Source organism: Chlorocebus sabaeus, chromosome 2 (assembly GCF_047675955.1).
Source record: "Chlorocebus sabaeus isolate Y175 chromosome 2, mChlSab1.0.hap1, whole genome shotgun sequence".
In the NCBI taxonomy this organism is placed as follows: domain Eukaryota; kingdom Metazoa; phylum Chordata; class Mammalia; order Primates; family Cercopithecidae; genus Chlorocebus; species Chlorocebus sabaeus.
Window position 1 is genome coordinate 39,917,990 of NC_132905.1, and position 104,368 is coordinate 40,022,357.

At 45.7% G+C, this 104,368-nt stretch overlaps 1 protein-coding gene and 1 long non-coding RNA gene across 13 annotated transcripts; one reads left to right on the forward strand and one right to left on the reverse strand.

The window, feature by feature from the left end:
• Positions 1-8,727: 8,727 nt before the first annotated feature.
• LOC119618587 (uncharacterized) lies at positions 8,728-9,702 on the reverse strand. The gene is made up of 2 exons (XR_005234973.2): positions 9,196-9,702; positions 8,728-9,093 (listed from the first exon to the last, which is right to left on the reverse strand). It is a non-coding gene; the product is annotated as an uncharacterized lncRNA (long non-coding RNA).
• An 80-nt stretch (positions 9,703-9,782) lies between these two features.
• Positions 9,783-96,694, forward strand: RALY (RALY heterogeneous nuclear ribonucleoprotein). Of its 12 annotated transcripts, XM_073008039.1 has the most exons (12): positions 9,783-10,288; positions 33,585-33,676; positions 48,066-48,148; positions 49,707-49,782; positions 88,537-88,801; positions 90,007-90,079; positions 90,260-90,307; positions 92,301-92,467; positions 93,102-93,215; positions 93,428-93,672; positions 94,937-94,985; positions 96,338-96,694. In XM_073008039.1, exons 4-11 carry the CDS (start codon positions 49,753-49,755, stop codon positions 94,979-94,981), a joined length of 987 nt encoding a protein of 328 aa, XP_072864140.1. In that variant the 5' UTR covers positions 9,783-10,288; positions 33,585-33,676; positions 48,066-48,148; positions 49,707-49,752; the 3' UTR covers positions 94,982-94,985; positions 96,338-96,694. The 12 variants fall into 12 exon arrangements, with proteins under 12 accessions (XP_072864140.1, XP_037838792.1, XP_072864159.1 ...); XM_037982864.2 differs by lacking the exon at positions 33,585-33,676; XM_073008058.1 differs by lacking the exon at positions 49,707-49,782 and having other exon boundaries at positions 9,784-10,288.
• The last annotated feature ends 7,674 nt before the right edge of the window (positions 96,695-104,368 follow it).

Genomic DNA, 104,368 nt, shown 5'->3' on the forward strand with positions numbered 1-104,368 from the left:
GTTCAGGGCTCCCAAGAATGAGCATTCCAAGAGGACAAACCCCAGTGTGCAGGCATTTCCTAAGTCTCTGTTTGCATCACAGCTGCTGATATCCCATTGGCCTAAATTTGTCACATTGAGGTAGAAGGCAGGACTCAACTCCAGAGGTGGGGCTCAAACTCTGGACCAGATTGAAGACTAGCTGAACAGGGAAGCAGTGAAAGCACCTCTCCATAAGACATACCCAGCAATGCCATGTCAGTTTACCACTGTGATGGCAACACCTGAAAGTTACCACCCCTTTCCATGGCAATGGCCTGGAAGTACCATCCTTTGTCCAGAAAATTCTGAATAACTGGCACCTTAATTTGCAGATAATTAAAAGTGGGTATAAATATGACGACAGAACTACCCCTGAGCTGCTACTCTGGGCATGCTGCCTGTGGGGTAGTCCTGTTCCGCAAGGAGCAGTACCTCTGCTGCTGTTGTACACTGCCACTCCAATAAAAGTTGCCATCTAGGCCTGGTGCGGTGGCTCACGCCTGTAATCCCAGCACTTTGGGAGTCCGAGGCAGGTGAATCATGAGGTCAGGAGATAGAGACCATCCTGACCAACATGGTGAAACCCCATCTCTACTAAAATTCAAAAATTAGCTGGGTGTGGTGGTGCTTGCCTCTAATCCCAGTTATTCGGGAGGCTGAGGCAGGAGAATCACTTGAACCAGGGAGTTAGAGATTGCAGTGAGCAGAGATTGTGCCACTGCACTCCAGCCTGGTGACAGAGTAAGATTCCGTCTCAAAAAAAAAAAAAAAAAAAAAAAAAAAATTGCCATCTAACACCACCTGTTTGCCCTTGAATTCTTTCCTGGATGAACCTTCCCGGGTTAAGCCCCAATTTTGGGGCTTCCCTGCCCTGCATCAACATGGCAAAGTCCATAGTCAATGTGGGAGGGGACTACATAAGAGTACAAATGCCAGAAGCATGGTTCACTGGAAGCCACCAAATTAACAGTCTACTGCAATCATTTCATTGGGGTTTAACTAATGGCTAGAGTAGGCAGAGTAGGCCTTCACCTGCAAGGTGAAACTTGATAGTCCCCAAATCTTCCTGCTCAGAATGTTCTCTCCTGATGAACCAGCCCAGATTTGATGTTTACCTTTACTTTGCAGCTTTGGCCCAGCATGACCAGGCTTTCAGAGTTCACATTAGGTCACAGCCCTCAGTGCCAATCCAAATGATTAGTATGACTGTCCACGTGTGGAGAAGGATTCCATGGTGGGCAGGGGGACAGAATGTCCTGACTGGCCAGGCCTAGGTCAGGTGCCATCACCAGGGCCGCAGGGAATGAAGTCAGCCCCTTCTGAATTAATAGTAATAATATGAATACTAGATGACATTTGGGGGTGTTTACTATGTGCCAGTCACTCTTTTAAACATTTTATCTGAATTAACTCATATAATCCAATAACTCCATGAGGTAGATACTATTCTCCACATTTCTTATATGAGGCACAGAGAGGTTAAGGAATTTTTCCAGGTTCACACAGCTGGTCAATGGCAGAGCCAGGATCCAAATCTAGGCAGTCAGACTTTAGTTTCCATACTCTTTATGGCCTGGACCAAGAATAGGAGTAGAGGCTCACAGAAAAATCAGATGCTGGCCAGGCACAGTGGCTCATGCCTATAATCTAAGCACTTACAGGGAGTCTGGGATGGACAGATTGCTTAAGCTTACAAGTTAGGGACCAGCCTGGGGAACATGGTGAAACCCTGTCTGTACGCAAAAATACAAAAATTAGCTGGGCATGGTGGCGCAACCTGTGGTCTCAGCTACTCTGGAGGCTGAGGTGGGAGGATCACCTGAGTCCGGGAAGTTGAGGCTGCAGTGAACCATGATTACAGCACTGCACTCCATCCTGGGTGACAAAGGAAGACCCTGTCTCAAAAAAAATTTTTTTTAAAAGTCAGATGCTATTAAGAATATTGGGAAATGATACAGCATAGACAAAAATAGTATCTATAACTTGCAACTACCCACTAATAACCATAAAGACATGATGTGCCATTTAAAGCATGATCTAAGGAAAACCTTCATGTTCTTTACGCAGAAACTTGGGCTAGATGTGGTGGCTCGTGCCTGTAATCCCAGCACTTTGGGAGGCTGAGGTGGGAAGATCTCTTGAGCCCAGGAATTCAAGACCAGCCTTTGCAACATAGTGAAACCCTATCTTTACAAAAACATTTTTAAAAAAAATTAGCTGGGCATGGTGGTACATGCCTATAGTCCCAGCTACTCAGGAGGCTGAGGCAGGAGGACTGCTTAGCCCAGGGGTTCAATGCTGCAGTGAGCTATGATCGCGCCACAGCACTCCAGCCTGGGAAACAGAGAGAGACTCTGTCTCAGAAAACAAACAACAACAAAAAACTGGGTAATTGGGTATCTTCCTCTCTACTCCAGATGGGATTCTTTTAGTCTTAGGTTCCCCTTATTGGATCCAAAGCTGAGAAGTCCTTGGGCCACCTAGTCAAGAATTCCTGAAGTATAGCAAATAAGAACATCTGGGACCACATGTTACAAACATCTGGCCACAAACTCTTAAAATAATATGGAGAAGTAGATTTGGAGAAACAGATGAAGAACATGAAGGGGAAGGTGCTGGGTGAAATGTACCTGGAGAATCATGATTGAAGCAAGGATGATTGAAAAGTCTCTTCAAGGGCCGGGCGCGGTGGCTCAAGCCTGTAATCCTAGCACTTTGGGAGGCCGAGACGGGCGGATCACGAGGTCAGGAGATCGAGACCATCCTGGCTAACATGGTGAAACCCCATCTCTACTAAAAAATACAAAAAACTAGCCGGGCGCGGTGGCGGGCGCCTGTAGTCCCAGCTACTCGGGAGGCTGAGGCAGGAGAATGGCGTGAACCCGGGAGGCGGAGCTTGCAGTGAGCTGAGATCGGCCACTGCACTCCAGCCTGGGCGACAGAGTGAGACTCCGTCTCAAAAAAAAAAAAAAAAAAAAAAAAGAAAAGTCTCTTCAAGTATGTGTGACACTTCTAAGTATTGGGGGGTGGGGTGGGGGTGGAAGGCCTCATGTATCTGTTGTTTCCTGGGCACTCAATCCTCTTTGAACAAGATGCTCTAGATGGTTTTTCTCATTAGAACAAATGTCACAGACCCAATGTCTTCCTCGTTTATATTTCTTCTAATGTGCTTCTGCTTGAGCAAGTGAGCCCTTAATGTCAATTTCAATTAACATCATTGCATCTGATCTCAGTGGTGTCACTCATGGATGCAATGAGGGATGGAGGAAGGTCACTGGGAAGTGGGGAGATGTGTCCCCTCTTGTTCGAAGGCTTGAAGGCACCAGTGAGGGAGGTATTGGGAGGGAAGGTGCAGAATGATTTGCTCCCTACTTTATAAAGACCATACTTTAAAGATGTCAGCCTGTCTTTTGTTTGATAAAACACTAATGTGAAGACCTAGTGGCAAGGCAGAGAGCAGGGACAAGGGCTCTGAGGGCTGAACCAGGGAGAAATGAGAGACACACAATCTTGTATTGACTTATGAGAGCTTCCTCCATAACCTTGAGCTCCCTAGTGATCAATCGCAGCGGGTGGGAACTGTACGCTCCAAGTCTGCTATCCGGTGTCCTGGGGATTCCCAGGGATGGTTCAAAGTGGTGGTCCGGCCCCACCACTTCTGTGTGTGGCCTGATCTCAGCATGGAAATGGGATGGACCAGAGTTTGGGGTGGGTGTAACAGAGCAAGCCTCAGGGAGAGGGAGAGATAGTCATAACCTGCCAACTCTTCCTCCCTCTTGTTTTCCATCCTTCCTTCCCTTCCTCCCTTCCTTCCTAAGAAGGGAAGTTGTTCCCTTTGTGCCCTCCCAAAGGGAATTTGTTCAGGAAAGAGAAAATATGGATTTATGTTCTCCAAGACACAATCCTCAGGGATGATTCTCCCTCCTTTGAGAAGTCAGAGCATTTGTTCTTTCATCCTCTTTGTCACCAATAACAATTATTAGAAGAGCTTACTATTTCTTGAGCACCTACTGTGTGTCAGGGGACAATACATATATTATTTCTAGCTTTCACAGCAACCCTCAAGGTAAATGTAATTTATGCCCACTTTACAGAGGAGGAAATTGGGGCTTAGAGTGCTTGAGGAGTTTGTCCAGTAAGTTGACTGAACTGGGCCTGGTTCATTCGATTTCTGGCTCCAATGTCATCAATTACTTGCAATATATACTTGCAATGGACTGGCTCCTGGCTAAGACCTGCTAGTGGATGCATCTGAAACGAGAAATGTCTTCTATTCAAGTCCCAGACATCCATATCAACAAGGATTAAACACAGAGTTTAACCTGCATCAACTGGCAGTCAAGATGCAAGGGCCGTAATCCTGGTTCTGCAACTCTTTTGATGGGCAGCTTTCAGTGTATATGATGTGTGAACTCCCCTCTCCAGACTTCATTTCTCCATATGCACAATGGGCAAGTTGGACTAAATATGTCCAAGAGTCAGTTCAGTTCAATCCAATCTGACAGCACTCATGGGGCTTTCCTGTGTGACTGTGCCAGGAGGATATAAAGATGGACAAGGTAGACTTCCGTTCTCTAGGTGAGCTAGATGCATGCTCTAATACTTATACATAAAGAGCAAGAAAGCTTGGCGAGCACGGTATCTCATTTAGACTCGGCCAGTGGCAATGTGTGTGGCACAGGAGATGAGGCAGGCTTCAGGGTGGAGGCACCATTGGCACTTGGGCTTGAAAAGGAAATAGAACATGTGGAGGTGGAGACAGGAGGAAGCTTTTCCCAGCCAACACCACATGGAGCAGAAGAACCACCTGGTCATTCCATAAAATTGTGAGAAGTAACAAATCATTGTTGTTTTAAGTCACTACAGTTTTGGGGTGATTTCTTATGTAGTAATAGATAATAGACCCCAAAGGTGGGTGTGTGATTATAGGCTTTATCCTATAAAGGTCAGAGATTGCCCATTTTTAGACCACAGCCTACAGTAATTGGCCTGCAGACATAATTCATTTGGCTTGCACAAGGTTTTTAAAAATAGTTGAGCCAACATTTAGAAATTGGGAGATTTTATATGAAAATCCAGATTTGGGGGCTCTCTTGAAGAATCCTACATCTCAGCACCTGCATTCTAGGAACAGTATGCAACACACATCCTCCAGTTCATGACAGTGCTCTCCACTCCCTGTTGTCTCATGCCTAATCTTTCTAGTCCCTGTAGACACTTGAGGGTTTGCTATTGTTGTTGTTTATTTGTTTTGAGAAGGGTCTCACTCTGTTGCCTAGGCTGGAGTGCAGTGGTGTGAGCATGTCTCACTGTAGCCTTGGCCTCCTGGGCTCAAGTGATCCTCTGGCCTCAGCCTCCCAAGTAGCTGGAAGTACAGGCACATGCTACCATGCTGGCTAGTTTTTTTTTTTTTTGTAGAGACACGGTCTCACTACGTTGCCCAAGCTGGTCTCAAACTCCAGGGTTCAAGTAATCCTCCTGCCTCAGCCTCCCAGAATTCTGGGATTTCAGGCATGAGCCACTGTGCCCGGCATGACATTTGAGTTTTTGATCCATGCCGATGACATGGCAGTGGGAGGCCATTGAAGGTTATTTTGTTTTGTTTTTCTGTTTTTGAGACAGAGTCTCTGTCTCTCAGGCTGGAATGCAGTGGCATGATCTCGGCTCACTGCAACCTCCACCTCCCAGGTTCAAGTGATTATTCCACCTCAGCCTCCTGAGTAGCTGGGATTACAGGTGCCCTTCACCACGCCTGGTTAATTTTTATATTTTTAGTAGAGATGGGGTTTCACCATGTTGCTCAGGCTAGTCTTGAACTCCTGATCTCAAGTAATCCCCCCACCTCGGCCTCCCAAAGTGCTGGGATTACAGGCATGAGCCACTGTGCCCAGCCCATTGAAGGGTTTTGAGCAGAGAAGGAATGATGAGAGTTGGGCAGTAAGTAATGTATTGGTTGGGGGTGACTCTGGGGCGGGTGTAGTAAAAATCTATTATTCAATCTGCCCGAGACCATGAACTCCATCTTTTGGGAAATGCATCTTTCTCTGACCATACGGTTCCGATGGGGCTGCCATCTCCCTGTACATCCCACTTCCCTATTCACAGTGATTGGTTAGAGAGTGGCACCTAGCTTAAGTTGGGCCAGTCACAGCACCTGGTTTTCCAGCCATAGATGATTGGTACAGGGACGGGGTCTTACCCATGTTGGACCAACCAAAGTTTTTCCCTAAAATTTTGTCCTTCATACCAGAAGCAGAAACCCTCAGTCTCTCTCCGGTGGAGCAGGTGAGAGTTGTGAGTGGTGAGTGCTGCTGCAGCCAGGTGCCTAGCCTTGAGGAGAAAAACTCACATACAGAGGTGAGAAGAGATAAAGGACTGGGAGGAGAGTCAGAGTCCTGGCAACATTGAAGCCTCTGCGCTCACCACTTCTGTGCATTTTCTGGGCCTGGTTCTCCAGCCCTCCCATCAGTTCTGGGAGCTCCCCATTCCTTCCTGATAAATTCATTTGCTGCATCTGTTAGCCTGAGTTTATTTATGTTTCGTAATTTGCAACCGAGAACACTGGTGATAACCAGAGGCTTTGAGGCAATTCCAGGAGGGCTACTTCTCACCCCAGTCAGGGAGGAGCCAAGACAGGGTTTATCCTCAAATGCAGAGCAGGAAGGAGATAGTGCTATTCCCACTGGAAAGTGAATTGTCCTGTGAGGCAGGTATCCCTTCCTGCCACTGACTTCCTCCAGAACCATTAAGTAAATATCTATGCCTTTCTGAGCCTCCATTTCCCTATCTATAAAACAGGACCTGGGAAAGAACAGTGATTCTTAAACTGTATTCTGTAACACCCTGGGATTTTGTGGAGGGATCACTGCTTAAGAAGGGTGGCCTGTGGCTGGGGTGGGGAGGTCTAGCAGGAAGGACTCTGGGTTCCTCTCCCCTACTTCAAGCAAAGCCACCTCCTCTCCCTCATCTGTTTCATGCCTTGCCTTTCTGTGAAAGGTCTTGCGTAAGAAAGGTGGACAGCTTGAGAAGTTTGAAAACCCCTAGATGAGGTGTCTTGGAGGAACTTTCCAATTATAAATAGTTCATGATTTTATGGATTCCAAGAGAAAGCAGGATAACTTTTGTTTTGTTTTGTTTTTGAGGCAGAGTCTCACTCTGTTACCGAGGCTGGAGTGAAGTGGTGTGATCTTGGCTCGCTGCAACCTCCGCCTCCCGGGTTCAAGCAATTCTCCTGCTTCAGCCTCCTGTGTAGCCCTACATTGGCCATATCACATTTCCTCATCTGTGAAATGGGGGAAAAAAACAGAACTAACCTTGTAGGATTACTAAGGGGATTAAAAATGCAGTCAAACCAAATTACATTATATTCTTCCAATCTTGACGCTTTATCATTTATTATCTCCACCTGTTGAACTGTACTCATCTGTTTTAGTTAGGAAATTATGGCTGCAGGTTATAAAAATCACAACTCAAATTACTATAAAAATATATTTGTTCATGTTAAGGTCCAGAGCTGGGTCAAGCTTCAGGAATGGCTGCACCAGTCTCTGGTTCATTTTTTTCTGTAATGTTTTCTGTCTTGCCCTCCTCCGTGTGATGGTTTTGTCTTCTGGCTGGCTTCCCTCATGATGGCTAAAAATAAAAAAAAAATCTGCTGCAACTCTAGGTAGGCGTCATATCCTATGCCACACTATTCAGAAAGCAAAAGAATGTGGCATCTTTATTCTTCACCTTTATTGGACTAACGACCCTAGGTCCTTAATAATTAGGGAGTAGGATAATATAGTAATTCAGCATGCAGGACCCAAAGTTGGACTCCATCATCAGCTGTGTGACCTTGGGAAAGTTAACCTCTTTGTGCCACAGTTTCCTCAGCTGTACAATGGGGTAAGAACAGTACCTACCACAGAGGGGTGTTGTGGGAATTAAATATGCTTGAAAAGCACTTAGCAGACTGCATGGCAATTAGTAAATTCTCACTAAGTGTTAGCTAGTGTTGCCAGCATATTTCCTTAGAAATGTCTCCCTTCTGCTGGATGTGGAGGCTCACGCCTGTAAGGCCAAGGCAGGAGGATCACTTCAGCTCAGAAGTTCAAGACCAGCTTGGACAATATAGTGAACAGCCCAGAGTGATAGCACATGCCTGTAGTTCCAGCTACTAGGGAGGCTGAGGTGGGAGGATTGAGTTTGGGAGGTCGAGGCCGCAGTGAGTCTTGATCATGCCACTGCACTCCAGCCTGGGCAACAGAATAAGACCGTGTCTCAAAAACTGTACAAACATGGCAGGGTGTGAGGTAGCTCACGCCTGTAATCTCAGCACTTTGGGAGGCCAAGGCGGATCCCCTGAGGTCAGGAGTTAGAGCCCAGCTTAGCCAATATGGTGAAAACCCGTATCCACTAAAAATACAAAAATTAGCCGGGCATGGTGGTACACGCCTGTATTCCAGCTACTTGGGAGGCTGAGGCACAAGAATCGCTTTGAACCCAGGAGGCAGAGGTTGCAGAGAGCCGAGATCGTGCCACTGCACTCCAGCCTAGGCAACAGAGCGAGACTCCATCTCAAAAAACACACAATGAATAGACAAATAAATGACACAACAAGAAGATAAACTAGAGAACATCTCGAGATAAGGTGTTCAGGGAAGATTTCTTTTGAGGAGGTGATATTAAAGCAGAGTTTAGGGAATAACGTCCGAGGCCTTGCGCTCAGGGTCGTCAACTCTTTAATTTGATTTCTCTTCCTTTTGAAGCAGGGCAGGGAGTCATCAAACAACAGAAGGGCAATTATAACTGCTGGTATGGCAAAGCCAGGACTGAATTCAAATTCTGCTCCATTCTCAGGAATCCTGTCTGTCAAGCAGGTTCTGGGGAAGCGACGTGAGTCGTGAAATCACAGGTCAGAGCAGGCATCGAGAATATGGTCAGTTCTCAACTTTCAGGGAAGTCCATAGCTGAAGAATGAAGGACAACGGGCCTCTTGTGCTCTCGTTAGGAAGACTGGTTCACTGGAGGCTGGAACACGATTCGTGAGAGATCCCGACAGGAGAAATGTGTAGGAGGGAGGACTAGCACCTGGATCAAGTTATAAAACATCTCCTGCATCTTTTTCGGACATCACCCTCAGCGCGGCCTCTTCGCCCAGTCCCAGATTAGGCAGCGAAGAGCGATCCTCACCCTAAGTGCCACGTCCCTTGAAAGCGAAAGGACCAGGAGTTTCTTCCTGCCTCGTCTCTTCCGGATCCCTCCTGCACCGCCCGCGGCCTGCAGGTTTCAGCGCCATCTCCAGGCCCCGCGCACCTCAAGCACCACCCCTCAGTCCTTCCTTGGGGCACGCCTCCTTCCGGCACCCGCCCAGAGTAGGCACCCCTGGGGCCCCTCCTCCCCTCCCTGCTTCCGGGCCCGTCTCCTTCAGGCCCGCTTCTATCTTCCTCCCACTCTAGGCTTCTCTTCAGCCCCGCCTCCCTCCGTCCGTGGCTCCGCTCTCTGGGCGGTTCTCCATTTAGCCCCGCCCACAGCATCTCCTTTCAAGCACTGTCCTGGCTCCCAGCTCTCCATCGCCTTCACGGCCTTCCCTGCCTGTCCGGCGACCCTCTTCCCAGGGCCTCATCACACTCTTAGCTCCGCCCCTACTTCGGCTCCAAACCTGTGCAAGCGACTCTCTCTTCCCGCCCCAGCCCCGCCTCCCCAAGCCGCGTCTCAGTCCCTCCTCCCTTTCAGGCCCCGCCCCGGCCCCGCCTTTCTCCTGTCCCCGCCGAAGCTCTGGACCTTTCCAAAGCCAGGCTGAGAGGGTGGGGAGAGCCCATGCGCTTGAGAAGCCGAGCTGTTTCTGGGCGGGGCTGCAGACTCCTAGTTCTTGTGTCACCGTGTCCTTCCGGGGAGACAGAGAGAAGGGGGAGAGCCCGGGACCAGGGCCGGAGCGGCGGGGGGGGCTGAGCAGCGGGGAGCCGCTCCGGGTGCCCCCACCCCCGCGCGCCTCAGTGGTGCCGGCCGAGGGCAGGGCTCGCGGCTGCGGGGCTCGCGCCGCTGTCAGTGCGGCGAGGCGCGCAAGCGGCGCGGGCGCGGGGCAGCGGAACCCGGAGAAGCTGAGGGGGCGGTAGCGGCGGCGGCGGCGGCGACGACGACGACGACGACGACGACGACGACTGCCCCGCGTGTGCCCAGCCTCCTCCCGCCGCAGCTGCCCTTTTCCTCCCTCCCTTACGTCCCCGAGTGCGACAGTACCGCCTCCTTCCCAGCCGCGCGGCTTCCTCCAGACCTCTCGGCGCGGGTGAGTGGGGGCTGCGGGCGTCTCCTTGGGGGTGCGGGGAGGGTGTGTGCTTTGTGCCTTTCCGTTCACTCACTTCTTCAGGCAGGCCGCTGCCTATATTTAGAAACTCTTATTTCTGCCCTTCGGGGAGTTCCCGGGAGCCCGAGTAACTCTAGGCCCCGTCCGCCGCTCCTTTCTCCCACTGGGACCCGCCGCCCCGGGTCGCCGGCCCCAGCCCTTAGCGCCCGGTCCCGCTCCCGGCCGCCCTGGCGTTCCCTGCCTGCTCCTTTCCCGCGGGCCAAGTCTGGGCCAGTAGTTGGCTGGGTGGGCCCGCGCCCGCTTGGAAGTTGGAGTCTTTTGTGCTCGTGCCCCGCCCCGCCCGACGAGGGGCGGAGGGAGGGGAACGGAGGCTGCTCCGGGGAGGCCTCGGGCGGGCCCGGCCGCGGCTGCTTCCGGCTCTTCTACCCAGGCTGGGTCTACGGGCTCCCGGAGGCGCGCAGAGCTGGTCCTGCCTCGGCTCCCGCCTCTTCTGGGCTGTTTGCACGCCTTGGGCTCGGAGAGAAACAACAACGGGCCCTCGAACTGGGGCCGTATCCGCGTTTTCCTCAGCCCCCTTGGCGGCCGAGCCTTAGTTTGCCTCTCGGTGACATGGGGGAAAGGGAAACCCGCCTCGCGGGGTGTTCATGGATTCAGGGAGGGAACTAATATGTGAAAGAAGTGGTTAACACCAACAGGGAGCATTTAATGAGACTTCACCCAGGAACTTCCCAAGCCTTATTTCGTTTAATGCTCACAACGGCCTTCTGGTTTATGCTCATTTACAGAAGCAGAAATCAAGGCGCAGAGGGGTCAAGTAATTTTCTCCGAGTCACAGTAGCCACAGAAGTGCAAAGGAGCGGTGCCAGTACCTGTTATTTATTAATATTTCCTGGTGTGAGCATATATCATCTCTTAGTGTAAAGGGCATTTTTACCTAGCCTTGGGTCACACCATTTAATTAGGGACATAACTCTGGGTTTTCCCTGACTTCTGGGCCGTTGTCCACTATACTATGGATGAAATTCCATTCTGGGGTTACCATAGCTCCAAAGGAAAAGGTTTGGATGAATTCCTTGCTGGTATTGCGACAATTAGAAGTTGATGGATGCAGACTCCAGGACTCAAACACAACTCAAATTCCCGGGGATTTTGGCTTAAGGAAGCTTTGAGACTGTAAACGGTGGGATCCACCCTTTAGTTTTTGTGTGGCGTGTTCCTCCTCTCAGACCTTGCAGGTTCTCTATGTTTAGATTTATCAATCCTAGTTTGATGGGGGTTAGGGGGAATCGCTCAAGTCATCTGCTTTCAAATAAATATTTCTCCTATTTTCAGATAAGGCCCAAAGTGGTTAAAGTGAACTAAAATTAACTTTGGCAAATGTTCCAGTTTTTCAATGTGATCCGGTTTGAGAGAGTGTCTAAAAATCAGGCAAGGGAGTTTCTGGGCCAGGTCTTGAGGAGTCTCTTGATGTTCACATTAGTTCTTTGGAGTCTGGTAGGTCTGTGGTGCCTGGCCAGGATTCTGGATTTAGGAGTCCTTTATAGGAGTTGAAAGGGGTCTTACCGACCATCTGGTCCACGTTTTTCCATACCTGCCTTTCCCTGCTTCCCTGCTAACTGAACCTTGGAAAGGGGAAGTAAGTTGTCTGAATTCAGACTGCCTTGTCAGAGTGAGAACTGAAATTCCCAGTCTTCTTCCTCCTAATCCAGTAATATTTTTATTTCTCCCATACCTTGCCACCTCTTGTATTTTTTTTTTTTTTTGTAGAGACGGGATTTCACCGTGTTAGCCAGGATGGTCTCGATCTCCTGACCTCGTGATCCGCTCGTCTCGGCCTCCCAAAGTGCTGGGATTACAGGCTTGAGCCAGCCACTTATTAAAAAGGGCACGAAACCACTTATTCAGGTCTTAAGGTCAGGAATCCTGAGTAATTGGAAACCCCAAGGAAGTTTTATAGTCCCCACCACTTTCTGTGCCTTATGGTTAATATTAAGAGGAGGCCAGGTTTAAGCACAGGTGTACTAGTTCTCACAAGTCACCACTTCGGTTTTATGTGTTTATGGCTTATATACTCTTCCATAGCCATTATGTGGTTTAATTTCTAATCCATTTCTGTGAGGGAGTTTGTAGAGCTTGGTTTATGTCTCTTTTACTGTGAGGGAATGGAGACATAGCATAGCACTTGCCTTAGATGACAGAATGAGTAAGTAGTGAGGACAAGACACCTCTCTGGAGCAGAGGATTTGATCTGGCATCATAAACTGAGCCACTCACTGTGGCTCTCTGAGCCTCAGTTTCCTTATATGTAAACTCTCATAGGATTGTTGTGGGGATTATTTAAAAAATGGCTTTGAAAGTGCTTTATAGTGGCAGTAGTAATAGCTAAACTTATTAAGTACTTAACGTGTGCCACCGGCCAATGGACTGAGGACTTTATGGACTATATTACTTAATTTTCAGAGCAACCTGTGAATTAAGTACTATTATTATCCCTGTTTTATAGAAGAAACAGGCTTAGAGAGGTTACATTACCTGCCTCAGGGTCATGTAACTGGTAAGTGGCCAAGGCAGTATTCAGACTGCAGACAGTATAACCTTAAAACTGGCATGCTTTTTTTAAAAAAAAATTGTGGTAAAATATATATAACATAAAATTAACCATTTAACCATTTCAAAGTATACGTTATGTGACATTAAGTACATTCACATGGTTATGCAACCATCATCACTGTCCATTATCTTCCCCAGCTGAAATTCTGTACCCATTAAATTAACTCCCCATTCCCTCCTCCCTCCAGCCTCCTGAAAACTATCATTCTACTTTCTATGAATTTGACTACTCTAGGAACCTCATGTAAGTGGAATCATGCAATATTTGTCCTTTTGTGACTGCAAAGCTGGCACACTTAATGTCTTCTTTAGTCTCAGCGTGCATTGTAAATGCAAAATATTAATCCTCGCCTGTAGCAGAGATGTGGCATGCAGCTCCAGAGCAGGAACCCAGGCCTGGTTGTATCTCTGAGTAAGACCTACTTCTCTCCCCCTTTGGTTGAGCTCGCTTATCACCGAAGCCTGTTTTGAATCTCTGCTGGCTCCCTCAGTATCTGCAGAAGAGACCTTATACCCTGTGTTTTTGGAGACGGAGTCTCACTTCGTCGCCCAGGCTGGATTGCGGTGGCACGATCTTGGCTCCCTGCAACCTCAACCTGCTGGGTTCAAGGGATTCTCTTGCCTCAGCTTCCCGAGTAGCTGGAACTACAGGCTTGCACCACCACGCCTGGGTAATTTTTGTATTTTTAATAGAGATGGGGTTTTACCATGTTAGCTAGGCTGGCTTCGAACTCCTGAACCTCAGGGGATCCCCCTGTCTTGGCCTTCCAAAGTGCTGGGATTACAGGCGTGAGCCACCACACCAAGCTATTACACCCTTAAAATAGAACCTCGATAACTTTCCACCCTCACCTCGTTTGCAGCTGCCTTTCTGACAGTCTAGGGTTTGGGGATATGGGGCTGCAGTTATCAGGAATAACAGTGCAGTGGCAGCACCTTGGATCAAAACTACTCAGGATGATTAAGTAGATCACCTTTATGAAATGTTCCCTCTTTCTCCCCCTCTTTCCATAAAGACACACAGGAGGGATTAGCTTTTGGGTTCTTAGAGGATGTTTATGGATCATCACTGCTTGCAGTTGGTTAAGATGAAGTTAGATGCTGCATATAGCGTGTCAAAATGTCCTTTTGACCGTCTTCTGTGTTGGTGTATTTAGGGGAGTGGGCTTTTTATGTTTATGAAGATGGTTGGAATTTTGTCCTGATAACAACTGGGGGTTGGGAGAGGTGGTGTCTCAGAGATGGGTAACAGGGTAACAAACACATGATCATGTGTCTGGTCATGTCACACTCTCCTTAAAAATCTGATGGCCCAAACATTGCCTACATATTAAAGTTAAAACAAATGTGACCCATGAGGTCAATGTGTTGAATTTATTGGATAGAATCTTGTAGTTGAGGGTCCTTATAGTCATTTAGACCAGCTGCCTGGCTGATATTTGAATTGGTTACTTGTTGAGACTGTCTTTCATTGGATACCTCATTTTTGGAAAGTTTTTCATTCGCTGAACAATTAGTAAGCATCTGTCAGACCTGGTACTACGCTTAGGGATTTGAGTTCATATAGCCTAGTGGGAAAGACAGGCAAGGAAACAGGCAGTGTGAAAAGTGTTGTGACAGGGACAGGTACCAGGAGAGCACAGAAAAATGATGCCTAACCCAGCACTGGAAGGTCAGGAAAGGCTTCTTTGGAGGAGAAGTTGGTTAAGCCTAGTCCTCAGGAGAAGAACAGACATAAGCCAGGAAAAGAAGAGATCTGGGGAGTCAGGGAGGAGGCAGAGATAAGACTGTTCTAGGTAGAAGGAACAGCAAGTTCAGAAATGGTGATAATAGGTTAAGACTTTTGGCCATTTACCATATCCATTATGTACTATTCTAAGAATTTAATTTGTATTAACTTATTTCTTCCCATAACCATCCTGAAAGTAAGTACTATTATTATTCCCATTGTGTAGTTGAAGAAACGGGCTAAGAAAGCTAAACAAATTTCTCAGGATTATTGGGTGGAGCATAATGCTTGAGGTGGGTGGATGTGGCCAGACAGGAGACTTTCAAGGTAGGCAGAGCAGAAGCCAAGTCAGGAAAGGGCCTTCTTGCCTGTGTTGAGGAGTTTGGACTTCATCCCGAGGTGAGGGGGCCATGATTCAATGTACATTGTGGAAGGATATCTCTTTCTGCCTGTTCAGGAGTGGACTGGAGAGCTAGAGCACTGTGGGCAGAGAGGCCAGTTAGGGGGTTGGCAAGAGGTGATGATGTTTCAAATGAAGGTGGTGGAAGAGCATGTGCAAGAGTGTGTGTAGAGAAAAGATGGAATTGCTGGGCCTGGTGGCTCACGTTTGTAGTCCCAGCACTTTGGGAGGCCAAAGTGGGTGGATCACCTGAGGTCAGGAGTTTGAGACTAGCCTGGCCAACATGGTGAAACCCCGTCTCTACTAAAAATACAGAAAAAAATTAGCTGGGTGTGGTGGTGGCACCTGTAATCCCACCTATGTGGGAAGCTGAGGCAGGAGAATCACTTGGGCCTGGGAACTGGAGGTTGCAATGAGCTGATATCGAACCACTGCAGTCCAGCCCTGGGTGTGAGACTCTGTCTCAAAAAAAAAAGAAAAAAGGTGGAATTGAGTCATGAGACACAGATTATTGGTGTGGAGGGTAAGGAAGGAATCAGGATGACATCTGGTTTCTACCTGGTGCAGTTTTGTAAATGGGTGCTGTTTATTGAGGTGGGGACACAGGAGAAGGAGGAGCACGTAAAGGAGAGGGTAGGGTTTCTTATGCAGGGTCTCCTTACATATGCTTTCGCTTACCTCTAGTTATGGATTCCAGTTCTTTGTGTCAGGTCTGAAAGGGAGAGAGTGAGAGTATGGCACAACTGGTCATGTTCCTGGCTAAACTGGATGATGCGAACATTAGTTTAGGAAGAGAGGAGATATTCAATCCTAGACATCCGGGCATGGCACAGCCTGGAAACTACTTACGTTAAGCCAAGAAAAGTTTACATTTTCTCCAGGCTACGTCCTTTGGAACTTTTCTTTTCATATATTAGTGTATTCCTCTCTAAGTCGAAGCCACTTCTCTGCTTACTCTCTGCTAGGCACTGGGAAAACAAAGATGAGTAAAACTTATCCTAAGGAGCTCATAATCCAGAAGGGCAGAAATCTCAGTAGCTTGGATGCAGCAGTGTCCTGGGGAGAGGGTGGATGGGGCAGGGCAGGGTAGGACAGGATGGAGAGGGACCCGGAAGGGTTTTTATTAGGGATAGGAGTCAGGAGACCCCACTGGGTGTGCACCAGTCTTTTTCTCAGGTGGCAAGTGTCTAGGTTTATTCATCCAAATAATGACTAGATGACCCACAAGGTCCCTTCTAGCAATTACATTTTAGGATTCTAGGTGGTGGTTTAGATAATATATCTCTAGGAGAGGTGTTTTCTTTCTTCCTCTTCCCCTTCTTAGTTTGGCATTGGTGAGGGGGGAATGGGGGTGGAGATAGCAAGGTTTTCACTTGAGTGTCTTGGTCTTAATTCAGTTTTGGCCTCATGCATAAAATGTATAGCTGGAAGGGAGAAAATGACAGCCGTTAACTTGCTTGTCCTGCAACTTCCCCCTGAATACTGTAAGGATAGTTTCAGACCTGTGCTCAGGATGCAGCTCACAGACGCTTAGGAATAGAGACAGCGTGCAGTGGAATAAATAGGAAATCTAGTCACTAGCCTGAATATCGTTTGGTCAGTGTGTGGGCTGGACTAAGGCCCTTTTTATAGCCTTGTTTCCTCATAAAATCATCTGGGGAGTCCCTGAAATTCTGTAAAGGTCCAAAGAGTGGGGGTGGGGAGGTAGGGACAGAAAAAGGGTTGGAGGTCCCTCTCTCTCTCACTTCTCCCCTCTCTTCGAATGAATAAGTAGAAGCAGGTATCGGGCCAAGTATTAATGTTTATCATCTTTTGTTTCCACAGCCTTGCCTTAATTTTCTCAGTGTTAATGTCTTCTGTCATTTCATAATGGCTTTCATGGTAATCAGTGTCCTGTACCTCCTGGGAGGAAGGAAGGGAAAGATGGGATATTGTCCCTGGGCTCTAGTCTCCAGCTCCAGAAGAACCATTTAAGACATCCACTGCCCCCTGTTGTTTATTCTGGGGTTGGGATAGGGGGTTGTGGCTGAATACTTGGGTTTCCTAGAGGGTACATACTTGAGTTTCCTAGGGAGTGCTCTACTAACTAAAGTGCAAATCTGGCTATCTTCCCAACACACCAGTGAGTTTGACTGGGGAAAACAGCCGTCAGTGGGCTTTTGATGCTTGCCAAACCCATGTTAATTGTAGGTATCTAATACTCTCTGGGATCTTTGTCTTCCTGTCTGTGAAACAAGGGAATTGGACTAGATAATCTTAAGTGATATTTCTACCTTTTTACCGTTTTGTGGAAGTGGCTTGAGAATTTATCTCTGGAAGGAGAAAGGACTTTGCTTAAGTATTGAGAGGATATCAGAGGGTTAAATTCTGGGTTCACAGATGATACCTTTCAGTATATAAACAGATGGATATTGCTTTTTAGAGTGGACAGCTTGCTGAAAAATTGCTTGTGAGATGAATTTGTCAAATTGTATGCTGAGTTCCATTATAAACTTGGAGCTGTAGCCTCATGGGACAAACTTGGAGTCTAAGACTATAAAAAAATTACATTTAAATATGTAGCAAACTTTAAAGTCACATAATAAAGGAAAAAAAAACACTTTAAGATTCTCACACAGTGGTAGTAATGGAAAAACACTAGACCAGAAACTTGCATTTCTTAAGAGCTTTAGCTTATGGAGTATATACCCCACTGAGGTTACCTGCCTCTTGAAGTGCCATCTGTAGAGACAGAATAGTTCTGTTTGTCAAGGTAAGACTCACTGCTTTATTTCAAGTAAATATTCTCTTTTAGAATGCCGGGTTTAGAAGCTTCATGTTATTGGCCAGATTTTCTTCATTCCAGAAACATTTATCTGGTATTTAGCTGTCTCCTGTTTATTTTATTAAGGATTTTAATAAGCTTAGTTAATGGTACTGTTTACATGGTGTCTGTTGATCTCTTTGTCTAGTTCCCTTTGAAATTTTTTGTGTTAGTGAAAGCAAGCCCAGCAGTAGATTTAAAAGGGTCATTTCCGTAACTTCATTTATCTAGATCTGGGTTTTCTTTGTGAATGTGACCACACTATACTGAGAAGTCAAATGTTTCCTTTTTTTTTTTTTTTTTTTTGAGACAGAGTCTTGCTCTGTTGCCCAGGCTGGAGTGCAGTGGCATGATCTCGGCTCACTGCAAGCTCCACCTCCCGGGTTCACGCCATTCTCCTGCCTTAGCCTCCCGAGTGGCTGGGACTGTAGGCGCCTGCCACCACGCCTGGCTAATTTTTTGTATTTTTAGTAGAGACGGGGTTTCACAGTGTTTGCCAGGATGGTCTGGATCTCCTGACCTCGTGATCCGCCCGCCTGTGCCTCCCAAGGTGTTGGGATTACAGGTGTGAGCCACCGCGCCCGGCCATGTTATTTCCTTCTTATCCAGAACATGAATTTAAGGCTTTGGAATTTTGTTCTTGCGGATACCTGTAAGGTGGTACTGAGGAATGGTGTTGCTGCCAATGTAATAATGAGGGCTGTGCGTGACTCAGTTGGACACAAGAATAACTTCTCTTCAGACTTTTAAAGATTCACCCTAAATTGATTCTTACACCAATTAAAATCAACCCTTCCTAAAATTAGGGTTCAGAGGAAGTTACTTAGTTGCTGTGGCATGATTATTTATGCTTGGGAGTCCAACAGCCTTCCATCCCTAATCTCAACCATTCGTTCCAGGAATTTGGAGTACCTCCTATGTGTTCTCCTTGTGGAGAACATAAAAACCAACAAGACATAATTCCTGTCCACAAATTACTTTGAGTCTTGAGAGGAAGACAGAGAAGTAATTCAAATCCAGCCTGCTGCCCTGGCTCATATATTTGGATTGAGAGTTCAAACGGAAAATAACATAATTGATGGCTACGTCAGTAGACAAGGAGACCAGTTTGATAATCTGACTTTCAGTGTGTAGACTTTTTTTTTTTTTTTTTTTTTTGGCATTCGCTTCTCTCCCTTCTGTTTTTTACAGATATTTATCCTCCGTTGCTAAGGTGTCCAACACCCAGTGTGTAAAGTCAGGAATGTTAGAGTAGGGGACAACATTGCCCTTCAGGTTTGGGTGGCCAGATACCTGCATCTGGACACCCAAACAGTTCTCTGGCTGGCTTCAGGAAGATTTGGTATTGTTTTGCTTCTTATGAAGAAATGAAGAAAATTAAGTTTCATACTGAATTATTTTAAGTTTTATTACGCTCTATTTTGAAATAAAATTGCTCTGTTTTGTATGCAAGTGGAATTATCTGAGGTGTGGTTTCTGGCATTCGATCAGTCTGTGATTTAATAATTGTGATTATATTGTAGTTTGTGAAGCCCATTGCCACTGCCTCTGCCAGCCGCCTTTGAACACTTTGCAGCAACGAGCCCTAGCAAATGGAAATGGTGGGCACATTGAGGCTCTCCTGGTTTTGAAGGGCTCTTCCCTCTTTCCTACCATTCAGAGAGAAATGTTACTTGGGATGCTGTGTTGTGCTCCCTATTTCTTCCAACAATTTAGCATTGCCTGTGGGGTCTGGAGTAATAAGGCTGTGTAAACTGGAGATGTCATCTCTCACTCTGAAGTTCCATTTTCTCATCTATGAAGTGGGGTTAATACTCCATATCTTGCCTTCCTCACAATATTATTGTGAGGAGCAAATTAGAAAGTTGTAAAATCACGAGACAATTTATATGTGAAGAATCCATTAGTCATTTGTCAGAGGTGAAAGGTAAGCGGCAGGATTTTCCATAGGAGGGGAGATCGATCTCTTTGTAGGGAGCAGGGAGAGTGATCTCAGCTGGTCTCTGGGATTGGGAAAAGGTGTGATGAAAGCATTTGGACAGGGGCAATGATGAAGCAAAAGACTAAAGGTGAACTGTGTAGTGGGAACAGTGAGTGAGTGTTCTCTAACCTCATACTCTAAGTCCTAGGTTAGGCATATGTTTAACCTTAGTAAATACGCCACAGTTTTAAAAGGCCTGCCAGATTACATGGTTAGCGATGAGAAAATTGCTGTTGTTCTGTGTCCTTGTAAACACTTGGGATTATCTGTCTTTTTCATTTGAAGCCATTCTGTTTAGTATAGATATGAATTTTAAGAACCATAATATGAATTCTCACATAGCAAGTACCATAAAGGGGTACAGTGATTGGGAGAAGGGGAAGAGATTGCTTCCTTTGTACATGGAGGAGGGGCAGACGGGGAGTTCCCAAGGAACATTTGTGGACCAGTGAGTATTTGTGCTGGACCTTGCAGGATAAGGATAATGACCATCTGTTGTCCAGGACCATTTTAATTTCTAATATTCTGTCTGGTTGTACTTATAGATTATGAAATACCAGTATTGCCATGTCTGTACCGTATCTCCCATACTATTTAGAAGCAACACCCAGGTATCTTTTCCTCAACTGATGTGCTTCCCTTCCCCCCTTTTCCAGAAAGAATGTTCACAGGTGATTAGGCTGCAGAGATAGAGAACATTCTGTGCAATGGGGACAACTTGAGTAGAGGCACAGATGAATGACTAGACTGAGTAGCATCCATATTTCTGCTAATGAGCAGGTGGTGGAAGTGTCCCACACTTTGGAGATGAGTGATACCTTCTCATAGCCTCTCAGAGCAGAGCAAGGTCATGTCGTTATGAAGCCAGTTTGTATTTAAACTGGATGAAAGGATGAGAATGATCTCTTTGCTTATAATTACATCATTTCAGGAAGGAAATTAATCCAGTAAACAGTCATACTTGAAGTATATCAGAAGAGAGTTTTTCTTCTTAAGATGGTTGGGGAGGGAAGGGAATACTGAAACCTACAGAACTTAGTCTCTCAGAGCTCATCTATTACTTGTATATTTGCTCAGGGAAAAAATTGCCATTTCTTTGTCAGCTTTTATCCTGCCATTGGACCCTAGCTGGGTGTTTTTTTTGTGTAGTTTTACCAAATCACTTTGAAGGTTGGCATGAACATTGATCATGTCTTAGAGCCTTTCTTCTTTGTTCTGTCAGCAAATATTAGAAAATGTACCTTAAATTACTTGGTTGGGGAAAATAAGGTGGCCCTGCCTGCTTCCAGAGAACAGCACTTTCATGTTAAACATTAGTCAGCTTCTGATCCTGTGTCAGGTCATGGGGTGTTTGTCAAGATAGACAGGGTGCTAGAGCTGCCACTAGGGACTTTCACTAGAGAATTTCTAGGCCCCCTGTCGAGGAGACTAGTTGAGTAGTTAGTTGATTTAAAAATCTGATGGGCCGGGCACAGTGGCTCACAGCCTGTAATCCCAACACTTTGGGAGGCCGAGGCAGGCAGATCATGAGGTAAGGAGATCGAGACCATCCTGGCCAACATGGTGAAACCCTGTCTCTACTAAAAATACCAAAATTAGCTGGGCGTGGTGGTGCCTGCCTGTAATCCCAGCTACTCAGGAGGCCGAGACAGGAGAATCACTTGAACCAGGGAGGTGGAGGTTGTAGTGAGCTGAGATCGTGCCACTGCACTGCAGCCCGGAGACAGAGTGAGAGACTGTGTCTCAAAAAAAAAAAAAAAAAAAAAATCTGACCTGGGTTTTAAATGTTAGCGCAGCCTTGCATATTAGTGATATTAATTGGGTGTCCACTATGTTGAGATACCGTACTTAGTACCTTGTGTTTATACTAATACAGCTAGTATTTACTGAAGGTTACTATGTGTGAAGCCTTTTATGTATATAAAATATTATTTAATTGTCACCTCAAACCTAAGAAGTAGGTTGTGTTGATCGTGATCATACAGATAGGGAATCGAGACACAGGGAGGTTAAGAGATATGCCGTGGTTGGCTGGGCGTGGTGGCTCACACCTGTAATCCCAGCACTTCGGGAGGCTGAGGCAGGTGGATCACGAGGTCAGGAGATCGAGACCATGGTGAAACCCCATTTCTACTAAAAATACAAAAAATTAGCTGGGCATGGTGGTGGGCGCCTGTAGTCCCAGCTACTTGGGAGGCTGAGGCAGGAGAATGGCGTGAACCCGGGAGGCGGAGCTTGCAGTGAGCCGAGATCACACCACTGCACTCCAGCCTGGGGCGACGGAGCGAGACTCTGTCTCAGAAAAAAAAAAAAAAAAAGATGCTGTAGTCACGCTGCTGATAGATGGAGTTGCTAGGATTGAAACCTAACTAATTCCTCTTTATTTTTAATATGGAAAATTTCAAATATATAGAAAGTTGAATAGGTTAATAAAATATGATTTATCCATCACGTGACTTCAACAGTTAGCAGTTCATGGTCAGTCTTGTTTCATTTATACCCCTACCTACTTTTTTCCATTCTGTGCTTTGAAGAAAATCTCAGCTATCATATTTTGTCCTTAAATATTTCACAGTGTGTCTCTAAAAGATGACTTCTAAAAACAATTGTAATGCCATTACCATCTTTATAAAGTTTACCAGTACCTTAATAAAATAAAAATCCACATGATTATGTTCAAATGTTCAATTGTTTTGTAAATGTCACAACCTTATTTTGATAGTTTGATTCAAGATTCATATAAAGTCCACACATAGTTCTTAAGTCTTTTAAGTCTCATTTAATTTATATGGTCCCTACTATAGTCACACTTTGCATAGAGATGTTTCAGTCAGTGATGGGCCGCAGATATGACAGTGGTCTAATATGATTGTAATATCTTTTTTTTTTTTTAACTGTACCCATTGTATGTTTTAGGTGCACAAATACTTACCATTGTGTTACAGTTGCCTACACAGTAATATGCTGTATAGGTTTGTAGCCTAGGAGCAACTCTATACAGCATATACTATGTAGTCGAGGTGTGCAGTAGGCTGTGCCACCCAGGACTGTGTAAGTGCACACTGGTGTTTGCACAAGGACGAAATCGCCTAATGATGCATTTCTCAGAATGTATCCCCGTTGCTAAGTGATGCATGACTGTAGTTATCCCCCGTTTATTTGTTGAAGAAGCTGGGTGTTTTTTTCTATAGATTTTTCCATGTTCTGGATTTTGCTCATTGCATTCCTATGGTGTGTTTTCTGTGTTTCTTTGTCCTCTGTATTTCCTGTCAATTGTTGGTTAAGGACAATATCTCTTTTTTTTTTTTTTTTTTTTTTGAGATGGGGTCTCACTCTGTCACCCAGGCTGGAGTGCAGTGGCGTGATCTCAGCTCACTGCAAGCTCCACCTCCCAGGTTCACGCCATTCTCCTGCCTCAGCCTCCTGAGTAGCTGGGACTACAGGCGCCTGCCACCACACCTGGCTAATTTTTTGTATTTTTACTAGAGACGGGGTTTCACTGTGTTAGCCAGGATGGTCTTGATCTCCTGACTTCATGATCCGTCGACCTCGGCCTCCCAAAGTGTTGGGATTACAGGCATGAGCCACCACGCCCGGCCAGAACAATATCTCTTAACCTTCATGACAACCCTACAAAAATAGGTATTGTTCTTATTTTGTAGGTCAGATAACAGACTGAGAGAGGTTGGGTGGCTTGTCCAAGGCCACACCTGGGTTTGAACACAGGCCTACCTGTCTGCAAAGCTTTTGTTCCTTCATCACTAAACCACTCTGTGACCTTAGGCAAATCATTTTAAGTTCTCTGGGTCAGCCAGTTACACCTGTAATCCCAGGACTTTGGGAGGCCAAGGCAGGCGGATCATGAGGTCAAGAGATCGAGACCATCCTGGCCAACATGGTGAAAGCCCGTCTCTACTAAAAATACAAAAAATTGGCTGGGCGTGGTGGCACGCGCCTGTAGTCCCAGCTACTCAGGAGGCTGAGGCAGGAGAATTGCTTAAACCCAGGAGGCGGAGGTTGCAGTGAGCGGAGATCACGCCACTTCACTCCAGCCTTGGTGACAGAGCGAGACTCCGTCACAAAAAACAAAACAAAAGCCAGGTGCAGTGGCTCACACCTGTAATCCCAGCAGTTTGGGAGGCAGTGGAGGGTGGATCACCTGAGGTCAGGAGTTTGAGACCAGCCCGACCAATATGGTGAAACCCCATCTCTATTAAAGTACAAAAAATTAGCTGGGCGTGGTGGTAGGCACCTGTAATCCCAGCTACTTGGGAGGCTGAGGCACGAGAATCGCTTGAACCCAGGAGGCAGATTGCAGTGAGCCAGGATTGCACCATTGCACTCCAGCTTGGGCAGTAAGAGCAAAACTCCATCTCAAAAAAAAAAAGAAGTTCTCTGGGCCTTCACTTCTTTGTTTGTGACCGTTTGAGTGCCTACCATGTTATAGTATGGTACTAGATGGTGTGAATAATACCCATATGAGTAAGACTGTCTTCAAGGAGCATGTAGTCAATCAGGGACTGCAAGACCATATGTTATTTCAGACAAGGTCATTGTGGGGCTATGGGATCCTTAATCTCCCTTAAGAGTGTCCTGCCTCCCTGCCATCCTGTCTTGCTGTTTTCTGTGCCATGCTCTCACTGCTGCCTGTTACCTTTTCCTACAAACCAGTTTTGTTGTATTCTCCCTGCTGTAAGTCTAGCATAGGAGTTTTGGTAAATAAACAAAAGTTTTTCCAGCAATAAACTTTTCTTTGGATTGAGTTACTGTTTCAAGGGCAGCTACTCTTTTTTTCTCTTGTGTTTGGCAAAGGTGTTATTGCTTTTATGGAGATGCTGAAGGAATCTAGGGAAGATAGAATAATGATGGAATGAAGCATGGGGAATGCCATCCTGCATCAGGGGAGAACATATATTTAGCATTGTACTGTTCACTCCCAAGGGCATCTGACTAATGGGGTAATTTTGCTCTTTTGCAAAGACAAGGAGCTTTTAGTTGTGATGTTCAGGGAGCAGAATTTTAAAGGTATTCTATTTAGGGGAACCAAGCTGCCGGCAGTGTTGTCGTTTTTTAAATTGAGACAGGGTCTTGCTCTGTTACCCAGGCTGAAGTGCAGTGGCACAATTGTAGCTTACTGCAGCCTCGAACTCTTAGGCTCAAGGTGTCCTCACGCCTCAATCTCCTGAGTAGCTGGAATGACAGAGACATGCCACTACACCCAAGTGTTTTTAAAAGTTTTTTGTAGAGATAAGGTCTTGCTTTGTTACCCAGGCTGGTCTCACACTCCTGGCTCAAGCAATTCTGCTATCTTGGCCTCTCAAAGTGCTGGGATTATGTGTGAGCCATTGCACCCAGCCTCTGTTATTATTTTGAGTGGAATAAAAGCCTGGGGAGATTGGAACTGCTTTTCAGTGAAGATTGTATGTATGTGTGAGATGAGAGGTCCTGTCATAGGGCTATGAAGGTGACTGATTTCTCATGAAAAAGGAGGATGATTTTTGAGAAAGTAGCAGAGACTAGAACCTGACGCTGACCATGAGCAATTTTTCCATTTATAAGAGTGGGAGTAGGCCTGTCTTCACTCTCTGAGTCCTCTACCTGGGATTTGTTTTGTTTTGGTGTTTTTTGTTTTTTTTTTTTTTTTGAGACGGAGTCTCGCTCTGTCACTCAGGCTGGAGTCAGTGGCTTGATCTCGGCTCACTGCAGCCTCTGCCTCCTGGGTTCAAGCAGTTCTCCTGTCTCAGCCTCCCAACTAGCTGGGACTATAGATGCGCGCCACCACGCCTGGCTAATTTTGTATTTTTAGTAGAGACAGGATTTCACCAATTTGGCTAGGCTGATCTCGAACTCCTGACCTTGTGATCTGCCCGCCTCAGCCTCCCAAAGTGCCGGGATTACAGACATGAGCTGCCACGCCCCGGCCTCTACCAGGGTTGTTACATTGTGACTCCTTGTACACTGGCTAGTCCATGCTTTAGAAGCTTGTAACCTGAAGCAAAGAGACATGGCTTGGATCTTTGGGCAACCCTTTGAAGCATCGGCCCAATTTGGCAGAAGCTTTGAGTTTACAACTTCATGTACTTCATGTTCTTCATTTCTCTACTTTTTTCTACTTTCTGCTTCCTTATCGACTGGCTTCTTTAGACAGCATATTTGTTCTCAAGTTTGTCAGAGTCACACCATTTCCTATTGTTTCTTTGATACTCAAGCCCAGTGTCAGTTGCCATTTATCACCAGAGTAGCCCTTTTTTTTTTTTTTTTTTTTTTTTTTTGAGACGGAGTCTTGCTCTGTCACCCAGGCTGGAGTGCAGTGGCCGGATCTCAGCTCACTGCAAGCTCCACCTCCCAGGTTTACGCCATTCTCCTGCCTCAGCCTCCCGAGTAGCTGGGACTACAGGCGCCCGCCATGTCGCCCGGCTAGTTTTTTGTATTTTTTAGTAGAGATGGGGTTTCACCGTGTTAGCCAGGATGGTCTCGATCTCCTGACCTCGTGATCCACCCGTCTCGGCCTCCCAAAGTGCTGGGATTACAGGCTTGAGCCACCGCGTCCGGCCCAGAGTAGCACTTTTTTTGGGAAACACTTGATCAGCTCATTTTTGCTAGCTGCTTGCCACCAAGGTCCAACCCAGCTCTAGAAGGAACGCTAATATTGAAGAGACTTTTACCCAGTTAAGGTGCTGGTGAATCCCCTGCGACTAAGTAAATTATCTTCATTTTACTGGGAACTTTTGGTGCCCTTATTGGCTGGTAAATCCGTCTCTTGGCCTATCTTAGGACTTCATATGGACAGCAAACTAGTCAAGGCTCAGTGCATCATGTCCTTGTCAAGTTGGCATTTTTTGCAATCCTTGTTATATATTTGTAAGGTAGAGTGGAAGTGAGTCTGATGCATCATGAAGGAAACCATGGACATTAATTCAAAATCAATACTGTTTTACTTATGAGTTGGTACCTGGTCTTTTTTTCTTCCAGTGGCACTCTGTTGCCCAAACTGGAATGCAGTGGCGCAATCTCAGCTCACTGTAGCCTCTACCTCCCTGTCTCAAGTGGTTCTCCCACCTTAGCCTCCTGAGTAGCTGGGACTACAGGCATGCACCACCACGTCCTGTTGTTTTTATGTTTTATTTTGTAGAGATAGGGTCTTGCTCTTTTACAAACCAGGCTGGTCTTGAACTCCTGGGCTCAAGCCATCCTCCTGCCTTGGCCTCCCAAAGTGCTGGGATTATAGGCCTGAGCCACTGCACCAGGCCTGAAAGTAGGCAAAAGAATCACCCAGAAAGTCACCTGCTGGTTCCCTTTGACTTCTTGTGATTACTGTAATATCATCCAGTATGTGGAGTACCGTGGTAATTTCCATGACAACTGATCCTGATTTCCAGATAAAGAGAGGGAGCTAATAAGTGTTAGGAACTCAAAAAGGGTAGTAGGCTAAGTTCTTGTGATGCTAAGTAGAATTTTTAGCTGAAAGGCCCTTTCAGCGGCAACTGCCTGATTAAACCTCTTGCTCTTGTAGGTCTGCAGAGGTTAAGCAACTTGCCTAAGGGATTGCTTTGTTTGTGGAATAAACTCTGGATCCTCAGCTTAGTATCTCTCTGTGCCTGCTATTCTGCATAACTTTTTTCATTATATCTCGGCTGAACTGCGAGCTGTATGAAGGCAGAAACCATGTCTGTCTTGTTGATGAGTGTTTTTCCAGAGCCTGGCATAGGATCTAAGTATTTTTTGAGTGAATGAATAAACTGGGGGTGTTTCTCAAACTGAAATACATGGCTGCATAGTAGATGATACATGAAATCACAGGGTAAAGCATACATCTTCCTGAAGTGTCAGTATACTTAGATTTTTTTGGAGTTGGATTAGTTTAAATATTATAACTGGTGATTTAAAGTTTGCTTTTAACTTTAAATATCTTTATGGAATGAATGATAAATTAGCATGAATTGTTTAGATGAAGTGAGAAAGCATCAAATAAGTTACAGGATTATAGCAGGCCCTTTGAATTCTACCCCAGGGTGAGTCTGGCATCATCAGATCTCTGATTTTTAAGAGCAGCTAGAAATCTAATTTTTTTAAAAGTGAGATCTGATTTTGAATGTTGGCAATTAACTCAGAGGTTTTTAAGTAAATTTGTACATATCAGACATATTCTTGGGCCTAAACATCTGCTTGTGACCTTTGAGATAAAATACGGGTCTGAGCAGGAACTAGACTTTGGACAGGGCCAAGATAGGTGGTGGTGTCAGGGATAGCTCCTATTCTGAGTCTGGCTCGTTCAGATTTCAAACTAACCATAAGCAGGGGTGGAAAGAGTAAAGCTAGAGACTTGATCAGAACAAATTCCGACAGTAAACATCCTCTATAGGAAACGACTTCTGTAACTCACAGGCTACCATATCCCTTCTCATTTACTCCCCTTGTTTTGCAGATGAAACTAAGGTCCAGAGAAGGAACCAGAGCTTTCTTCTAGGACCCTAAGAAGCAGCCATGGGACCAGATGCAGTGGTTCACGCCTATATTCCCAACATTTTGGGAGGCCGAGGCAGGCAGATCACTTGAGGTCAGGAAGTCGAGACTAGCCTGGCCAACGTGATGAAACCCCGTCTCTACCAAAAATACAAAAAGTAGCCGGGTGTGGTGGCACACGCCTGTAGTCCCAGCTACTCGGGAGGCTTAGGCATGAGAATCGCTTGAACCCAAGAGGCGGAGTTGCAGTGAGCTGAGATTGCGCCACTGCACTTTAGCCTGGGCGACAGAGCGAGACCCTGTCTCGAAAGAAAGAAAGAAAAGCAGCCATGGGTCCTGGGCAGGCTCCACTTCAAACTCCTGAGCTTTGTTTGGTTTTCCTGCCTCACACACTCTTGGGCCATGGGGCAGTGGCTTCTGGCATAGCCTGCGGTGGTTGGGAGAGCTGGGCTAAGGCTTCTTGGTGCAGCCCTATCATCATGAAGTGGCGGAAGGTTGAGGTGGCAGGTGGTAATGTGCTGAGCCTCTTCTTGGTGCAAAGGGTCTGTTTCTGTCACTAGCATCAGATTGACGTTTTTTTTTTTTTGGCCTAGAGAGATGTAGAAGACAGCTCAGCAGAAAGAAGCCTCAGGGCCCAGATAGAGCTATCCCTCCTTGTGCCTTTCTTGCCTCTTCTTTTCCTCTTCTTTTTCCTTCCTCCACCTTATTTCTTTTTGAGCCCTACTTACCCTCTCTTCTGCATCCTCCCCAACCCCCAATCCTTTGTTTTTTTCCTCACTGTTGCCCTTCTTGAGAAATTCTTGTATTGCTACTGTAGTGCGCAGAGCTTGGGATTGAACCTGTTTTCTGTGTTTTTAAAGGGAACTTGCAGTAAAAAGTAGGGCATCTAAAATAGGGAGACTAGACATCTTGAAACTGTCCCCTCTTCTCCATTCCCACCCCAAGTCATAAAGAATGAAATCTAAACTCTGGCCTTGGCCACAAGGCTCATGCAGTCTGGTGCCATATCACTTTGCTGCCGTTTGTCAGCAGCAAAGTGCTTAATACCTGCTGTTTCCCTGTGTTTCTGCCCAGTAGGAGGTTCCCTGGATGTGCCAGGCTGTATCATGACTTTGACTACAGACAGTCCCTGGTTTACAGTTTGACTTACTGATTTTTTGACTTTATGTTGGTATGAAAGTGATATGCATTCAGTGGAAACTGTACTTGGACTACTCATACAACTAGTCTGTTTTCATTTTCAGTACAGTATTCAATAAATTATATGAGCTATTCAACACTATATTATGAAATAGGCTTTGTGTTAGTTGATTTTGCTCACCTGAAGGCTAGTGTTAATGTTCTGAGCATATTCAAGGTAGGCTAAGCTAAGCTACGGTGTTTGGTAAGTGCATTTTCCCAGCCTGGGCAACATAGGCTTCATCTCTTAAAAAAGCAAAACAAAACAAAAAGCCTAGCTTGTGTAATGGGGCATTCCTGTAGTTTCAGCAGCTACTTGGAAGGCTGGGGTGGGAAGATCGCTGGAGCCTGGGAGGTTGAGGCTGTAGTAAGCCTTGATTGTGTCACTATACTCCAGCCTAGGCATCAGAACGAGACCTTGTCTCAAAAAAAAAAAAAGACTTTCAACACGATATTTTCAGCTTACAATGGGCTTATTGGGACGTAACCCTGTTGTAAATTGAGCAGCATCTGTATTTCCCCTAAGTAGAAATCCCCTTATCTTCTTATCTCCTTTACCTGACAGACTCCTATTTATCTTTCATATCAATTTCAATGCCACTTCTTCAGGAAAACCTTCCCTAATCACTACAGAAGCAGAATTAATTTTGATCAAATAAAATACAGGATTTATAGCAGACCCTTTGACTTCTAGGACTGCTGTAGTTGTACTCTAGTGCTGTATCACACCCAAATCCTCTCTCGTTCATTAGATCTAGACATTACAGACCAGGGGATAGTGTGCTACTTACCTGTATTTCCCTTGTGTCTCTGAAATAGGCTTGGCACAAATAGTACTTGCAAAATGAATGATGGAAATGTGTATGCATTGATACTCATAGTATAGTTTGGTGTTAAGTGCTACAGATGAAATATGACAAAGTGTGCTTTGAAAGAAGAGGCTAAATTTGGGGGTGACTAAAATCAAAAGAAATTATTGACTCGAAGGTCTCTGTTTTGTAAGAATACGTAATTAGCTTAAATAAGCAGCAAAAGGTTAGTTTTAATTATGTAGTTTCTGTTAATAAGTGTTTTTGTCTGTTTTACCTCAATTTGAACAGGTAAGTTTGCCTGCTTGCTGGACATGCCTCAGAACACATGAATAGCCCGTACTAGATCTTGGGAACGTGGATCTTAGCGTCACTTTGGAATACGTTTTTATATAAATACCCCCAGCCTTTTGAGAGCAGGGCTTATTAAAGGACGCATATGTAGGGCCAGTACCTACTGGCAGTTGGATTCAGAGAAATGGGATTGACGTTTTAAAAAGCAGTCGGATTCTTAGCTCTTGAAACTATTGTTAACTTAAATTTCCAGTAATTAAAAATTTTAAATTTTAAAATTAGAATTGCCAATACTTTGACCTTTTAGAAGGGTTTCTTAGAAATAAATTTAGTAATGTCCTCAAGACGTTAGTCTTACATTTAAACTTTTTTCTTTAAAACTTGGTATTGGTTGTTAACTTTTACACAGTTCTGAGTACTGTTAATATCTGGAAAGTATCTTGAGATATCAGTGGAAAGCTAAACAATCTAAATTTAACAGGAAATACTTCTTTATGATTCAGAAAATAAAATCAGATTTTTTCAAAGTCAAAGAAATATGACAAAGTGCTCTGGAAATTTACTGGAATTCTTGAGAGAGAACTAACTGGAAGAAATGTTGGAAGCTTCTAGAAGCTGGTAGCATTTGAGCTTGTCCTTAAAGATTCAGCAGTTCAGTTGGCAGAGATGGTGGGAAGAACCTTCTAGATGGAAGGAATGGTTGGAGTAAAAGTAATGAGGAAATACAGAAGTCAGGCCCTACCTGCTAATCTACCTGTCCCCCTTATTCAGAATTTCTGTCAAATGTGTGCTAAATCTCTGTGGGCCAGCCTAAAGGAAATTTACTTTTCTTCCTATTCTTTCCTTCCCTTCTTCCTACCTCTTTTGTCCTTTTTGCCTTTTATTTTTTGTTTCTTCTCAATGTTTCCCTTTTTTTTTTTTTTTAAAATCTCCCCATTTCTCTAGTCCTTTAAAAAAAACCAAAAAAACAAAAAACTTTATTTACCTTTCTGTACCTACTTCTTTTTTGCACTCTTCCTAGGTAACCCAAGAAATCCAAGCCTTTGGGTGGAGATGTGAATCAGCCATACAATATTTAACTCCAAATAACACCTCCCCTTGTGAAGCTGAGAAGTAATTGAGTCATAATTGCTTCTCATCTGTCTCTTGTGTTTTATTGGCATAGACTTTTTTTTTTTTTTTTTTTTTTTTTTTTACCTCCCACAATGCTGGGGGTGTCATTATCATTTTATTTTTCATAGTTGTCAAAATGTCAATTTTAATGAGAAATTTCTGCAGATAGGTCTGCCCTTGAGTGGTAGGAGCCTTCAGGCAAAGCCAGGGCTAGATGAATCAGAAATGTTCATGGATCTGTTTTCTCATGCATACAGGTGTATAGGCCACACAGAGACAGACATACACTTTTCCCCATCCCTGCAGGCTCAATGCTTTGCAACATGTGCACACACACACACACACACAATTGAGTCATGATGGTGCATATATGTTCTCTCTTCTATACATATTCAAAGTATCTCCCTTACACTTTCAAGCCATCTATTCCTTCTCCTCCCATATGTGCACATATTTACCCTCTTACACCCCTGTCCCACTGTCTTCTACCCAGATACCCAGAATTGTGTGTGCTACAAAAGTATCTGCAAGCCTAACGCAGACACCACACTGTTCACTCCCTTACATATACACACAAGTCCTCCCCTCCATACATGCCCACATATACTCAGACATCTCTACCCATGCCAGATGCCGCACACCGAGTACCACAGCATCCTCCACATTTCTTTATACCCAGGTGCTATCACCACCACCCCTTAGGGTGGTGTATCTTCATAACAGACATTTTAGTTTCAGACTAGTTTTGAAAGGAAATGTTCTTTGCTGACAGCCAAGCTAGCAGACTGTTAGGAAGTTGGAACCATTTATGACAGATCCTTTGGATTCAGGCCCCTAGTATAATGATGGGGGTAGGGGAGGACTGGATCAGACAACAGTGGGCTACCTCTGTTACTGTTTATGACCCAAGGTGAGTTTGAACCTGAGTTCACTACTATTGGAAGGCGATCCCATACTTAGCACAAGAGAGCCAAAGCCACTGCATGTGTTCCAAATCAGAATCTCTGGGGTCTGGCATAGAAACTGATGTTTTTAATGAATTCCCTGAGTCCTTCTGTTGTGTAGCCAGGTTGGGAAACACTTATCTAGAGAAAGAACTAGAAGTAAAAAGATATGCATTATCTTCTGATACCACCTTGGATAAGTTTCTTTTCTGGACCTCAGCTTTCTCCACTGAAATATAAAAAACCTTTACTCATAAAGGACCCTTTCAGTTCTAAAATTTCATGCTGCTTTATGATGAATTTAGTCTGGGATCTTTTTCTACCTCATGGTGTCCATTCTCTGTGTCTGCCTGGGGCAGGGCATTTGGCCAGAGACCAGCGAGGCAGCCCAGGCCCTGACCTTCTGCCAGAAGCACTGACACAGCTCCTAATTAGAAATGGATCAATATGGGCCTGCAGCCAGGCCTGGGGAGCCTGGGAGGAGGCTGGAGTCGTGCTCCTAGGTGAAGAGAATGATTACCATGAAATGGATCTGGTTGTACTTGTCAATACAACAGTTCTGCTGGTGTAGCCCACCTCCCCTGGGGACCAGCAGGCAGGGCTACCCTGAGCAAATGGGGAAATGGTTAACTTGTATCCGTATTTGATGTGTTTTCCTCACCTTTTAAATTCTTACCTAATGTGATGCTAGGTACATAGTATAGGCCCCCTTTTCAGATGGAAAAATCACTTATTGAATACCTACTAAGTGTTAAATACTGAGCCTCATTGTGTTTATTTCTCCTTGCAACCTACTGACATAGGAGGGAAAGGAAACTGAAGCTCAGAAAAGTCAAAGTGAAGTGACTTGGCTGCCCATTGTCATATAGCATAATCTCTATTGTACTATGCTATTAATATATTTCTGAGCGTTTGCAACACCGATTCCAATCTGATGAACTGTTTTCTACCAGGGCCCTCCTTTAACCTTCTACAGACTGAACTGGAGCTCAGGCTGTCTCCCTGGAGCTGTTCAAAGACTGGAGGAAATTCTTTAAAACCTGTGGTAAGGCAGGTGTGGCGGATGGGGAGGGATGCTCTGCTTGCTTTTGCTTTCTCATCTCCTTTCCAAGGTCCCTAAGGAGTGAGCAGGCTCTAATGGGAGAGATCAGTCATCATTTGGGATCAATGAGAAGGTTTTCTCCTCTATGGAGTGCAGAGTCAGGTTTCTGAACTGGCCTTGTGCAAGGAGGGGGAAGGGGTTCATAACTTGGATGCATTGGAGAACCTGCAGGCTTAACATGCTCAGCAGCCAGTGTGATCAGACCAAATTCCTCCTATAGTTGGTCGTTCAGCAGATACTTGTTGAGTGTCTCCTGTGTGTCAGGGCTTGTGCTAGTGCTGGGGATTCTTACATGACCTCACAATCTAGCATCAGAGTCAGACAGAGATACAAACCACAGTATAATGTATGTTCCTTAGAAGAGTGTATAAGGGATTCTGAGATTCCAAAGGCATGAATGGGGGTTCTCCTAGGGGATATAATTTTGATCTGTGTTTTGAAGGAAGAATGAAGAGTAAGAGTTAAGCCAGGAAGGGCACTCCAGACCAGGGAACCAGCACAAACAAAAGCATGAAGATGTGTCTGGGAATTCTTGATAAAAGGGTGGGCATTAAAGCAGTACCTAACATGCAGCAAAGCAGATTGACTGCCCTGAGCCCTTATCCTTTGCCAGATTTAAGGCTGTAGTAGTAGCTATTGGATGGCAGTAATGCAGGAGCAGCAGGTAGGGAGGAGGAGATCGATTTATTAGCAAGTGCCGACTGAAACTTATTTCTAGACTTCTGTGGGGAAGAAGGGAGGAAGCCTGAAGAGCAGCAGCCCTCTGTCCTCTGGGCCAGACCTGCAGAGGTGTTGTGGTTCTTGGCAGTGGTTTGAAAGTTCATCTGGTCCAGGCAAATAGCTTTGCTTCTCATGGCAAAGTCCTCTGCTTCACACAGTCTGCCCCTCCTTTCTGTGTTCTTTTAAAGAAAGAAATTAATGGAATCTGTTCAAAATACCCCTGAAATGAAATTACATTTTTAACTCTAATTACCCTAATTAAAACTTGACAGCCGTAATCCTGGAATGGCAGATATGCCTGGGACAAGCTCATTTACCCAGATGGAATGTTGTTCTGTTCTGGGTTTAGAAGAAAATTTCTTTCGGTGTTTGTTTTGTTTTTTCCATCAGCAGTTTAGTCTTTGACCCCACAAATTCTACAAGATAGGATAGCTGCACTTTTGGACTACAGGCTTGCCCAGGACCCCTAATCTCAACAGAGGTTCCTTTACATCCAGAGGTAGAGCTCCTGATGATTCTTACTACATACCTTTGAGTTTTTTCTTCAGTTGAGATTGAATTGCAGCCTTTCCCTCAGTGAAATCACCTGCCTTGGGGAACCAAGGATCTGTACTTGTTAGAAGGCTGTCTTCTGGTCTAGGGCTAAATACGTATTGGGGGTCAGTTTAGGGCTGGTACTTAGGATACAATTTGAGGCTGGGGACAAGGAGGTCTGAAAATAGGATCCCTTGACCGGGCGCAGTGGCTCACGCCTGTAATCCCACCACTTTGGGGGGTTGAGGCAGGCAGATCACTTGAGGTCAGGAGTTCAAGAGCAGCCTGGCCAAGCTGGTGAAACCCTGTCTAGACTAAAAATATTTTTTAAATTAGCCAGGCATGGTGGTGGGCACCTGTAATCCCAGCTACTCCGGAGACTAAGGCAGGAGAATCGCTTGAACCTGAGAGGTGGAGGTTGCAGTGAGTCAAGATCGTGCCACTTGCACTCCAGCCTGAGCAACACAGTGAGACTCCGTCTCGGGAAAAAAAAAGATCCTTCTACTCTTCACATAGTTCCAGTTCCTTTAATGCAGCACAGGTGAGAGCAGCCTAGTGAGATGCCTGGTCTTGGCCTCTGCTTTAAGTGGTTACCTGGCCGGACCCAAAAACATGATGGGATGGGAGGTAGGGGCAAGCCCATAAAGCAGACTGAAGGGTTCTTTGATGCTGTGGGTCGTCTCATGGTTCTGCTAGAACCAAAGATCCCCATGTTCTAGTAATCTATTCGGCCTAGAAGCCTGTTCAGTAGGCAGACACTGGGTGCTCTGTTAGGTACTGCAAGGGACACAGAGTTGAGTAAGATACAGTCCCTGCCCTTGAAAAACTTAGAATTCTGGAGGAGTGGGGAGGTAGTGGTGGGTGAGGGACAACCATATACATAACAAATTATGTAAGCCAGGGCAAGCTTTATTCGGTAGATAGGAAGCTTGAGTGCCCACTGTGTACCAGGTTCTAAAAATAGTGTATAGACATATGAGACACAGTTCCTGTTTTTCAAGTACTTCCAGTAAATTAGATAGGCATGTAAAGGTTCACTGTAACACATATAAGTGGAGGATGTGCTGGACAGATTACCTGGGAAGGAGGCTAGTCAGGGAAAGTGAGGATTAACTCCCATGGGGGTGAGGGGGAGAATCATTGGCAAAGACTTCTCCCAGGTGTTGGCATTTGGACTTGTCTCTAAGTAGGTAATATTGGCAAAGGGATGGAGAAAGTCATCGCGGATGTTAGGGAACAGCATGAGGAATGGTAGAAGCTGCCAGATTACAACTCAGTGTAATTGGAGTGCAGTGTGCAGGAAAAGGATGTAGAGGATGGTAAGGGTAGAGTTTAAACCATCCTGTAGGCAAAGGGGATCCACTGAAGTTGCAGGACTGTGATAGGAATAATGAATTAGGCGACAGAGGTGATTGGAGACAGATTAGTTAGAACAGGTGTCAGCAAACTAGTGGGCCAAATCTAGCCCACTGCCTCGTTCGTAAAGTTTTACTGGAACACAGTCACACTTGTTTGTTCATCCATGATTGCTTTTGCACTACAATGGCAAAGTTGAATACCACACAGACTATGGTAGCCCACAAAGCCTAATTACTATCTGATCCTATACAGAAAAAGTTTGCTGACCTGTAAGTAAGAAGGTAGTTATGCAGGTTCTGTAAGAGAAGATAAATATCAGAACTAGGCCTGAAATGGATTGCAGGTATTTGAAGAAGGGACATGATTTAGCAGAGAACACCTGTCTTACCTACCTCTCAAAACTTTATAAAAATCAAATTTACTGAAAGTCACTGTCTTTTTCTTTTTCTTTTTCTTTTTAATTAGTTTATTTTTTGTGAGACACAGTCTCACTCTGTCACCCAGACTGGAGTGCAGTGGCGCAGTCTTGGCTCACTGCAACCTCCACCTCCTGGGTTCAAGTGATTCTTGTGCCTCAGCTTCCCAGGTAGCTGGGATTACAGGCGTGCACCACCATGCCCAGCTAATTTTTGTATTTTTAGTAGAGATGGTGTTTTGCCATGTTGGCCAGGCTGATCTTGAACTCCTGACCTCAAGTGATCTGCCTGCCTGGACCTCCCAAAGTGCTGGGATTATAGGCATGAGCCACTGTGCCAGGCTGAAAGTCACCGTCTTAGTCCATTTTGTGCTGCTGTAACAGAATACCATAGACTGAGTAATTTACGAACAATATAAGTTTGTTTGACTCATGCTTCTGGAGGCGGAGAAGTCCAGGGCCCCTCACCAGGGGCCGCATCTGGTGAGGGCCTTGTTGCTGCATAAAAATGTGGCAGAAGGCATCACATGGTGAGAGAGAGTGGGAGGGCCGAACTCTTATAATAAACCCACTCTCAAGATAGCAAACACTTACCTGCAATAATGACATTAATCCATTCATGAAGGCAGAGCCCTCATGCCCTAATTTTGCCTCTCAGAGTCCCCCCTCTTAACATTGTTGCTTTAGGAATTAAGTTTCCAACACATGAGCTTTAGGGGACACATTCAAACCATAGCAGCCGTGGCCATAAAAGGATACTTGATACACAGGCAAGTCCTGATTTGTCTTTATTAGCTGTGTGACCTTGGGCCAGTCACTTAACTCAGAAGTTCGGGTGAATATGAGTAGAATAAAGAAAAGACTCATCAATCAGATCTTCCTCAGGAGACGGAACTCTTTTTTAAAAATTTGTTCTTTTAACCTTTCTTATTATTAATTTTTTTTTTTTTTTTTTTTTTTTTTTAAATAGAGACGGGCCTTGCTCTGTTGCCCAGGCTGATCCTCAACTCCTGACCTCCCAAAGTGATCCTTCCACCTTGGCCTCCCAAAGTGGTGGGATTACAGGCATGAGCCACCACACTCAGCCTTCTCTTTTTTTTTTTTTTTTTTCTTTTTTTAAATACAATGTCTCACTTGGTTGCCCATGCTGGTCTCGAACTCCTGGGCTCAAGTGTTCTCCTGTCTCTGCCCCCCAAACTGCTGGGATTATAGATGGGAGCCACCACACACAGCCTGGACAAAGCTCTTATTCTCTTCTCTATACCTTATACCTAACCCCTAGTTTTTAAGTTTGAGGGCCCTCTAGTGGAAAAGACAGATACCATAGAAAATTTGGAGAATTTCAGATTTGAGAATTTCAGATTTGAGTTGAGAAGTTGGGGATGGGTAGGCAGAAGGTTTTGATCACTCAAAGCAGCTGATGTTGTGGGTGGAGGGGCTTATGATACTTTGAGACACCCTATTCCTTTTCCCTCCATAACTGTTGACACTTGTTCTGTCCAGTTTGAACTTGTTTCTGCCCCTCAACTGCCAGAGCACATAAGGCCCCTACGAAACTAAAGGCTGGCTTTATCCCTCAGTCGCCTTTACCAAACAGTAACTGTGTGCCACTTGATATCCCTATGTGCCCCTCCCTGCCACTCTACTCAGCCTCCTGTGCCTTACTTCCTTTTTCCTTCAGCACTGTGCATCTGCCCTGAAGGATGGAAAAAGTACCATCTAGGGAGACCACAGTGGTGAGTTTTAAGCTCATTTCTGCCTTCAGTTTCCTATGTGACCTAAGACAATTCATTTCATGTCTCTGGCCCTTCTGTAGGATCCAGTACAGGTATCTTCAGCCACTTTTTGGGACTTGGGATTTCTTCTCTAAGGCTCCAGCTTCATAGCATAGCATTTTCCCCCCCAAAGTTCCCCTCTCTTTTCAATCTAGAATATTAGTATATGCTCAGAGATCATTTGCTTGAAATTCACTACCTTCACCCATGAGGAGAGTAGTCGACTATATCTGTATTTATTGGTAGGGTTCCAGGAACTGGCAGTCAATCTGATTGCTAGAGTGGAACAGACCCTGTCAGCAAGTCATGATGTCTCCAGGATGGGTGGTGTAGTTCAATACAGGCAAACTTTTGGCTCTGGGAATCCAAGATACAGTAGAGGAAGAAGGGCCAGGCAGTAGTCTAGGCAGTTTACATACTTTTTCCCCCTCATTTATCTTTACTATTCTGAGGTAGGTGATTTAATCACCATTTTACAAATGTGACAACTTCAGTTTTAGAGAGTATCATTCAGTAGACAATGACTGACTCATTGTGAATACGGGAAAACAACTAAATATTTCTTGCTCCCAAGTAGGGAAGAGTGGTAGAAGAGACAGGCAGATGAAACAGTGGTCAGAGCACTAAGGATACCCAGTTTTGGTGGCAGAGCCAGGACTTAAACCTAGGTCTATCTGCTGGTTCTTTCTACTATATGCTGCCTTCCTTACAGAGGGGTGGAGAGAGCAGCAAGCCCAAGTGGACATCTAGGCTGGCAGGCAGTCTCTGGACGATGGTCATTCGTGGGGAGGCCTGGCCTTGGATTTTGAGCTGGGCTTTAGTTCAGGGGGGTGGGGGTGGCAGGGGCTAAAGTCTTAGGCGGGTGACTAAGACAAGGGATCTCATGTGGAACTGAGCCCATTTATAGAATAAAGCACCTAATTTTGTGCACTCCAGAAAGTGAAGCCTTATGGTCAGCACTGATCATATGCTGGAGTATCACAAGAGCCCCACAGTCAGTCTATGGTATAACAACAGGGAGGAAGAGTTGGTATCTAGGTACATGGTTGGGGTCCAGAGTTTTCTCTAAAAATGAATGTTGGGTCTGGTGGATAAATGAGCTCTCAAGTATAGAACATTGGGCACTGGGACCTCAGTCTACTAGTCCATTCCCCTTAGTTCACAGATGAAAAAACTGAACCTAGCATTATCAGGGGCTTTTACTGAAGAGTGCCCAAGGTAAAGCAGGAGGACTGAAGGATGCTCTAGCCCAGAGCTAACTAGCCATGGTCAGAGAAAAAGGAAGACACGGCCTCTGGGGAAAGGAACCAGCATTTGCAAACGCTGTGCTGAGAGGAAAATGGTTCAAATTTTTAAGCTGAAATAATTTGTAGACTCTAACAAGGCTTATTTTTTTAACCCGAAGACAGCCTCCCTATCAGCTTCTAAAGTCCCTCGCCTCTCTCACTTCAGGTGGGATTCAGCAATTCAAATCTAGTTCTCAGACTAATTCTGATTCCAGGCAGGTAAATGAAACAGTCTCACCCTTGACTCCCATCCATGTACCTACAGTCTTTACGTAACTGAGCTGAAACTGAATCCTTACTGAATTTTTTACAGATTCCATTTTGCCTGACCATCCACTTATGATTTTAATTTTTGGGTGAAATTGGTATTATCTCTCAGATCGTAACCCTCCACTCTGGAACCGGAGTTCCTGGACTGAATCTACATCTGCAGTTAGAGCAACATCATTGCTTTTTTGTTGTTGTTGTTGTTGAGATGAAGTCTCACTCCTGCCTCCGCCTCCTGAGTAGCTGGGACTTAACAGGTGCGTGCCACTATGCCTGGGTAATTTTTTTTTTTTTTTTTTGTATTTTTAGTAGAGACGGTGTTTGACCATGTTGGCCAGGCTGGTCTTGAACTCCTGATAATCTCAGGTGATCCGCCCACCTTGGCCTCCACTGGGATTACAGGCGTGAGCCACCACACCCAGCCTGTCATTGGTTTTTGAATACCTATTGAAACTTGAAATTTGCAGTTCCAGCCTCCACATTGAGGTCCCTTCCAAAGTTATTCTATACTGTATGAAGTCTGAGTGAGGTGAGAGGTGGCTTGGTTGGGAATAAGGAGACTGGGTTCTGGCCCTGCCACTGACTTCCTTCTGTGTGACTTTGGACAGATTCCCCTCCCTGCTCTGGTCTTACCTCCCTTTTTGTAAAATAGTTGAACCCTTCCAGCTCTGGTTTCATCAGGGGCATGAAAGCCATTTCTACACGGTCTCAATTGCACAGAGCAGTGTTTGGTCGGAGCTTTGGTGTGTTGGTTACTGATTATAAAGCTTTAGATTCTCACTTCCAGCTCGAGAGGGGGAAGGGGAACCATCCAACTGTCTCATTAGCATGGAGAAAAGAAAACAGTAATTACTTGTGCCTCCCTTGATAATTCCTGTGGGTTGGATCTTCTAGGGAAGGAGGAGGGGAAAACTAGAGATAGCTTCAGCTGAGAAAGGAGAAATGCTGTTAGCTACCCAGAAAATGCAGAGGCAAGAATGATTGTCTTGCACATCTGTTGTATTCTGTGGACGTTCCTCCAGGCAGCTTGGAGACTGCCTAGATTGAGTTTCATCTATTTATGGCATGCATTGTGTTCTCATACGTGAACATGGGTTGGGCTCAAGACCCCTAATGTCACCTGTCATTAAGAAACCAGCTGTCTTCTAGGGCCTACTTTTTGATACACTGGGCATCCTGACACCTGTCTTTGTTTGGGAGTATGGGAGGGTTTTACTGAGCCATTTTGTGTCCTGGCTGCATTTTTTATTATGTTGTGAGATCATTTTCTTTACCCCCACAGCAACACAGCCAGTTGTTTTATTATGCCTGAGCGTAGGCAACCATACAGTAGAGCCAGTTACAAGAGTCAAGGTCAGGTATCCTTGTGAGGGGAGGAGTCTGGAAGAACTGCAAGACCACGGGGTTTAGTAAAGGCTGGGATAAGCAAGTCTTAGAGAAGGGTTGAGGCAGTTTTGAGGCTGAGAGGTTAGGGGAACTGGAACCCAACTATCAAATAGATTGGCAAGTTAGCTTGTGGGATGAGGGCCATTTGCCCTGTGCCTTTGCCCTGTGCTAGTCTTTTACTCCCTGTGTGTGGTCAGTTGTGAGCCCTCGAGTGCTGACTGTGGCAGAAATGGGTTGGAGACTGCCTTCAGGGGAGCCCTGCCTGAGGGAGCCTGGAGCCATTAGACTGAGATTATCTCCTGTGGCTGTGGCTGCTCACTTGTGCCTTGGTTGCCACCCCAGAGGCCTAGAGAACCCAGCTTCCCTTTCTCTTCCTGTCTCTTGAGGAAGATAACCCTTCAGCAACACCTCTTTTTTTTTTTTTTTTTTTTTTAAGACAGTCTCACTCTGTTGCTCAGGCTGGAGTGCAGTAGTGCGAATTCAGCTCACTGCATCCTCTGCCGCCTGGGTTCAAGCTCTTCTGCCTCAGCCTCCAGAGTAGCTGGGACTACAGGCATGCACCACCGCACCCAGCTAATTTTTTTATATTTTTAGTAGAGACAGAGTTTCGCCGTGTTGGCCAGGCTGGTGTTGAACTCCTGACCTCAGGTGATCCGCCCACCTCAGCTTCCCAAAGTGCTGGAATTACAGGCGTGAGCCACCTCACCTGACCCAGCACCTCTTTCAGCCAGTCTTCCTGCGGGCCCTAGAGCTTGCTTATTCTAAACAGCAAGAGTTCTGTAGGGACATGCTATTTTTTTTTAATTGTTTTACAAATGTAGGAGATTATTTCCTCTATCAAAATCTTTCGTCTTCGGCCCACTGGGAATGCTCCTTTTCTCTTGTCCCAGGCCTTTTGCTTGATTCCCCACCCTTTGATGTCCAGATCCAGGCTTCCCATAGTTTTCACTCTTCATTCACTTTCTGGCTCCTTTCCCTAGCCTCCAGTAGTAGATTCCTGGGTTTTCTTTTTTTAGAGGATAAGGAAGGTTTTTCAACAGAGCTTTCATGACAGGGAGCTATTGGGGAAAGGTCCAGAGGATGTCAGTAACCCCTTAGCCACAAGGAGAGATATACTCCCAGGGCTTGTTAGCTTGGAATAATGCTGATAGAGGAGGAAGCTGTGACAAGAGAAAGAACCTGCTTGTCTTCTGACCTCTGCAGGCTTCACCTTAAACCAGGCAGAGGTTGGGCTGGGGCAGGGCAATAGTGAGGACTAAGGGTTGGAGCCCTGAGCAGCTTGTCGATAAGTGCTTCACTTTACCTCCTGTTGACAAATTTAGTTTGGAGTTTGCACAAGCACACTGCCTTCATTTAACATTTATAAAGAGAAATTCCTGCTGCTTCTCTTTTGAATAAAAGTCCTTGGTTTTGGTACCAGAAGGAAAAAGATCTTTTCCAAAGTCTAGACCTCAGACTTTTTAAAAATTTAATTTAATTTTATTTTTTTTATTATTATTTTTTTGAGACAGAGTCTCGCTCTGTCGCCCATGCTGGAGCGCATGGCATGTTCTCGGCTCACTGCAAGCTCTGCCTCCCGGGTTCACGCCATTCTCCTGCCTCAGCCTCCCAAGTGGCTGGGACTACAGGCGCCCGCCATCACGCCCGGCTAATTTGTGTGTGTGTGTGTGTGTGTGTGTGTGTGTTTTTAGTAGAGACGGGGTTTCACTGTGTTAGCCAGGATGGTCTCGATCTCCTGACCTCATGATCCACCCACCTCGGCCTCCCAAACCTCAGACGTTTTAAACCTGCTCAGGTGTCTCCTTCCTTACCTATTCTCCCTTCACCCCTTTCCCATCCTCTTTTCTCTACTCCCTGCCTTTTCACACCTCGCATCTCCCTTAAATTGTGAAAACAAGAATGGGAAAAGGACACCTTAAGCCAACAGATTAGTAGGTGTTTGGTTGATATAAATACTGGGGCTGAGACTCTGAATATGGAGCTTGAGATTTTGGACTTTACTTCTAGTCCTCAGAATAAGAGTTACTGGGCAGGTTTTGTTTATTCCTTGATTAACTCACATGTCAGATACTTAGACTGACACAGAGCCTGGCAGGTAGTTCAGAAGACCCTAATCCTACATCACCCAAGACCCATATGACAGTTCATAAGACCCTAATCCTGCCATAAGGTCACAATCTTATGGAGAAGACGTAGCAGCAGTGAGCACACAACCCCCACTCTCTCCACATCCCCCATTCAATCTTTGAATTTTGAGGATAGAAAGAACTTTAGCTTATCTGGTCTTCTTTCATGTTGCTGTGTAATAAAGTAAGGCAGATCATGAGAGTACGTAGGCTCTGGAGTAAAGTAAAGCAGACCTGGGTTCAAATTCTAGCCTTGTTGCTTACTAGCTGTTTGACCTTGAATGGCACACTTAGCCTCACCTGTCTTCAGTTACCTTGGTTGTAAAATGGACATGTCATCACCTACTTCACAGAGTATCATAAGGATTAACAGTTTAACACCCAGCCTCATGCCTGAGGCATAGTAGCAGCCCATGTCTTTCTGTCACCCTGCATCAAGGCTTGGCTTAAATCTTTGCTGCTTCTGTGAAGCTTCTGAGACAACCCCAGGTCAGACTGATTTGTTTCTTCACTTTCACAGTATATAACATTCTTTGAACTGTTAGATCCTGCCTAATATTCTTAGTAATTTTTTTTGTGGGATCTCATAGTCCCATCCTGAATGCCAAGTGCCTAAGGATAAAGACTGTTCTCAATCATCTGTGCGTCCTCCATAACCCCTCACTCAGAGCTGTGTACATAGCAAAGCCAACCAGTACAGCTAGTATCAGGAAATATTTTTTGACTAATTAGATAGAAGGTTCGTGTATGTACTCTGTTTTTCAGCTTACGAGAAGAACTATAAAAGACCTGGCTGGGACTCTCCCATCCTAACTCTGCTCTTTTCCTCACCTGTTATCACATTGATAAAAACATGTGATCATAAAATCCTTGTGTTGGCAGTATAGGAATTCCCATTTTGCAGATGAGGGATCTGAGATGAAGGTTAGAACTCAGGTCTCTTGTTGGGAGATAGATCCAGACTAAGTAGGAGGAATAGAAACAGAAATCTTATAACTGGCTGGGCGCAGTGACTCACGCCTGTGATCCCAGCACTTTGGAAGGCCGAGGCAAGCAGATAATTTGAGGTGAGGAGTTTGAGACTAGCCTGGCCAACATGGTGAAACTCCGTCTCCACTAAAAACAAAAATTAGCCAGACGTGGTGGCATATGCCTGTAATCCCAGCTACTTGAGTGGCTGATACAGGAGAATCGCTTGTACCCGGTAGGTGGAGGTTGCAGTGAGCTGAGATTGCACTACTGCACTCCAGCCTGGGCAACAGAGCAAGACCCTATCTTAAAAAATAAAAAGGAGGCTGGGCGTAGTGGCTCAAGCCTGTAATCCCAGCACTTTGGGAGGCCGAGACGGGCGGATCACGAGGTCAGGAGATCGAGACCGTCCTGGCTAACACGGTGAAACCCTGTCTCTACTAAAAAATACAAAAAACTCACTGGGCGAGGTGGCAGGCGCCTGTAGTCCCAGCTACTCGGGAGGCTGAGGCAGGAGAATGGTGTAAACCTGGGAGGCGGAGCTTGCAGTGAGCCGAGATCGCGCCACTGCACTCCAGCCTGGGCAACAGAGCGAGACACCGTCTCAAAAAATAAAAATAAAAATAAAAAAGAAATCTTGTAACTGACTAGGTCTCCATTCTTTGGAAGAAGCAGGAATTTTTACAAGGAAGAAGGGGAACAGGGGTACTATATTCCTGAGGCCTTAGCTAATGGTGAGACCAGAAGTGAATATACCCACAAGCTGGAAATGTTTCAAGAACATGGCAGAGAGAGTGGCGAGAAAAGGGTTCAGGATAACGTCATAGATTCACTAGGCCTTGAAAATTAAGAAGGGTTTGAATGTGTATAAATGAAGAAGGGCAATTCCAGTGAGATAACAGTATGGACAAAAAAAATGGGAGGTAGAAAGCCCACAGTAGAAGTAAGGCAGATGATGACCAGATACTGGCATACCTAATAGCAAGACTGAGGTGAGCCATGACTTTTTTTGAGCAGGGAAGTGGCATTAGGACCATTCGTCGGGCAGTGTGGGCCTCATGGATTGGAGTAAGAGGGGTAGGGGAGACTAGTGAAACAGAGACCGGGGAAGAGACTCCTGTAACAGTCTGCCTTTGTAATGTCAGTAAGTTTTGAGAAATATTCCAGTAGTGCAAGCAAGAGATAATGTGATCCTGAACCAAGAGGAAGTTGACAAAGTAGGGAATAAATAATACTTTGGGAGGCCAAGGCAGGTGGATCACCTGAGGTCGGGAGTTCAAGACCAGCCTGACTAACATGGAAACCCTACTAAAAATACAAAATTAGCCGGGCATGGTGGCCGGCGCCTGTAATCTGAGCTACTCGGGAGGCTGAAGCAGGAGAATTGCTTGAACCTGGGGGGCCGGAGGTTGCAGTGAGCTGAGATCGTGCCATTACACTCCAGCCTGGGCGACAGAGTGAGACTATGGTGAAAAAAAAAAGAAAGAAAATAATGATTTGGATGAGCTCTTAGAGTGGAAAAAAGTAGAGCTCTCAGAGGGGAAAAACAAAAAACCCACAAGGATTTGGCCGTTGTAGGAATGGGGCAGAGAGAGAAAGAGGGGTTGAGACCATGAATATTTGGAGTCTGAGTACCTGGGAGAATGGTTATGCCATTCTCTGAATCATAGAGGCTGGGAAATAGAAGATGAATTGAGTTTGTTGACTTGTTGATTGGAGATGTTGATAGTCCAGTCCCTTTAGCACCCGACTCCCTGTTGCCTCTGCCTTTGTCTTTTGATCCAGAGCTACAGAGATCCTTCGATTCCTTGTGCTTGCTGCTTTGTTCCAGACCTGGAGGCCCCCCGCACCCTCAATCCCTCTACTTATGACTTGGAGCAACTTTCACTTCCTCTGAAATAAAATAGTGCTTAGGCCAGTACCTACTCTGTTTCCAACTGTACAGTAAATGCACAGTTGTTATTAAATGGCCGTTGTTATTATCATAGCTTTGAGATTACAGTAACTAGAGATTAGAGAAGCCTCTGGAACCACCTGGCTGAAGGACTCAGGAGTCATTCAACTTGTATTCGGTAAAAAGCCTGGACTGCAAGTATATGGAGAGGATGTCAGGCTTGGGTGTAGATGGGTGGGGGACTGTGAGCCATGTAAACTAGAACAAGAGAACATGTTTCCTGCCTTCTTCTGTTTTTGAGAATTGTTACATGTAATGTGAGGTTAAGAGGGCAAGCCCTGGAATTGGACTCCTGGGTTCAAATCCCAGCTCCACCATCTTGTTACCATGCAATGAGCAAATGTACTTAATTTCTTTGTGCCTCAGTTTCCCCATTAGTAAAATAACACACCAACCTTAAAAGATTGTGAAGATTAAATGTGTTAATACAAATAAAAGGTTTATATCAGTGCCTAGTATGTGCTAAGTATGTGCTACTGTTGAGTCTGCTCTATTCTATTCCACATTCCTGGGAATGAATATGTAGGGATTTCTCTTCACCATCCTCACCCAACAGAGGAGGGGTCTGAGCACAGAAACCTGAAATAAATCTCAGAGTGCTTGAAAGTTTGTCTCAGCTAGAATCTAGGTTATCTAAGCCTGGAGGAGCCTGGGCCACAAGTGACAGTTAGAGTTGTCTGGAAGACCTGAGTTTGACTCCCAGTTTTACCACTTGACTTATTTTGATCTTGGGCAAGTAACCTAGTCTCTCAGCCTTAGTTTTCTCATACGTAAAATACAGAACAAATTTCTTCTTGTGTTTCTAGTATACCTCATTTTCCTTGTGACTCTATTCTAGCTATATTATTAGTCTTCTTGTTCCTTAAACATACCAAGGCCACAGGGCCTTTGTACTTGCTGTTCTCTCCCTGGAACACTCTTCCCTCAGATCTTTGCATGTCTTATCCCCTCACTTCATTAAAATCTCTCTGGATGTCACCCCTTATAGAGGCCCCTCCCTGACCATTTTATCTAAAATAGACTTCACCCTTACCTTTTGTCGTTCTTTATTCCCTTACCTTGCTTTCCTTCCTTTTTTTTTTTTTTTTTTTTTGAGATGGAGTCTCGCTCTTGTTGCCCAGGCTGGAGTGCAGTGGCGTGATCTCGGCTCACTGGAACCTCCCCCTCCCAGGTTCAAGTGATTCTCCTGCCTGAGCCTCCCAAGTAGCTGGGATTACAGGCGCCCACCACCATGCCTGGCTAATTTTTTTTTGTATTTTTAGTAAAGGCAGGGCTTCACCATGTTGGCCAGGCTGGTCTTGAACTTTTGACTTCAGGTAATCCGCCCCCCTCGGCCTCCCAAAGTGCCAAGACTACAGGCATGAGCCACCACGCCAGGCCTGCTCTATTTTTCTTTATGGCACTTAGCACTACTTGAAATTATATGCTGTAAATAATTGACCTGTCTTTTGCTAGGATGCAAAATGTGTGAGGTTAGAAATTTTGAATGCCTGCTGCCTGTTCTGAGCAGCACCCCTAATGGACTTTTCTCTCTATTATAGGTGAGCCCTATTCCCGGAGGCAGGTGGTGCTGACCCTGTAACCCAAAGGAGAAAACGGCTGGCTAAGCTCAGCATTGTTACTGGTGAGTGAGGGTGCCTGGGAAAGCTCTGGGCAAGCTTAGGCCAACATGGAGGGTAACTAGTTTGGGAATTGTTTTTACCTTCAGTACAGATAACTCACAAGTGATTATCTTCCTACTCCATGTCTAAGAGATCGGATGTTGCACAGGTAACCTTCTGAACTGGGAGTAGGGTTGAGACTGCTCTCCTAGAGCTGCCACAAGAATGTCTGGGATCATTTGCCATGAGTAAGGCAGAGCAGGTCTGCTTCCTTCTTGCTTTTGCTAGCTGCTTTCTGCTGGGATGTGTGGGTGGGGAGCTATCCTGGGACCTGGCGGCTGTACCTGTCCTCTCACAAGCTCTTTAACATGACCTCACAGCCCTTAGAGATTTTTTTTGGGGGGCGGGTAGAGGGGGGACAGTTTCACTCTTGTTGCCCAGGCTGGAGTGCAATGGTGCGATCTTGGCTCACTGCAACCTCTGCCTCCGGGTTCAAGCAATTCTCCTGCCTCAGCCTCCTGAATAACTAGGATTACAGGCATGCACCACCATGCCCGGCTAATTTCATATTTTTTAGTAGAGATGGGGTTTCTCCATGTTGGTCAGACTAGTCTTGAACTCCCGACCTCAGGTGATCCGCCTGCCTCAGCCTCCCAAAGTGGTGGGATTACAGGCGTGAGCCACCGTGCCTGGCCCCTTAGAGACTTTCTTAGATTTAGTTTTTACTGTGATCTGCCAAGCTCATAGGTCAGCTCCAGAAAATCCTGTAGTTTCTTCAGTTCTGCAAAATGTCGTACGAATAATGGTGAGAGTGGAGTGATTAGGGCTTTATAAATGGGATATCAGGGGAACCTGCAGATGGTGAGAAGGAAGGAAAATCCACACATTGAGAACTTACTGTGTTACTGATGTCAATCTAGACAAAATCCCTTTTTGTTTGTGTGGGGTTTTATTTTTGCTTTTGGGAGACAGGTGTCACTGTGTTGCCTAGGCTGGTCTCAAACTCCTAGGCTCGTGATCCTCCTGCCTCAGCCTCCTGAGTAGCTAGGATTATAGGCATGTACCACCACAGCCTGCTCTGAAACCTCATTTTATAGATGAGGAAATTGAGGCTCAGGAACTGAAATAATTTGCCCAGGGTTCACACCTGGGAATCCATAAAGCTGATGATGTTAGAACCCAGGTCAGTCTGACCATAAATGCTGTTGTTCTTCCTGACCTGACAGGCTTTCGTTGGGCTGCTGATTGCCCTCTCTAATTCTGAATTTTCTTACAAAGTTCAAGAAGGCAGACTTAGGGATTCAGAAAGGAGATTCAGTTGAGGGGCTGAACAGGGCAGGTAGGAGTTGGGGGTCCCTCTGAGTAGTGGTATTTCTAGTGAGGGGAGCTACTAGACTGAAAGATAGGAAGAACCTTCAAGCAGGCAGAGGCCCAGGCTAAAGTGACCAGAACAAGAAGAATGTATCTGTAACACATGGTATCTCATAAACACTTGGGCCAGTACAGGATAAGGACCTGAGTACTGGCTTGAAGTTGAGAAACCTGGGTTTTTATCTTCTCTCAACATGTGCCCTTGGACAGTCTTCATTCCCCTATTTGTAAAGTCGGAGTGCCTCCTTGTCCCCTCATGTCTCGTGTGTGTGCACCAACCATGCAGGTATGTTACAGAGAATCAAATGAGAAATGCAAGTTGGAAAGCTTTGTGAATTGTAAAGCAGCATGAATGAAACAAGAAAGTGAGAGGAAAGCATTTTAAGTGTCTGTCTTAGCTCGTTTTATGTTGTTATAAAGGAGTACCTGAGGCCGAGTAATTTATAAAGAAGAAAGATTTATTTGTCTCACAATTTGAATGTCTGGAAAAGTTCAAGATTGGGTGTCTGCACTCAATGAGGGCCTTAGGCTGCTTCTGCTGTGGTGGAAAGGGAACTGCTGTGGCTAGAAATCAGATGGTAAGAGAGGGAGAAGGGAGATGCTAGGCTCTTCTTAACAACCATCTCTTACAGGAACAAAAAGAGTGAGAATTCACTCGCTTCCCCTACCCTCCTTCCAGGTAGGGGATTAATCTGTTCATGAGGGATCTGCCCTCAATGATCCAAACCCCTCCCATTAGGTCCCACCTTAAACATTGGGGATCAGATTTCAGCAAGAGGTTTGGAGGAGTCCAGCATCCAAAATATAATAGTATCTGTGGCATCTCAGTCCCTGACCTGTTTGCCACTCCATTCCCCAAAAGTAAACGGGAGGATTTTCCTTTGGAAATTTTCACTGTAAATCTTCTCTTATGCCCTTCTCCTCCTCTCCTTTCTTTTGTGGGCCCTACCCATAGCTTAGTTTTTCCTTAGGGAAGAGGATTCCAGGGCACAGATGACCTGGCACAGATGACAAAGCCAGGTAGCACAGGCAGCCACGATTTGCAATGTGTGGGCTGTAGAGTGCAGGTTTAAGTGCACTCATGAACCCTGGCATAGGATACTACAGCAGTTCCCAAGAGCCCATCCCAACAGGAGTCGGCACTCCACTGAGGTGTTGCCTCGTTCCCTGCTGTCATCTCTTGAAGAAGGCTATTACTCCTTTGGCCCTAGGTTCCCTGCCTGCCCCTGCTTACTGCTAGTGAAAAAGTCTCTTGTGCTGTAGCCTCACATTTTATGGAGGCCATGGTCATTCCAGTTTTTCTACCATCTTGTTCTCCCCCTTTACCAACGATGGAGACCATTCTCTTCATACTGGGTTTTAACAATGGATATTCTGTTCTTCTATCTGCCTGAGAGTGCACAGAGGGTTTTGACCCCTACCTTCCCTCGTACTCTGAATATCCAGACTCTTGCTGCCACTTCTTTTTGCCTTGTTAATGTAAAGTTCTACAGCTCTGGCCTTTCCCTGGCCTGGGTGCCAAGCTTGGATTTTACGTGCTTCCTGTAACAACTGCTCTGTGAAGAAGCTCCACTATTAACTTTTAAAATATGAACGATTCCATCTAAATCAGTGTATAATATATACATTTATATATGATAAGCTACCCATATAATAGCTTATTTATCTAACAGCCTCATTTTTCCGGAGTCCAACTGAAAAACAAGAGGGAAGTAAAGCATTGTCATCCTTAAGTATTTGCACAGTGCTAATTTATTCTTATTTTTTATTTTTATTTTTTTTTGAGACAGAGTCTCACTCTGTCGCCCAGGCTGGAGTGCAATGGCACGATCTCCACTCACTACAAGCTCTGTCTCCTGCGTTCACACCTTTCTCCTGCCTCAGCCTCCTGTGTAGCTGGGACTACAGGCGCCTGCCACCATGTCCAGCTAATTTTTGTATTTTTAGTAGAGACGGGGTTTCACCGTGTTAGCCAGGGTGGTCTCAATCTCCTGACCTTGTGATTCGCCCGTCTTGGCCTCCCAAAGTGCTGGGATTACAGGTGTGAGCCACCGCGCCTGGCCATTTATTCTTATTTTTACGTATTGTTGTAACAGGTTTAGTATTTGGTTTCTAAAACCCCATAAGATTAAAAGCAGCATATCAAAAAAGGGAGAAGAGCTGCTATATTAATACCATCTAGGGGTGAGAGCTGAAAGCTGACTGAAAAGGGAAGAGTGAAAGAAGAATAAGTTAAAACAACAGTCTGGAGGCCACTTAATTTAGGAGCAGCACCTCCACAACTATGTCCCTCAGTAAGATGAGGGTGGGGCTGGGTAATTCTGTGGTGGTTTTGGGTTCCTCTTGAAAGCCAAAGTTTTCAGAAAATGTTAAGTATTTATAGTGTCTACTATATATTATCAAACACTATACTGAATGCTTTACATAAATATATTTCATTTTCATAGCAACTTGGGAGGTAGGTGGTGATATTCTTATTTAATAAATTACTTGAGAGTTAGAGAGGGACGTGTAAGCAGTGATCAGAAGAGCTAAGCTTAGAACCCAGAAGAATCTGGCTCCAGAAAACCAAGTTTTTTTCTATTATATCCTACATTGGCTCTTTCCCCACACTACCTAAAACCCTGGTCCTTCTCAGGCTCTTAAGCTAGTAGTCCCCCACTACTCCTTTTTATTCATTCTCCTATAGACATTTTTCGTTTTGAGGATACACATTTATTCATTCAGTGAGTATTGGATTGTCTGTCATATACCAGTCACAGTTTCAAGTGTTTGAGGTGTAGCAGTGAATAGAATAGTTTTTTCTCTGTAGTTTATGTTCTACTAGAGGAAAGCAGATAAATAAATCTGAAGACAAATAAAGCAGGGTAAGGGAATAGGGAGACACTGGATTATTAAGGAAGGCCTCTCAGAAATTAAAATTTGTGCCAAAATATGTAAGAATTAGTGAGCTATGTGTATCTTTGGGGGAATAACATTCTAGGCATAGAGTTCAGCAAGTTCAGAGGTCGTGAAATAAGAGCGTGCTTGTTGTGTCTGAGGAACGAAAGGAGGCCATGTGGCTACAGATGTGGTAAGAGCAGACAGCCTTCCTTACCTTGTTCCCAATTTTAGGAGGAAAGTATTCCATCTTTCACCATTGTGTGGTGTTCAGGCTAAGGAAGTTCTCTTTTATTCCTAGTTTATTAAGAGGTTTCATTATGGATGGGTGTTAGATTTTGTTGATTTTATGGTCTTTGTTCTTTATTCTACATTGACATTACATTAATTGATTTTCAGATATTAAATCAACTTCACATTCCTAGAATAAATCCCACATGGTTGTAGTGTATAATCCTTTTTATATGGAGTTAGATTTGATTTGCTGGGGAATACTGTTCTGTAGTTTTCTTAGGTCTTTATCTGCTTTTGGCATTAGGGTGACCTCATGGAATGAATTGATCCCTCCTCCTCTGTTTTCTGAAAGAGTTTGTAAAGGATTGGTATTATTTCTTCTTTAATTGTTTGATAGAATTCATCAGTGAAGCCACATGGGCTTGGGCTTGTCTTTGTTGGAAGAGTTTAAAATTACTAATTCATATGTCTTACTTGTTAAATCTACTTAGATTTTCTATTTGTTTTTGAGTCACTTTTGATAATTTGTGTATTTTAGGAATGTTTCCATTTCACCCAAGTTGTCTAATTTGTTGGTAATTTGTGTCTTTTTTTTTTTTTCTTGGTCAGTCTAGATACAGGTTTGTTCATTTTGCTTGTGTTTTCAAAGAACCAACTTTTAGTTTCATTGTTTTTCTTTTCCATTGATTTTTTTACTTGTGTTTTTATTATTTTCTAATTTCTGCTGCTTTGGGTCTAGTTTGCTCTTTTCTAGTTTCTTAAGGATTAGTTTATTGAATTTTGAGGCACAGTATACCCCAAACCAAACAATTCTTCAGGCTTGACTATACTAGTGGACTGTCAGTTTGCTCCTTCTGATACAGTAGCCTCTGGAGACATATCAAACTTCAGAGGGGGCCTGATTCAGAAACAACAGGGAAGACAAGTGGCCTACAATGTATATGTGTTACCAGTAGAGAGAGTGCTAGGGCTAGACCCATAGCACTTGGCAGCCTGGACCCTACCTCCCCGAAATCAGCACTGGGCAGGCAGTGAGGCAGGCTGAGCTTCGAGTAAGACATATGGGGGTGGTGTAGCAGGAAGTCAGGTGACACTTGGCAAGCCAGGGCCTCCCAGGCTTCTGAGGAAGGTTCCCTGATAAAGAGCTAGAAGAGACAGCTGCCTGCCTCATGGACTTCAGAGGCTTCACAGTGGCTTTTGGGGGACCTTTCTGAACACCTCTTTTGCCTGTTACAACTGAAATTCTAAGCAGAGATTTGATTCCATTAAATAAGGGTTACAGTGCAGATGCCATAGGTAACATTGAGGTGGGAGGGGCTCTGAGCAATGCCTGGGCTTGCTGGGGACTTACTCGTGACCTTTAGTTTCCTCATCTATAAACAAGGAATAATAGTTTCTACCCAGCCTACTGTGTAAAGCACATTTCAGATAAGTGCTATATAAGACCATTGGATAGTGTACAAATGTACAAGACTATTAATGTTAGTAATTACAGTGTTGGGGACCTGGGATAGAGTCTGAGAAGGTCTAGGAGCAGTAGCAGTGCATCATTGTCCTTCAAGATACGGGGATGAATGTTTGACCAAGGTGGACCTGGTGGCTTAGAAAGGGCAGGAGACTCATTGTCTGCCAGTGTAATCATCAGATGGCTCCTAGAGAATTCTGTGGAGGAGCGGGGATCTGAGGGGGAGGCTGCCAGAGCAGCTCATGTAAGAAACAGCTGTTCCTATTCACTCTCCACCCAAGGATTTTGGCCATATTTTATTACTTTGGTTCCAGAAGCAGCTGGCTTGCTTGAGGATTGCTGTCATAGCAAAGCAATAACCTACAGCTTGCTTGGGGGAAAGGAATCGCATGCAAAGGGCTCTGAGCGCTATGAGGTCCTGGGTTCCCCTGCTTCCTTCCCCAGTTTTCATTAAAACTAAAGAAGATCCTTTTGTCCCTTTGGAGCAGCAGGCCAGAGCAGAACAGCCAAACAGGAGAGGGACCTATAGGTTAGATTAACTGGAGGGCAGTTCTAGGGATTTTGGCTGTGGCAGTGAGACAGGGTCCTGAGCCTAAGAACATGGCCAAGAGAACAAAATCTAAGCTGGATAACAAAGCTCAAGAAACCATGGTCTGTGAGCAATGGTGGTTCTAGAACTTTGAGATGAGTAAGAAGTGAATAAAGGGGACTTACTGAATGGGACAGATTGAGGGGCGTTCAAAACCTACTTTACCCCATTAACACAAAGCAGAAATTGCTTCTTTGGAATTATCTGTCATTGTATTATTTGAGTCTCCACTATCCATCCTTCCCCTCATTGCCACCTCCCGTATCCCCAATTAACATAATCTGTCAAGAGTCAACCATTCTGAGTACATAGGGCAAGAGGTACAAGATAAAAGATATCTGTGACATAACTCGTCTTTAGGAAGGTTAAGTAACTGCATCTTTCCCATTATTGTGTGTATTCTTAATACCAAGATTTGGGACCTTGATCTGACATTTGTTTTCTGTGTGACTAACTTGTCTGAGCTGTAGTTTCCTCATATAAAGTAATGCCTACTTTATATAGCGATTGTGTTGCTAGTAGGAGATGATGAAGAAAATACCTGGCTTGGCTTGGTGTTCAATCACTAGTGATTGGAATAAATTCTGATACCATGTGTTGAGTGTCAGATTGAAGTAGGAGAGTGTGGCGACCCAGGCTCTTAACCCTGTTCTACTGACTCAAACCTGGGAAAGCATTTTATACCTGGGCCTCTTTTTCCTCAGTTCTGCAAACAGGGAATGAGGTGGAAAGTTGGTCCATAATTGCTGATGTTTCTTCCTGTTCTGTGTCTCCAAAGGCACATTGGTCTGTGGTCCAAAAAGATTAAAGAGTCAACAGGGACCCAAGAGAAGTCTCAGCTTCGGTCCTGCTTAAGCCTGCAGCAGGACCAGTTAAAAACAAAGAGCCACTATCTATAGTAAGGTGTTAGAAGTGGCTGGGAGTCTGCTGCAGGGCAGTGACCTGCCTGTCACCCAGCATTTGGAAAACAAATGTCAAAAAGAAAATCATAATGGCCTAGAAGGTTGGAAACTGAGTAGCTAGCAAGTGTGAGAGAGGGGCCATGAGGCATAGGACCCAGATTGTGCTCTATCACCCACTCACTGGATGTTCCCAGTCAAGCTGCTTCTCTTTGCATCCTCCATATCCCCATCTGTAAAAATGAGTTAGGCATTGTATTCTTCAAGGGCCTCTTCAGGACTAACTTTCTGAAATGTCATTGGCCCCTTTTTTCTGGCTCTTGTGTTTGTACTCTCGTTTTTGCCTTTGGTACTGAGGATTTCATTTATGAGAAGGCTTTTTAACCAGACAGGGTTTGTCTAGCCCTAGAGTATTCAGAATGCTCTTGAAACTATAATTTCAGGCCATTCAATTTTCATCTAGAGATGCCTTGGTTCACCTGATCCTACTCCCTCATTTAACACTGAGAGATAATGCAACAGAGAAGAAAGACTACAGGCTTGACAGCTGACCCTGAATTCAAATTCCTGCCAGTGTTAGCTTAATCTTTCTGAACCATATCATCATCATTTAAAAGTACAATAATGGGCTGGGCATGGTGGCTCATGCCTGTAATCCAGCACTTTGGGAGGCCAAGGAGGAAGGATCACGAGGTCAAGAGGTTGAGACCATCCTGGCCTACATGGTGAAACCCCATCTCTACTAAAAATACAAAAATTAGCTGGGCGCGGTGGCATGTGCAAGTCATCCCAGCTACTTGGGAGGCTGGGGCAGGAGAATCGCTTGAACCCAGGAGGCGGAGGTTGCAGTGAGCAGAGATCTTGCCACTGCACTGCAGCCTGGGCAACAGAGTGAGACTCCATCTCAAAAAAAAAAAAAAAAGTGCAATGAGAAGAGGACAGAAAAAAACTGAGGCCCAAGAGGTGAAGTCAGGTTCAGGTTCTCACCCAAATCCAAATCTCTTGTGTCTCGTTCCAGAGTTTTTTCCCCCTCTAGAGCCAAGGTCAGTTGTGCCCATATGGATATGGTAGCAAAGATTGGAACTGAAAGCATGTCAGCTTTTTTAACATCTCCGCCAACAGCCCTCTCAATTCCCCTGTGGCGTGTGTCAATAACACAGCCCGTACTTGTTTTAGAAACAAGCGCTCCATAAGCACTCCTGTTTGATTTGCTTTGGCTGGTACAGGATCCAGATGCTCTTAGAAAAGCACAACACTCTCCAAATCAGCCCATTCCCATTCTGAGCCACTCACAGCTCTGATCTGCTACTGGCTGGGGTTCATCCCCGAGTCTTCCCTACCTATCATGTGAATCACATTCAAACTTTCGCTAGTTTGCCCTTTCCCTCTTGAGTAACATTTATTGTGTGCATACTGTGTGCCAGGTATTGTGACAGGTACTTTAAATAGATTATCTCCCTTAATCTTTATAACTCATTAAGCTATTAATAGCTCCAGAGGGGAAAGCTGAGGCTCAGTGAAGTGAATGAATTTACTGAAGCCATATCTAGTCTCTAAAAGAACTAGAGTTTGAACTGAGTCCTGACCCTATCGACTAAGCCGTAAGGTAAGCTCTTTCCTGAGTATCACACTACCTCCCTGGCCTCCCTTCCAGGAGTGTAGAGTGTTTGGGAGTACCCAAGAAGAGGCGTTTGGTGCCCTGAGTGTAATAGGAATGTCTTCCATGCCTTCAGTGTATTTTCCTGAGAGTTTCTGCACTCTGTGCCTCAAACCAGCTTCTCCAGAACCCAGGTATAGAGCCCAGAGATCCAAGCACTAAGTGAGAGAGGCCATGTTTCCATCGTGATCATGGAACTGAGTCCCTAGTGAAAAGTATATTTGTCCTTTTCAAAGTTGAATGGAGAGAGTATTTCAAGCAATATCCCCTACTTGTATGCCCAACTCTGAAGTACAGGGAAGGAAAGGGAAAGGGTCTGTACTCCTCAACTGTGATAAGTCTCCTCCAGGGACCTGGCAGGAGTGGAAGACATGCACACACAAAAGATGTTAGGACTAAGATTGTTCTGATAGGTTCTCAAATCTGTACTCAACAGTTTGCAAAGCAATTTACCTTCAAGAAACCGTACTGTGAAGAAACTGAAGGAATCTGCCTTTATGTGACAGAGCGAGGGGCTAGAGTCCAAATCTTTAGTCTTGATAATGCCAGTGAGGCTAAGTCTTCCCTGAGAGGGTTTTCTCCCTGGCGTTGGACCTACCCAGTCTCCAGTTGCAAAAGGAGCAGGCCCTTAGTCTCTTTTTCTGAGCCTTCCTCTGCCCTCTTGTCCCCCTCCTCACTCATTCATACTCAATTGCTAAGGACTTACTTTGAACCCTTATAGGGTGTTATTTTTAGGCACAGGGTGATAGGAGATATTTTTTGTCTCTGTATTTTCCCCAGGGTCAGTTGCCATAAAATCATGGAATTTTAGGATATCAGAGTGGGAAGGGACCTTAATTGACAGTCATCAAGTTTACATAGTAGCCCTTTTTAAAAACATATAAATCCAAAACAGAGCTTCTGGCTGGGTGCGGTGGCTCATGCCTGTAATGCCAGCACTTTGGGAGGCCGAGGCAGGTGGATCATCTGAGGTAAGGAGTTCGAGACCAGCCTGGTCAACATGGCAAAACCCTGTCTCTACTAAAATACAAAAATTAGCTAGACATGGTGGCACAAGTCTGTAATCCCAGCTATTTGGGAGGCTGAGGTGGGAGGATCGCTTGAGCCGGAGTGGGTGAAGATTGCAGTGAGGCGAGATCGAGACTGCAATCCAGCCTGGGCAACAGAGCAAGACACCGTCTTAAAAAAAAAAAAAACAAAAAACCCACTACCAAACACAGCTGCTTTGGCTGAAGCAGCAGCAAGAGGCCTAGTAGCTCAGCCTCGCCACTACCCTTACCAAACAAAGACAACCCCCCGAGGCAGCTGTCTTAAACTTCAGGGTTCCCAGGATCACAGTTTGTAAAACGACACTGACCTGAATCAACTTTCCCATTTTATCATTGTTAAATTGAAGCCCAGCAAAGGAGAATAATGTGCCAGGGTCACAGAGTGAATTAGTGGCAGGTGCCCTGACTCTCTGCCTTGTGTCCTTTTTACTATCCTATGTCATTATGTCATTTTGTTAAGTGACCACTTCTAACACTTGACTAGCATCCTGTGCCTGGGTGTCAGGCTTCTCTTGCCTCATGACATCTGGTTCTTGTGAGGTAGGCAGGCTTGTGAATGTGTGTGCCTCGGTCAGGGCATAATTTTCATACATAGAGTGAGCGTGTGTCAAGTTTTGTTTAATTGTTTAATGTGGAAACCAGCAGAAGTAGAATAGCTGCGAAACTGGATTTAGGTGGTTAATGAAAGAAGGACTGCTGAAATAAGATTGTTTTGGTTAGTGCCCTGATGAAAATATAACCTTTGAAATTATTTTGTCTGCATATAAAAGGTATACCTTCTTAGTTTTTTACACATTAACCTCTAACTGCAGAGTTTTAAAACATTTGGACCCTAATCATTTGTGAAGAATAACAAAATTCCGTTTCCCAAGAGTGTCAGATGACTCCGTTCATAATAAACAATGTGTCTAACATGACTTTAAGTGGTCACACAATCATCTTTTTGCCTTCCAATTTTTGGATAATTTTCCTTAACATACAACCACTGAAAATGATCAGAACCTCTTGTGTTAAAGCCAGCTAGAGCCATCCCAACCCAGGAAGGCAGCTTTCTGCTCAGGGAACAGACCTGACCTCTTTACTAAGGTTTCTGCAGTCAGCAGCCATCAGCAAGATCTTGAGTTCGCTCTCCTTGCAGCCCTGCTCAGTGGCCTGGAATTTGGCCTTTGCTAACCCTAGACTTGCTTCTTTTTCTTCCCCTGTTCAAGGAGGCTCTTTTCTTGCTTGTGGTCTCACCCTCAGGACCATCTTGGATGCAAAGAGGTTACAGATTTCCATTTGGAAGAAGTTTATGTTATGTGCAGAGCCAGTTCTACTCAGAATAAGCAGCTACTTTCATTATGTGGTTTTGTCTCTGAACATGTTTTGTCCATCTTTCCATCCCCACTGCTACCACCCAGGGCTAGATCTTAATAATCTGTCTCTGGCAGTGTTTTAATTATCAACTCACTTGCCGCTCCGTGTCTAGTCTTCACCCTGAAATACAACCTTTTCTCTCTCCATAGCTTTTAAGACACAGATCTTATTCCTATGACTTCCTTGCTCATGAAACCTCTAAAATCTAATCTTAGTAGCATGAAATTTGAGGTTCTGCAAAGACTCTTTCTCCCTGTTCTTTCCAGTCCTTTCTCCAACCCTCTTCTCATACCCTGTTCCATAGGGGTTCATACTAGTGGGTAGGAATATTAGAGAAACCATCTTTGGGACAATATGAAGGTTAGGAAGCATTCTTTGTTGTGGGGCCGTGTTAAGATTTAATTTAGTAAACCTTTGTGCTGGGCACAGAAATAAGTCTTAGGAATAAGGAGTAACCAAACACATGGTTAAGGGTTTTGGAGCCTGTAGTTGATGAAGGACAGGAAGGTAAAGTAAGTAGGCTAGAGCGATAATCACTTTGAATGGAAACATGGAGAGTGCTTTAGGAGCTTGGAGGGGACCACTACCTGAGAGATGAAGGAATACCTCCCAGAAGAGGTAATATTTGAATTGGACTTCAAAGATGAGGCATTTGGTAATTGTAAAGGGGAGACTGTAACTTCTAAGCAGAGAGACCAGTGAGGACAGAGGCACAGAAGCTTATGTGTGTGTTTCAGAGAAGGGAAAACAGTCCATTGTAGCCAGAGTATAAGAGTTCAGGAATAGGACTGTGGTTAGGGTTAAAGTTACCAAAGTAAGTTGGGGTCAAACTCTGAAGGACCTAATATCGGAGGCTATTGTGTATGTACTGTGTTTCACACATAGCATACAGTAATACTTCATTAATTAGGTGATATATATTTGTCTATTTGTACGAGTATGTAGCTCTGTGTTAGTATGTGCCTTACCGTTTTTGTTTTTGAGATGGGGTTTTGCTCTTGTTGCCCAGACTGGAGCGGCAATGGTGTGATTTCGACTCACTGCAACCTCCTGCGTTGAAGTGATTCTTCTGTCTCAGCCTCCCTAGTAGCTGGGATTACAGGCATGCGCCACCACACCTGGCTGATTTCGTATTTTTAGTAGAGACGGGTTTCCCCATGTTGGTCAGGCTGGTCTCGAACTCCCAACCTCAGGTCATCTGCCAACCTTAGGTGATCACCTGCCTCGGCTTCCCAAAGTGCTGGGATTGCAGGCGTGAGCAACCACACCTGGCATGTGTGTTAACATTTGAAGAACCATTGAGGCCAAGCAAATATCAAAAATTGAAGCCAGAAAGACAGATTGGACCTAAGCTTACCTAGGCTTGGAACTCCTGAGATGTTCCCCAGTCCCACAAGCCGATATGTTAGTCACAGAAAGCCAGCATTGGAAGGGACCTTAGGGACAGTGTTTATACTTACGTACATTCAGTTATCCATTCAGCAGATGCCTGATACTGCCCATAGAACTGGGATACAGTAGTGAACAAAACAAGGACTGCCTTCATGGATCTTGTTATTTATTTATTGAGACAGGGTTTCACTCTGTCACCCAGGCTGGAGTGTGGTGGCGTGATCATGGCTCACTGCAGCCTTGACCTTCTGAGCTTAAGCAATCCTCCTACCTCAGCCTCCTGAATAGCTGGGACTACAGGCGTGCACCACTACACCTAGCTAATTTTAAAATTTTTTTTATAGAACCAGGGTCTCTCTTTGTTGCCTAGGATGGTCTCAATGTCTTGAGCTTAAGCGATCCTCCTGCCTCGGAAGCCTCCCAAAGTGTTGGGATTACAAGTGTGAGCCACTGTGCCCAGCATAGAACTTGTTTTAATGGGGGAGACAATAAAAAAATTAGTAAATCAATTATGTAATTCCATATGCATTATGAAGAAAGATAAGCAGGAGTAAAGTGTTAAAAAGTGGCCAGAGTAGACCTCTCTAAGGAGGAAGATCATTACCAGCTGAAAGAAGAGCAGGTGAAAAGGCCCTGGTGCAAGAACATGTTTGTAGAATAATTAGAAGGCAGCCAGTGTGGCTGGAGCAGCAGCAGTAAAGAGGAAAGAGGCAGGAGATAAGGTTGGAGAGTGGGCAGCTGAGGCCAGAACATAGGGCCCCGAAGTCCACTGGGCTGATGAGGAAATGAGGTTGACATGTAGCCAGGATCACACAGCAAATTAAGAGCCAGGCCAGGATTGGTATGGTTCTGGTTCAGCCTCCCTGCCTTTGCTCCCTGCTATCTTCTGTCTTCTGGCCAAGATTAACTTGAATCCCATTTAATACCTTCATTTTCATCTCCCTCATGCAGCTCTGTTATTTCTCAGACCTACATTTGCTCACATGACTTGGTAATAGAGTGATTTCTGGAAGGTCATGGCTAGAGTGGTCCTTGGACATCTTTTAGTTCAATCCCTGGTATTAGAAATCCAGAGAGGGAAATTGGCCTGCCCAAGGCTACTTACCTAGTTAGGAGTAGAACTTGATTTCCTTTCCCCAGTTCTCTTGCTGTCTGGTGTCTGGCTCTTCATTTTCTGTGTGCTGTTCCCTTTTTCTTACAGTTTCCAGCGGAAGGGAATCAAGTTGTGACCCACGTAATTGACACAAGCAGCTAGTAGCATTCCAGGACCCTCTGCCACCTGCCCTCACTTTAGCGTTTTATTTGGTCTTTGTCATGTGAATTTACTGTTTGATTCAGGCCAGTGTCTTTGAACTACTACCCTCTGCAAAGACATGTTGCTAACTCTGCATCCTTGCTCATGCTATTATTCCCACACCTGAACTGGCAGCCTACTCTTAACCACTGGTCTGTATCCAGGAGGCTTGTCTTTGAAGCCCAGCCCCAGTCTTATCTCCAAAGAAGCAATGTGGAAAGAGGATAAAGTTTGGAGTTGGATATAGTTGGATTTGAATCCCAGCTTTGGCACATGCTGGGACCAAAGAAATCTTAGACAACTTGACTTCTGAGAGTGGTTTTCCTGTTTGTAAATGAGGCTACTAATACCTGCTTTGTGGGGTTCTTGGAAGGATTATTTAAGGTATTGTATGTGTACATACTTTAAGCACTGGGTAAAGAGAACCTCTTACTCCTCCTCAAAGGTGCCTTCTGAATGCCCTTTCCCTTTTTCCTAATACCTAATAGGTAACATTTCTTGGGAGGGATTCTGTGTGACCGGCACTTTGCTAAGTGTCCAGTACTTTTCAAAGGCACTTAACTCTGCATGTGATTCCATAGTTGTCGCCAAATAAAAAGTTAATTTTTAAAAAGCACTGATCTCATTTTTTATATATTGGTGTTATTCTTGTTGTATGTAGATAGAGGCCAGGTTAGAATTCAGTATATACCTGTGTTCCAGTTGTTGCTCTGTGATTTTCTAACTGTATAAACTTGGACAAGCTACTTGACCTCCACTCTTTTTTTCTTTTCTTTTCTTTTTTTTTTTTTTGAGGTGGAGTTTCACTCTTGTTGCCCAGGCTAGAGTGCAATAGTGCGATCTTGGCTCGCCGCAGCCTCCACCTCTTGGGTTGAAGTGATTCTCCTACCTCAGCCTCCCGAGTAGCTGGGATTATAGACATGCACCACCATACCTAATACTGTATTTTCAGTAGCAATGGGGTTTCTCCATGTTGGTCAGTCTGGTCTCGAACTCCGGACCTCAGGTGATCCTCCTGCCTTGGTCTCCCAAAGTGCTGGGATTACAGGCGTGAGCCACCGTGCCCGGTCTTGACCTCTGCCCTTAATGTGTTTTTTCCGCTAGAGCCCTAAAATTCAACACTAGTTACATTTGGAAACCTGACTTGCTTATCTGCTCACCTTGGAAAATGTATCTTTGTTGAGTACAGAGCAGTAGCACCTGGGCTGGCCCTGTGTGACTTAGAGCGGACAGTATGGGAGGTGGAGAGCTGGGTGCATGGGAACCATTAGATCAAGGATTGAAAATTCCTCACAAATCAAATAAATCAAAAGATTTCTGAGGTGGGAGCAGGGGGCAGTGTTGATGGTGACTCTGCTTAGATTATCTTCTGGGGATGGAGGATTGCCAGCTCCACCCAGTGGAAGGACTGGTGATACACAGCCACTCTTGCATGTGCCTGGGCAAAAGACAGTGTGTTGGTGGCAAATGCCTAATGTGTCTATGGCTGACCATGGGCCATCTCTGCCGTTCAACACATCAGCTGCTGGCAGGGTTGTATTGGTTTGATAGAGCTTTAGTCTTCGGAGTCACACAGACCTGAATTCAAATGCTTCTCTGACATTTACTGTAATAATTGTGTTCCTTAGGCTGATCCTTTCTTTATCTCTCAGATCCTCTTTTTCCTTTTCTGTAAAATGGCGTGGTTGATATCTGCTTTTGAGGTTGTGAGGATTTAAAATAACTTAGGTAAATAGGTACCACACAATGCCAGATACTTAGCTGGGTGAATAGCCTGGTGATCTGTGACTGTTAGCTCTTTGAAGACCAGTATCTCTAGCAGGTAGCAGTAACGTCAGCACTGCTCTGATTCCCTGACCAACCCCCAACCCCACCTTTGCCTCAGAGTTGTATCTGAGTAAGCAGGATTGTTACACAGCAGAGATACAGGAGCAGAGCAGGTAGCTCAGGAGCTGCTGATGAACAAAAGGCTTCTTCTCTCTGTTCCCAATAAATTGGTCCTTGGGGATCCTAGCTTTGAAATTCTAATTGACACAGGAAGGAAAAGATTCATTAGGCTCTGGACTCATTAAAATGCTCTGCTGCTCACCTACAATTTATTCTTGGCACTTCATCAAGAGGAATTAAGTAAACCAACGGACTGGGAGGCTGCTGACAGCAGAGTCGTGTGTCTCGTGCTCCTGGGGGGATGAGAGTGTTGGGCCTTCTATACTATGGAGCATATAGCTGGCTTTAGAATCTCCTCACCTTGGCCGGGCTCGGTGGCTCAAGCCTGTAATCCCAGCACTTTGGGAGGCCGAGACGGGCGGATCACGAGGTCAGGAGATCGAGACCATCCTGGCTAACACGGTGAAACCCCGTCTCTACTAAAAAAATACAAAAAAACTAGCCGGGCGAGGTGGCGGGCGCCTGTAGTCCCAGCTACTTGGGAGGCTGAGGCAGAAGAATGGCATAAACCCGGGAGGCGGAGCTTGCAGTGAGCTGAGATCCGGCCACTGCACTCCAGCCTGGGCGACAGAGCCAGACTCTGTCTCAAAAAAAAAAAAAAAAAAAAAAAAAGAATCTCCTCACCCCTAGGACTTCATATGAGTCTAAGTCTCATGTGCTTTTAACAATGGAGGGACCTTCTGAGATCATGCAGTATAACTTATTTATAGATGGTCCAAAGAAGAACTAGGACTTGCTCAAGGTCACGAACACATTAGTAGTGGAGTTAGAATTAGAATCAGTCAGGCTGCATGACTTCCAGGTCAAGAATATTTTCTTTGCATCACCTTTGGATTTCTACACCCAGTGTTTCATTCATTCAGCCTTCAACAGATACTTTTAACACATTCTGTGTGCCAGGAGTCTGTGATAACGAAACAGCCATGGAGGAAAGTAAATACCTGATCCAGTATTAGGAGAGATTAGAAAGGCCTCACGTCTGAGAGAGGGATAGGAATTAACTCAGCAAGGAGAGATGAGGAAGGTTAAGGCATCTGTGAAAGCCAGGCTCTGAAGGGGAAGTTGAATCTTGCTAGAGTGGAGGAATTGAGGAAGATACGAGATGTTAAGGCGAGTCGAGTCTATGAGATTTGGGCCACTGCGTGGTTGTAAAGAACCCTAGACCTGGGATTAGGAGTCCTGAGTTCTAGTTACGTTTCTGCTACCAATATGTTAGTCATCGTTCTAGTAACACTTCACATCTTTTAGATGTGCCATGATGGGCACTGGGGTACAAAAACGCATAAGGTGTATGTAGTCCCCTCCCTCAGAGATCTGTCAGTTTAATGAGGCAAGCAGGCTAATTAACAACCCCTATAATAAAGGAACAGTTACCTCTGCTGTAGGAAGTCAGAATTGAGCTGTGTGTTACTTTCAGCACTTTCTCTGGGCTTTGATGATCTCACCTGTCAAATGGTAAATAACCACTGTCTTATGTAGCTCATAAACTGATGGGAAGACAGACAACTTTGTAATAATTGGCGTTTGTTTGGCATTTTGTGGATTTCAAAACACTTTTGACATCATCAATTCATTGAACCTTAATTACAATCTTATGACTTAGGAAATTTCCCCACAGTGTACAGATGAGGAAACAGAGAGGTTGAGGCTTATTTGTAGTTTCACAGCTTTTGATTAACAAAATTTGGGATTATAAATCTAAATCCCATGCTATTATTTTGAAAAGTATAAAGATGGCAGCCTTTCTTTCTGTCCCCTCCTTAGTGGCAAATTGTCCCCGTCTTCCCCTTTTCACAGTCTCTAGAAATGCAGAGAATGTGTACTCTATATAAAAAGCAGATCTAAGCTGACTGAGGAGAAAGAAAGGAGCTTATTTCAGGTGTTCTTCAGACTGGACTCTAAACTTTTAAGATCGTGTACTCCTGTGCTCCCATCAGCTCCTGCTGTTCCATCTCATGCCATTTACAGAGCACTCTCTGAGCCACTATTTCGTTGGCTACTCATAGCAACTTGTGGGGTAGACAAAGTGTGCTTTACAGATGGGTAAACTGGGGTCCAGAGTCCCTGAATTGTACATGCCAGAACCAGGACTGAATCTAGAAGTCTTGGGCTCCTGACACCAAACAGGTGCTCTTAACTTACAGAATATAGGCTCCTTTGATTCAGTTCAGTTCAAACAATCCTTGAATAGAACCCATGTGCCAGAGACTTTGCTGTGCAAGAGAGCCTCAAGATGGTTAGTCTCAAACCATCTTGGTCTAGTACCTTACTTAAGAACAGGGACTTGTGTTATTTACTTCTCTGTCTGCAGTCAGGACCTTGATCCAAAAATGCTTTGCTGTTGTTTTTGGCCTTAATCTGCCAGAAACTAGAGGGAGCAGATGGCCACAGCAATGTTACGAGGATGTGATCTCAGGCAGGCTTAAAGGATGAATTGAGAGTCCTGCACCCAAATACTTCTGTGTCTGTGCCTAGGCCCTTGTCAGGGTAGTCTCTCAAAGGAGAATGTAGCTGGTCAGCCTGGTCCCATTTCTCATTTCCAGTCACCTCCCCGTCTTGCCATCCAATATAATGGGGTTAGTCTCCTGGACAGATCTCATACAGAGGTTGCTAGGATTTGCTGTCCAAATGACCCTTTGGACCTATTTCCCAGGCATGTTCCAAGATGATGGTAAGGAGTCTAGCCCCACAGCCAGTGTGACATTTCTATCCAGATAACTCCTGGCTCATAGGCCTCCCACCAGGCTCTTATGCACTCCGATGTTTTCACCCTGACTCCTAAGAAGCAGATTGGCAATTTAGTGTGAGTCTATCAGACAGCCTAGCAAGTAGTCAATACTGTGAGAAATGGACATATTTCCTGTTTATTCAAAATCCTAATGAAAATTTTAAGCAGCACTATTTGGGAAGGGATGATTGGGAACCTTGCAAGAACAAACAGCTTAGAATTCATGAACAGAAATAGCAACGTTTATTCATAATGTTTCAGATGCTCCTAATATTCACATCTGTATATATTACAGACCCCTTTCATACGTGTTACTGCTTTTGAACCTTAGAGCAACTCTGTGAGGGAAGCAGTGTAAGGATTACTATTCCCACTTGATAGTTGAGAAAATTAAGGCCCAGGGAGCTTTAAAGAGAGTTAGGGACCATCTAATAGTCATGGTGGCAGAGCCCAAAACAGAACGATGATTTGGAAAATGAGTACTCCTGGGTTTGAAATCTGGTGCTTGCCACTTTCTAGTTGTGTGACCTTGGGCAAGTTATTTGGCCTCTCTGAGCTCAGTTTCCTTCTCTGTAATACGAGGATAACAATGTCCACTCCTTATGATTGTGTATGGATTTAATGATATATAATTAATGGAAAATGCTAGCACAGTACAGAACACGTGTTAGGAGCTCAGTAACTGCAGGTGTCCTATCTCATAGGATAGTGTTTGCAGTATATTGTTTTCTGAGTCTTTGAAAATTGATACTTTCACTGCAGTAAAATGGACTACATATAATAAATTCTCATTAACCAGAGTATCATTTAAGTGCCTCACTAGGTTAAGAGAACTGGATAAGAAGGGAAGCAGGGTGCTCCAGGCACTGGCTAAGTACTCCTGATGCAAATCACAGTAGGTTAGAGCTGACAGGGACCCTAGAGATCTGTCCCAGTGTGTCTTCCTCAAATTGTGTCTTCCTCAGAAGAGATGTTAATAATTTGGGAAATATCAGATTGAATAATGCTAATAAGTACATTTCTTTACTGCTGACTTCTCAGACCCTTATGTGTGTCTCTTCGGAACGAGTTGAGAGTGGAATATGCCAAATTTCCTCCTCTTATTTGACCTTGGAGCCCCTTTTTTGAGGAACTCTCATTAACGTCTTGAGGAACCCTGGTTTTCCATGGAAGATTTCATGTAACAGACTCAGTCCAGTTCTTTAATTTTTAAGATGAGGCAAGCTTAAGGTCTCTAACCAAGGTCTACAGCCCATGGCAGAACCAAGTCTAAATCTCAGGGTGCCTAACTCTTTCCTAGGCCACATTATAATTTGTACTCCATCATTGTTCCTTTTCTAGCCAGCAAATCCTAAAATTACAGAGGATCCTGCAAACCACTAATCAGAGAGCATTGTTAGAGCGTCAAGCTTTCTGTTTTGATGTGTTTATCCCAGTAGGCAGGAAAATGAGGAAAAAACAGGCTTAATGGCCATCAGATGTTTCCAAACAGTTGAAGGACCAGGGGTCAGGTAATTATCTCAGTAACTGGAAAGGTGCCCTTACCCTGCAAAGTCGAACTCTGTTCTTCCTGCTGTAAGAGGTTTGAGTTACATCTGGGGGAGTCATCCAGTAGGCCCACAGTCCAGCTCCTACTGAGAACTAAGCTCTGACACCAGTAATATAAAAAAGATCTTAGAGGGGTTTGAAGAGAATGTGTCAAATTTCTGCTCCTCTGTCACCATCTCCATCACAAAATTGAGTGGGTAGGAATATCCTGCTGGATTTCTATCCAGACAATGGCAGAGGAAGTTGGCTTTGGCATTTGGCGAGGCTATCCTTGCGTTTTACTAAGCCTTCTAGTTCAGATCAAGTTTTTCTTTTTTTTTTTTTTTTGAGACAGAGTCTCACTCTGTTACCCATGGGGGCTGGAGTGCAGTGGCGCGATTGCGACTCACTGCAACCTCCCCCTCCTTAGTTCAAGCGATTCTTGTGCCTTAGCCTCCTGAGTAGCTGGGGCTACAGGCATGCACCACCACACCTGGCTAATTTTTTTGTATTTTTAGTAGAGATGGGGTTTCGCCACGTTAGCCAGGCTGATCTCGAACTCCTGACCTCAGGTGATCCACCCGCCTCGGCCTCCCAAAGTGCTGGGATTACAGGTGTGAGCCACCATGTCCCTCCCAAAAATACCACCTTGGCCGGACGCGGTGGCTCACGCCTGTAATCCCAGCACTTTGGGAGGCCGAGGTGGGCGGATCACAAGGTCAGGAGATCGAGACCATCCTGGCTAACACGGTGAAACCCCATCTCTACTAAAAATACAAAAAATTAGCTGGGCGCGGTGGCGGGCACCTGTAGTCCCCAGCTACTCAGGAGGTTGAGGCAGGAGAATGGCGTGAACCCGGGAGGCGGAGCTTGCAGCGAGCCGAGATTGCGCCACTGCACTCCAGCCTGGGCGACAAAGCGAGACTCCATCTCAAAACAAACAAACAAAAAACCCACCTTTAACTTTGCAAGTTTATACGGTAGATTGTTCAAAGCACATCTGATCTCAACACAATCCTGTGACATAGAGGTTCTTTTCCAGATATCATATGAGGACGTTAAGGCTCAGAAAAGAGATGGTGAGTTGTCCAGGGTTTGACAGCAAATTAGTGATAGACCCTTTTCACAGGTGCTTAGTGCAAGGCCGACATTTAGTAAATGTTCAATAATTTTTTTTTTTTTTTTTGAGACAAGGCTTCACTGTGTCACCCAGGCTATAGTGCAGTGGCACAGTCATGGCTCACTGCAGGGTCAACCTTCTGGGCTCAAGCGATCCTCCCACCTCACCCTCCCAAGTAACTGGGACTACAAACATGTACCACCATGCCCGGCTAATTTTTTAATTGTTTTTAGAGACAGAGTCTCACTATATTGCCCAGACTGGTCTTGAACTCCTGAGCTCAAGCAGTCCTCCTGCTTTGGCCTCCCAAACTATTAGGATTACAGGCGTGAGCCACCATGCGTGGCCAAAAAATATTTATTAATTGAAAATTTTAATATATTCTCAGGGATCAACTTAAGGTCTCCTAACTCTTTGCCCAGTATTCTTTCCATTAAGATCGCTTGGTGGGGCCAGTGGTTGGGTTTCATCTCCGGGTGACCAGATAGTAAAGAGAGGGAGGGCTGGATCTCTGTCACTATTGATATGCTGACAAGGATGGCATTTTCTGGCCTTTGCTGCAGTCCTTATACATACTCCCCACTACAGAAAGCCCAGATTCAGTAGTCTCTGGGCTGCAGACTCAAGCTTTTATTGCCTTTGCTCCCTGTAGTATACTGAACAATGACACCAGTGACCCCCAGCTTCTCACTCTGCCTTCTCCTTTATTTTCTGTCTCATCAATGTCTTGCCTCTCCTTCTATTCTGCTGATGGATGAGGAACTTGAGCTCATTTCACAAACATCAGCTACCAGGTTCACTGTTAAGGAGTTGTTGTGTCACATACCTTGGGAAACCATTTACTGAAAAACGCCCACCTAGGATACTTTCTCCTGTTCACTAGCAGAAATTTCACTGGTTGCCAGGGTAATGCTGGAGGCTGGGATTGCAAAGATTAATAAAACAGTCTCTGCCTTCAAGGAGTTCAGAATTTAACGGAGGGAGACAGATATGTAAATACAAAAGTGCAGCAGATGTTGCAGTAGAGGTCAGCAGAGAGTATCTGGGTCCAGAGGAGGGAGTGGCTGGATCTGCCTACAGGGTGGGAAACAAAAGCTTTCCCAAAGAGTGTTCTATAGGGACATCGCATCCGTGGGTTTGTACTCAGAACACTCATGGCCTCAGCCACACCACCAGATCAGAAATTGGTTCCAGGCCGGGCATGGTGGCTTACGCCTGTAATCCCAGCACTTCGGGAGGCCAAGGCAGGTGGATCACTTGAGGTCAGGAATTTGAGACCAGCCTGACTAACGTCGTGAAACCTTGTCTCTACTAAAAATAAAAAAATTAGCCGGGCGTGGTGGCGCATTCCTGTAGTCCCAGCTACTTGGGGGGCTGAGGCACAAGAATCGCTTGAACCTGGGAGGTGGAGGTTGCAGTGAGCCGAGGTCGCACTCCAGCCTGGGTGACAGAGTGAGACTATCTCAAGGAAAAAGAGAAAGAAACTGGTTCCAGTCGTACTTTATTGATGAAGCTGTCTCTCTCTTAATCTTACTCATGTTTAGAGTATATTTTGAGCTGTCTGTTAGATGGGGGCAATAGTAATACCATTTTCATTTAGAAAATTCTTGAGCATTTAACTTGCATTATCTTAACACTATCTCATTGAATTCTCACAACAGCCTTATGGAGAAAGTACTGTAATATTATTCCCATTTTACAAATGAGAAAACCAGGCACAGAGAGGTTAAGTCATTTACCCAGCATCATACAGCCAACATATAGCAGAGCTGGGATTTGAACCCCAGGTAGTCTGATTCCAGAGTCGTTTTCCTAAAACAGCCCCAAAAAGAGCCATTATGACCTTGATGTAATTCTTACCTCAAAGAGTTGTTTGAGAATTTAAATACCTAGCAATGTATCTTCCATGTAATAAGCAATTAATGTAATGATCATTTATATTACAAAACATTCTTTCCTAAATGCTGGGGTGCATTGGGCTGTTGCAAAGATATCGCCTTCCTGTCTCTCTCCAACTTTTCCTGGCTTTAGCATCTGTGCAGCCTGCCGCTTTGTATCTTAAACAGCATAGATAAGGAAGGAGGTGGGGGTAGGGCATGGGGACTGTGGTATGTGGCTCTGCTGGAGTTCAGTTCAGCAGATACTCCCTAAGCATCCACTCTGGGCTACAGCCTGTCCTGATGGCAGTGGGGATGCCAAGATGAAATAGATTGTGGTCCCTGCTGTCCAGGAATTCACAGTCAGTCTGGGAGGAGAAATGACACCGAAACAGATTATTTTAATACAGTCTCCTCAGATGGATCTTAGCCAGCACATCAGACCCCACTGCCCACAGCTCATACCACAACTAGCAGGGCAAGAATGCCTTACTATTATATTGATTGTTAAAATAATAATCCTGTTAATACCTTTGACATCATTAAAGTCACTGTTATTAATGTAGAAAGTAGTAATATCTTAGAGAAGGTCAGCAGCTACTCGAAAGAGACTTTTAACATGCTCAATTGGAAAAACCTATTTTATTTTTATGGGTAGGAGTGTTCCAAAACTGCGGGTAGGGCTAAGGGTGTCCTTGGCTTGGGGACTATACTGTGGGGAAGGATTTATGTCCACCCAGCCTCCCTCCTGGCTACCCGATGTGCTCCATAGTTATCACATACTTTATAGCTTCTTGTTCCCAGGCACATTTTTTTTATCTGGCAGAATGAGCAAGAACGGGGGAGGTGGCTTTCTGAGGCAAGACATCTGTCAGGAGAGGCAGTGACTGAGTGCTGAGATTGGCAGGGGCTATTGCCAGGGCAGCTAGGGCTTTGTGGAGTGTATGTCTTATTGCATATATTACCTCCAATTAATGGATCCATGGACACCATCAGTGCTTCCACCACATGCCTAGCAGTGTGCCCCAAAATCTCTGTGCTGCTTGAGGAGAGAAGACTAACACATGAGACAAAAAGGGTTTGGCACAAGATGGGATGCTTTGCTCAGGGGTTGGATTGGTGGTTCAGATGCTCAAAAGCTATAGGGACTTATGAGTGCCTCCTTATTGAGCACTGGGCTGCATACGCCATCAGAATGGGTGATGGCCGTCTCTTAGTGTCCACAAAGCCCTTTCTGATCTGATCTCAGCTAGGCGCTCTAGTATCATCAGCATCATTCCTTCTTACATCCTGGACCCTGGGCAAACCACAATACATCGTATTATTCACTAAATGTGGGATCTCTGTCAAACTTCTGTAACTTTACTTATGCTGTTTCCTCTTAATTGTACTCTCTTCCTGTGTGGCGGTTAACTTCAACTCATCCTTCAGGACAATATTGGAACTTATTGATGACTCTTCTTGTCTGAGTCTTCTCCCTTTCTTTCTGTCCCTTAGGTAATTGACATGCCTCCAAGTTCCTAGTTTATAGACCACATCAAGATGAAACATAGGTTCTGGTTTTCTTGAGATCTCCACTACTGACTGGACTATAAATTCTTCTGCGGGAAGATTGTACTTTATTAGCCTCTGTACTTTTATACAGTGTCTGGCAGTAATAGGTGGACAATAAATGATTTTTTGATAAATGAGTAAATCTTTTTAGCGTGTTACTCCTCTACCTAGGAACCCACAGTAACTTCATGGCACTCTAAACTTTGTAGACTCAAAAACTAGTAAACATAGTAGACTATATATCTTCACATGTACATAAAAACAATAATGAGGATTTGATTTTCCCTACTAATTTAACTCTACTCTCCGTACCCACCACCTGCCCAATATGGCGATACATGATGCTGCGAGGTTGCCATGAAAGTGACATTCATTGGAGATAACAGTGTAAATTGGTATAACTCTTTTGGAAAGCAGTTAAGCAATGTCTTGCCAGAGCCAATAAAATGTTCATATATTGGACCAGTAATTCCACTTCTGGGAGTCTGTCCTAAGGAAATAGTCTAGTTCATACAATAAGCTTTCCCTCAGATACTGTTGTTTATAATAGTGAGAAATTGGAAAAAGCCTAAAAGACCACCAGTCTAAACTATGATAAATCTACTCAGGGAAGACTACAAGCTTTTAAAGCAGTAGTGTAAAAAATGATGCTTACCGAAAACTGTGCAGCAGTAAGGACAAATATGCTATAATATATATAATAAATGTATTATAATGCTAATTGAAAAAATTAGGCTACAGAGTTGAATGAGGGATCTAACCATGTAATCCAAACATAATGTGCAAGAAAAACACTGAAAGGAAATACACTAACATGCTAACAGTTATGTCCCATAAAGGGTTGGGTGTTTAACAGATGATTTCATATGGTAATTTCAAATAATAAACTTACTAAATATAATAGCACAAATTCTTACCCAAATTATTGGTTAAGAATTTTGAAATAACCACCCAGGTGTAGTGGCTCACGCCTGTAATCCCAGCACTTTGGGAGGCCAAGGTGGGCGGATCACGAGGTCAGGAGATGGAGACCATCCTGGCTAACATGGTGAAACCCCGTCTCTACTGAAAATACAAAAAATTAGCTGGACGTGGTGGCGGGCGTCTGTAGTCCCAGCCCCTGATCTTAATTTCCGTTTTAAACAAAGAAGTGATATGGTAATATATTACTCTGGTGACAGTAGAGGATTATTTAAAGAATGTTAATAAGAATGAAGAGAAGGGGGCTACATTCTAAAAATACTGAGGCCAGATACACAGGGCGTGGTGAATAACTCAGTATGTGGGGGAAACATATATGCCTAATAGAGAACATTGGCTCAAGGAGTTTAATGAGATGTCCAGGGTCACACAGATAGTAAGTGGCTGATCCTGGATTTAAACCCTGTTCTGTCTGTCCAAAGCCATGCCCTTTCTCCTGCAGCTGAGACACCTATCATAGTTTGGAGAAACTTTTTTTTTTCTTTTAACCAGTTGCAGTGTAGAAGCTTATTTAGCGTAGCGCCTCCTTTTTAAGGGGAAGGGGGCCAGGAAGGGTTAATTCTTTCTGAGACAATGACAAGGGGGAAAGACCATAGATACCAAAGCTGCTTCTATCATGATCAGTTGAACTGATTAGAAGTTCAGTAGGCATTGGGTGTGTCATACCTGTCGTTTTGAGGGCTGTTTTTTGTGAAGTTGCCGTGGTTCATTGGTTGGCTTTTGTTTGTTGCTTAGCTTATGGTAGCAGGGCCTCTTGGACGTAAGCATGCATATGTATACCGTATTACATGCTAATGAACATTTTGTTCATTGTACCAAGTTTTTTAATGATGATGCTGCTGCTGTGGGAGCGAGAGAGGGGTCAGGATGGCAGCTTCAAACAAGGCACAATGTCTAAGCTGCTCTCTGGAAGGAAGGGTTCACCTGACCATACAATGCCCTATCCCCATACTTACCTCTCAATGACTAATCCAAGAAAAGTTGATTTTGAACTTGAGTCTATCCTTTGAAGTATGATACTTATCCCTTCAGAAGAACCTATTTCATGTTGACATGTTCACTCTCTGACCTTGGGCAAGGTCTCTTTGCTAGGGTTTACTCTCTGCACTAGGGTTTGCCTAATAGAGAACATTGGTTCAAGGAGTTTAATGAGATGTCCAAGGTCACACAGCTAGTAAGTGACTGATCCTGAATTTAAACCCACTAGGGTTTACTCATTTTTAAAGTGAATGACACATAACTGCTCAGAGGATTGTTGTGTATAGATTCAGTAGCCTTAACTCATGAAGAGGCTTGTAAGCTACATTAAAGGATTTGAACTTGGTTCTTTATGGTGGGAAGCCCCTGAAGGATTTTAAACAGGAGGTGGCAGGGGCACACTTGATTGATCACACAGGAGGCAGATGCTTAGTAATGTTTGTGGAGTTAGTGTTGTTACCAGGGAGGCAAAGGCAGAGTGGCTGTGACTGTGGCATCATTCTCAATGGTCCTCTTTAGACCAAACATGTGGCACTGTGGGAGACGATGCTTAGAGCCCTAAGTTATGTTTGGATCAGCACCCTGGAGAGAGGTCACCCCTTCCTTCCTTCCCCTGCCTGAATGTGGGAAATTTAAAATATATGTCAATGCATATGCTGTCTTGTAGGGTCAAGCCTTTGGGGCTGTGAGGGGTGCCACTTAGTGTGTTCAAGGAGAAAGATTGTTGTAATGAGGAAAATACTGATTCCGCATGAAAGGATTTTAATCAACTGCCCTGATACCTGAGGGACACAGTACTTGGCTGGAGTGCTGAGTTTTGCACCATCCAGCCCTTGCTTCCAGCCTGTTGGCTTCCTGCCTGGGTGCCTCTGTCTAGGAAGACGTGCAGCAGCTATCCATCCTGGGACTATTCCTGTCCATGCTTATGTAGCACATCTCAGGGAACAGAACATGTTATCTCCTTTGACCCTCACAACAACCTGTGTTACAGGGATTTTTATCCCCATTTTACAGGTGGGGAACTGTGAACCTCAGAGAAGTCAAGTGCCTTTTCAGGGTCATACAGCTAGTAGAGACGGGATTCAGGCCCCAGTGCTCCACAGGCAAGGAGAAATCCAAAGCTAATAAGTCCCCATTACTATTTTAACTTAGAGCTGTGCTTGTTGTGGGAGGAGTTAAGCCTTCCTCTCATACAGGTTGGGAAATGAGAACAGGTTGGGAAATGAGAACAGGATGCGCTACCACAGCACAGCCTTCTGCACCCTGACTCAGAATACAGCAGCCACAGAATGTAGAGGTTCCATCAGAGACACAGAATAGTGAGCAACTGGGGGCTTCTTGCAGTATCAGTCCCTAGGGCCCTGTTGCCCAGCAGGGGAGCCTAATCTGCTCTATAGGGTCCTCAAAGCACAAGGAGGCCTTGGTGGGAACCTTTGCTTAGGGTCCTCTTCCTACCTAATTTCTCAAGTTGTATTCCTTATGAGCTCTGGCAGCTGCAGTGTTCCAGATGCTCATTTATTTATTCATTCATTCAGCACTTAATAAGTATGTACTCCTGTCTTTCCTTTTATGTTCAAGGCACATTTCCAAATACTAGAGTTTTGGTGATACACTTGAAGAGACTTTATTGCATCCACAGTCATAGTATTTTTTTCCTTGATCACAGTTCAGCTCTAGGTTAATGTTCCATTAGAACTGACCACCTTCTTTTTATACTCACATGGAAAAGTTCTTGCAGGTTCCAACAACAACAATAATAATTGAGATTGAGCATCCCTAAGTTGAAAATCCAAAGTTCTCCAAAATTAGAAACTTTCTGAGTGCCAACATCACATTCAAAGGAAATGCTCGTTGGAGCATTTCAGATTAGGGATGCTCACTCAACTAGTTAAGTATCTGCAGATATTCCAAAATCCATAATCTGAAACACTTCTTGTCCCAAGCATTTGGATAAGGAATACTCAACCTTTAGCAGCAGGAGCTAATATATTTGCATGCTTTCTGTTGTGCTGGACACTATTCTGAATGTTTACATGAATTATTTTATCCTCTAACAACCCTAGAGATATGTATTGCTATCTGCATCTTACAGGTGAGACAGACACTTCCCGAAGGTCATGTCATAGCCAGTTCAGTAACAGAATGAAGGCGTTTGGTTTCAGTTCTCTCCTGATGACATTCCATGTCATCTCACACAGGAGTAAAGATTCAGGCTTTGGCTCCTGCTTGATGGCAAGCCATGTATTTAACTCCTACACACAGCAAGCTTTACCTCTTTCTACACTGTGTCGTATGACCCACTCAGCTCTGAGTTATGCTGAAAGATAACACTACATAAGCTCAAAGCAAAAAGCAGTTTTGTACACTGATGAAAATTTGACCACACACGTGGAAGATTGAAGGTGCACTATTGTGCCTTTGAACACTGGTGAAGAGCTACTCAATTTGCCCCGTCATAGTCTTAGGTAAGTACAGTAGCATTCAGGAATAAATCTCGTTTCCATCCCTCTCAACTCCCTAGATGGAGAAAGAAGACTGGTTTATAAACAGCCATGATACAAGACAGAAAATGAGAAAACCTTTTATTCCTTTCACTGTCCTGGCTAGTTTCCTCGTGTTCTTCAAAGTATGGAGAGAGGGTCTGGAATACCAGACTCTTCAGAAATATATACTCAGGCTCCAGGAGAGTGGTTCCAGTCCCCCATTAAGCCTAGATCATCTTACCTTGCAGGATGTAGCATGATGTAGAGCAGAGACCAAGATAAATCACCACTCGAAGTTCTAGGTGGCAGGTCTTTAGTCTGCCTATCCCCTTCTCTCAAGAGAGAGAGACAAGAAAAGGAAAAAAAATTGGATAGTTTTTGTAAATTAGTCTGACCCTGATATCTAAAAACAGTCAGGCTCAAGGACTTGGAAAGAAATGAAGTAAACTTCATGCTTTCTTTGCTTTGGTTTCATAGAAGTTCACAGTTGGGCAAGAGTGGCTTAGAGCTATGTTACTCAAAGTGAAGTTTAAAAAGCAAAACAAAAGAAAAAACTGCTTCTTCACCACAAATAGTTTTGAGAAGTACTGACTTATTTAGTTAGTGTGACAATGTGAAAAATAACCTCAGTCTTTTGATTATAAAATGAGATTAATCATGCTTGCCTCAAAGTGCTGCTTTGGGGATTATTTGATGGTAAATAATGTTTTGAGTACTTAATATTTGCCTGCTGCTGTGCACTGTACGTGTATTATTTAATCTTCTCCACAATTCTGTAGTAAATTTTCTGAAACTTCGGATAGGTTATAGGATTTGCCAGAGAGCAAAAGTGTGGTAAGTAAGCAAGTAGGTAGGATTTGAATGGGAGTTACGTGGCATGTTCTGTGTAAGGAGCCTGTTCCCCATGTGGGCTCCCTTGTCACTGTACTTTCTCTGTATCACTAATGGTAGAGATCTGCTTTCTTTTTTTTTATCACTGACCCTAACTTACTTTGTTACCTTGGGCAAGTCCCTTTCTCTGAGCCTTAATTTTTCTTATTTACCCTCAAGGGTATGCCACATGACCTGGGTTTTTTTGTTCCCTAGATCACGTGGCATATCCTAGGAACCAGGGACTTTATTCATCTCTGATTCCACAGCATCTAGCTAGATAGGCCCGGCATATAATGAGTATTCAGTACTGAGACCATTGGTTACTCCAGAGGATCTGTAAGGTTCCTTTTACTCACTACTTTCTCTGAACATCCTACATACTTTATCCTCTGCCTTCCCCACCCTTCCTCAACATCATGTTTCCTGCCTAGTTCATAGGACAGCATGACCTTATTTCCTTGTGTCTGCCTGTCGTAAGCAGTCTTGATCCTGCTGTACTTTCAGACTGCCCACATGGTACCCATGTTTTTATTGTCTGTGAAATGTGTCTAGGATAAACCACCAGGGATATAAGTTAAGGGATAGAAGGGGCCTGCTCACAAAATCAGAAGAACACTCTTATTCCATTCCTACCCAGTTGGGCCTGGGCCTACAGCAGCCCTGCCAGGCCTGAGTAATGGCCATAGCTTGGAGCAGGGTTTTCCTTGAGCTCCATCGGGATTTCCAGTAATTGGAACATGGCACCTTCCAACTTGTAATGGATGGCAAAACAAGAGGGGCATTTGTCACTGCCTGACTTCCCTGTGGGAAAGAGGCTCATAAGTCACAGCTGACAAACCCTTTGATGACTTTTAAACTTCATTTACAGAAAAGAATAGCTATAATCAACCAACAGCAAGCAGTGACTAATCTTGCCACATTATCACTGTGAGGAGCCAACCCTTAAGGCATAGGAAGGGGGCGGGGGCCATCCCCAAAGCTCACAGCAAGTGCTGATTGGCTCTTGGACTTGAGAGTATGCCTTCAGCTAGGTCCTGTGAGTTTATGCTCAAAGGATCGGTGTTAGGAGGTAGAGGAAGAAACTGACAAGGCAGATACAGGGCATGCTGAGTTTTGAAGCCGTCCTGGGCCAAGATTATGAGATCAGCTCTGGTCTCGCACATATTCATCCTACCTCTGCCATTTCCTGGCTTGAGTGAGACCAAACACTAAGCCTTAGTTTCCTCATATGTGAAATGGTCACAGCATATATCATCACTATCGCATAGCAAAAGCCTTAGTGCAATTCCTGGCATGTAAGGACTCCACAAGTATTGATGATCATTATCATCATCATCCTGTTTGGGCCTGGAGTACCTTTTGTGGTCACATGGTTTAAAACCTAGGTTATATGGCATGTCAGCAAAGCCAGGACCATTCTTCCTGTGAATGGGGGCTCAGTGGGAGCAATCTAATGGAACGGGAATAACACAGGCTTTAGAATGAGACAAGCCTTTGGGTCTTTCCATCCAAAGCATGCAACTTAATGTGACTGTAGACAAATTAAGTTGTTTCTGAGTCTCAGTTGTATCTATAGAGTGCAGATGATACTACATATCTCCATAGATTGTGATCAGGATTACAAGCGATTATGCCTGTAAAGCTTTCAACTCAGTGCCTGGTGCAAAGTTCTACATATTAAATTGTGTGTTCCCTTTTTGTTCTCCCTCAAGGCAAGAATAAGTATGCATTTCTCCAGGGAAGCAGGAGACAACAGTGAAGACATTCATGTATTTCAGACTTCTATTTCCAGCTCTATGTACAGGAGGAAGAGGAGAATAAGGGGATCAAAGAGGAGAAAGGGATACCTTTTGTATATTGTTCCTTCCTCCTGCCAGGCCTCTCCTGCTGTCACTACTCAATGGGAATTCCTCGTAAACACTCTCCCTTTTGGTAGAGCCTTCCATGCTGCTCCTACCCCTTCTCTGATCTCCCAGACTACTTTGCTTGGACAGTAGACCATCTCAAGGCATGTGTACCTTGTGGCCATGATAGATGTCCCCTGCTGGATGGGGAGTTGCTTGAGGTCGCAGACCCAACTGCTGAGTAAATAAATAAATGATTGATTTGTTAGTTATTTGATAATACCCAGTCCATAGTTAGCTCCATATTTGGATATTTATAATTACGATCAGACGGACAAGTAGGTGTTTGGATGACTTCTATGGCAAAAAATAAAGAGGCTGATAATCATTTGTAGGTCCTTAATTCTAACCCAGTATCAGGGATTATAGGCATAAGTTACCTACCCATCCCTCCTTAACTTGTCCAGTTCCTGGAACTAGGAAGGGGAGCTTGTTATAGATGGTAAGCCTCAGCCTAAGGCCCCAGACAAGAGTAGAGTTAGTGTTCAGGATGCAGGAGGGTGGGATTATATACCCAGACCATGCTATGGGGAGATAACTGAGGCCTGCCTTTTGTTTCTGCTTTGGGGTATCCTCTCAGGGCCTATCAGATACGGATACCAGCGTCAGTAGTATAGGACCTCACAGTACAGTAGAGGGGTGAGAATGACTCAGCAAGGCTGGAACCCCTCCTGGCCAGTGTTCCCTCCTCTCCCAGCCCCATACAGTAGTGGTTTGACAGGAATGGGGTGGGGACGCCTTTATGAAGTTTCTAGGTTTAGTTGCAGATACTAGGACAAGGGAGAACATGCATAGGCTCCCTACTCCCTACCCCCAGCTCCCTTACTCTCAGGCAAAGTGTGGTGCACAGGGAGATGACATAGTAAAGAACATGTCATCTTAGGGCTAGGATGTGGAGGAGCTAGCTTCATAGAGCATTTGGGTTATCCAGTTTCTTAATACCTACTAGTCCTACCCATTATACCAGCACTTTACTCATATTGTCTCCAGTTCTTATCTTAATTCTGGGAGGTGGGTATAATTTCCATTTTGCAGTTGAGGACTCTCAGGCCCAGCAAGGTGAAAGGATATCGCCACAGTTACAGTTTTAAGTGATAGATCTCGGATTGGAGCTCAGTCCTGTCTGACTCTGGAGCCTGAGCTATTTTTGCTATTTCATATGCATTTGTCCTTTGTTACTACGATATCGTTTTAAAAAACGGGTTCCCAGAGAGAGGGCTTCTTGAAAAGCAAGGAGAGCAGAAGACTGGTGAGCGCGGTGTTTCCCAGCATCTCCACAGTGCCAGCACAGAGGGGGACACTCAGGAAATGTTTGTGAAATGAGTGAAGGAGATAGGAACTGGGTAATAATAGAAATTGGCATAATCTGTATCCTTTGATAGTATATTACAGATGCAACAGAGCACTTTCACATCAGTTAGCCTAGTTGATTCTTGGACCTGAAAGGTAATCAGGGAAGAGATTATTTCTGTTTTCGGATTAAAGAGGAGAAGGCCTAGAGAAGTTACGTGACTTGTTGCAGGTCACATGACTAAGAACAGCAGAGCCAAGGCCAAGCCTTCTGGACCTGTAGCCTGCAGTGCTTACACTTCACCCATCCAGGAGCTTTTGCTGTTTGACATGCAGGGAGCTGACTCTTGAGAGTGGTCGGGAACTAAAGAGCATTCCTTGGGAAATTAGTCCTGTCTGGCCAGTAATAATCATTTGGGCACTGCTAATGAGCCAGGACTTGGCCAGTTTAATGAGATTAATAGATGTTCTGTCATCCCTGGCCGCCTGGTAAAAGCAGAAGCCTCCAGACCAAGGAGGCCCTGGACACTGATGAGTCTAATTGCTTGACTTTCTCCAGAAATAGTCTTCGATCACTAGTAGCTATTTTCCTTCTAAACCACCCGGATGTCCCCAGGGTTATCTACGGGCAGAGAGCTGGCCACAGGCTGCTGTTACCCTCCATCACCGTGCAGGAGAATAAGGCCAGAGGTGCCCAGCAGGACTGAACCAAGACGGAGACTATAAATAGTGCTGGGGGCATCAAGACCTAAAGCAGCAGCTCCTCCCTTGAAATGAGCATTTCAAGAGGAAGAGATTCAGTGCTGGGGAGGATTTACAGAGTTCTCTGAGTGCCTGAGACTAGACTTGATCTGGTAGGCATTATTAGGAGCACATGAGGGGTGACATGGCAGAGTTAGAGTGTTAAGACAGCCATTGAGACAGTGGAATGGAGAGTGTCGAGTAAGAAGCCTTGATTCAGGACCCCTAGCTACACTCCCTTCACTAGCTGGTTGACCTTAAGTAAGTCACTTATCTTTGCTGATCCTTTTTTTTTTTTTTTCATTTATACAGTGAGACGGGATGGGTGCAGTGGCTCATGCCTGTAATCCCAGCACTTTGGGAGGCCAAGGCAGATGGATCAGGAGTTCGAGACCAGCCTGACTAGCATGGTGAAATGCCATCTCTACTAAAAATACAAAAATTAGCTGGCTGTAGTGGCGGGCACTGTAGTCGCAGCTACTCAGGAGGCTGAGGCAGATAATTGCTTGAACCCGGGAGGCAGAGGTTGTAGTGAACCAAGATCATGCCATTGTACTCTAGCCTGGGCTACAGATGTCTGGTGAAAGCCCTCTTACAGGTTCATGGACAACCATCTTTTCACTGTGTTCGCACATGGTGGAAGATGCAGAGTAGCTCTCTGGGCCTCTTATTTATTTTGTAGAGATGGGGTCTTGTGATGTAGCCTAGGCTGGTCTCCAACTCCTGGCCTCAAAGGATCCTCCCACCTTGGCTTTCCAAAGTGCTGGGATTACTGGCGTGAGCCACTTCCTGGCTGGGGCTCTTTTTCTTTAAAGGCATTAAACTCATTCTTGAGGGCTTTCCCTTCCCTTTGGGACCTAATCACTCCCAAAGCCCCACTTCCTAATACCATCACGTTAGGGATTAGGTTTCAACACAGATTTGGTGGAGGAGGCACACTCATACTACAAGAGATATAAACTGGCTTTGTTCACTAAAATTCTGTGCAACCATGAGGAATTGTAGTAGAAAAGGGAAAGGGCAAGGACCAAGGAGAGCGTGAGTGGCTGACGCAAGGTAACATAGTCTTGCTGGGGAAGTCAGAACCCAAGGCATCCCTGTGCCATGTGCAAGATAGCTGTTTCTGAGGTCCTGATTCCAGTTCTGGCTTTGCTCTGTTAACCAATTACCTTGCTTCTCTGAACCTGTCTCAGTTTTCCTATGTCAGACAGCTCCTCACAGGGCTATTGTGAGGGTTAAATACTGTAATACCATGCAGCATTCAGTAAGTAGTGGCTGTTTTTTTTTTTTTTTTTTTTTTTTTTTTTTTACTGGAAGTCTCGCTCTGTCGCCTAGGCTGGAGTGCAGTGGCGTGATCAAACAGTTCTCCTGCCTCAGCCTCCCAAGTAGCTGGGATTACAGACGTACACCACCATGCCTAGCTTTTTTTTTTCTTTCTTTCTTTTAAGTAGAGACGGGGTTTCGCCATGTTAGGTAGGCTGGTCCTGAGCGCCTGACCTCAAGTGATCCACCCGCCTTGGCCTCCCAAAGTGCTGGGATTATGGGCGTGAGCCACTGTGCCAAGCCAGTGGCTGTTTTTACTGTGACGGCTCTTTGGGTATCTCATTTACCCAAAGTTCAGAGGTAACTTTTAGGACTTTTCTACCTTTGCAAACCCCTGTCACTTTTCTCCATGTTCAGGCTTGGCTCTCCTGTGTTCAAAAACAATTTCCAGCTGAAATGTTTCAACTGGAAAAAAATGAATTTGTTTTTGCCACGTTTCTTCTGCTCTTACTAGCCTGGAGAAGCAGGCCCATCCCTTTGAGCTGTAAATTGCATTTCAAAGCCTGTGTCCCTAGTGGATTTTAATTAACTTAAAAGGCCCAGCTTTTACGCAGCAATTGTTTTTCCTGCAGGTGTAGGTGAAGGCACTTATTGGGGAGCCAGTCCCCAGTTTTCTCAAACATGACGATTTTTGTTTTTTGTTTTTTTTTTTTTGAGACACTGTGGTCTCTCCCAACTCCTCACTGTCTTGGGGCCTGTCTCTCACCAGCCCAGAATGAAAAATGGAATATAAGGACCCTAGACTTAGCGTCAGAGGACCCATGGGGTAGTCTTGGCTCTGCTACTCACTAGCTGTGGCATCCTGGCCAAGTTTTTACTGTGGGTAAAACTTCCGTTCCTCCAAGTGAGAGCATTTATAAGCTCCATGTGCACATAGGTCTCTGCTCATCTGACACTGCAGAAGTCTCTACGAACAAATTTGCTTCTCTCCCTTCTCCCAGCCACCAAGAACAGTCCTTCTACCCACCTCTCCTCAGCTCATTGCTAAACATAGGACCCCTGGGGGCTGCAGACACCTTGCTCTCAATTACACAGCTAATCTAAGAGGCAGAACTTGGCCCAGGGCAGGAAATAGCTTACCGAGTCAAGTAGCTCCTGCTGAATGGATGTCAATATTTTCTAGAGCTGCCACTCTAAACTAGGGGGAAGCCTTGAAAAGCATAGCAAGAATTGGGTGGGAGGGATTGAGTTGGTCTGTGGAGGTGGGTGTTTGGGTCAAAGATTAGAAAAAGGTATCTGGGACCTCTGCCCCAGTGGTCCTAACCACTTAAGGCAGTCCACAGCTAGACTTTCTCACCACCTCCTGGGACATATGTTTAACCACTCCCTCCCTAATATTGATTGAACACTTACTGTGCCTCAAGTTTTGTCAGGCCTGCCCTGTAACATTTGCAGGGCAGAGTAATAAGAGTACAAATAGAGACCCATGTACCATATGTTTAAACAGTTGAAGGTTCTAAGTGAAGCTAATAAATTGTGATGTCCCTAACAACTTGGAATACCATGTCTAAATTTAGAATTCTTGGACTCGTTAGGATTCTGTACCTGAACCTGGCAGTTCAGGGAGACCTAGTCTGGCCCCACCTCCTTTTCATTCCCTTTCCCAATTCTGTTCCTCACTTAGAGGAGCCTCATCAACGTGTGTGTGGTCACTCAAGCCTTTCCACACCCCCGTAGATACTTGTCTCTTTGGGCTGAGGGAGTCCACACAACAGTAGCACATCCTGCCCATCCTGCTTCCAGAGGAGTGTGCAGGGCATGAAAGTGGATAGGGGGCTGTTTAGACGAGGAGCTCAGAGGTTGGGTGCCTACAGCATGCCATAGGTGAGCATTTCTTTTAACTGCAGACTTCTCACCCAGAGCAGCACTTGCAACCACATACATACACTTCCCAAGTCTCTCCTCTACAGATCAGAAAACTGATGTTCATATGCCATGGCTTCTGGCTGCCCCTCCTTGGCATTATACAGAATGTGTTCCACTCTGACCTTTACCCTCAACTAGAATGGGGCTTGCAGATGGCAGTATTGGAATAAAGAGGTGCAAGCCAGTGTAATTACAAGATCTTGTGAAGGACTTTAGGGTTTGCAAAGTCCTTTTATGTGCATCATTCCAAACCCCAGGGAATGAGAGAAAAGACTGGCAGAGCCAAACCTTAAAAACTTGGCTCACCAGTCAGGGAGGTGAGTACTGATCTTGTCACAATACCATGAACAGCTGTTCAGCAAATGCTTCCTGCTCAGTGGTGCTTGTGGCTCCCAGTAGAGGTCAGTCTGTCTCCATCCACACCCCAGGCTTGGTTGACTCCCTCTAGGCAAAGCAGGTGGCTTCTCCCTGGGCCAAAACTGTAGCTCTTTGAGCTGAACTACCTAGGAGAGAATCATCTGATGCCCATACAGGGGCCCTATTAACTTCTTGTATACCCATGGATAGACAAAGAATTAACCCTTGAATGGCTTGGCATCCATGTAGGAGAGGGATTGTCAGCGAGAACTGTGAGGAATGGCAAGCCCATGGGAACAACAAGCATTGAGCATTTCCTGCCTCGTATGCTATGCACAATGTGTTATTCTTTGTGTCCCTCACTGCCTAATAAGTGTAGATGAGTGGAACCACAGGTAAAATAACCAGAGTCTGTCTCTTTCCAAGTCAGTTCCAAAGCTGGAACCAGCCCCTTCATCAGTAGCAGTGATGGGACCCTCTCAGCCCCTTTTCTTTATCTGAGATAATGCACTCCTGACTCCAGTATATCCATTAGGTAAGCCTAACCCCAGGAGCAGTTTCTTCCCAAGTTGGGCTCAGGTCCAGCCTATGATTTCCTTGTAAACAGTACCACCTGCTGGCCAGAACATGCCAGCTTCCAGGCAGGGAGGATTTAGGAGAAAGTCTCTTATCCCCTAGTGGGATAAGAGATACAGATTTATTTTTTCCAGTTCACTGAAAAGAAAATCCCCCAACATATTAGGTAAGTAGGCTGGCAGACTGATGAAAGTTTTTATATATGCTCTTTGGAGTCTTCTATCACCTGAAATGGTCCTAAGGTGAGGTTATTGAGATAGGAGGGTTCCAAAAGGGAGCGGCATCAACCTACACCCATGAGCAGCAGACTGGGCCGGGAACCATGAATGCCAAGGCTTAACTTAGGCTTTTCCTGCTGAAACTGAGCTTCTCTCCTTTTCCTTTCCCCGTGGTGCCTATGCCTAGCCATAAACTGTGCGGGAAAAATTTGTACAGCCCTTTGGGGTAAAAGACCTGACCAGAATATAGAGAGCAAAGGGTAGGTGCAGTGTTATGTCTAAGCCAAACGGAAAAATATTTGAATGAGTTAATATTAATATGGGTAACTAAAAAATAAATTTATTAAAAATAATTCTCAGGTGAATGTGTTGACTTTCTGGGGTATCTAAATTGGCTTTAGCTCTGGGAAGCAAAATGATAAAGTTGAAAGAAATAGACTTTAGGAACGGACTGACCTGGGTTTGAATGCTCCTTACTAGTAAGTTAATGAACTTGTCAATTAATTTCTGGTAAAATATGAGTAATCATGACATTCACTTGTGGGATCTTGGGATTATTCAGTATTGTATGCCACCCTTAGCCCACAGTGAGTACCTGGCGAGGCTTTGTATTAGTCCATTCTTGCACTGTTATAAAGAAATACCTGAGATTGGGTAATTTATAATGAAAAGTTTAATTGGCTCACAGTTCTGCAGGCTGTACAGGCCTCTGCTTCTCAGGAGGCCTCAGGAAATTTACAATTGTAGTGGAAGGAGAAGGGGAAGTAGACGCATCTTCATATGGCCAGGGCAGGAGGAAAAGAGACAGTGGGAGGTACTACACTCTTCTAAATAACCAGATCTTACGAGCACTCACTCACTATCACGAGAGGAGCACCGAGGGGGAAATCCATGATTTCAGTCACCATGATCCAGTCACCTCCCACTAGGCCCCACCTCCAACACTGGGGATTACAATTAGACATGAGATTTGGGCACGGACACAAATTCAAACCATATCAGGCTTAGCTAGTATACCCTTTTCAAAATGGCTGGTAGCAATTCAGACAGTTCTGTGTCTGGATCAGACTAAGCAGTTTTGTTTTCTTTTCTTTGTTTTATTTTTTTGAGACAGAGTCTCGCTCTCTGTCGCCCAGGCTGGAGTGCAGTGGCACAATCTCAGCTCACTGCAACCTCTGCCTCCCGGGTTCAAGCGATTTTCCTGCCTCAGACTCCCAAGTAGCTGGGATTATAGGTGCCTGCCACCATGCCTGGCTAATTTTTTGTGTTTTTAGTAGAGACAGGGTTTCACCATGTTTGCCAGGCTGGTTTCAAACTCCTGATGCACCTGTCAGGTGATGCACCTGTCTTGGCCTCCAGCGTGCTGGGATTACAGGTGTGAGCCACCACGCCCGGACCCTGCAGTTTTCATCATGTGGTGGTCTAGAGTAAACATCGCTTGCAAATACCACGTGACCATGGTTCTACACTGAAGATCTTCAAATTTAGATCCTGAATGGAATAACATTTGAGATGAGCATTAAAGAAGTAGACTTAGAAGAATTAGAGTCAAGCAGATGAGGGGGTCAGATCCCAGCCCTGCCATTCACTAGCATCGTGACCTCTCTGAATGTGAGATTTCTCCCTTGTAAAATGTTGTGGTTCTGCATATCATGTGAGTACCAAATGAGGGGATGTAGGTAAAGCACCTGGCATGAGGTCAGCAGCCAGTATGTGGCAACTCTTGGTAACATGACAAGAAAACAAGATGCAGAAACAGGTAAGCTGGATGCTATAAGGGTTAAGGAAGGTAAGAGGCAATTCATTTATCCAGGATATGGGCCGTGGGCAGTCCTTGAGCCCAGCCCAGGGACCCAACTTCACAGAGGCTCTCTCTCTTCAGGTAGGCACCATGTCCTTGAAGATGCAGGCAAGCAACGTAACCAACAAGAATGACCCCAAGTCCATCAACTCTCGAGTGTTCATTGGAAACCTCAACACAGCTCTGGTGAAGAAGTCAGATGTGGAGACCATCTTCTCTAAGTATGGCCGTGTGGCCGGCTGTTCTGTGCACAAGGGCTATGCCTTTGTTCAGTACTCCAACGAGCGCCATGCCCGGGCAGCTGTGCTGGGAGAGAATGGGCGGGTGCTGGCCGGGCAGACCCTGGGTAAGCCTCTCTCCACTATATTCTCCTAGTATTCTCTAGAGTAGCTGCTATCACTATCCAGTTCTCAACCCCCTTCTCTGTTTCTCTCACCACTACCACTGCTCTGAGATTTTATAGATTTATAAGGTATGTTTAAGTAGTTATGAAATTAATCCCTATAGGGAAGAATTTTAGAAGCCTCTGGAAAACATTTCTGACCTATCTCTGCTTTCTCAGAACTTGTTAGTGACATGCTTTACAGTTCCAGTTAAAATGCAGATTCTCCAGAGAAAGAGACCAGAATGGCCTAGAACAGCCTGTTACACCGGGTACAGATCCCTTAGGTTAGAACCCTTTCTGAGAGCGAGCAGGAGGGTCTGGGAGCACAAGGACAATGCGAATACATTTGGCTTTGGTGTCACGTCCATGTGATATGACTATGCTAGTGGTCTCTCTTAAAGTATGTACAGTGTTCACGTATGTGCATTTACTCCTGTGTATATGTGTATGTTTGAAAACGGGTATCTATATGTGTTTTTTTCCTGAACAAGAAGTATATGGATTGTCTGAACATGTGGAGATATGTGGACGCATACCTTTGTATGTATAGGTGTAGTGTGTGTGTGAGAGAGAATATATTTGAATGTGTCAGCAGATAATGCATATATTTACCAGCTATTTATTGAGACCTTTGCACGTAGTAAGCATTATTCTAGGCATGAAGGTGTTTGGTAGAACATCCATGTGAATGTGCATTGGCTCATTTGCATGTGGGTAGTTGTCTATACTGAGTGTACTTGAGAGTACACATTACCTGTGTGTGACTTTCTTACCTGGATATGTGAATGTGTGTGTGAGGGTGGCTCTATGTATGTGTTCCCATGTACTTGAAGTGTTATGCATTTACATGAGTGTATTTCAGAATGTGTATAGCAATACTCGACGTGTGTGGGTGGGTGGGAGTGGGGGAGGACATGTTTATGAGCGTGTATGGGTGGATCTGAAAGTGTACGGACATGTAAACAGGCATATCCATGTGATATCTGGATATGAATCTAATGTTTGAAGACTAGATGTGTGAAGACCTTTGTTGGCGCCATCAGTGAGCAGAATCCATGTGTATACCATGTAAGCACATGAATTGCTGTGTGTGTGCATGAGGGTGATGGGTGTGGGCACACTACTGTCATGCTAGCATTCCAACTCTGCCTTCTCCCTCCACACAGACATCAACATGGCTGGAGAGCCTAAGCCTGACAGACCCAAGGGGCTAAAGAGAGCAGCATCTGCCATATACAGGTGGGGCTGTCTGTCTGTCTGTCTGGGTGGGATGGCTCTCTCTTTCCACAGAGGGAGTAAATGCTGGTGTGACAGTGTGCTGAGTCTAGAACTTGGGGAGGTGTTTGGAGATGAGGGCCTGTGGAAAGTGGGCTGAGTGGCCGTCCCTAAGCTCCAGCCCTCTCCCCTTTGTTTCCCCAGTGGCTACATCTTTGACTATGATTACTACCGGGACGACTTCTACGACAGGTGAGCAGGGGAGGGGCGTGCCCAGGCGTGAAACAGCCAAGCTGGAAGGGTCCTGAGAGATTGTTGGTGCAGCCCACTCAGTTCTCCAAATGAGAACCAAAGCCCAAAGGTTTGCCTCGGGTTGCTCCACCAGTCAGTGGCAGAGCTGAGACTGGGGTCCTGTTCTGCAGATACCCAGGCCAGAGCTTCTACTGCCATAGCACACTGTCTGCCACGCTAACTACTCTTTTTCCTTTTTGTCCTTGGGTGAGACTCAAGGAGACTGTACAGCGAAGAGCTGTATAAATGTGGCCAGTTGGAATACACAACAGGGTACAGCGCTGGTTGCAGGGAGTTTGAGCCTTTCCCTCTGTGAGGTACCCAAGCAGCTGGTAGGAACCCCAGAGCTCAGTCTAAGCCTCTTGGGTTTATATTTAGAGACAAGATGCCAGCAGCCGTTTGGAAGTCTGATTAGTCCTTGATGGGCTGTGGCCTACCCTCTACTCCCAAGCCCTACCCAGACTCCAGCCCGGAGGCTGTGGGCTCCCACTACAACAGCACTAGCCACATTCTTGAGTAGAAATCATGGTAGAGACTAACTCAAATCTCTCTTCCTACCTGCCTCTCTCCCTCTGTCCATCTTAGCCCACCCCAGGCAGCCTAAGAAGAACAGTGCCTCTCTGAGCATCAGTCATCCACCCCGACCCTCACCCCCGACCCCCTGTGAATGGTTTCAGGAGACTGTGTGGTGTGGTGGGAAATATCCTGGGAGTCGGAAGATTTAGGTGCTAATCTCAGCTCTGCCACTGAATGGATTGTGTGACCTTGGGCAAATTCCCTTGTGCTGGCACCAAGTGATCTCTCCAGGCTCTTCCAGCTCTGGGATTCTGTGGTTCAGTGATTCTGACCAAGGCCAGAGCCGTCCCCTCCCCTTGGGGGCAGAAATGCAGGGTCTGGGATTGGATCCATTCCCAGAGATTCTCCATCTGCAGCCATCACCACCTCCAGGGAGGGGCTCCCTGAACAAAGGAGCCCCAAGGAATGGGGCTTTGGCCCAGTGGTGACAGATTTCCTGTCTGTTGTCAGGAAAAATGATATGGAGTATACCGCCTACAGCCGCAATTCCCTGAGAAAGGTGGTAGCAGCAGATGTGGGAAAGACTGCTTCTCAGCCTACTGAGTTTCTGCCTGGTCAGCTGGAAAGGAAGCCCTCTGGGAGAGGGCTGGGAGATGACTTTGGTTGGGAGCAATGCACAGCCTGGGAGCCTTGGGGGGTCTGATTGAGCTGCCTGACCTTGATACTGTCCCAGGCCCCTGGCCTTTGTCTCTGGAATGGAGCATGAAGGGTGTGGTGATTAAGGAGGTGAAGTAAGGAAAGGGCTTAGACTTCAGTCTTACGCCTCTTAGGTCATGGGCTCGTGAGCTGAGGGTCTCAGTACCCTGACCTTTCATCTATTAACACATTCTAAAGTGTGTTTTTAACCGAATTCTTTCATGTTGTACCCTTGGGTGGACACTGAATTTGGGTAGCCGTCCTCATTTGGCATATGGGGAAACTGAGGCTTAGGCAGGCTCAGTTGACCCCCACTCCCATACCTCTCTATTCCTAGCTGGGGATTTGTGCTGCTTGGAGATTTGCAGACTCAGAGCAGAGGTTGGGGTGACAGTTGATCAAGCAGAAGTCAGGTCATGTAATAGAGCAGGCCTGGGTGTCAGGGGACCCAGGGATGTCTCCTCTTTTGAATGGGGTATAACCACTACCACCTACTGCCTTGCCTGCCCTTACTTGACCTGGATGGTTGGAGAGGTTATAGTGAGGTCGTGAGGATGCCAACAGCCATCAGGGTCTGGAAAGCCCTTCCTCTTCACTCCAGGGCTAGCTGGGATCCTGCAGAGTTGTGTTTAGTGCAGGCCTCCCAGCCCCTCACCAGCCACACACATTTGGAGCTGGAGCTGCAATACCTGTCTGGTGGCCACAAGCCATGCTGCAGCCTCTGGCCCATCTGCCCTCACAGGCTCTTCGACTACCGGGGCCGTCTGTCGCCGGTGCCAGTACCCAGGGCAGTCCCTGTGAAGCGACCCCGGGTCACAGTCCCTTTGGTCCGGCGTGTCAAAACTAACATACCTGTCAAGCTCTTTGCCCGCTCCACAGCCATCACCACCAGCTCAGCCAAGATCAAATGTGAGTAACTGTATCATCTGTTTTTATCATTAGCAAAATAATAGAATGACATTTTTTTACATTGGAAAATAGATAAAAGAAAAAATCTTCCACAATTCTGCTGCTCTGACACAACCACGTATTTTCATGCATTTCTGTGAGGAGACAGCTGTTTTAGGAGGAGGGGGTGGGTTGGGTAGGGTTCAGAGGGTCCAGTGCTGGATATGGTGCCCAGTGAAGAAATGATGCCATCTTTCCTCTAGGAAGGATAAGGACGGGTCTACACAGGCCCACTACTCCACATTCACTCTGGTACACACATACTGCTTAACTAAGCACGCAGGAATTCAGATTGCAGAAGACATGTTCTTGCTCAGGTGCGCACAGAAGAGCACACCACACATACACACCTGTGCTCCTGTCTTTCCTGGGTCCCTTTCAGAGTTGAGGTATCAGGAGAAAAGAAAGCCAGGTTCAGAAGTGTTCACTGTGATTGTAGGGATGGATGCCAGGTAGTCTAAGGAGGAGGCCTTTTCCCTGAGTAGGGAAAAAAATAATAACTGCTTTCCTGGTTGAAAGAACAGGGCTGAGGTTTTGTGCTACTGTCAAGCCTCCAGCCCCATAGATGACAGCCCTGTCCCCCCTCCACTCCCAGTAAAGAGCAGTGAGCTGCAGGCCATCAAGACGGAGCTGACACAGATCAAGTCCAATATCGATGCCCTGCTGAGCCGCTTGGAGCAGATCGCTGCGGAGCAAAAGGCCAATCCAGGTCAGCCTCTGAGGATTCTCACCCACCTCCGCGACCAGGGCACAGGGCAGAGCATGGGGAAATAATACATGGGAGAGAGGAGCTAGGGTGGCCCTGCAGATCCCGAGCCACCTGCACTCACCATGCTGAGGCCAGCTTCTGCTAAGGTGCTGCCCTAGACAGCTGCCCCAGGCTGAGTTTTATTCTCCCCTCCTCCACCCCTTCCCCTCAAGATGGCAAGAAGAAGGGTGATGGAGGTGGTGCCGGCGGCGGTGGCGGTGGTGGTGGCAGTGGCGGCAGCGGCGGCGGTGGTGGCGGTGGCGGCGGCGGCGGTGGCGGCGGTGGTGGCAGTAGCGGCAGCCGGGCACCAGCCCCCCAAGAGAACACGACTTCTGAGGCAGGCCTGCCCCAGGGAGAAGCACGGACCCGAGATGACGGCGATGAGGAGGGGCTGCTGACACACAGCGAGGAAGAGCTGGTGAGGGCCTGGCCAGGGGCACGACTGGGACTTGACTGCGCTCCTACTCTCAGGAGACCAACAGGGCAACAGGCAGCCTGAGCTGGTTGCCCCCACTGTGAACTTCCTCTTCTCTCCTTCCCAGGGGTTCTGGTCCTGGGGGAAAGAGGGGAGAATGAGCAGGGGGCACTTGCCTATCTCAGACACCATCAGAAGTCCCACTGAAGCCTAGGGCAGACCTCCCCTAAGTGCAGGCGCATTCTGGCCTCCGGTTTCCGCATGAGTTGGAGAAGGGGAGATTTGGACATAAGAGAGCACATATGGCCTGCAGAGCTTCAGAGCAGGGCTGGGGTGTCTTGTGGAGGCCACACCCAGGAGGTGGGTGTCACCTTCACATGAGGATTTTCTAAAAGCCGTTGCTGCTCAAGCACGAAGCAAAAGCTGTCTCATAAAGGATACACCTTTTACTCCCCACCTATTACTAGAACTATTCAGGCTGAGGGCGGGAGGCCATTTGACCAGCAGCTTATGTTGAGTGGGAGGGTAGACCAAACTCTGAGTCTGTGGGATATGGGTTGTGTACTTGCTGCTTATTTACTTAATGAACTCTCATTGAGCACCAAGACCCAGACCACACTCTCTAACTTCACATAACCTTAACAAGAGCCCTGTACTATACAGAGTATTCTGTTCCCACATTTTACCCTGTGAGGAAACCGAGACTCAAAGACTGAGTGGCGTGCTTAGGGCATCAGCTCATAGGGACTGAACCAGGGTTGGAGTCTAGACTGACTTGCTGGGTCTGCAGCTTTCTCCTTTTCAGCACTGCTAGGTTCTATCATGAGAACAGATGGGCTCATGGCCATGACAGTTAGGAGGTCCGCCTTATGCCCAACTCATCTCTCAGTGTAGCCTGATCTTTCATCTTATTTGCTCAGGCATAGCAGTGTCCATAAAGGCCCTGACAAAGACTTAGATGCCGCCAGAGATAGGGAGCTCACCAGTCTATAAGGCTTTCAGCCTTCTCCAGTGCAGGCTGTCTATGCACAGAAATGGGGCTCCTGCGACTCCCAGAACACCCTTCACTCCTCAGACCACCCTCACAAGCTTCCAAGCCAGCTTTGTTGGCTGGTCCCATAGTCATTCCCCTTGGCCGTTCCTGCCTCTTCTGACTGTGTCCTCTAGATGCTCTCTGGACCCTGAAGTTTTTCTGGACAGATGGCTCAGGGCAGGACTCAGAGCTGCAGTGAGTGATGTGTGGTCTCTCTTACCTCCTCCCTATCAGGAACACAGCCAGGACACAGACGCGGATGATGGGGCCTTGCAGTAAGCAGGTACAGGGGTCCTGTCCTGATGGGCAGAGGGTGGGGAAGCAGTGAAGTGGAGGTTGTTGCTTTTTCCCTGGATTGTGCAGGAAGTATCATGATGCATACCTGGCCTGGTAGCACTGACTGTACCCAAGAATGAAGTCCCTTCCATATCTAGCCATCCCATCACACCCCTTCATTCCTAGGGCTTGCCATGCTGAGGAAGCAGGTGCCGTAGATGGGCCAGCTGGGCCCGCCTAGCAACGGTTCCTTCCCTCAGCACACTCCGCCGTGTTGCCTGTCTCTGCCCTTGAGGAGCTCCTAGTCTGGTAGAGGAAGATATGAGCCATTACCACCTAGTGTGAGCAGGATAACAATAGAGCAAGGCCAGGTCATGGAAGAGATGATGTGTAGCTGAGCCTGCTAGTGATTGAGGGAGCAATGTTCCACACCAAGGGAATGGCCTTAGCTGTACAGAGCTGTGACAGTCTTTGGTATGTGGTGAGGCCAAGAGCCTCCTGTGGCTGCAGTGCCCAGCTAGTTGGTAGAGGACTCTGCTTAGCATCAGAGGGTGATTGTGAAGGACCGTATGTGTCAGGCTTAGGGGCTGGGATTTGATTCTTTCATGGGGAGGAAATGCCCTGTATGACAGGAGCTACACCTGCTTTCTCTGAGTTCATCTTCAGTCCCACAAGCTGATGATTGTACCAATATAATAGATGTGGAAACAGACACTAACGGGGGCAGGGAGATAAGGTAGTAATTGGTGGAGCCTGGATTTCAGCCCAGTGGTGTTAGGCTTCAAAGCCCACTCTCTGGCCACTGTTTACCATCTACTCTGCCCTACCTTGAAGGAAAGCCAGGCCACACCTAGCTCTGCCTACTCTCTGACGCATTCCTTTGGGGTGGCTTGGGTGGAGAAAGGTCTCAAACACCAGTGTTCCCAGGGAGGTGTCTGGATAGATGACACATTTATGCTGTAGTAAGGTATCCCACCAGCAAAGGCCTCAAGAAGAACTTTAGAAAATTCTACATATGCTGCAGTCTTCTTTTGGAATTTCTTGGTTTGTTTTGTCTGGAATGCAAACAAACCTCCATATCCAGCCATCCTGCTACACCCGTTTGTGCCTGATGCTTGCCAAAGCTTGTTAAAATAGTTCACAGGTGAGTTACATGGGTTCAGGTGAAGAAATGGAGGTTCAAAGAGCAGGTGAGACTTGCCCAAGGTTACATGGCCAGGAAATTATGAGGCCACAGCCAGAGTGCAAGAGTATCTCTGTCTCTAGACATCATTCTACCCTTTCTTCCCTACCCCTGTTATTAGCACCAGGGTGTCTTCCTCTCGGCCTTAGTCTCTTCTTTGTCTCTCTCTCTCTCAGCCTGACAGGAGCAATGGCCACCAGCAGGTGAAGGGCATCGCTGCCCCAGGCCTCAAGCCGGGCACCCAACCCTGGATGCCACCCCCCAGCGGGTACCAGAGGAAAGCTGGCAGCAGGTGCCTCCTCCCCCAACGCATCCCAGCCAGTGCCATGTCCTCTGCAGGTGGAGTTACTGGCCTACTCCTTCCCCATGAGCCCTCCCTGTCTGCACTGCCCAGGCCAGAGGGTAGAGCACAGGAGTTTCCCCACACTGCCTCCCCTCCCCAGGACACTCCTAGGCTTGGGTTTTTTCTATAGGTTTGGCGGGGGGCCACAGGGAGGGGACCCTGACAATAAAGAGATTGGATCCCAACCTGCTCTGAGATGGGATGATTTGTGTTTTCTCATGAAGATATCCCAGCCCTTCTGCCCACCAGAAAGCTGGTCTGGGGTGCCTAATACTGATCCATCTGGACCTTAGTGTCCTTGGTGGTGATTAAAATGGCCAGTGGGGCCACTGGGGAGGGTTGGATATGCTGGCCCATGAGCAGCTTGCTGGCTGAAGTGTCAAGCAGTTGTGACCTACTTGGTTTACCCCATAGTAGGTCAAGACCTTATCTCTTTCCCCAGCTTCTAAGTCTGGTCTTTCCCAGCTCTTAAAAGGATTCTGGAGTCTGCAACTATGTACCTTCTCTCTTCTGGCTGAGGACACGCTATAATTTTTTCACTTGGACTTTGTCCTCCCACCAGCCTCCCAGTCTCCTGCTTCTGCCCTATACCATCTTCCAGCAGCCATGCAGTCTTTCTGAACGTATCCCTTCCCTGCCTAAAATCCCTTTACTGACTCTTCCTCCTGAATGTGGGGTGTAAGATCCTGCTTACTCCAGCCTCCTGTTTTTGTCACCACCCCTTTCCTGCCGCTGACACAAACCCTACATCTCAGCCTCACAAACCACACAAGTTCTTCACACTCCAGGCAGGTTTGGTAGCAAGGAATAGAGTTGCACTCCACTGACAGCAAGCAGTAGGAAGTTTGCATCAAGAAACACGCAGCCTGTCTGCGCCTGTCTTGGGCCACCCATCTAGACATTTGTTCTCTAACAATCAACCGGGTTCCGTCAAACGTGTGCTTCTTGTACATGCTCATTGTGTACTGCTTATGTCACCTCCTTCCCCCTTAACTCCCCACAATGAATGGATCCATTTTCCCCATGTTCAAGTTCCCAAGAGAGAATCAACTGCCACTGCAATTTTTTTTTTTTCCTAATCACTCGTAGGTTACAAGTTCCCACTCTGTTCCAGTGAGCTGCGGGATTCATATGTGGCCACTTAGGCTGGTCTCGTTGATGTGGAGCTGTGGGAGGGCAGCACGTAGAAATAGGCTTTGTTCCAGGCCTGGCACGCACTCTTCCTGCTCCTACTTTCTCTACCTGGGAAATAGCCGCTCAGGATGAAGCTGCTGCTGTGGTGTTGCCACCTCTGAGAAGTCTCCCAGACCCTCCGACTGCTCGTTAATTGCTCGTTCTCTCCTCTGGAAGCGTTCCCCCAACACAAAATTCAATCCCATCATCAGAAAGGGCTTTAGGTTTTCCCTCCATCTTTACGTGTTGCTCAGAGTTTGCAGATCTGCTGGAGTCCTTATTGAAAACTCCCCGTTTCAAACCAACCTGATCTATAGCCTCTAAGGAAGCTTCCCCCTGGGCTTTGGCTCTAGGTTTTGGTAGAGGGTGGAGGCTTTGGGCAGTGCTCAAACTCCACAGGGAAGTCTTTGTTGTCCGTGTCTCTCTCACTGAGCAGTCCTCCTGCCTGTCATCCTTGGCAGGCCAGCACTCTGAGGTCCCAGTGTAGTTCTGCGCTTTAGTCTTCCCAAGCTCTCCTGGGGCCTGACTAGGCCAGCCCCAACGCAGCCAGAGTTCTGGCCTCATACCTGAGCCAAAGTCCCCAATCCCTGCTTAGCCATTGCCTGAGTATTAGCTGCCCCAGGAGGATCACAGTCCCCATACATCTGCCTGCTAGGGACCCTGGGCAGCAGGGAGAGAGTTGAGATTTGTCAGGAGCCCATGGTGGAGGCTGAGACCTTAAGGCCATGAGATACAGGCATGGGGTGAGAAACAGGCGCCTTGGGATTGGGCTGGGCCTTGGCCCAGCTTAGTCAAATCCAAAGGCTTCAATTTGGAGAGATGAAGAGGGTGTACAGAGGAAGGGGCTCGGTCCACAACAAGTGCCTCATCTCCCTGAAGAGCCCTCAGTGGAACATACTTCACCAATCCATGTACCCACATCTTTGCTTGTCCAGAAGGCCAGAGTCAGCTCTAGCAGACCCATTTCAATACCCTGGCAAGTCATTACTGCCCTTAGCTCTTAGTGTCCCCATCTGTAAAACATGGGGGACAGCTGCTAGCCTGTATTGGAACTTGGGCAGAGTTCAAAGAATGGGATTTAGAGCTGAATGAACCTCGCACTGAGGGCGTAATAGCACTAGGGCACTATCCCTGTGCCCCCAGAGCCTAGTGCTCTATGCCTGCTGCAGGCCCTACCCAAACGTGCTTTACTGAGGAACTCTGTTTCAGAGCTTGACGGTCAGGTTGATCATGCGCTTGTGACCATGGGCTTCCTTAGTATGCCAGGCTTGGAGGACCGTGAGAAAAGCAGGGAAGACACTTTCAGGGGTAGCAGGCATCAGCTCTACTCACTCCTGCCCATAAGGCCTTGCCTAGTCATGCTGGCACCAGGTCATAGGCTGGACAGGGAGAATGAGTGTCCCATCGGGTATTCCAGAAAAGCCCCTGGATGCTCCCCCCTGGGAAAGCACACAGCGGGACCCTCGGGTAGGAGGTTGGCTTCCAACACTGCATACACGTGCCCTTCCACTGCGTTGGGGCAGCAAAAACATCCATTCCGCTGTGCAACAGTTGTCATTTTTCTAACATCTGAACACTCCGAAAGGAGATGGTGATAAATGTGGGACCAGATTGTGCCCAAAGGACCAGTCTTTAGATGTTTTCAAGATTGGAAACCTCATTTTTGATCCTCACAGCTATCTTGAAAGAACAGAGCAGCCAGTGGGTATACTGGATTGTGAGCTAAGAGGCCTGGGGCTTTCCCCCTGTTGCTGCCAGCCAGGTTGATGACTCTGGGCAAGTCTTTTTCCTTTCTAGGTCTGTTTCCTCGGCTGTAAAATGAGAGGTTGATCCAGATCAGGGATAGTAAATGGGACTTCATTCAGTTACTGACTGTTGTATAACCACCCCCAAATTTAGTAGCTTTAATAAACATTAGCTCCAGATTGTGTGGCTTGGCAATTTGAGCTATGTTCAGCGTGGCGGTTCTTATCTGGACCCTCATGGCTGAAGTGAACTGGCAGATCAGCTGGACTGGCTGGTCTCAGATGGCCTCCCCCGCATGTCAGGTGGTTGGCTGGGCAACTGGGCCACGTGTTCCAGCACCTAGCAGGCTGACCCAGGATTCTAGACATCATGGCTGAGTTCCAAAAGCCACAAGAGAACACAAGCCCAGTGTCAAGTGCTTTTGAGGATCTTGCTGTGTCGTATCTTTAAGGTTCCATTGGCCAAAGTCACATGGCTAAGCCCGAATTCTTAACAGGAGGAGCTTCAAAATATGGCCATATTTTAAAAATCTACCTCAGGTCTCAATTCACTTGCCGGCTCAGAACTTTTAGTAGCGGCTGCCTGGAGTGCCTTTTGAGGATCTGCAGCATTTTTAGACTATTTGGAAATACTAATGTGATAGTTTGGCAGTGTCTCTTACGGGCACGGAAATCAAGTGTGGGCACGTGTCAGGTATTTGCCAGCCCTGGCCAGGTTGACCCATAAGGTCATAACCTGCCCCATAGGATGTTACATGCAGTGGGTCTGTCTGACAAGACCACAGAAATACAGAAGGCAGAACAGGGCAAAAGATTCTGAGCCAGGCATCCTTGGTTTTCATCCCAACCAGATCATAGATTCATTGAGGTTTTAGGCAAATCAAAATCCCTCCACCAGTAGCCAGACTCTTCATAATAAACTTCATCCATAACAGTAAACCATTTCCTGAACACTTGCTGTTAAAAAGCACATTTTACACTTACTTAATCTCCATAACCACCCTCAGTAGGTGTAGTAAGGACTTTTGGTTACAGGTTACAGAAACTGAATTCAGTCCTGCTTTAGTGGAAGTTTATTGGCTCACAAATTATCAAGTCCAGGGATGGATCTTCAGATGTGGGGACTTGGGTTCAAAAGCTGCCATCAAGAGTCTGGTTAGCCAGGCATGGTGACACGTGCCTGTAGTCCCTGCTACTTGGGGGACTACAGTGGGAGGATCATTTGCACCTAGGAGGTTAATGCTGCAGTGAGCCATGATCCTGCCACTACACTCCAGCCTGGATGACAAAGCGAGACCCTATCTCAAGGAAAAAAAAATCTGGTTTTCAGGCAGGTTCCAGGTAGTGGTAGAGCATGGCCATAGGGCCTGTGAGGGGAGAGGGTGCTGTGAAGCAGCCCAGGCCACACAGGCCACGTGTACATGTTCAGCTGACAGCAGTATCAAATGTCAGACATGAGTGAGGAAGGCTTCAAGATGACTCCAGCCTAGCCACTGTCTGAGGACAAAGTAAGAACTGCCTCACTGATCCCATTCAAAGTCCAGCACAACGAGAGATAATAAAATGTTTGCAGATGCTAACATTCAGAGTGATTTGTTATATCAGTAACCGGGAGACACGCCCAGAGGTTCAGTAGCTTGCTATGCTGCTCATGGGACTAGGTTAAGAGTATAGATTTTGTTGCCGGGCGCAGTGGCTCAGGGCGCAGTGGCTCACGCCTGTAATCCCAACACTTTGGGAGGCCGAGGCGGGCGAATCACGAGGTCAGGAGATGGAGACCATCCTGGCTAACACGGTGAAACCCTGTCTCTACTAAAAATACAAAAAAATTAGCCGGGCGTGGTGGCAGGCACCTGTAGTCCCAGCTACTTTGGAGGCTGAGGCAGGAGAATGGTGAGAACCCGGGAGGCGGAGCTTGCAGTGAGCTGAGATCGTGTCACTGCACTCCAACCTGGGTGACAGAGCAAGACTTTTTTTTTTTTTTTTGAGACGGAGTCTTGTTCTGTCGCCCGGGCTGGAGTGCAGTGACCGGATCTCAGCTCACTGCAAGCTCTCCCTCCCGGGTTTACGCCATTCTCCTGCCTCAGCCTCCCGAGTAGCTGGGACTACAGGCGCCTGCCACCTCACCCGGCTAGTATTTTTGTATTTTTTTTTTAGTAGAGACGGGGTTTCACCATGTTAGCCAGGATGGTCTCGATCTCCTGACCTCGTGATCCGCCCGTCTCGGCCTCCCAAAGTGCTGGGATTACAGGCTGGAGCCACCGTGCCTGGCCATGGACAGACTCTTACGTGGTCTTTTAAAATTAAGCCTGTAATTTCGAAAAATGGTCTTGATACTAAAAAGTTATATGGTGGTAGGATTATGGGAATTTAACATTTTAAATTATAATCTCATTTTCCCACCTCACCTGCTACAAAGTCCAGCTTCTAAGAACACATTGCAAAATTTAATCTTCTGTTCAATTGTGAAGCCTCAGTATTGTCAGAGCAAATATACGGAAGGGGGAGTCCAGGTGCAGAGGTGGGACCGCACATACCACAGCAGCACTTCTTCCAGACTGTCTGGCCCAGCATGTTTTCTGCAGAACCTGTCCTGTGTTCGTCAGGTGAGGGGAGAGGTATGCAAAATTCTGCATATTTTTTACTCCCTTGAAAGAAACTAATTCAAATACATATCACCTACAACTTTCTAGGCATTGCCTGCTTTCAGTATGAATGAGTGAACAAAAGTGTCTGTGCTCAACACATTATGGTGTGCTGGAGAAACCATCTTTATAGTGGGCAGGGACCCAAGGAAGTGTGGGAGTGAGCCAGGTAGACACCTCGGGAAAAGCTTTTCAGACTTTCTCTAGGTGCGAGTGGGGGGCATGCAAACAAGGTTTTCTAAAAACTAGAGCTACAACTGCATGTTTTCTACGTGCTGATGAAAATGCACAGCACTGGCCAGGTATGGTGGCTCACGCCTATAATCCCAGCACTTTGGGGGGCCAAGGTGGGCCGATTGCTTGAGGTCAGGAGTTTGAGACCAGCCCAGCCAACAATGGTGAAACCCCGTCTCCATTAAAAACAAAAATTAGCTGGCGAGGTGGCGGGTGCCTGTAATCCCAGCTACTCAGGAGGCTGAGGCAGGAGAATCACTTGAACCCAGGAGGCGGAGGTTGCAGTGACCTGAGATCTTGCCACTGCACTCCAGCCTGGGTGACAGTGAGATTCCATCTCAAAAAACAGCAACAAAAGAAGATGCACATCACCATATTAAAGACTTGTCAGGCAGTTATGAAACCCACTTACTCTTGACTTTTTTTTCTTTGAGACGGAGACTTGCTGTCGCCCAGGGTGGAGTGCAGTGGCACGATCTCGCCTCACTGCAACCTCCACCTCCTGGGTTCAAGCAATTCTCCCGCCTCAGCCTCCAGAGTAGCTGGGATTATAGGCCACCATGCCCAGCTAGTTTTTGTGTTTTGGTTTCTTTTTAGTAAAGATGAGGTTTCACGTGTTGGCCAGGCTGGTCATGAACTCCTGACCTTGTGATCCGCCCACCTCGGCCTCGCCACCACGCCCAGCCTACTCTGACTTTTCTTTACCATAGAACCCCCCCTCTTCCTTTGTATACTTAGGAACAGTCCTCAACATTGTTTCTTAAGACACTTTGGAAATGATGGTCTGGTTCCCTTCCAAAACTAGAAAGTGGCTCTTGATCAGAAGCTCTTGATTGCCTTTGTCTTGTCACCACAGTGCAAGGTTCGTTTAGCTGAGCTGTTTGGTGAGAGACAGTGGAGACAGAAGAGGTTAGTGCTGCTGTGTCTGAATAACATTTAGGGGCAACCCATTACTTTTCATGCGCTTTCAATCCAATTCAGTCAGTTATCGCAACTGGACTAACAGGGGCTGCATCAGTCCTGAGAATCTGCTTCAAGAATGAAGTTAAAAACGGGTTGAAATCACCAATCTGTTTGTCAGCCTGTCACCAGACTGAAAAGTATCATTCCTTCCCCTAAGGGGTCCCACTAAATAAATAAACCAAACACATATACATACACAAAAGCAATGGAGCGCTAATTACACAAGAGGCACCGATCCTTGCTTTATTCATGTAGAAATATCCAACATTGGGAATCGTGTGGGTGTAGATACAAAAAAAGGAAAATGGGGACATAAACAGCAGTTGGGTTCATTGTGGCAGTGGCAGTTCAGTCAGCCAGTGTGTGGGTTGAGGGAAAGCACCCTCTATTGCTTTACCCACCACCCTCCACTGTTTTAGCCAAGGTATTTGACAACACTTGGCCTATACTTTAAAATTAAGGGTCACAGTGATTAAAAACAACATGGTCAAGACATTTGGGTCTGAGTGACTGTTCCTGGGCTGCTTAGTACGAAGTCTGGCAACAAGAAAGCGAGGAGCAACGTGTATGCCCTTATCCTCAGCAAATGAGAGCAAGGCAGATCACAGCACAGACACAGAAGATGGCCTTCTCCCATGTGCCAGCGGAGAATCCCCTTCCAGCAAATCCTCAGGAAGCAGAGCACCACACAAGCAGCATTTCTTGGTTTCTCATGGTCATATTCAAAAGCAACTTTTAAATCAGAAAATAGAAAAGCATTTATGGTGGGTCTTTTTCAAACCCAGAACACAAGTTGGCTAGGAAAACAGAAAGCTTCCTCTAGCATCCCTGTTTGGACTCCTCTTGGAGGAGTTTCCTGAACCGCACATACACTGCTTCCTCACCAACAGAGATGCTCAACTAGGATCTTTCTTAGTGTGCCAGTTACAAGACACATTTACAGGCTATGTTTCTAAGACCTCTTAGTGGTCAACGAGGAAGGCGAATACCTAGCACCTTGTATTCCTTCATATGGTAACAGCTGGGGGAAGACTTGGCGGTGAGGTAGTAGCAACCATCCTCACATAGGGAAAAGAAGTCAAATCTATGGAGTCATTCCCTGGA

What these genes read in the sequence shown, in the direction of transcription:
- RALY (XM_037982856.2), top strand. Translation starts at nt 49,753, where the DNA reads ATGTCTCGTGTGTGTGCACCAACCATGCAG. An exon ending in GCTGGCCGGGCAGACCCTGG is followed by an intron (nt 88,802 to 90,006) that starts GTAAGCCTCTCT and finishes CCCTCCACACAG; the next exon opens with ACATCAACATGGCTGGAGAG. An exon ending in GCAGCATCTGCCATATACAG is followed by an intron (nt 90,080 to 90,259) that starts GTGGGGCTGTCT and finishes TTGTTTCCCCAG; the next exon opens with TGGCTACATCTTTGACTATG.